At 43.0% G+C, this 144179-nt stretch overlaps 2 protein-coding genes across 3 annotated transcripts in view; both read right to left on the bottom strand.

Moving 5' to 3' along the window:
* xrn1 (5'-3' exoribonuclease 1) overlaps positions 1 to 28073 on the bottom strand; it is a 144801-nt gene extending 116728 nt beyond the window's left edge. The window contains exons 1-5 of the mRNA XM_085989602.1: positions 27626 to 28073; positions 16040 to 16272; positions 5756 to 5853; positions 3775 to 3884; positions 577 to 741 (exon numbers count right to left, since the gene is read on the bottom strand). Coding sequence (XP_085845728.1) covers positions 577 to 741; positions 3775 to 3884; positions 5756 to 5853; positions 16040 to 16272; positions 27626 to 27700 — 681 coding nt within the window. The 5' untranslated portion in view covers positions 27701 to 28073. The remainder of the gene's footprint in view (positions 1 to 576; positions 742 to 3774; positions 3885 to 5755; positions 5854 to 16039; positions 16273 to 27625) is intronic.
* A 28962-nt stretch (positions 28074 to 57035) lies between these two features.
* atr (ATR checkpoint kinase) lies at positions 57036 to 141437 on the bottom strand. 2 transcript variants are annotated; one of them, XM_085989888.1, is made up of 47 exons: positions 141235 to 141437; positions 137546 to 137637; positions 134139 to 134306; positions 131795 to 132696; positions 129570 to 129766; positions 127180 to 127371; positions 126419 to 126639; positions 124907 to 125062; positions 123861 to 124059; positions 121966 to 122228; positions 120051 to 120244; positions 118900 to 119000; positions 117376 to 117547; positions 111484 to 111654; positions 110083 to 110277; positions 109294 to 109479; positions 106968 to 107060; positions 106737 to 106867; positions 102912 to 103055; positions 100491 to 100584; positions 99406 to 99531; positions 98881 to 99087; positions 96297 to 96410; positions 94159 to 94274; positions 92188 to 92308; positions 91351 to 91488; positions 89689 to 89896; positions 85387 to 85565; positions 84977 to 85141; positions 83372 to 83463; positions 81962 to 82053; positions 80229 to 80406; positions 79966 to 80151; positions 78992 to 79151; positions 77648 to 77830; positions 76246 to 76388; positions 74316 to 74413; positions 73978 to 74216; positions 73175 to 73309; positions 71688 to 71888; positions 65420 to 65563; positions 64665 to 64815; positions 62541 to 62697; positions 61591 to 61744; positions 60429 to 60580; positions 60171 to 60276; positions 57036 to 58647 (listed from the first exon to the last, which is right to left on the bottom strand). In XM_085989888.1, exons 1-47 carry the CDS (start codon positions 141291 to 141293, stop codon positions 58474 to 58476), a joined length of 8049 nt encoding a protein of 2682 aa, XP_085846014.1. In that variant the 5' UTR covers positions 141294 to 141437; the 3' UTR covers positions 57036 to 58473. The 2 variants fall into 2 exon arrangements, with proteins under 2 accessions (XP_085846014.1, XP_085846015.1); XM_085989889.1 differs by lacking the exon at positions 71688 to 71888.
* Between the last annotated feature and the right edge of the window lie 2742 nt (positions 141438 to 144179).

Raw genomic sequence — 144179 nt, 5'->3', positions numbered from 1 at the left:
AGGGCGGAGGGGGGGCAGAGAGGGCGGAGGGGGGGCAGAGAGGGCGGAGGGGGGGCAGAGAGGGCGGAGGGGGGGCAGAGAGGGCGGAGGGGGGGCAGAGAGGGCGGAGGGGGGGCAGAGAGGGCGGAGGGGGGGGCAGAGAGGGCGGAGGGGGGGCAGAGAGGGCGGAGGGGGGGCAGAGAGGGCGGAGGGGGGGCAGAGAGGGCGGAGGGGGGGCAGAGAGGGCGGAGGGGGGGCAGAGAGGGCGGAGGGGGGGGCAGAGAGGGCGAGGGGGGGCAGAGAGGGCGGAGGGGGGGGGCAGAGAGGGCGGGGGGGGGGCAGAGAGGGGCGGAGGGGGGCAGAGAGGGCGGAGGGGGGGGAGAGAGGGCGGAGGGGGGGGCAGAGAGGGCGGAGGGGGGGGCAGAGAGGGCGGAGGGGGGGGCAGAGAGGGCGGAGGGGGGGGCAGAGAGGGCGGAGGGGGGGCAGAGAGGGCGGAGGGGGGGGCAGAGAGGGCGGAGGGGGGGGCAGAGAGGGCGGAGGGGGGGGCAGAGAGGGCGGAGGCGGGGCAGAGAGGGCGGAGGGGACCAAATTTTTTTATATATCACTATCACAAGATAAAATATGATTTTTTTCTCGCGCATTAATACATACTAAATCAGCGTCCAATCCATATAGACAATGTCTCGTATTGGGATCATGATCAGGTTTTCTTGTTTCAGCTCTAATAAATTCCATGATTTTGTGTTCGCCCTCTCCTGGGGTCTAACAAAATGAAAATAAAAATAAGATATCATAATACAGAAACATCTATTTAAACAGTCACATACTGTATTTCTATTTGTTACTATCACTAGCTGGTGAAAAAAGCTATCTGATTAAAATCCAACAGCTTAACTATCAAAGACCGAAGGACTTGGTATCGGAGTGTTGAAATGTTGTCTTTCCATCTCTAGATCCAGCATCGACTGAAAGGATAAAAGTCTCTCTCTAGTGCAGGAGTTTGCAAACTAGAGCCCATGGACTACATGCAACCCCCAAGCCCAGGCAACTGGCCCATCAAGTTGAGACAACTCAATTCTATTTGTGCTTAAATTCCTTATTCACTAGTTGCTCCTGTTTCAATTTCTTGGACTGGTGGTTACATAAGAACATAAGCAGTCGGAGCAGGAGTAGGCCATACGGCCCCTCTGGCCTGCTCCGCCATTCAATAGGATCATGGCTGATCCGAACCTAGACTCACGTCCACTTCCCTGCCCGCTCCCCATAACCCCTAATTCCCTTATCAGCTAGGAAACTGTCTATCTCCGTTTTAAATTTATTTAATGTCGCAGCTTCCACAGCTCTGCGAGGTAGCAAATTTCATAGATTTACTACCCTCTGAGTGAAGAAGTTTCTCCTCATCTCCGTTTTGAAAGGGCAGCCCCTTATTCTAAGATTATGCCCCCTAGTTCTAGTCTCACCCATCAGTGGAAACATCCTCCCCGTATCCACCCGATCAAGCCTCCTCACAATCTTATGTTTCGATAAGGTCGCCTCTCATTCTTCTGAACTCCAATGAGTAGAGGCCCAACATACTCAACCTTTCCTCATAAGTCAACCCCCGCATCTCCGGAATCAACAGAGTGAACCTTCTCTGAACCGCCTCGAGAGCAAGTATATCTTTTCTTAAATATGGAAACCAAAACTGTACGCCGTATTCCAGGTGCGGCCTCACCAGTACCCTGTATAACTGAAGCAAGACTTCCCAGCTTTTATGCTCCATCCCCCTTGTAATAAAAGCCAAGATTCCATTGGCCTTCCTGATCACCTGCTGTACCTGCATACTAACCTTCTGTGTTTCATGCACCAGGACCCCCAGATCCCTTTGTACTGTAGCACTTTGCAGTTTCTCTCCATTTAGATAATAACTTGCTCTTTGATTTTTTCTGCCAAAGTGCATAACCTCACACTTTCCAACATTATATTCCATCTGCCAAATTTCTGCCCACTCACTTAGCCTGTCTATGTCCTTTTGCAGGTTTTTTTATGTCCTCCTCACTCACTGCTTTCCCTCCCATCTTTGTATCGTCAGCAAACTTGGATATGTTGCACTTGGTCCCCTCCTCCAAATCGTTAATATAGATTGTAAAGAGTTGGGGTTCCAGCACTGACCCCTGCGGAACACCACTTGTTACTGATTGCCAACCCGAGAATGAACCATTTATCCCAACTCTCTGTTTTCTGTTAGATAGCCAATCTTCCACCCATGCCAGTATATTACCCCCAATCCCGTGATTTTTTATCTTGTGCAGTAATCTTGTGTGGCACCTTGTCAAATGCCTTTTGGAAGTCCAAATACACCACATCCACTGGTTCCCTTTTATCCACCCTGTTTGTTACGTCCTCAAAGAATTCGAGCAAATTTGTCAAACATGACTTCCCCTTCATAAAACCATGGTGACTCTGTCCGATTAAATTATGCTTCTCCAAATGTCCTGTTACTGCTTCCTTAATAATGGACTCCAACATTTTACCAACCACAGATGTTAGGCTAACTGGTCTATAGTTTGCAGCCTTTTGTCTACCTCCCTTTTTAAATAAGGGCATTACATTAGCAGTTTTCCAATCTGCTGGGACCTTACCTGAATCCAGGGAGTTTTGGAAAATTACCACCAATGCATCCGCAATCCCTACCACTACTTCTCTCAAGACCCTAGGATGTAAGCCATCAGGTCCAGGGGCTTTATCCACCTTAAGTCCCATTATCTTACCGAGTACCATCTCCTTAGTGATTTTAATCGTGATTAGCTCCTCCCCCGCTATAGCCCCCTGTTTGTCCAGTGTTGGGATATTTTTAGTGTCCTCTAGTGTACATAGAGCTATTAGTGTAATAGCCTCATTGGTGTATAGATCACAAATTAAAACACCAAAATCTGTTAATATCTGCACCTTGAGATACATCCAAATTAATGGAAACAGTAGTATGGCCCACAAAGCTTCATAGTGTAGACCCAAGTCCCACAACGACAAAAAGTTGGTACACTCCTGCTCCAATGGCTGTAATGGTTTCACGCAAAGCAACTCTGGCTAGTCTTCATTCAGTTTCTCCTATTAGGCATGGCTCCAGAACAAAACATTGCTCTTTTAAACACAAATTGACAGTCTCGAGGCCACAAGATTCATGCTGGTACAGTAAGAGATGCTTTTCGGAGGTTGTAATTCAGGACATTATTAGAGCAGTGCAGAGAAAACTTTACTCTGCATGCAACCCTGCTACACAGGGGCACTTTAGGACTGTGGGCATTGAAAATGGAAAAGTGTACCATTCCATACAGTATTGAGCACAAAAATGTACCAAAAATATAAAAATAGACACATGTGAGCATCTACTTATATATTAGATTAACATTTATGCCAAGAAACCCAAGTATCATGAATAAATATAGTTCTGAATACAATGAAATTACTTGCATGAAGCACGTTAACATAATATCTTGCATTATGCTGGCCAAATTGGTAAACTAGATTCCAATTGGTAACAAATGTAGAATAAACAGAAGACCCCAGGGCATTTTGATAGTAATGACAAGTAAATCTACTGCATATATTTGCTCATCTTTTCCAATATAATTTTCTAGTTTGTATTTTCTGATTACTAATTTTTTTTTAAGTAAGGCTGGCCTTTAGCAGGATTCCTTCGGAAATGAACATTTGACGGTCTACTTTAATATCAATTTAGAAAGTGTTTTTTCCCCATCCACTAGGAATTTCAATTTGCGGAAAGGGACAATTTTGGGCTGCTTAGTATTTAATTACCTCATGACCTGACAGGTACACAGTCACATCTTCCCAGGATTTGTCAGTTGAAATCTTCATGTTTACAAAATATTTTAGTTGCTCATGTAACCTGGCCATAAAAGCAGTGCCTGAAACAAAAACAGAACATACAAGAAATGAAAAACCCTATTTTGTCTAAACAGGCACAGCACAAAAAAAAAATCTCAAAAAACAGATTCTCAAAAATGCATCTGCCCTGCAACAAGGGTGGAGCTTTAGAAATCATTATTAAAGCTCAGTTAATTCTCTCTCTTCCCCCGTCCCCAGCCCTTCATAACAAAAAGAGAAGTGCTCTGCTGCTGTTCCTGTACAGGCTGTATGAATGAGAGTCGCTGAGCTTAAATATTAAATGACAGCCAATGGAGAACCCAAAAGTAGAATTCTACTTTGATGCTGTGAAAGATGAATTGTATTGACAAATTAGGTTTATTGTGTTTATCGCAAATTGAGGTATGAACATTTGACAACACATAATACTTCTGCAAATACTGTACCAGGATTAGGCTCCCCCCTCCCCTATTTCATTGTCCAACTGAGAGTTTGGGGCTCATCCAAGACCTTAAATTCCTACCTTTAAAAACTAAAAATGGCTTGCTATATAGTTTTAATGAACTAACTTCCAATTGGACTAAGAAGATTTTAAGAATTCTTAAGTGACACCAAACACACGGACTTAAGAATACATGCAATGGGAAAAGGGTATCAAGACTTTTTTTCCCAAAACGGGCTGCGAGCAATTAGCACAGTCATTGAAAATGAATTTCAGTGCTTGCTCCATGTCTTTTCAAGTTAATGCAAGATTTCTTTCCCAAAATAAATTCTATTGTTATGTAGATGTTTCTGGGTGTGGTGAAGCTTTGCACTAGAAAACAAACCTACAATTGATTTGTTTCATATTTCCAGAATCTGCAGTACAGGAAACTTTGTGCTATCCGGCACCGACGGGACCGAACTGTTGCCATTCCCTCAAAATTGCCGGACACTCCAGCTCGAATGTTGAAGCATGCGGAGGTTTTCATCTCTGTATCTGACAACAAACACTGTTGCTTAGCAACAGCTTCTAAACAGTCGGCTGCAGCTGCAAGCGTCTCTAGCTGAAGCTGTTGCTATAGTTACAGACCTTGCAGTGCCTGACTGGGGGAAAAAAAAAGCAACGAAAAGAAAAATAACGGCTCCTGATTTTTGCCGGTGGCGCGAGCTTGCCGGACATTTAGCCTCCGGATAACACAAAGTTTCCTGTACTTCGCTTTTTGAATAGACTACCTGTTACTAAATCTTCTGGCAGTTTCAGCTCCCATTAAAGGTTACAATGTTGCCTATTAGTTGGTAGCTCTTAATATGTTGTGAGGTTTCCCCACTCCTCAAAGTAGGTGGAGCATTTAGAAGACACCAAAGTTTTTGTGCTGGAACTAACGTTGCATATTAATGACTTAAAAATCTATTTTAAAGAAATGCGCTAACTCATACAGAAATGCGGTTTCCTGGGCATCCACAACCCATTAATGCCTTTCCAAAAAGGTTATTTTGTTTATATGTGAGCCGAGACATTCTGTTGGTGGGCTATTGTACCATGGAAGGCATCAATTCAAATCCAAAATACTCCTTGTCGATTAGCAACAGAACAGGAAACTCAGACTGATTTTTATCTTCCTGTGCAGTCTCCCTGTCCCGATTGCTGCCTCAGATGAGATAAGAAACTCAATGCGGCTGGGAAATCAATCCAGTGAAGTTTGTTTGGTACCACAAAAGATGAATGAGGTTGCCAAGCTTCCGGAATCTAGGTTTGACAGATATTCAAATCATGGGAAAATTTGACTTCCTGGAAATAAATTATTCCACAAATGTAAGCGCTTACCTATTTACAGGAAATAAATTTATGCCACTATCTTATTCTATTCAATAATTTGTAATCCGCAATGGATTTGTTTAGTTTGAAGATGATGTTCTAACTGGGCATTACCTGGGGTGATACAGTTGGAGTCAAATCTGGCTTCTGTAGGAAGGTTTTCTCCTTTTTCCAAGGCTTTTTTAATTTTCTCTTCTGCTTCCTTTGCTGATCTACATTTAAAGAAAATTGTTGTAGCACAATGAATTATTTTGAACAGAAGATACACACTTTCATAAACAAGAAAGAATAAATGTAGTCATTAGGGATGACTGGCAAGTTTCCCCTTCACCCATAAACAAATATGGAAGTTTAGCACATATCCATCACATTAGAGTGCACCAAATAGAATTTTTTTTAACTTGCTGCTTTTTCTGCTCTCAATAACCTGCTTCACCCAATGGCAGCAGCCTCATTTACTCAAAATAACAGAAAATGCTGGAAAAACTAAGCAGGCCAGGCAACATCCGTGGAGAGAAAAAAAAGTCAATGTTTCGGGTCAAACCCTTTGTCAAGACTGGAAAGGCACAGGAAATGAAATAGATTAAAAGGCCAGGCTGGGAGAGAACAAAAGAGAAGTGAAGAGACATTAAGAGGTATTCAAAACGAGACGAGATGGTGATAGGATTAGTGGAGACAAAAGGCGGCTCTAGATTAGGTGTGAAATGCGCTGGCAGAATGGGAGACAGTGGCCATGAGGGAGAGAAAAAAAGGGGGGGGGGGGGGCAAGGGCCAAAACAAAGGTGTGGATAAAATATAAGTAAAAATGTAATAGGGGCCGAGGTTATGATCTGAAATTGTTGAACTCGATATTGAGTCCGGAAGGCTGTAAAGTGCCTAATCGGAAGATGAGGTGCTGTTCCTCGAGTTTACGCTGAGCTTCCGTGGAACAATGCAAGAGCCCGAGTACGGTGAGGTCTGAATGGGAATGGGGCGGTGAATTAAAATGACAGGCAACCGGAAGCTCGGGGTCATCCTTACGGCCTCATTTACTCCTTGCTCCAGAACCCATGGGCACCTGTGCCCCTCTGCAGCTTCTTGCAGCTCTCGCCCGCACAAGAGTCCATGCTATCCCCTTCTTTCACGCTCCCGCCATGCTTTCCACCCCACATTTCACCACTTAATATGCCTCCATGCCTTCTGCCCCTCTACTGAAAAAAAATTCTTTCACCACATTCCCCACCGTGACCCATTAAGTGCCTTAAAATTCTTTGATGTGCTTTTATTAAGAAAGCAAAAACATTCTTAGCAATAATAACTTATTGTCAGTTCCTAGGAAGCGGTGTGGTCATTTTTACCAACGATTCGACAGATACATTCAACAGGGTGGCAATGTAAAGACTTTAAAATGTTTTTTATGCCAAGAATCTGCTCACTGGTAATCGGTTGGTCTGCTTCCATTTAGACCACATCGTTGAAGTGTTATGAACTGGAGATGGAGATTCCATGGGTTTGCTGAGCCAATTTTTTAGCAGCAGTCTGGCCCAAATGGGTGCCCTGAGGCAGCTCGCCGATTTTGGGCCACATGAATGTTGGCCGGCTGGCAGCTGCAGGTAGATCCGGCGGGGAAGTGTAAGAGGCAGAGGGAAAAAAGGAGACACAGAGAGAAAAGGGAGAGATGGATAGACAGATGGAAAGAGAAGAGACAGACAGTGGGGAAAAAGAGAGACAGACAGAGAGAGGGAAAAAGACAGAGAAAGTCTTTGCTTGAGTTTATTAGAAAACAGAGTTGCATTTTGAATTCAATCACCATAGGTCAATGACACAGATAATATATTGTACATTATTATGTAGCATAAAATAGCACATCCTCCAATTCACCATAAGCAACACTCTGAGGGATCTACTTGTAACTTTATAAAAACCAAGTGCATCTGATACATCATGTTCAAATTTCTGTCACGTAGAAATGAAAAGGCAGAGCCAAATGTCCACAGCCTCTTAACTGACCTTTGAACTTACCCAGTGTTTATCTTAACGGCAATTACACTCTATAGCTATACTCACATCTATACTTCAAGAAAAATACATTGTGCTTAACAAGGCATAATTTCCTTCTCCCTTATAAAATGAGCAGTTCCACAGGAGATTTGCTAATAATATTAAACATCTTTCATTTAGCAGGTCACACTTCCAATGTACTCGTCAACGAAAAGAAACAATCATGTTTTTTCTGATTTCTTCCTAGAAATTTTGAGCTATGCAACACAATGGTCCAGATATTCCGATGCCTATGGGCGTGTACGCGCTGTGTGCCCATCCGTAGGGACATCGGAAATGCCGGTTTGAGGCATGCACAGCGCATGCGCTGAAAACCAGCGTTTCCGATCTGTCAAGAATGGTCTTGACAGATCCTCCGGCTGCCCTGGAGAAGGGCCTCTGCGGGTGGGGAGTTCCGCTTTTTGGAGACCCTCCGCCTGCAGAAAACCCGTAAAATTCTTATGCCTGCATTTACCAGGATAAGAGTAGAAAAAAGTTTTTTTTTTTTTTTTAAGTTTTAACTGATTTATCATTTAAAAAAACTTTTTAAAAAGGTATATTTTTAGCCCCGTAAAAAACAAAATTATTTTTTTCAAAAAATTAAATTTTTATTTAATACTTAATTTATTGTAATTTCAAGTCATTTTTAAAAAAATTATTTAAAGTTTTACTATGTTTTTTCATTGATCTCCATTCATATATTTGACAGGTCTTCCTGTCAAATGTATAAAGGGATATTCCCTTCTGTGATTGGCTCCCCATGATCCCAGGGACGCTGCGAACTACATGTGCTCCTGGAAAACGTGGGCCCTGCGCACTTCAAGTTTGGTGAGGCCCAGGAGCGGAAGCGTGTGTCCTGGGAGCCCTCAGGTAAGGGCGCAGATTTTTCCAGACCACAGGCCTCCGCCCGCGGGAGGCCTACGATCAGAAAATACGGGCCATTACTAACTAATTATTACACTCTCACAAACTTCTTTCAAATCTTCCATGATCAGTAAAAAGATGAATTGCAAAGTAAGGAATCTCTAACAAATCAACTGACTGGCAACAAAAAAATGCTTCAGTCCTGCTATGACACCCAACAACCTGGAATGCGAGGTTTTGCACGGTTACACTAAAATCTCCATGGTAATATGGCCATTACATTCAACTTCTAAAGTAAAGAACTGTGGTTTCACAAAAGGTTCTCAGCAGTCATGTAGGAAAAATAATGCCCTCTTGCTTAGAGGAACATACTCTTGGCATAAAACCAATGGCAATACAAAAAAACAGTCTCTTCAGTTTCTATCCATGAACCTAATCAACCTGTAAGCCAGATAGGCTTTTGTCATTCAGAATGACAATTACAAAGAAAAGAAAAAAGACTTGCATTTATATAGCGCCTTTCATGATCACCGGACGTCCCAAAGCACTTTACAGCCAAATGAAGTACTTTTTGAAGTGTAATCACTGTTGTAATGTAGGAACGGTAAAAAGGAATGGTTGCATAGTGGTTACATTGCTGGACTCAAACTCCAGAGGCCTGGACCACTGATCCAGAGACAGAAGATCAAATCCCACCACGGCAGCTGGTGAATTTAAATTCAGTAATTAAAATAAATCTGGAATAAAAAGCTAGTAGCAGGAATGGTGACTGTGAAACTACCGGATTGTTGTAAAAACTAATGTCCTTTAGGGAAGGAAATCTGCCATCCTTACCTGGTCTGGCCTACATGTGTCTGCAGACCCACAGCAACGCGATTGACTACTAAGTGCCCTTTGAAAGGGCCTAGCCACTTAGTTGGAACAAACCGCTACGAAAAACAAGAATGAAACTGGATGGACCACCCGGCATCAACCTCGGCACTGGTTTCGGACACGACAATGGCACACCCAGCCCAGTCGACCTTGCAAAGTCCTCCTCACCACTAACATCTGGGGACATGTGCCACAATGGGAGAGCTGTCCCACAGACTGGTCAAGCAACAGCCTAACAGAATCATACCTTTCAGCCAATGTCTCAGACTCCTCTATCGCTGCCGGCAGGACAGACCCTCCAGAGGTGGCAGTACAGTGGTATTTGGGAGGGAGTGGCCCTGGGAGTCCTCAACATTGACTCTGGATACCATGAATTCTCATGGCTTCAGGTCAAGCACGGGCAAGGAAACTTTCTGCTGATTACCACCTACCGCCCTCCCTCAGCTGATGAATCAGTACTCCTCCATGTTGAACGCCACTTGGAAGAAGCACCGAGAGCAGCAAAGGCACAGAATGTACTCTGGGTGGGGGACTTCAATGTCCATCACCAAGAGTGGCTCGGTAGCACCACTACTGACTGAGTCCTGAAGCTGCCAGACTGGGCCTGTGGCAGGTGCAGAGAGAACCAATACGAAGGAAAAACCTACCTGACCTCGTCCTCACCAATCTACCTGTTGCAGATGCATTTGTCCATGATGGCGTTGGTAGCAGTGACCACCGCAGTCCTTGTGGAGACAAAGTCCCGTTTTCACAGAGGACACCCTCCATCGTGTTGTGTGGCACTAGCACCGTGCTAAATGGAAAAGATCTAGCAGCTGAAAAGTGGACACCCGTGAGGCGCTGTGGGGTATCGGAATCAGCAGAATTGTATTCCACCACAATCTGCAACCTCATGGCCCAGCATATCCCTCACTCTACCATTACCATCAAGCCAGGGGACCAACCCTGGTTCAATGAGGAGTGTAGAAGAGTATGCCAGGAGCAGCACCAGGCATACCTAAAATGAGGTGCCAACCTGCGGAAGCTGCAACAAAGGACTACATGCATGCCAAACAGCAGAAGCAGCAAGCTAGAGACAGAGCTAAGTGATCCCACAATCAACGGGTCAGATCAAAGCTCTGCAGTCCTGCCACATCCAGTTGTGATTGGTGGTGGACAATTAAACAACTAATGGGAGGAGGAGACTCCATGAATATCCCCAACCTCAATGATGGTGGAGCCCAGCATGCGAGTGCAAAAGACAAGGCTGAAGCATTTGCAACCATCTTCAGCCAGAAGTGCCAAGTGGATGATCCATCTCGGCCTCCTCCTGGGGTCCGCACCATCACAGATGCCAGTCTTCAGCCAATTCGATTCACTCCACGTGATATGAAGAAACGGCTGAGCGCACTGGATATAGCAAAGGCTATGGGCCCCGACAGCATCCCGGCTGTCGGGCTGAAGACTTGTGCTCCAGAAATAGCCGCTCCTCTAGCCACGCTATTCCAGAACATTGGCATCTAACCTATAATGTGGAAAACTGCCCAGGTTATGCCCTGTCCACAAAAAGCAGGACAAATCCAATCCGGCCAATTGCCACCCCATCAGTCTACTCTCAATCATCAGCACAGTGATGGACGGTGTCATCAACAGTGCTATCAAGCGGCACTTATTCACCAACAACCTGCTCACCGATTGTCAATTTGGGTTCCGCCAGAACCACTCGGCTCCAGACCTCATTACAGCCTTGGTCCAAATATGGACAAAACAGCTGAATTCATACCTGGCACAAAGGAAGATGGTTGGAACTGAACACTGAGCAATCTTCAGCGAACATCCCCACTTCTGACCTTAGGATGGAGGGAAGGTCATTGATGAAGCAGCTGAAGATGGTTGGGCCTAGGACACTGCATTGAGGAGCTCCTGTAGAGATGTCCTGGGGCCGAGAACCACAACCACCTTCCTTTGTGCTAGGTATGACTCCAACTAGTGGATAGTTTCCCCCCTAATTTTCATTGACTTCAATTTTACTAGGGCTCCTTGATGCCACACTCGGTCAAATGCTGCCTTGATGTCAAAGGCAGTCATTCTCACCTCACCTCTGGAATTCAGCTCTTTTGTCCATGTTTGGACAAAGGCTGTAATGAGGTCTTGAGCGAGTGGTCCTGGCAGAACCCAAACTGAGCATCGGTGAGCAGGTTATTGGTTTAACGTCTCATCTGAAAGAGGACACCTCCGACAGCGCAGCATTCCCTCAGTACTACACTGGTGTGTCAGCCTAGATTTTGTGTTCAATTCTCTGGAGTGGGACGTGAATCCACAATCTTCTGACTCAGAGGCGAGAGTGCTACCAACTGAGCCAAAGCTGACACTAAGCTTTTGTGCGATACTGATTTGACATAGAAACTGAAAAAGAAATTAAATTGAACATTATTTTACACCAGTAAAATTGCAAAAGAGGAAAAAAAAAGTCAATGCATGTATGTGCATGCAAGTCAAGGAATATCAGGATTGGACTCATCTGCAATGTCCCTGAAAAGCCAATTAACCTATCACTTACTGTCTAAGTTCAGACTTGAAAATTTTACTAATCCTTCATAAATTGTGGGGTTTTTTTTTAATTCCACCACGAATTCAGTATTTTTTGAATATATTGGTAAAAATCGTTTTTTTCCCAAAACTGCCTCAAAAAACTGAAATCGCCATTACTTTCGAACCTAAAAATCGAGTCTAGCAATGACATGCATTGCATCCATGACATCAGCACACACATTGCATGCTGCAATTATGTCATGCATGCAATGCACACGCATCTCAATTTCAACTGTGTCAAAGGCTGGAGAGAAATCGAGAATGATGAGGAGAGAAAATGCACCACAGTCACCGAGGATATAATTTGTGGCTTTTATTAGGGCCGTTCTAGTGCTGTGATGGGGCAGAAACCAGATTGGAGAGATTCAAACATGGAGCTGCGGGAAGATAGATAGTCACAGATTTGGGAGGTGACAACATGTTCAAGGAGTTTGAAGAGGAAAGGGAGTTTGGAGATGGGGAGATAGTTTCCATAGACAGAGGGAGGGTTTTTTGAAGGGTTGTGATAATGGTGGTTTTGAAAAGGAGGGGGACAGTACCCGAGGAGATCGAACCATTTACAATGTAAGCTAGCATGGGGAGAGGAAGGGAATTTGGGCGGCCAGCAGTCAGTCATAGAGTCATAGAGTTATACAGCACAGAAAGAGGCCCTTCAGCCCATCGTGTCAGCGCCAGCCATCAAGCACTCTATTCTAATCCCATTTTTCAGCACTTGGTCCGTAGCCTTGTATGCTATGGCGTTTCAAGTGCTCATCTAAATGCTTCTTCAATGTTGCGAGGGTTCCTGCCTCTACCACCCTTTCAGGCAGTGAGTTCCAGATTCCAACCACCCTCTGGGTGAAAACGTTTTTCCTCAAATCCCCTCTAAACCTCCGGCCCCTTACCTTGAAACTATGCCCCGTGGTTATTGACCCCTCTACTAAGGGGAAAAGTTCCTTTCTATCTACCCTATCTATGCCCCTCATAATTTTGTACACCTCAATCAGGTCCCCCCCTCAGCCTTCCCTGCTCTAAGGAAAACAACCCCAGCCTGTCCAGTATCTCTTCATAGCTGAAGCGCTCCAGCCCAGGTAACATCCTGGTGAATCTCCTCTGCACCCTCTCCAATGCAATCACATCCTTCCTATAGTGTGGCGACCAGAACTGCACACAGTATTCCAGCTGTGGCCTAACTAGCATTTTGTACAGCTCCATCATAACCTCCCTGCTCTTATATTCTATGGCTCGGCTAATGAAGGCAAGTATCCCATATGCCATCTTAACCACCTTATCTACCTCTGATCCTCTGTCCTTCCTAGGATCCTACCATTCATTGTGTATTCCCTTGCCTTGTTAGTCCTCCCAAAATGCATCACCTCACACTTTTCACGGTTAAATTCCATTTGCCACTGTTCTGCCCATCTGACCAACCCATCTATATCGTCCTGTAACCGGAGGCTTCCCTCCTCGCTATTTACCACTCCACCAATTTTTGTGTCATCTGCGAACTTACTGATCATACCTCCTACATTCATATCTAAATCATTAATGTACACTACAAACAGCAAAGGACCTAGCACCGATCCCTGCGGTACACCACTGGACATAGGCTTCCAGTCACAAAAACAACCTTCGACCATCACCCTCTGCCTCCTGCCACTAAGCCAATTTTGGATCCAATGTGCCAAATTGCCCTGGATATCATGGGCTCTTACCTTCTTGACCAGTCTCCCATGTGGGACTTTGTCAAAAGCCTTACTGAAGTCCATGTAGACTACATCAACTGCACTACCCTCATCCACACACCTAGTCACCCCCTCGAAAAATTCAATCAAATTGGTTAGACATGATCTCCCCCTGAAAGCCATGCTGACTATCCTTGATTAATCCTTGCCTCTTCAAGTGGAGGCTAATGCTGTCCCTCAGAATTTTTTCCAATAATTTCCCTACCACTGATGTTAGGTTCACTGGCCTGTAATTCCCTGGTTTGTCCCTACTACCCTTCTTGAATAATGGTACTACATTAGCTGTCCTCCAACACCTCCCCTGTGGCCAGAGAGGTTCTGAAAATGTATGTCAGAGCCCCTGCAATCTCCTCCCTTGCCTCACACAGCAGCCTGGGATACATCTCGTCTGGGCCTGGGGATTTATCCATTTTTAAGCCCGCTAAAACCGCTAGTACCTCCTCCCTCTCAATACTAATTTGTTCAAGTATATCTCAATTCCCCTGCCTGATTTCTATGCCTATACCGTCCTTCTCCATAGTGAACACAGATGCAAAATATTCATTTAAAACCTCACCTACATCTTCCGGCTCTACACACAGATTGCCACTTCGGTCCCTAATGGGCCCTACTCTTGCCCTTAATATACTTATAAAACACCTTGGGATTTGCCTTTATTTTGTCCACCAGTGTTTTTCATGCCCCCTCTTCGCTCTCCTAATATTTTTTTTTTTAGTACCCCCCTGCACTTTCTATACTCTTCTAGGGCTTCCACTGTTTTTAGTCCTTTGTATCTGCCAAAAGCCGCCCTTTTTTTCCCTACTCCATTCTTGTATATCCCTTGACATCCAGGGTTCCCTGGGTTTGTTGGTCCCACCTTTGACCTTTACGGGAATATGTTGGCGTTGTGTACTCTCTATTTCCTTTCTGAAAGACTCCCACTGCTCGGATGTGGATTTTCCTACAAGTAGCTGATGCCAGTCCACTTTGGCCAGGTCCTGCCTTATCATATTAAAATTGGCCTTCCCCCAATTTAGAACCTTTAGAGGGAATGGGATCAAGTGAGCAGAGGTGCGTCTCATGGACAAGATAAGCTAAGATGGCATGGGAGGGGAAGATTGAAGAGAACTTAGAAAAAGATACAGGTTTAGGACCATGGCAGAGGGGCAGCTTGGAGGAAGCTTTGCTCGGTGTGCAAGGGAAATGGGGGTGCGGCAGAGGCAGCTGGACAGAAGGTCTCAATTTAGGGACAAAAGTCCTTGAGCTCCTTGTACTTGTTGGAGGGGAGGGTGGAGAGGACAATGTTGAGGGGTTTAAGGAGAAGGTTGGTAGTGGAGTAAAGGAGCACGGGGTGAGCTTTGCTTTCCAGGATGATCATACAGAAACATACAAATCAATATTCAACCAATCAATGATTCAGGGTGTCAATGCTCCCTGAAAATGCCTTTCAAGTTCATTTTACATAGAAACAGATGTAGGTCATTCAGTGGTCAAGCCTGTTCCGCCATCTAATTAGATCATGGCTGATCTACACCTCAACTCCATTTACCCACCTTTGTTCCATATCCCTTGATACCCGAACACAAATCTATCAATCTGAAAGTCTGACATTTCAATTGACCCAGCATCCACAGCCTTTTGGGGGAGTGAATTCCAGATTTCTTCTACCCTTTGTGTAAAAAAGTACCTGATTTGACCCTAAAGATCCTCGCTCTAAATTTAAGATGGTGCCCCCTTGGCCTGGATTCCCCCCCCCCCCCCCCCCACCAGAAGAAATAATTTCTCTGTATCTACCCTACTGAATACCTTAATCAGGTCACCCCTCAAGACCTTTTAAACGCAAGGGAATAAAAGCAAAGTTTATGCAACCTGCCATCACAATATAACCCTTTAAGCCCTGGTGTAATTCTGCTGAATTTGAGCTGTAGCCCTTTCAAGGCCAATATATCTTTCCTGAGGTTTCTTCTCTCCTGAAGGCATTAATTAGCTTCTTGCTGGGGTACAGTTCCACAGTGCCAGTCATCCTCTAGTACCGAATACAAGTGGCCACTATTCATACGGGACCCTATACATTGGATGTTGGCATTCTATTTGACCACAGGAGGCATCACAGCTGAGCCCAATCCTGTCCTCAGTGTTCACAGATGTAGTTTCTAGCAGTGCTTGCTGGAGATTAACTAGAAGGAAAAACTCCAGACAAGTTTCCATTCCCCAGCCCAGGGTTAATTACAGTGCCCATTAATGCCAAACCAACTAACTGGACATTCCTGGGCGATGTGACTCAGGTACTTACTTACTGGATGAACTTGCTGAGCCGCTCGCAAGTGCCTTGACCATTTTTAAACTCCCTACCGAACAATTTTCTTACCTAAAACGTCTGCCACGTTGTTGATTCATTTTTGCTCTTGGAGCCACACCATCAACTGCCATGAAGAAGGTCTTTTTTGGCTTAATGATGCGAAATAGAACTTCCACATAGTGGAAAATATCAGCAATTATTTTTTCCTCCGAGATTCGAAAGTGCACATCTTCATCATTTGGGTGAGAACATTGATGGATAATTCCATTCATATCCAGATAGAGATTGTCAAATTCCGGAATCTGCAAAATTGAGTGCAGAAAAGCATGTAATGAGTGAATAAGGCAGGATTAATGACTGTAATTTTAAAAAGTTTCCTATCTCAAACTGGCGGCACAATATTCCACTAACAGCTGACTTTTAATAAAAATATAACTGATCAAAATCTAAAGTTTGTCATTTGTGACAAGGCTTTGGTAAAACTCTTACGCATTCAACAGGAAACGTTTAATGAACAGGACATAAAATGACAACCATTCGCTCAATACACTACATGGTGTGAATCTAAGCTGCATAGGCCAGAAAGATCCAGGCAGTTAACTGGCCAACATTCAGGTTGCCTATTTTAGCTCGACAGCAGTGGGATTTTTGAATTAGCCGCAACATGCAAGACCCAGCAACCGCTGTTCGTAGTGTTTGTGTATAAATACCAGGTCAACACAAGCCAAGGCTTCACAGTGAGGGTCAACAGACAAATCAATCAGATACCCAAGCGTCGAAGGACGGACAGTTTTTCCCCAATCATCAAGCAATTTGGTTTAGGATTAAATTTAACGTGGCGCCACATTATTAATTATCTAATTTTCATAAATGGTAATTCTATGGCAATCCTGTTGCCACAGAGAGGTGTAAATACCCTGAACATGCGGAATACAGGTTCAGTGTCAGACATGCTTGCTTTTTAAAGACAGTGAATTTCTGCTGGATTGGTATTTCATGCATTTGGTCTGCCTAGAAGTTTTGTGCAGACTAACACATCTGTCTATATACAAAATATTAAAAGCCTTACATCTGCACACACCTCCTGTCAACTTCTTCCATTATATAAATTCTTATATCCACATTTACACTGGTAACTAAATACAGTAAATGACAGATTGTAATTAAACCCTCCCACCAGCGGTGGCACTCCACTGGCAGGAGGACATCATTACGTATGGCAAGTTAACATAGGCAGTGTCCATCCACTGTAACTGTGGATATAGGAAGTTATAATAGAAGCATCTGACAGGACATGCATGTAGACAGAAGATTTTTTATTATAGACAAGATATAATCATTTAGAAAAAGGACAAAAAATGAAAATCACAAGATCAAAACTCAACTGGCTTACAAGTATCATCGAAAGAGCAAGCAGATTATGACCGGTAACCATGATCAGGTACTCTCTGTAGAGAGAGATAAAGTACTCTCTTCCTGTCAGTCAGTATACATGCTGCCATTGAGCAAAACCACACAGCCAGCTTCCCAACGGATCATTGTGTGAGGACAACATACAGCTAGCTCAGCCATACAAACCAGAAAGAACTCGGTTGAAATTCTCGGACTGTGCTGAGTTAGCTGATCTTGGGCAGAATGGGAATAGGAGATACACACCTGACCTCAGCACTCTGGGTCAGGGAGCAGAAAACCGTCAGGATTCATGGCTGAACAGTTTACCAACAATCACTGTTTACGCTCACACATGAAGAACAGCCACATGAATAAGGTACTAAAAAGGCGATCACTATCCATGAATCTGTCAATGCCTTAGAGAGATGGGGAGGAAGAATAAAAAGCTGGACAATTTCCCAATAAATAAAAAACTCAGCAAAACAGCACCCATAATAGCAGCAATAGAGGTAAAAAAAAATTAACAGCGGCAATAGTACAAGCTACAAACTAATCTGTACAGATCATAAATAAATGTTTGTGAGCATCCTCAAACAACTTTTGTTGGAACTTAGCCAATTATGTAACCCTGTTAAGCTTCACCCTGGCAGCTTATGACCTGATCAAGCTCACTTGAGTGTTACAGGCCTACAATATCTTCAACAAATATGATGAAATTACATTAAAGATTTAGAAGCTATTGTAGGGAGGGAGGACCGGGGGGGGGGGGCGGAGGGAGGACAGAGGGAGACCTGCACAATATATGAGTGTGTTATCCAAGGTCTTTTTTAAAAAGCAGAGCAGGATCAGAGCACATGGAGCCAGCAGGTATAACCAGCACTGTGGCCTGGGCTGCTGTGAAGCCGGGAAGTTGGGGGAATAGAGGGGTGGAGTTGCAGATATCGGCAGCTAGCCAAGGGTAAACGCATTGCTGGTTAGCAGGAGGATGGTGCACAAGAAGGCCGCATCAAGAGCTGATAGGCACATGAGCCAATGAGGGTGAACATAACGCCAGCATAGTTGCAGATATCAGTGACGTCGGGAGCTTGGGCCTTGGCTAAAAGCGGCATCTCCCTCCCACAACAGAGACAATAGTCAATTTATTTCACTTGGGGGAGGTTGAGCAGCTTTCAGAGCTGCAGGATGTACCCACTTCAAGCAGCTGTGCACCATTTGGACCATGGGCAAAGAGAAGACTTTTGAGCTGCAAGATCAGCTGGAAGTGGGCAATTTAAAAAGATTATGACCTGGAATTTGCAGTCGGAATGACGGCGAACTGACAGCGTGCGCCGTCATTCCGCCTTTGAAACTGACTGCACGCAGAAATCCCGTAGTTGCGGTCGGTCATTGACAGCTCCGAAACAGGCTGTGCTGTGCCACCTGCGCCCCCGGCAATCAGTGTAATCAACCAAATCATTGAAACTGATGATGCAAACTGCAGCTCTAAAAGTTTGACCCAAAGGGATTGTGTGTAACTAGGGTTTTGACAGCATTATTATTGCTAAACAAACGTTAAGGGCCTGGAAAACTAATTTTAATTTTGTGCAGTGAGAAATTTGTCCATTTTAATAGAAAATTAAACATTTTAAGAAACTTTTCAAAAAAGTCTTCACATTTTTTTTTTTTTTTAAGTTTGTCCATCTTTATTTCAGGTTTGTCTTTTCCCCATGCGAGAGCCCCATCTTTCTTTTGCTCTCTCTAACTATTTTAAAAAGTTAGTTTTAAGAGCTTACTCGCTTCCTTGTTCACTGCCTGAGAACTTGCCTTTTGATTTGCTGCTTAGACAGTTTGTAGACGTCACAGCAGTTCGCACAAGGGAATCCCCACTACAGTCCGTTGAATTGAATTGAAGGTCAGAAAACTGGAAGCTCTCGACACAGGGATTGAGAGCTCCTTGTGTGAAGTGGACTTCGGGGCCAGCAGTGAGCACCTTCGCTTCGCCACTGACCACAAATTCCGGGCCTATATGTAGATTAAAAGTGAAGAAACTGAAAGCTTACCTGCCTCACTCAGGAATACCAAGGTGACTGACACACTGGAACTTGAGAAACTGAAGGTGCTGCAGCACCACCTGATGACCTGAGCATGGAGCTGCAGCATCACTAATTGTCACCATCACATTACATTCAAAAGTCCTGTTATGCCAACAGCATTATCACCAAGAAGAAATTACAGAAGAACTTTTCAATGGAACGTAGCAGGACAGGACATATTTTATTAGGCGCAGTGTAACACCTCCTACATCCTCTAAACAAAGCATCTTAAGTCCAAGTCTGACCTGCAATGTCAGTCATTGCAATTCAGCCAATGAAGCCCAGGTAATCCAATGTAATTTGCACATGTATCTTATTTGCTGGGTTCTTCTGTTTGAATTTTGTCTGGAGGTTTGGAAAGGGCTGCTTTCAGCACTATTGCCTCATTGGTAGATAAATCCTTATCAAAACACCAAGATTAGTTAGTATCAGAAACTTGAGACATATGCAAAAAAATGGAGCTATTCATTTAAACTTTATTTGTGGCCCTACAAGGGTTCCATGGTAGGCACCTACGTGGCCTAAAAAGAGAAAAGCTTAGATATCCTAGATCTACGCAAACAATGTTAATTCTCCACTACCTCGGTGTTGTCAGACTGTTCGAAATCCAGTACTGGATGGAGCAGAAATTTCCTCCAATTAAACATTGGGAAGACCAACACCATTGGCCCGTAATTTGCGGTCAGCGGCGAAGCAAAGGGGTTTGCCGTTGACCCTGAAGTAAGCTTCCCACAAAGCTCTCGCGATCTTTGTGGCGAGAAGTTTGGCTTTTCCAACGAGCAGTTGAAATCAGCGTGGTATAGCGGGAATCCCAAAGTGCAAGCTGCTGCAACGTCAACAAGCTGTCTAAGCAGCCAATCACAATGCAGAATTCCCACAGACCAAGAACCAGGAAGTGAGCAAGTTCCTTTGATTCTAACTTTTTTTTAATGTTAGAGAGCAAAACAAAGATTGGGGCTCTCACATGGGGAAAAGGTAAACTTGAAATAAAGATGAACAAACTTCTATAAAAAACATTTCAAGTTTCTTAAAAATTTTCATTTTTATTAAAATTGATCAATTTGACATTCCAGAAAATTTAAATTAGTTTTTCAGGACCATAACCTTTGCTTAGCAGTCAATATGTTGTTAAAACCCCAGTTACACCTAATCCAAAAGAGTCTAACTTTCAATGGGGTATTTAACAGTGTTATTACTGCGGAAGAGCCGAAGTTTATCATCAGTTTCACTGATTTCCCTGATTACATGCTGGTCGTTCGCTGTTATTACCCACCACAAATTCCGGGCTCATCCAAAATTCTGCTGGCTGTATCCTAACTCGCACCAAGTCCTGTTCACCCATTACCCCTGTGCTTACTGACCTACATTGGCTCCCGGTCCATCAACGCCTCAACTTTGATATTCTTATCCTCATGTTCAAATTCCTCCATGGCCTCGCCCCGCTTTATACAGGAGACTTTGGTTTATCCGGAGGTTGTATGTCCGGAAACCTCGATCTACCGGCAGAAATCAGGAGCCATTCTGTTAGGTTGTTTTTCTTCTCGTGGCTTTTTTTCCCCCCAACAGTCAGGCTTTGGAAAGTCTCTCTGAAGCTGTTGCTAAGCTACAGAGACACTTCCAAGGTACGGGCCGACTGTTTGAAGCTGTTGCTAAGCAAGAGTGTTTGTTGTCAGATACGGAGATGAAAACCTCCGTATGCTTCAACATTAACTTTGTATGTCCGGCAGTTTTGATAGATCGGCAACAGCTCGGTCCCGTCGGTGCCGGATATAACAAAGTTTCCTGTATCTGTAACCTCCTCCAGCCGTACAACCCTCCGAGAACTCGGTGTTCCTCCAATTCTGGCCTCTTGTGCGTCCCCAACTTCCTTGCCCCACAATTGGTGGCCTTGTCTTCAATTATCTAGGCCGTAAGCTCTGGAATTACCTCCCTAAACCTCTCTGCCTCCCTACCCTCCTTTAGAAAGATGCTTATAACCAACATCAGTGACCAATCTGTCCCAATATCTCCTTCTTTGGCTCTGTGTCAAATTTTTTGGCTGATTGCGTTCCTATGAAATGTCTCGGGATGTTTTACTACATTAAAGACGCTAGATAAATGGAATTTGTTGTTGTTCTTTCATTCTGAAACAAGCAACAATTGACGACATAGTTAATCTCTCAGCTAAGATTTCACTGTCTTGCATCAGATTTAACATGAATTGTATACAATTGAATCAAACTTAAAAACATTTTGTAAAAATATTTTAAATTATCAGAAGCTTTCTTGCTTTATCTGTCAATTTTAACATAGGTTCACCAGACTGATTCCTGGGATAGGGGGGATTGTCCTATGAGGAGAGATTGAGTAGACTAGGCTTATATTCTCTGGAGTTTGGAAGAATGAAAGGTGGTCTCATTGAAACATACAAAATTCTTACAGGGCTCGACAGGGTCAGGGAGGATGTTTACCCTGGCTCGGGAATCTAGAACCAGGGGTCACAATCTCAGAATAAGGTGTCGGCCATTTATGACTGAAATTAGGAGAAATTTCTTCACTCAAAGGGTGGTGAATCTTTGGAATTCTCTACCCCAGGGGGCTGTGGAGGCTCAGTCGTTGAGTATATTCAAGACAGAGATCGATAGATTTTTGGATATTAAAGGAATCAAGGGATATGGGGATAGTGCAGGAAAGTGGAGTTGAGGTAGAAGATCCGCCATAATCTTATTGAATGGCAGAGCAGGCTTGAGGGGCCGAATGGCCTACTCCTGCTCCTATTTCTTATGTTGTTAGAATAGAATAGTACAGCACAGGAGGGGGCCATTCCGCCCATCGAATCCACGCTGGCTCTTTTGAAGGGCAATCCAGTTAGTCCCACTCGCCCACTCTTTCCCCATACCCCTGCAATTTTTTCTCCTTCAAGTATTTATCCAATTCCCTTTTGAAGGCTACTATTGAATCTGTATCCACCATCCTATTAAGCAGTACATTCCAAATCCTAACCACTCACTGCGTAAAAAAGTTTTTCCTCATGCCGCCTCTGGTTCTTTTGCCAATCACCTTAAATTTTGCCCTCTCATTATCAACCCTTCAGCCATTGGAAACAGTTTCTCTTTATTTAACTAATCCCTTCATGATTTTGAACACCTCTACCAAATCTCTTCGTAGCCTTCTCTGCTCCAAGGAGAAGTTTATCATTTGTTTATCATTCTGACTCAGCTGTCTTCTCCGTCCTTTCTGTGATCCAATTTGTTTCGTACAGTCCAGAACTGTGCACTGTACTCCAAAGTGCGGTCTAATGCACAGTGCTTCAATTAATATACAAAATAAAGTATTAAATGCTGGCTGTGCAAAAGCTGACCTGGGAGCAGCCAATGCTGACAAATGAGTACTTGAATTGGGAAGCTTTCCCTCAAATCAAGGGAATACATGATAGGGGAGCAATGCCATACAGTATATAGCCAAAGTAGCATTAAGGATACAATTATGCTCCACAAAACATACTGCAACCAAAACTACTCAAGTTCGCTGCAGTTCTGGACAACCAATTCACAGTGGCTCCTCCGGAACCATTTCATTTCCTCATTGGGAAACCAGGTTTTGTTGGGAGGTCATTAATGAAAGGATTCACAAATTTCATGTCTCCCCCGAAGATTTACTTTTGGCTTATTGAAAAAACCCTGGTTGGACCGAGTTTAAAATCCAGGGCTCCAGGGCTCAACAAGATGGCTGCGGTCAACCTCATGGCCAAGGCCTGCAAGTTTCAGTTTGGACAAAGAAGGAACTTTCCAGAAATTAGAATGCAGACAGACCTTCTGCATTTATGCATGAGAAGCAAATCCAGTGGCATTCGGGCCTCTGATTAAAACCCATCAAGGTTGTTTGCACAAGCAAGCAAGAGCAAGCAAGGCCTATTCAATATGTAATGGGACAAGCTTAGCTGCATTTCAGACCTTCATTAGAGAACATCGACACTGTTTACAAACAATCAACGGGGCATTCAAACTGGAATGGCCCCATCACGAGACCAGTGGGACAAAGGGGAACACTGATGAGGCGTTTAAAACCGATTAACCGGCCATCCAGGTCGATGGGCCCAGATCGATTTCCTTTGTATGAGCGTCAACACGTCCAGGTCAGACAAAGAAATTAGCTGATCTGGCGGGAGGTAAGGGCTACCGGGAAGGGTATAACTAGTCCCTCAGGAAGCCATCTCTCTCTCGCCTCGCCCAGTGCCCTGCTGTATTATCAACCCAGCGAGAGGATCGTCGACGAAGAGCCCGTCCATAGAAGTAGGACACCCGCAATTACGTTTAAATTACTGGGGTATCTCTGCGCTGGGGCAGTGAAAACCTAAAAACATCGACAGGCAACAGGGCATGGAGCAGGCGTTTCAACATCTTAGACTGGTGAGCATCAATTTTCTGGCCCATCACAAGACAACCTAGATAGGTGTAAAGGGTGGGAGTTAAGGGGAATTGCTAAAGTGTCATTTTAGTCATTTTCTCTCGATGTGTCCGTTTCTCCTCCCCCGTTAAGTGTAATTGTGCTGCATCCATAGTGATTTTCTCTGTATAGTAATTATTTCTCTATTTTAATAAACATTGGCTTTCTTTGCACCGAACCACTGGTCTCGTTTGTCTATATCGCTACTCGTAAATAAGTCCGGTGCTCAGAACTAAAAAGGGGGAAGCGATTCGAACCGCACGGGGCTGGGGCAGCTCAGGCACACGACTGACTGACCAGGCAAAAACCCCAAACCAAAACCCCCTACATTAACTTCAGCAGTATAACATCATTATGCAGAGAACCAGGTTCATTCATAAGGAAAGCTTAACATTTAATACTGAAAGGGTCAGAGAATTTTTTTTATGTGGTAGGAGAGGCATATTACAAAGATTAACTCATGACTTTTGAAAGGTACCCCATGGCAGAATGAATGAATGAGCGAGACCTGAACTGCTGAAGACTTGTTTATGTTGGGTTTTGGATACGACAGTTCAGGTTTCAGATCCTCAACTGCTCGGGGTTCTTTTGCCATTCTCATGACAAGGGCAGACGGATCACCGACTCCCTGCTTCCACACATTACAGCAAAGTCTGCTTTGCTGTGATACTAAAAATTTACGGGTAAACGTACTTTCGGAATTATAAACTCCCCAGCGCGACTGATTGGAAAAAGTTACAGGTGCATTAAGTTACAGGTACATTCTCTGTGGATCATTGGACTGTGTTAATATATACTAAGTGGAGCTTGTATCCCTGAGGATTTCAGTTTTGCATCAGATTTGACATTATGAAAAAGTGGTGGTTAAAATTGCACCTCATACACCACTGGTGTTTTAATTAAACTTACAGAAAGTGTAGAGATTATATAAAAGTATTTTTTGTTCCTAAAGGCAGTTTTGATAATAAAAATTTTGAACATAAAATAGTAAATGCTGGCTCTACTAAACTTAACCTGGGAGTAACAGATACAGAGCTCCTGAAATGGGAAAGTGTTCCTTTCCCCAATGCCAACATCTCTCTACTTCATAAATAAATTAGGAGGAAAAAAAGATCATGTCCGGAATTTGCTGTCAGCAGCGAAGCAAAGCCGGGTTTTCCGACCTTCAATTCAAATTAATGAAGTATAGTGGGGATCCCCTTCTGCGAACTGCTGTGATGTCAACAGGTTGTCTAAGCAGCCAATCAAAAGGCATAATTCTCACAGACAGCAAACAGTGAGCTCTTAAAATTCTAATTTTTTTAAATAGTTAGCGAGAGCACAAGAAAGATTGGGACTCTCACATGGGGAAAAGGCAAACCTGAAATAAAGATGAACAAATTTAAAAAAATGTTTTGAAAGATTTCTTAAATTTAATTTTTATTAAAATGGAAAAATTTCACATTGCAACAAAATAAAATTAGCTTTCCAGGCCCTTAACCTTTGTTTAGCAGTAGTAACGCTGTCAAAGCCCCAGTTACACCAAATCCCTTTGGATCTAACTTTTAGCAGGTTATTTAACAGCGTACTTACTGCGGAACAGCTGAAGTTTTCATCAGTTTCAATGATGGGTGGGCGTGTGTGCTGTGAGGAGGATGCCGAGAAACTCCAGTATGATTTGGGCAGGTTGGGTGATTGGGCAGAAGCATGGCAGATGCAGTATAATGTGGATAAATGCGAGGTTATCCACTTTGGTGGCAAAAACAGGAAGGCAGATTATTATCTGAACGGCAATAGATTGGGAGAAGGGGAAGTGCAACGAGACCTGGGTGTCCTTGTGCACCAGTCGCTGAAGGTAAGCATGCAGGTGCAGCAGGCGGTTAAGAAGGCAAATGGTATGTTGGCCTTCGTAGCGAGAGGGTTCGAGTACAGGAACAAGGATGTCTTGCTGCAGTTGTACAGGGCCTTGGTGAGACCACATCTTGAGTATTGTGTGCAGTTTTGGTCGCCTTATCTGAGGAAGGATGTTCTTGCCATGGAGGGAGTGCAGCAAAGATTGACCAGACTGATACCTGGGATGGCAGGAATGACATATGAGGAGAGATTGGGTCGATTGGGCTTATACTCGCTGGAGTTTAGAAAAATGAGCGGGGATCTCATTAAAACTTATAAAATTCTAACAGGACTAGACAGACTAGATGCAGGATGTTCCCGATGGCCGGGGAGTCCAGAACCAGGGGTCACAGTCTAAGGGTAAGGAGTAAGCCATTTAGGACAGAGATGAGGAGGAATTACTTCACCCAGAGAGTGGTGAACCTGTGGAATTCTCTACCACAGAAGGCAGTGGAGACCAATTCATTAAATATATTCAAGAAGGAGTTAGATATATTTCTTAAGGCTAAAGGGGTCAAGGGATATGGGGAGAAGGCAGGGACAGGGTACTGAATTTGGATGATCAGCCATGATCTCATTGAATGGCGGAGCAGGCTCAAGGGTCTGAATGGCCTGCTCCTATCTTCTATGTTTCTATGATTTGGCTGATTACACAGACTTCCAAACAGCGCAGCCGGTTTCAGAGCGGTCAATAACTGACTGCAACTTCGGGATTTCCGCGTGCGCGTGTGCCAAATCCCGAAATTGTGGTCAGTTTCAAAAGCTGCCAGTTCTCCATCATCCCAATCGCAAATTCCTGGCCATTGAACGAGAAAAGGCTGTTTGGCCCGTTAACTACTATTCCCAACAAATCAGATATAATTTACATCATGAACCAGGCCTAAAGTACCTCTGGGTGAATAACCACAAGCAAAATGAACAAATCAGTCAGATGCTATGACATGTCTTATTCACTATAAACACCAGTAGCAATGAAATCAAGAAAAACATTCACTAGCACGAGATCACAATGACAAAATGAGATCACAAAGCATTAGTTCATTTTCTTGGGTTATTAAAAAGTTGCTTTTTTGTTATTGGAAACATGTACAAGTCACATAACTAATGTGTTAGGGTCAGTACATAACTACCTTTAACTGAGGCAGCCAAGACATTTGGGTTTTATGCATAGATCGAGACGACTACGTATATATATTTCAAACATTATTAAACAGTATCGTGCAGTTCAGATCATTTGATAACAAGTCAATCCAATTCAGGGCGAATCAAGAAACAACTAAGCTACATACACACACTAAAACGACAGAGACAAAGTACGTATCATTACAGGGAGACAAGACTGATCATTTTCAGTATTGTATTATAATTCTTAAAACCTAATGTTGGAACAATAATGAAAGAACAGTCCCCAGCAGCACCTCGGAAGAAAAAAAAATCAGAGGAAACAGGAGAAAGAAATATTAAATTATGAAAGTAACACTCAATTGAGAGAGTGTATATTTAAATTCTGACAGTTTGGAAGGTAGTATCACTGACATTGTTGGCTGTCCTAAAACAAGCCACTTCAGCAACATTAATTAACAACACTTCTCTTGATTTTTAATTGCTATTTACTTTGGAGAATTTTACACGTAGGGTGACCAGCTCAAGATGAAGCGACTATCAAAAGCCCCCAATCAAACACACTCGGCTCCCATTCCCTTATTTTAAATAATAATAATAATAAAATAATAATAATAATAAAAGTGCTGACACGACACTAATTCGAGGCAAAGGTTTTGAGGATAAGGAAGGCTGCAGAGGGGCCTGGCGATGGCAGTTGACGCGAGCGGGAAGCGGCTTCCAGGGGAGGCCCGGTGTGAGGACACGGCAGGAGGGCCCATCTTTTTTTTACCTGATGCTCCTTCACCACTTGGCTCAGGCACGGGTAGCGCTCGCTGATCCAGCGGTAAAACTTGGGGACGCCCATCGTCGCTGCGTTTTAAAGAAAAAGAACAACTCAAGAAGGGGGGGGGGCGGAAAGAGAGAGATATAAAAGTTGAACTCTCGGCAGGCTGGGCTGCTGGTGGTGGGGGAGGAGAGAGGCTGGAGACGGTGAGCCGAGTGCGAGCGCCACCTTCCCGCACTCACTCTCGCTCGCTCGCTCTCTGGGCTCGGGGCCTACGGAAGCGGCCTGTCAGGGTGACGTAACTCCAACCGCCAGCCACCAAACAGGCCCGATCAACCTCACCGCTCCGAAAGGCCCGTCTTTTTTTAAATATATTTTATTTAAAAATGTTTATTCTTCTTCACTTTTATTTCCCCGCCCCCCTTTCCTCTCACACTTAAAAAAATAGTTTCTGACTGGAACGGTGTCACTTTTATCTGAGTCCGGGCTGCCCCCCCCCAACTCTGTTGTGGCGGCTCTGGTTTAAAGGAGACACACACAAACCCTCCCTCCCTTCTATATTTTGTCGTGGTGATTTGCCAAAAGAACCCAGAGGCCACATGAGGAAACATATTTTTTTTCATTACGCAGCGAGTTGTTGTGAACTGGAATGCACTGCCTGAAAGGAAGCAGATTGAGTAATAACTTTCAAAAGGAATTTCGATAAATACTAGAAGGGGAATTTTTTTTTTGCAGGGCTGTGAAAAAGAAAAGACTGGCATTTTTTTTTATATACAGCGCCTTTCAGGACCACCGGACATCCCGTAAGCGCTTTACAGCCAATGAAGTACTTTTGAAGTGTACAATAGCAAAATACTGCGGATGCTGGAAATCTGAAATAACAACAGAAAATGCTGGAAATACTCAGCAGGCCAGGCAGCACCCGTGGAGAGAGAAACAGAGTTAACAACCGTTTTGCGGAACACCTCCGTTCAGTCCGTAAGGGTGACCCTGAGCTTCCGGTCGCCTGTCATTTTAATTCACCGCTCCATTCCCACTCGGACCTCACCGTCCTTGGCCTCTTGCATTGTTCCACGGAAGCTCAATGTAAACTCGAGGAACAGCACCTCATCTTCCGATTAGGCACTTTGCAGCCTTCCGGACTCAATATCGAGTTCAACAATTTCAGATCATAACCTCGGCCCCTATTACATTTTTACTTATATTTTTTTTCCACCCCTTTGTTTTGGGTTTTCCCTCCCCCACTTCCCCCTTTTCCTTTTTTTTTCTCTCTCCCACATGGCAGCTGTCTCTCATCCTGCCAGTACACTTCACACCTAATCTCAGTCGTCTTTTGTCTCCGACAACTCCTATTACCATCTCGTCTGGTTTTGAATACCTCTTAATGTCTCTTTACTTCTTTTGTTCTATCGCAGCCCTGCCTTCGATCTATTTCATTTCCTTTCCAGTTTTGAAAAAGGGTTCACCCGTAATGTTAACTCCGTTTCTCTCTCCACGGATGCTGCCTGGCCTGCTGAGTATTTCCAGCATTTTCTGTTGTTACTTTTGAAGTGTAGTCATTGTTGTAATGCAGGAAACCCGACAGCCAATTTGTGCACAGCAAGCTCCCACAAACAGCAAAGTGATAATGACCACATAATCTGTCTTAGTGATGTTGATTGAGGGATAAATAGTGGCCAGGACACCAGGGACAATTCACCTGCTCTTCTTCGAAATAGTGTCATGGGATCTTTTACATCCACTTGGGAGGACAGACGGGGCCTCGGTTTAACGTCTCATCCAAAACATGGCACTTCCAACAATGCAGCACTCCCTCAGTACTGCACTTGAGTGTCAGCCTAGATTTTTGTGCTCAAGTCTCTGGAGTGGGACTATGGTGAAAAAGCAGGGGAGTGGGATTAATTGGATAGCTCTTTCAAAGAGCCAGCACTGGGCCGAATGGCTTCCTTCTGTGCTGTATCATTCTCATTCTGTCAGGAAACAAAGTTCAATATAAAGATTTTTTTCTTTAACTTGATACTTGGATGGAATATAATAATAATGATCAATAGAGATAGTACAACAACCAAAGTTATAGATTGGAGATGAGCCAACTCAGAGGGTGGTGAATCTTTGGAATTCTCTACACCAGAGGGCTGTGGAGGCTAAGTAATTGAATATATTCAAGACAGAGATCGAGAGATTTTTGAATATTAAAGGAATCAAGGGATATGGGGATAGTTCAGGAAAGTGGAGATAGAAACATAAAACCATAGAAGATAGGAGCAGGAGTAGGCCATTCGGCCCCTCGAGCCTGCTCCGCCATTCAATAAGATCATGGCTGATCATCCAAATTCAATACCCTGTTCCTGACTTCTCTCCATATCCCTTGATCCCTTTAGCCTTAAGAAATATATCCAACTCCTTCTTGAATACATTTAATGAATTGGCCTCTACTGCCTTCTTTGGTAGAGAATTCCACAGGTTCACCACTCTCTGGGTGAAGAAATTCCTACTCACCTCTGTCCTAAATGGCTTACCCCTTATCCTTAGACTGTGACCCCTGGTTCTGGACTCCCCGACCATCGGGAACATCCAGCATCTAGTCTGTCTAGCCCTGTTAAAATTTTATAAGTTTCAATGAGATCCCCGCTCATTCTTCTAAACTCCAGCGAGTACAAGCCCAATCGACCCAATCTCTCCTCATACATCATTCCTGCCATCCCAGGTATCAGCCTGGTGAATCTTCGCTGCACTCCTTCCATGGCAAGAACATCCTTCCTCAGATAAGGCGACCAAAACTGCACACAATACTCAAGATGTGGTCTCACCAAGGCCCTGTACAACTGCAGCAAGACATCCTTGTTCCTGTACTCAAACCCTCTCGCTATGAAGGCCAACATACCATTTGCCTTCTTAACCGCCTGCTTCACCTGCATGCTTACCTTCAGCGACTGGTGCACAAGGACGCCCAGGTCTCGTTGCACTCCCCCTTCTCCCAATCTATTGCCATTCAGATAATAATCTGCCTTCCTGTTTTTGACACCAAAGTGGATAACCTCGCATTTATCCACATTATAATCCATGCTTCTGCCCAATCACCCAACCTGTCCAAATCATACTGGAGTTTCTCGGCATCCTCCTCACAGCACTCACGCCCACCCAGCTTTGTGTCATCTGCAAACTTGGAGATATTACATCTAGTTCCCTCGTCCAGATCATTAATATATATTGTGAATAGCTGTGGTCCAAGGACCGATCCCTGCGGTACCCCACTAGTCACTGCCTGCCACTCGGAAAACAACCCGTTTATTCCAACTCTTTGCTTTCTGTCTGCCAACCAGTTCTCTATCCAAGTCAATACCTTGCCCCCAATCCCATGTGCCTTAACTTTACACGCTAATCTCTTATGCGGGACCTTATCGAAAGCCTTTTGAAAGTCCAAATACACCACATCCACTGGTTCTCTCTTATTTATTTTACCAGTTACATCCTCAAAAAATTCCAGTAGATTAGTCAAGCATGACTTACCTTTTGTAAATCCATGTTGACTTTGTCCGATCCGGTCACTTTTTTCCAAGTGCTCTGCTATTACATCCTTTATAATGGACTCTAGCATTTTCCCCACTACCGATGTCAGGCTTACCGGTCTGTAATTCCCCGTTTTCTCTTTAACACCTTTTTTGAACAGTGGGGTAACATTAGCTACCCGCCAATCCATGGGTACTGTTCCAGAGTCTATCGACTTTTGGAAGATGACCAGCAATGCATCTACTATTTCTAGGGCCACTTCCTTAAGTACCCTAGGATGCAGATTATCAGGCCCTGGGGATTTATCGGCCTTCAATCCCATCAATTTCCCTAACACCATTTCCCTACAAATACTGAATTCTATCAGTTCCTCCCTTTCATTAGACCCTATGTTCCCCGACATCTTTGGGAGGTTATTTGTGTCCTCCTTTGTGAAGACAGAACCAAAGTATGTATTTAATTGGTCAGCCATTTCTTTGTTCCCCATTATAAATTCCCCAGATTCTGACTGCAAGGGACCTACGCTTGACTTCACCAATCTTTTTCTCTTCACATATCTATAAAAGCTTTTACAGTCAGTTTTCATGTTCCCTGCAAGCTTACTCTCATACTCTATTTTCCCCCTCTTAATTAATCCCTTTGTCCTCCTTTGTTGAATCCTAAACTGCTCCCAATCCTCAGGTTTACTGCTTTTTCTGGCCAATTTATATGTCCTCTCCTTGGATCTTATGCTATCCCTAATTTCTCTTGTTAGCCACGGTTGAGTCACCTTTTTTGTTTTATTTTTATGCCAAACTGGGATGAACAAATTCTGTAGTTCATCCATGCGCTCTTTGAATGTTTGCCATTGCCTATCCACCGTCAACCCTTTGAGTGACATTCCCCAATCAATCCTACCCAACTCGCGCCTCATACCATCGTAGCCTCCTTTATTTAAATTCAGGACCCTAGTCTCTGAGTCAACTACTTCACTCTCCATCTTAATGAAGAATTCCATCATATTATGATCGCTCCGACCCAAGGGGCCTCGCACAACAAGATTGCTAATTAATCCTTTCTCATTACATAATACCCAGTCTAAGATGGCCTGATCTCTAGTTGGTTCCTCGACATATTGGTCCAGGAAACCATCCCGTATACACTCCAGGAATTCCTCCTCCACAGTATTGTTACTAATTTGGTTAGCCCAATCTATATGTAGATTAAACTCACCCATGATAACTGCTGTGCCCTTATTGCACGCTTCTCTAATTTCCTGTTTAATGCCATCCCCGACCTCCGCATTACTGTTTGGAGGTCTATATACCACTCCCACTAACGTTTTCTGCCCCTTGGTATTTCTCAGTTCTACCCATACAGATTCCACATCATCAGAGCTAATATCCTTCCTTACACTTGTGTTAATCCCCTCTTTAACCAGCAATGCTACCCCACCTCCTTTTCCTTTTTGCCTATCTTTCCTGAATATTGAATACCCCTGGATGTTGAGTTCCCAGCCTTGGCCACCCTGGAGCCATGTTTCCGTAATCCCAATCATATCATATTCGTTTACCTAGGTAGAAGATCAGCCATGATCTTATTGAATGGCGGAGCAGGCTCAAAGGGCCAAATGGCCTACTCCTGCTCCTATTTCTTATGTTCTTATAAATGAGGATGCTAGCTAACTAAGGAAGGTAAACCGGAGAAAAATATTTGCGTTCTGATGTAAGGTTATCGACCTGAAACGTTGACTATTTCTCTCTCCAGATGCTACCTGACCTGTTGACTGTTTCCAGCATTTTCTGTTTTTATTGAAGAAAAACATTGACAAAAAAAGTAGAACAACAGTGGGCACTATTTAAAGGGAAGTCCAATAGAGTTCAAGAGAAATATATTCCATTAAAATTAAGAACCAACTAGCCAAGAATGAGACTCTATGGCTTGATAAAGGTGTGAGGATAAAATGAAACCTAAAGAAAAAGGCATATGCAAAGTACATAAACAATAAAGGAGAGGATCACAAAAGAAAATGGCCCAGAATTTGCTGGAAAAATAACTGTGCGAATGATGCATGCCATTATTAACGTGTAAATCGGCCAGCAGATGTGGCAAAGAAGATACTCATGAAATGCAAATCACCAAAAGTTGCTGGCCGATTTATGTTGCCCCACTGTTTGCGAAACCTTCCTCTGATTATCATGAAGTTGCTGCATTTGCACACTAATTGCCCCACGGAAAGCTAAGTCTAGTAATTAACAGAGTAAGTACCCTTTTCACAACATGATAAGTGTTAATGACTACCAATCAACTCCTCTTGCCCAGAAAGTGAACAATTAAAAGTGGGTGTCCCTGGAGATGGAGCACGCGGTGTTCACCGGCACACTCGAGGCCATCCACGACCGTTGGGCACCGGAGGGACTGGAGTGCATAATCACCCCTGGGAACAACATTTTAATTTGATTTGTTAAGGTTCCTTGTAAATTTATGTTAATTTACAGTCTTTATTTGTTGTGCCCCTTTAAAAAGGGGGTATGTGCTTAACTTTAAACAGGCACCAACCTGTGATAAAGAAAGAACAATTAAAAGTGTGGCATCTCATTCCTTCAGGTTGTAAATTGTTGGAGATTTTAAAATGTCAATTTTAAAAATTTTATTTCTTACTTTTCCTTTCTGTCTCTTTTCTCTTTCATTAATCCAATCTTTCCTTCCCTCTCTTTATTTCTCTTTCTGTACCTGATTTGACGTTAAATTCACCCAATCTAATTCACAATCCTTCTCTGTCCTTCCTCTGTTTATTTCTCAATTCTTCAATCTAAATTTTAAGGAGATAGACTGTTGGTCCCATTGTTCACCAAGGTCCCAGATGCCCTTTTGCCTGTTATCAGCTCACAACTTTGTGGGCTAAAAATCTTTGAGCTGAAGGGTGCAGGAAGAAGTCTAATGAATAGGGCATGCTGTGAGATGCCTCACTTCAGCAAATTCTGGGCCAATATGATGAGCTTGGGAAAGAGTTTAAAAAGACAATTAGGAAGTCAAAGAGGAAATATGAAACGGAAAGGTCAAAGAACACAAAAATAAATCGTAAAGTGCTCTATAGGCACATAAGTAACAAAAGGAGAATTAAGATAGGAATAGGACGACTAGTGGATGAGCAAGATAAACTCACAGGAGATGAAACTGAAATGGCAAGGATACTGAATACATTGCCTCATTTTTCACTGAAGTCTAACAAAGAGGAAATGACAACAGTAGAATAATTCAAGAGGGATATTACAACAGTTAATGTAGAAAGAAAATTAAACAAACTAGCCACACATAAGGAGGACAAGATCAGGGTCCAGATAGATTAGAAATTAGGGAGGAGATAGCAAAGGCAGTATAGTATCCATATATAAAAAAATCAAGAGGAAGGAATAGTTCTGGAGGACTGACAAACAGCAAAACAGCAAATGTAATTCCTATCTTCGGAAAGGGAGATAGAACCCAGGGAACTATAGACCAGTGGTGGGAAAGATACTAGAATCTTTGCTAAAAGATAACAAAACATCTAGAGATGGAGAATATAATAAATAATCAGCGTGGATCTCTAAAAGGGAGGTCATGTTTAACCAACCTTATTGAACTCTTTGTAGAAACAGAAAGAATAGACAAGGGCAAGACAGTGAATGTGGTGTACATGGACTTTCAGAAGGCATTTGATAAGCTGTCACATAAGAGACTCATGACAAAGGTCAGGGCGTGTTAGGGGCCAGGTAGCAGAAAGGATTGAAAGATGGCTAATAGAAAACATAGTCGGGGTTAAGGGAAGTTTCTCGGACTGGCAGAAAGTGGGAAATTGTGTCCCGCAGGGATCTGTGCTGGGACCACTGTTGTTCACCATATACACAAATAATTTGGACTTAAGCAATACATTAACTGTTGATAGTTTCAGAAGAAGAAAAAAGTTGTCTGCTGCAGTGAATGTAACCTTAAAAATTGGAGATAAGAGAAGTTAGGAATGTTGGCAATCTGAAATAAAACAAAAAAAAATGCTTTAAATCCAAGGCAGGTCCTTCAGTGTCTGAAAAAGAAATTATAGGTTAACATTTCAAGAAGTGACCCGTTGCCAGCTGCAGTATTGCCAAGGTCAGGCTATTCAAAACAATGAGATTTGTTTTGACAAAAAAGTGACACAGATTTCAAATCCATTGAAAATAACAGGATTGTATATGTGCATTTTTAAATAGAAAAGGTTATAAAAATTGACTAATCTGAAATCAGCAAGACATAACAAGCATGTGTGTAATGTAAACAAAAATTTGCAAAGATAAGTTATTTTCTCCCCCCTCAACTATTAAAGGTCATATAGGTTAAGTATATCATAACTGCCTTCTAGATACCTGTATTTACAAATACTAGAAAGAAAGACTTGCATTTATGTAGCGCCTTTCACGACCACTGGACGTCTCAAAGTGCTTTACAGCCAATGCTGTACTTTTTTGAAGTGTAGACACTATTGTAATGTAGGAAACGCGGCAGCCAATTTGCGCACAGCAAGCTCCCACAAACTGCAATGTGATCATGACCAGATAATCTGTTTTTGTTATGTTGGCTACTAGGGCTCAAAAGGAACATGGCAGGAACCACTGCCAGAGTAAAAACAAATCTACCTACCCTTCAGTTATAGCTTCACCTTATTTGAATTCTTATGGAATTTTATGTAATTTCTTTTATGTAGAATCTTTAATATTTGATACATATATTTTTAATATAGCCTTGTGAAGCTACTCTTATACAGGTTATATCATCTTATGTGTGAAGCTTAAATACCCAATTCACTATCCCATGAGATGAAGCTGGGGACAAGGCAGATTGTAATTAACTGGAATATATCAGTTTAGTAATCTGATCAGAACCCTTGGTGGTTACAGCCAAGAACCTCTCCAGTATGAGTAAGTAGGATGCTTTAGTGAATACGCTCCCTCTGCCCCTACCCCCAAGGATTTCCAGATGATGCTCTACATTTAAACAGTAGGAAAGGTGTTTGCTTACTGTATATAAATATGATTCCCTATTCAGTTGTGCAAGAGGCAAATATGTTGACTCACTAAATAAGTTTGTTACATTTCTCCCCACTTCATCCATTCTAGAAACTTGCCTACAGCCAAAATCTGATTATTGTGAACTATTTTACCATGGCCAGAGACTCATGGTTGTCTGCAAATTTAGTAGCCATTTTAAAGGATCAATTTGCCCAGGTTCAGACATGGACAGGAGTCTGAAAGATGGGCAGAGAATAACCACTGCAGATCAGTCTCCACCATATCAAAAGAAGGTAATAATTAAGACTATAAGCATTTGCCAGGTCAGCAAACATTATTATCTCCAAAAGGCAAAATACTGCAGATGCTGGAAATCTGAAATATAAACAGAAAATGCTGGAAATACTCAGCAGGTCAGGTAGCATCTGTGGAGAGAGATAATTCAACTCATTTTGCAGCCCTTTAAAGCTGCCAATTAAGCTTACAAAACAAAGTCTGCTCTATCCTTTCACAGGTGGTTCTTCATCAGGGGAGACTGCTGTAACAGTTCAATCAATTCACTGCATGCTATAACAGCACTGAAAAATCTGCACATATTATCCATGTAATAATTCTATTTGCTTCACACCCATTCGAGGGGAATAGCTTTTCCATACAAGAAGCCAAAAATGTTACAATCTGTGCTCAAGGATACAGGCCTGTAACTGGTATCTGGTTTAAGGAGGTGAAATACAAATGCTAAACACAGTCACTGGCAGGGAACACTTAAAAGACTGATTCATTGAATGCCTGGGCCAGAACAACGATAAAACGGTTTCAAGTGTTTAAAAGATGAAAATAGGTGTTGTAATGGGCTCCTGACAAGACACATAACTACACTGGTGTGTTTTTAAGAAAACCTGACAAAGGATATTGCTGCATCAATACTTAACTGACTCCCTGCATATTGTTCCAGTATTTTAGTCTTTATATTCATGTGAGTACTTGATGTTGAATTTTGTCTCTTTTGGAGGATGTAGTGTTCAATCTGTATAGAACTGTGTTAAGCCTTCCACACGCTCAAAAGATTGATAACCAAATGGGTTGACGATCTCCCACAGTCCTGAGAACTATCAGGAGTAAGATCTTAAAATTTCTTAAGGCCCAATAGCCTTAATCCAAAATACTCAATTTCTTTGAATGGTTGACAAAAGTGAGGTCTCACACCTTTAAAGATATTAGAATCTGTTTCCTAATAGCAGTTGAACCAGAAACAGGAAACGATCACTCCTGGCGTGTTGCAGTGAAGACTCTCGGAGCATTGCGTTCAGGTTCTTCATAGTGGCCTGCTAGGTTCCTTGTTCTGTGCTGTTTATACCCAGGCATAAGTTTCTTTAACCCCGAATAGAAACTTGTTTTGCCTTAAGTGGTTGCGTGGCCTGCCACTTTCAAAGCGGGTTGATTTTCAAGGGCCGTTCCTGGTAGAGGCTTTAGGTTTTGTTTTATAAAACATTCCAGCATTTCTTCATTCCGTCCACTGCCACCAACCCACCCAACCAGTTTTTACTTTTCATAAGTGAGCCCTGAAGGCTTTGCCTGAAGACGAGATATGCAACCAGGGATGTGTAAGGAACCAGATGACTGAGGTAGCAGAACACATTCCATCTTCTGAAGCAGTTTGGCAACAGGTTTTGCAAAGTATTAACCACAAATGCTATTCATCAAGGGCATAGGCCATCCTTACAAATATTAAAATCTGAGCCACTTGCTGTTGGATAAATTAAACGCGATTCGACCAAACTGTTCGCATCCTTGGTGTATTATTTGACACAGAGCTGAGCTACCGACCACATATACTCTCCATCACCAAGACTTCCACCTCTGCCACTGCCTCAGCCCATCTGCTGCTGAAACCCTCATCCAGGCTTTTGTTACCTCCAGACTCGATTATTCCAATGCTCTCCTGGCCGGCCTCCAACCCTCCGTAAACTTCAGCTCATCCAACTATGCTGCCTGTATCCAAACTTGCACCAAGTCCCTCTAACCTATCACCCCTGTTCTTGCTGACCTACATTGGCTCCCAGTCCAGCAACAACTCAAATTTTAAATTCTTACCATTGCATTAAAATCGCTCCATGGCCTTGCCCCTCCTTATTTCTGTAACCTCCTCCAGCCCTACAACTCTCCGAGAACACTGCATTCCTCCAATTCTGACCTCTTATGCATCCCTGATTTCCTTTGCCACCATTGGCGGCCGTGCCTTCAGCTGCCGAGGCCCCAAGCTCTGTAAGTCCCTCCCTAAACCTCTCCAAGATCTCTGCAGTCCTCCAATTCTGACCTCTTGTGCATCGCCACTTTTAATCGCTCCACCATTGGTGGCTATGCTTTCAGCTGCCTCGGACCTAAACTCTGGAATTCCCTCCCTAAACCTCTACACCTCTCTTTCCTCCTTTAAGACGCTCTTTCAAACCTCTCTCTTGTCACTTGTCCTAATATCTCCTTATGTGGCTCATTGTCAAATTTTGTCTGATAACGCTCCTGTGAAGTGCCTTGGGACGTTTTACATTAAATACGCTATAAAAATGCAAGTTGTTGTTCATTTGTAAAATGCCCCTTGAAGTATTGAAGTATGCTCTCCTGTTCCAAGTATCCAATATCTTGGGTTCCTTCTTAACAGATAGAAGGTGCTTTCCCTGTACTTCATCTGTACTCAGAATAACTGACAAATCCTCAATAATGGAGCAATAGATATTTTTCAGTGGCTACAGGGATTCCATAAAATCTGTTCACTCGACCATGGTAATGAAGCATTCTCTCACTTTCTCAAACCTATTATGTCAGCCCATCTATAACTCAGATATGGTGGCAGCTAACAGAGAACAACACGCGGGTGTGGCTTGGTGTCTTGATTCCGTGCGAAGTGGTGGGTGGTACCCAAGTACCATAAAAATTTTATTACTGAGATATCTTCACTGCTCTCATCCCTCAGCTTCTGCACTGAACGACTTATCATCCTCGGTGATTTTAACCTTCATCTCAATTCATCATGCTCTCTCTCCTGAGTTCACTAGCCTCCTATCCTCCCTTAATCCCTCCCTCCATGTAAACTCCCCAACCCATATTCCCATATTCACGGCCACCCCCTCGACCTTGCCATTTCTTGTGGCCTCGCTACTCCCATCATGTCAATCACATATAAGGCCTTCTCTGACCACTTCCTCGTATCGCTCTCCACCCACATCCCCCTTCTACCACCTCCCCCCGCCCCCCCCCCCACCACCCTACTTCCTTTTGTCCGCCCCTGGAAAAACTCTCTCCCAACTGCACTTATGAAATCCCAACTGTCCAGCCTTTGGCCCTCCATTCACCATGACATTTCTGCAGCTACCGATCTGCTCAATCACACCCTCATCACCACCTTTGATGCCCCAGTTCCTACTAAAACAATTACTCTCACTCTGGCCATTCCCCCTGGTACAACTCCCATCTTCGCTCCCTTAAGTCCAAGGGACGCAGATTTGAATGGATATTATTAAATCCGTGTGTTAATGGAGACACGGAATGCAGGAGTTGGTTTAACAAGTCTTTACTGAATGGAGACAATCGGGTACTGAAACTACAGAAGGCTGCTAGCGCCTTTTTATACAGGGGTGGTCACTGCTGGTACTGCAGTCTGAGACCAGTTATTCTCTTAAAGGTACATACACAACAATTCCTCCCCTTTTAGATAAACAGTACATAACATTCATTTAACAACTAAATGATAACTAATTACAATCACAATTACGGTTGCTAGATACATTGGTTGAGGTTAAGCAATTATAAGTTCAGTCTTTGAGGAGGCGTCCTGATTCTGTCTGGATAACGCCTCTTTGGGGTATCAGGTTCTTCTGGCAAGGTTGAGTCGGGATCAATGTCGTTGTTTGGTTCATCTGCTTCCAATATCACCGATTCTACAGTAGATGCAATTGGTACGTCGGTTTCATCGCCAGGTGTATCAGATCGTGGTGTGGAGTTGATGTTTTCCCGTGACTCTAGAATCTGGTCAGCATGGCGTCTTACAATGCTCTCTCCAACGTCCATGGTATACATGAGAGGTCCTTGCCGTGTACAAATCGTTCCTGGCTGCCATTTCTCTGTGCGGTAGTCCCGGGCCAAAACTGGTTGACCTATCTTAAAACTCCTGGTCGGTCTTTCATTCATATTCTGAAACTGTCTGTTCTCCACATCTCTTCTGTTGTTCGGCTTAACCAAATCCAAGCGGCATCGTAGTCTTCGATTGAAGAACATCATGGCAGGAGTTTGGTTGGTAACCGCATGTGTCGCATTCCGGTAGGCAAACAAGAAGTTGTCCACCTTGTGTTGTAGGGGTATATCTTCATTACACATTGCCTTGATAGCCTTCTTGAATGTTTGAACAAACTTCTCAGCCAATCCATTAGTGGCTGGATGATATGGGGCAGATGTGTAATGCTTAACACCATTGTTCTTTAAGAACCTCCGGAACTCTTCAGACACAAATTGTGGTCCATTGTCAGAGCAAATCTGTTCAGGCAGCCCATTCCTGGCGAATATGGTTCATAAGACTGTAATAGTTTTTTCTGTGGTGGTTGAGGACATTTTTATTACCTCTGGCCACTTTGAATGTGCATCCACCGCAATTAAAAACATCGAGTCCATGAAGGGACCAGCAAAATCAATGTGCACCCTTTGCCATGGAGATGAGGGCCACTGCCATGGATGTAGAGGGGCTTGTGGTGGGGCGTTTTGGACCTCCTGGCATCCTGTACAGCTCTTGGTCATCTCTTCGATTTCTCTATCGATTCCCGGCCACCACACAAACGCTCTAGCTAAGTTCTTCATTTTTACCCCTCCCAGATGGCCCTCATGAAGCTCATTGAGCACTCTATCCTTCAATTTGGGTGGAATTACTACTCTGGATCCACACATCAAGGTTCCTCTGCACACTGACAGCTGTTCTCTTGGTGTGAATGCTGGCAGCAGTGGTTCGCCATGTGCTGGCCATCCCTTCACCGTTAAATCATAGACCCGGGATAGTGTCGGGTCATTTCGTGTTTCCTTTTCTATGTTTGCATTCGTCACAGGGAGACATTCGACTATGGTCGAGTGGAATATCTCCATTGGATCCACTGCAAGTTCTTCTTCCACCGTCGGCAACGGTAGGCGCGACAATCCATCAGCATTCCCATGCTGTTTAGTTCCTTTGTACTCGATGTCATATTGGTGTGCCCCTAGGAAAAGGGACCACCTCTGTAGCCGTTGTGCTGTCATTATCGGTACGCCCTTCTGAGGGTTGAAAATGGAGACAAGAGGTTGATGATCAGTTATTAGAGTAAATTTTTGACTGTGCAGGTAGTGATTGAACTTCTTCACCCCCCACACTAGGCTGAGGGCCTCTCTGTCAATCTGGGCGTAGTTACGCTCGGCTGAAGTTAACGAGCGTGACACAAAAGCTATCGGCCTCTCAGAACCATCAAGGAATTTATGTGACAGTACCGCCCCAATGCCGTAGGGAGACGCATCACACGCCAGTCTTATCGGTAGTGATGGGTTGTAGTGAGCCAATAGTTCTCTTGAAGTGATTAGGTCCTTACTCTTCTGAAAGGCCCATTTACATTCATCACTCCATTTCCATGCTACTCCCGTTCGTAGTAGGGCGTTCAGTGGATGCAGAATTGTGGACAAATTCGGCAAAAACTTATGGTAGTAATTCACCAATCCAAGGAATGACCTCAGTTGCGACACATTTTCAGGCGCTGGAACCTTAACTACCGCTTCAATTTTGTCAGGGGACTTATGCAACCCCTCTTCATCAATCACGTGGCCACAATACGATATCTGTTTCTTTAAAAACTCGCACTTGGGGTGATTGGCTCGTAGCCCATGTTCACGTAGTCTAGTGAGCACCTGCTCTAGGTTGGCAAGGTGTTCACTGTCATCTTCACCTGTCACCAGGATGTCGTCCAAGTAACACTGAGTCCTCGGAATCCCTTGCAGGACTTGTTCCATCGCTCTTTGCCATATCGCCAGAGCTGATGCTACTCCGAATACCAGTTGATTATACTGGTAAAGACCTTTGTGAGTGTTTATCGTGAGATACTTCCTAGAGGATTCTTCAACCTCCATCTGCAAATATGCTTGTGCTAGGTCAATTTTTGTAAAACGCTTCCCTCCAGATAGTGAGGCGAAGATATCTTCTATCATTGGAAGAGGATATTGTACTGTGTGAAGGACTGGGTTCACTGTCACCTTGAAGTCCCCACAGATGCGAACCTTCCTTGGCTCCTCAGACTTATTGTTTAACGTTTTCTTCATGACAGGAACGATGGGTGTCGCCCACTCGCTCCAGTCTACCTTAGATAACATGCCTGCATTCTCCAGATTCTCCAGCTCTGCCTCAATGGCTGGGCGAATTGCATATGGTACCGGTCTTGGTTTGAAAAACTTGGGAATTGCATTCTCCTCTATTTTTATCGAGGCGGTTATGCCTTTAAGAGTGCCCAGTTCTTGTTGAAATACCTCTTTGGCGTTATCTAAGATTGTTGACAATCGTCCAGGAGTGACGTCGTCATCCTTTTTACCAGCCACCGTCAGTGCCTGAATGGAGTGCCAGTCTAAACTTATCTTTCTGATCCATTCACGTCCCAATAACGGTGGTCCACCATCTTGCAGAATGTAGAGATACAATTTCCGTATTTTCTTGCCGTTGTATTCGACAGGCACCCTTATTTTTCCTCTGGGGTATACTTTTTGCCCCGTATACGTCCTCAAGACAATGGATGTCTCTCTCAAGGGTATGTGTGAGAATAGCCGCTCGTAGTCTCGTCGATTCATGACGGTTAGAGCTGATCCTGTATCCAATTCCATTTTGACTTGGGACCCTGCTATCGTGAGGGTGACCCACATGGTTCGGTGATCCTCTTTTGCGATTACGTTGTGAAGTTTGAGACAGCTTAGTCTCTTGTTCCCGGATTCACTATCGCTCATCTGGTCTTCGGAACTACTGTCCGTCATCTTTTGTACTTTCCTGCACGGTTCCTTAGTAGCCTTTTTGTTGTCGTTGGTCTTCTTCTCAGACCTGCAAACTCGTGCAATGTGTCCCATCTTTCCGCATTGCCTGCATATTTTGTCCTTGGACCAGCAGTCCTTCTGGTTATGGTTTGTTCTGCCGCAGCGATAACATTTTGCAAATCCCCATGTCATTTCGTGGGTGCCGTATTCCTGTGGCTTTTGTTGTATTTCCGCAGCTCCCCTTGCTGCTGCTTCGTACTATACTGCCACGCTGAAAGCCTTATCTAACGTCAGCTCTTTCTCTGAGAGTAACCTCTTCTGGGTTCCTTCACTCAGGAGTCCACAGACAAATTTGTCCCGTAAGGTATCTGCCAGTCCTGCTCCGAACTGGCAGTGCTTTGATAGCTTGCATAGTTCCGTAAGGTAATCAGCATTGCTCTCATTTTTATGCTGCTTTCTCCTGTGGAATTTAAATCTTTCTGCTATCAGCAGCGGTGTAGGATTTAGGTGTTCCTGTAGGATAGCAACAATTTCGTTAAAACTCTTTGCCTTCGGTTTGGCTGGAGTAATCAGGTCCCGCAATAGGCCGTACGTTCTTGCGCCCATTAAATTTAGCAATACCGATGCCTTTTTCCCCTCGGCTATTTCGTTTGCCTCGCAATATACCTCGACTCTTTCCACATACGTGGTCCAGTCTTCTATTGCATTATCGAAGGCAGTGATAGCGCCAGTCTTTGGCATCTTGAAAATCTAAGATGGCGTCTCCCGCGCTTTTCCTTCGTCCCCGATGGATCAAAATGGCGCCTCCCGCGCTTTTCCTTCTTCCCCGCCGAGTTAAGATGGCGCCTCCCGCGCTTTCCCGCCGCTGCCGCTGCTGTCAACGCCGCTCTCCGCGGTATTTTTATTTTTAACCATTCCCGTCGTGGAGCGGACCCTCTGGGACACTTCCCTCCCTCTTCTTAGGTCCGAACACTGCCCGGCTGCGAAGCACCGGCCGCGCCCTGTGTGCTCCACCCTCTCTCTCTCTCTTTGCTTCCCGACTCGCTGCCCGGCCCCGTTGCAGAGCCACCCGATCGAGCTCTAGCCCGCCGCAGCCCAGGAAGGATCAGTGCACTACCTGCCACCAGCCCGATTGGCTGGGAAACCACAGACTGGAGACCAAGCCTGGCTCTCGACAGTCTCTCCTGCACTTTTCAAGTCGATGATTTGGAGGGCGGTTGCCCACGGTCGACGCCCGTTTCTCGAGTTTCTGTGGATTATTTTTTTATATTTCTCTCTTCTGGCTTCGACCGTCAATAACATCGTCTGAGGTGCTGCCGAGTTGCAGGTAAGTTCGTTTCTTACTCGTCGCCAGTATTAAATCCGTGTGTTAATGGAGACACGGAATGCAGGAGTTGGTTTAACAAGTCTTCACTGAATGGAGACAATCGGGAACTGAAACTACAGAAGGCTGCTAGCGCCTTTTTATACAGGGGTGGTCAGTGCCGGTACTGCAGTCTGAGACCAGTTATTCTCTTAAAGGTACACATACACAACAGATATGGCAGACAACTGGTTTAGCCATTCACCGCCAGATCTGGCTGGACCACATAAAGCATTATCGGGTCCTGCTCTCATCTGCCAAAATTGCTCACTATTCCAGAATCATTCTGGAATGCAGAGATAAACCCTGGCTCCTATTCTCTACTGCCAACCATCTTCTTAAACCCCTCTCCCCTGTCTCCTCCACCCTCACCTCCGATAACAAGTGGGAGGAGCTCATGGACTTCTTTGTCTTTAAGATTGAGACCATCCGTTCAGCTGCCTCTGCCACTTCCCTTCCTTCCCCTAGCCCACCAGCCCAAACTTCCTCTAAGGTTTCCCCCTGCCCTAGCCCTGAACTCACATCTTTCTCCAGTTTCTCTCCGATCTCCCTCATGACCTCTCCGTACTCATCTTGCTCACAAGACCCACCTCTTGCTCCCTCAACCCTATTCCCACCAAACTGCGGACCACCCAACTTCCTTTTCTGGCTCCCATGTTAGATGACATTGTTAACGGTTCTCTCTCCTCAGGTACTGTCCCCCCTCAAATCTGCCATCATCACCCCTCTCAAAAAAACAACCCTTGACCTCTCCATCCTTGCAAACTACCGCCCCATCTCCAGCCTCTTTTTCCTCTCCAAAGTCCTTGAACGTGTTGTCACCTCCCAAATCCGTGCCCATCTTTCCCACAACTCCATGTTTGAATCTCTCCAATCAGATTACCACCCTTGCCACAGTACCGAAACGGCTCTCATCAAAGTCACAAATGACATCCTTTGTGACTGTGACAAAGGTAAACTATCCCTTCTTGTTCTTCTTGACTTGTCTGCAGCCTTTGACACGATTGACCACTCCATCCTTCTCAAACGCCTCTCCACCGTCGTCCAGCTGGGTGGGACTGCACTCGCCTGGTTCATAAGAACATAAGAAATAGGAGCAGGAGTAGGCCAATCGGCCCCTCGAGCCTGCCCCGCCATTCAATAAGATCATGGCTGATCTGATCCTAACCGCCAATCCACTATCACAGAACCATCTCCTGAATCTAACAGAATTAGACACATGAAATAGGAGCAGGATCAGGCTACACGGCCCCTGGGCCCGCTCCGCTACCCACAGGGCCATGGCCGATCCGAACCTAGACTCATGTCCAAATTCCTGCCCGCTCCCCGTAACCCTTAATTCCCTTTACTTCTAGGAAACTGTCTATTTCTGTTTTAAATTTATGTAATGATGTAGCTTCTACAGCTTTTTGGGGCAGCATATTCCATGGACCTACCACCCTCTGAGTGAAGTAGTTCCTCCTCATCTCAGTTTTGAAAGAGCAGCCCCTTATTCTAAGACTATGCCCCCTAGTTCTAGTTTCACCCATCATCGGGAACATCTTCCCTGCATCCACCCGATCCAACCCCTTCACAATCTTATATGTTTCAATAAGATCGCCTCTCATCCTTCTGAACTCCAATGAGTAGAGTCCCAATCTGCTCAACCTCTCCTCATATGTCCATCCCCTCATCCCCGGGATTAACCGAGTGAACCTTCTTTGTACTGACTCAAGAGCAAGTATGTCCGTTCTTAAGTATGGACACCAAAACTGTACGCAGTATTCCAGGTGCGGTCTCACCAATACCTTGTACAACTGAAGCAATACCTCCCTATTTTTATATTCTATCCCCCTAGCAATGAAAGCCAACATTCCATTGGCCTTCTTAATCACTTGCTGCACCTGCATACTAACCTTTTGAGTTTCGTGCACCAGGACCCCCAGATCCCTTTGTACTTCAGTACTTTCCAGTTTCTTGCCATTAAGATAATAACTTGTTCTACGATTTTTCCTGCCAAAGTGCATAACCTCACACTTTCCAGTATTGTATTCCATCTGCCAAATCTCTGCCCACTTACTTAGCCTGTCTATGTCCCCTTGCAGTTTTTTTATGTCCTCCTCACTCACTACTTTCCCTCCCATCTTAGTATCATCTGCAAACTTTGATATGTTACACTCGGTCCCCTCCTCCAAATCGTTAATATAGATTGTAAAGAGTTGGGGACCCAGCACTGACCCCTGCGGAACACCACTAGTTACTGATTGCCAGTCTGAGAATGAACCATTTATCCCAACTCTCTGCCTTCTGTTAGATAGCCAATCCTCTATCCATGCCAGAATATTATCCCCAATCCCGTGATTTTTTATCTTAAGCAATAATCTTTTGTGTGGCACCTTGTCAAATGCCTTTTGGAAGTCTAAATACACTACGTCCACTGGTTCCCCTTTATCCACCCTATACGTTACTTCCTCAAAGAACTCCAGCAAATTTGTCAAACATGACTTCCCCTTCATAAAACCATGCTGACTTTGTCCTATTAAATTATGATTATCCAAATGTCCTGTTACTGTCTCCTTAATAATGGACTCCAACATTTTACCTACCACAGATGTTAGGCTAACTGGTCTATAGTTTCCAGCCTTCTGTCTACTGCCCTTTTTAAATAAGGGTGTTACATTAGCAGTTTTCCAGTCTGCCGGGACCTTTGCCGAGTCCAGGGGGTTTTGGAAAATTATTACCAATGCATCCACAATCCCTACCGCCACTTCCCTCAAGACCCTAGGATGTAAGGTTCCATTCTTATTTATCTAATCATAGCCAGAGAATCACCTGCAATGGCTTCTCTTCCCGCTCCCGCATTGTTACCTCTGGTGTCTCCCAAGGATCTATCCTTGGCCCCCTCCTATTTCTCATCTACATGTTGTCCCTTGGCGACATCATCCGAAAATACAGCATCAGTTTCCACATGTACACTGACGATGCCCAGCTCTACGTCACTACCTCTTCTCTCGACTCCTCCACGAGAGCAGCGGCAAACTCAAAAAGGAGTGCCTGAGACCAGCGCCCAGAGCGAGAGCTCGCTGGGAGCAGAGCAAACGGACCTATGAGTGGGGGAAAAAAATCAAAGTGTGGCATCACAGGAAAGCAGGTAAGTGATTGGTTGGTACTTCTCTTTTTTTTTCTAAACTTGGGCATTGGTATAAATTAAGATCTGTGATTACAGATTAAAAACTATACATAGATAATTGATATTTCAAAACTTGAAAACCTAATTAGTTAAATAAATTACAATAGAGATGGCAGGGCAGGTGATGTGTTGCAGCTGTAGCATGTGGGAGCTGGTGGACACCAGTGTGATCCATAGAGACCACATCTGCAGTAAGTGTTGGCAACTCGAGGAACTTAGGACACTGCGATACATCAGGAAGGGGGAGAGTTACCTGGGCACTGTGTTCCAGGAGGCAGTCACACCCCTTAGGTTAAATACTTCAAATTTGGTCTGTTGTCAGGGACAAGAGGGTGTGACTATGAGTGAGGCAGGTATGGGGATCCAAAAGGAAGCATCGGAGGAGCCTCAGCCTTTGCACTTGTCCAACAGGTACGAGGTTCATGCTCCCTGTGTGGACGAGAGCAGGGACTGCAGGGAGGATGAGCAAACTGACCACAGCACTGTGGTACAGGGCCATTTAAGCTGGGGGAGTAAAAATAAATTTAGTAGTGGTAGAGGACAGTATAGTTAGGGGGATAGATACTGTTCTCTGCAGCCAAGAGTGAGAGTCCCAAAGGCTATGTTGCCTGCCCAGTGCCAGAGTTAAGGACATCTCCTCTGGGCTGGAGAGGAACGTGGAGTGGGAGGGGAAAGATCCAGTTGTTGTGGTTCATGTAGGTACCAACGACATAGGTAGGACAAAGAAAGAGGTTCTGCTGAGGGAGCATGAGCAGGTAGGGGCTAGCCACGTGCAAATTGGCATAGGGTAAATAAGATCAGAGAGATGAATGTGTGGCTCAAAGATTGGTGTGGGAGAAATGGGTTTCGATTCATGGGGCACTGGGACTAGTACTGGGGAAAGAGGGAGCTATTCTGTTGGGACGGGCTTCACTTGAACCATGCTGGGACCAGTGTCCTGGCGAATCGAATACCTAAGGCTGTAGATAGGGCTTTAAACTAAATAGTGGGGTGGGAGGGGAGGAGGGTTCAAGTGAGGGGAAATTTAAAAAGTCAAAGAGAAAGGAGAAGGCAATAGTGCAGGGTGGTGATAGGGGTAATGATAACGAGAGTGTGACAGGACGGGACAGAGTGTATAAGAGTGCACCAGAAAGTAGAGTAAGAATAGGGAAAAATAGTATAAAGACAAAATTAAAAGCTCTTTATCTGAATGCACGCAGCATTCGTAACAAGATAGATGAGTTGACGGCACAATTAGAAATAAATGGGTATGATCTGATAGCCATTACAGAGACGTGGTTGCAAGGTGACCAAGGCTGGGAACTGAATATTCGGGGGTATTTGATATTTTGGAAGGATAGGCAGAAAGGAAAAGGAGGTGGGGTAGGTCTGTTAATAAAGGATGAGATCAGTGCAGTTGTGAGAAATGATATTGGCTCAGAAGATCAAGATGTAGAATCAGTTTGGATGGAGATAAGAAATAATAAGGGAAAGAAGTCACTGGTGGGAGTAGTCTATAGGCCCGCTAACAGTAGCTACACTGTAGGACAGAGTATAAATCAAGAAATAATGGGGGCTTGTAAGAAAGGTACTGCAATAGTCATGGGCGATTTTAATCTTCATATAGATTGGACAAATCAAATTGGCAAAGGTAGCCTTGAGGACGAGTTCATAGAATGTATTCAGGATGTTTTCTTAGAATACTACATTGTGGAACCAACCAGGGAGCAGGCTATTTTAGATCTGGTAATGTGTAATGAGACAGGATTAATTAATAGTAAAGGATCCTCTTGGGAAGAGTGATCATAGCATGTTCAAATTTCAAATTCAATTTGAGGGTGAGAAACTTGGGTCTCAAACTAGTGTCCTGAACTTAAATAAAGACAATTACAAAGATATGAAGACAGAGTTGGCTAAAGTGGACTGGGAAAATAGATTAAAGGGTAAGACGGTAGATAAGCAGTGGCAGACATTTAAGGAGATATTTCATAACGCTCAGCAAAGATATATTCCAGTGAGAAAGAAGGACTCTAAGAGAAGGATGAACCATCCGTGACTAACCAAGGAAGTTAGGGATGGTATCAAATTGAAAACAAAGGCATCCAATGTTGCAAAGATTAGTGGTAGGCAAAAGGATTGGGAAATTTAAGAAACCATTAATAATAATAGAGGGAGAAGATAGATTGAGAGCAAATTAGCAAGAAATATAAAAACAGACAGTAAGAGCTTCTACAGGTATATAAAAAGGAAGAGGGTAGCCAAAGTAAATGTTAGTCCCTTAGATGATGAGACTGGGGAATTAATAATGGGAAACAGGGAAATGGCAGAGACTTTGAACAAATATTTTGTGTTGGTCTTCATGGTAGAAGACACTAAAAGCATCCCAATAATAATAGATAATCAAGGGGCTAAAGGGAGGGAGGAACAATCACTACAGGTAGACTACCCTTTATCCGGACTTCCGAAAACCGAAACCCTCTAAAAACTGAAGGTTTTTTCGTTCAGCGTAAGTCGTGCGTACGAACGAAAAAACCTTCGGTTTTTAGAGGGTTCCGGTTTCGGAAGTTCGGATAAAGGGTAAGTCGTGCGCACGACCCCCCCGGCCCCGACAACCGCCGACCCCGCCAGCCCCGACAACCGCCGACCCCCCCCGCGGACCCCGCCTGCCCCGACAACCGCCGACCCCACCAGCCCCGACAACCGCCGACCCCCCCCGTGGACCCCGCCGGCCCCGACAACCGCCGACCCCCCCGCGGACCCCGCCGGCCCCGACAACCGCCGACCCCGCCAGCCCCGACAACCGCCGACCCCCCCGCGGACCCCGCCGGCCCCGACAACCGCCGACCCCCCCGGCCCCGACTGACTTACGCTGAGCATCAGCGTAAGTCGTGCGCACAACCCCCCGCCGACCCACCTTCCGAAATCCGAAATTCTCCTTTATCCGAAACTCGGCTGGTCCCGAGGTTTTCGGATAAAGGATAGTCTACCTGTATCACTAGAGAAAAAGTACTAGGCAAACTAATGGGAGTAAAGGTGGAAAAGTCCCCTGGACCTGATGGCCTGCATCCTCAGGTCTTAAAAGAAATGGCTGCAGAGATAGTGGATGCATTGGTTGTAATCTACCAAAATTCTCTGGATTCTGGAGAGGTCCCAGCGAATTGGAAAACCACAAATGTAACGCCCCTATTCAAGAAAGGAGGAAGACAGAAAGCAGCAAACTATAGACCAGTTAGCCTAACATCTGTCATTGGGAAAATGCTGGGGTCCATTATTAAGGAAGTAGTAGCAGGACATTTAGAAAATCATAATACAATCAAGCAGAGTCAGCATCGTTTTATGAAAGGGAAATCATGTTTGACAATTTTGCTGGAGTTCTTTGAGGATGTAACGAGCAGGGTGGATAAAGGGGAACCAGTGGATGTGGTGTATTTGGATTTCCAGAAGGCATTCGATAAGGTGCCACATAAAAGGTTGCTGCACAAGATAAGAGCTAACGGGGTTGGGGGCAATATATTAGCATGGATAGATTGGCTAAAAGAAAACAGTCGGGATAAATGGGTTATTTTCAGGTTGGCAAACTGCAACTAGTGGGGTGCCACAGGGATCAGTGCTGGGGCCTAAACTATTTACAATCTATATTAATGACTTGGATGAAGGGACCGAGTGTAATGTAGCCAAATTTGCTGATGATACAAAGGTAGGTGGGAAAGCAAGTTGTGAGGACACAAGGGGCTCGATTTTCATTGAGCCGTGGAGTCAGGCTTGGAGACGTGCGGGGGGTTAAAATTGCAAAAACTGGTGGGCAGGACCCCCCCCCAACCTTGTTCCCGACTCCGAGCAATTTTAACTCAGGCGTGTCTGATGGTCCTGACTCCATCCCGCATCCAACAGGTGGGACTGGTCTTTAAGGCCCTTAATAACCTCTATAATCCTATTTTAACAGGCCCTTGCAAATTTAACACTTTTCCCACATAAAACACGCCTGGTAGGAAACACGAATGTGAAACCTGGCGGGAACACTTTTGGATTGCTGACTATCAACTGCAGGTCAACCATTAAAGAGATTTGATCAGCCATGATTTGCAGGTGGCAGGACTTAGTGGTCTCAGGTCTGGGGCAACTTTTAGAAGGCTTAACCACACCTCTGTAAGGTTGGAGCCTCACACCGATCTCCAGTGTGACCTCCTCGGAAACCCCTCTCGCCACCTTCACTCAGCACTTCCTCAATGGAGGCATATACCAGAAGCATGGGAGCCATTTATTTCCTTCCCATCTGGGCATTAGAGGAGCTCGAGCACCAGCCGCCGCCGCAGCAGAACCAGGAACAAGCTGCTGCTCACCCACCTGAAGCTGCACAGGCCAGAAGGGGCCAGCGCCTGGAAGTGGCTGGAGAGCACCTTGCTGCACATCAGGGGGGCCATGGGGACCCGTATCTGCAATGGCAGTCATACTCAGAAGGACTTCCATGAAGGTCTGGTTTCTCTGTTCAATAGATGCCCATCGCTCCTCAAGAGATGTTATTCTATTCTGAACAATGACCATGTTTTCCATACCCTGGCGACTAAGCTCCTCCATGGCCGTAGCCATCCTTTCCGTGGGGATGCGTTCATGCACCAATGACTCCACAAAGGCTCTGCTCCTGTTCGCTATGGACTCCTCCATTCACTCCACACTCGCAGCGACCCTAGAGACAAAACCTACCAGAGACTCCTGCATCTGTGCCTGGAGTTCCATCACCTCTGGTCTTATGGATGGACCCAGAGGCATAGGGTCGATATGCTGCTGAGCCGAGCTGGCAGAGTCCTGTGCCCTCCGACTAGGACTCTCCACTGCTGTCCCTGTCTCCACAATCTGCTGATGCTCACTTGTGAGCTGTGATACACCAGGTGACAACACTACTCTATATCCCGAAAGTCCCACCGAGGTGCGAGTGTCTGCGCTGGTGCTAGGTGCGCAGATTTCTGGTGACGCTGCGCCCTCAGAGGTTGCAGCTTCCTCTGAGGAGTCTGGCTGCTCAGCCTCTTCTTCCTGGCTAGGGGGGACGGATGCTTGTGATGGTCCTGTGGGGGGCAGTAAAGGAAAGAGTCAGAGATGTGATACAAAGGCTACATGCACATAGCTTTTTGCAGATGCTCATAAGTCCATCTGTTACAGCTTCACAATCATTATCAGCGACTTATGCAATGTCAAAGAGAGAGATGGGAAACTTTTCTGTCACCAGCTTGCTGTGTTACACCTGTCTGTCCGTCCCCCATGCGCGAATCATCCTCTATTCCCATAATTTCCATGACGGCCTCCTCCCAGGGGGTCAGGTGGGCTATTGAGGCTGTCCCGCCTCTTGTCCTGGCTCACTCTCTTTTGTTGTGAGCTCTCTTTTCCTGCAATGAGGGAGACAAGTGGAGGTTGAGTGAGAATGAAGGAGTGAGTGTAGAGATTGCATAGCATAGATACTTAGGAGACAAAGATGGAGCGAGGTTGCAAGACCAAGGGCCCTCCCTGTGTGTTGTCAGTTGTGTTCAAATCATCAGAGTGATAGGGAGTGTGAGGGCTGCATGGTGGAATAGTTATGTGAATGTGAGCATAGAGAGGGAATGAGTAAGGGTGCATGGATGTCAGTGTCAAGTGGGATGTGAAGGAAGAGATTGCTAAAACTGAGTGCTGGTGAGGAAAGGCAATGGGGATCAGATTGAGGGTGATGGGAAATTCATACTCACTTTTCCAGTGCGCTGAAGGTCATGAAATCTTTTTCTGCACTGTATCCAGGTTCTGCAGGTGACTCCCAAGGAGTTGACCTCCTCAGCCACCTGCATCCACACTGCCTTGGTCTGAGTGGGAGGCCTCTTCCTCCCTGATGAAGGGAAGAGCATCTTCCTGTTGGCCCTAGCCCCATCCACTAATGCCTGCAGTGCCACCTCGTCAAAGCGAGGAGCTTATCTGGCCCTCCCGCTTGTCATATTTGCTGCAGCTCCCTCACACTGCACAGTCAATAAGCTTGGCAGTCTGCAGAAGAAGCAAGGCTTGCTGTGGACTTTAAATGCAGCAGCAATGATGATATAATCGGAGGGGACTTTCAGTCATGAAAAACCCATTTGCAAAGGCTTCCCACACGTTGGAAATCAATTGGCCAATTCGGTTAAAATTGCATCAATCTCCCACATCCATTTAGATTCGTGTGGGAAACACGAAATTCGGATAACACGACACCAACGAGCACCTGGATGAAAATCGAGCCCAAAGAGTCTGCAAAGGGGTATAGATAGGTTAAGTGAGTGGGCATAATTTGGCAGATGGAGTATAATGTGCAAAAATGTGAGGTTATCCACTTTGGTAGGAAGAATAAAAAAGCAAAATATTATTTAAATGGAGACTACAAAATGCTGCGGTACAGAGGGATCTGGGGGTCCTTGTGTACATGAAACACAAAAATTTAGCATGCAGGTACAGCAAGTAATTAGGAAGGCAAATGGAATATTGACCTTTATTGCAAGGGGGATGGAGTATAAAAGTAGGGAAGTCTTGCTACAACTGTACAGGGCTTTGGTGAGACCACACCTGGAGTACTGCGTACAGTTTTGGTCTCCTTATTTAAGGAGATATATATTTGCATTGGAGGCTATTCAGAGAAGATTTACTAGGTTGAATCCTGAGATAAGGGGGTTATCTTATGAAGAAAGGTTGGGCCAATACTCATTGGAGTTTAGAGAGTGGGAGGTGATCTTATTGAAACATATAAGATTTCGAGGGGGTTTAACAGGGTGGATGCAGAGAGGATGTTTCCCCTCGTGGGGGTATCTAGAACTAGGGGGCATAGTTTCAGAATAAGGGGTCGCCCATTTAAAATGGAGATGAGGAGGAATTTCTTCTCCGAGGGTCATGAATCTTTGGAATTCTCTACCGCAGAGAGCTGTGGAGGCTGGGTCATTGAATATATTTAAGGTGGAGATAAGACAGATTTTTGAATAGGGGAGTCAAAGGTTATGGGGAGCGGACAGGAAAGTGGAGTTGAAACATAGAAGATAGGAGTAGGCCATTCGGCCCCTCGAGCCTGCTCTGCCATTCAATGCGATCATGGCTGATCATCCAAATTCAGTACCCTGTCCCTGCTTTCTCCCCATATCCCTTGATCCCTTTAGCCTCAAGAAATATATCCAACTCCTTCTTGAATATATTTAATGAATTGGCCTCAACGGCCTTTTGTTGTAGAGAATTCCACAGGTTCACCACTCTCTGGGTGAAGAAATTCCTCCTCATCTCTGTCCTAAATGGCTTACCCCTTCTGACCCCTGGTTCTGGACTCCCCGACCATCGGGAACATCCTTCCTGCATCTAGTCTGTCTAGTCCTGTTAGAATTTTATAAGTTTCAATGAGATCCCCTCTCATTCTTCTAAACTCCAGCGAGTACAAGCCCAATCGACCCAATCTCTCCTCATACGTCATTCCTGCCATCCCAGGTATCAGCCTGGTGAATCTTCGCTGCACTCCTTCCATGGCAATAACATCCTTCCTCAGATAAGGCGACCAAAACTGCACACAATACTCAAGGTGTGGTCTCACCAAGGCCGTGTACAACTGCAGCAAGACATCCTTGTTCCTGTACTCAAACCCTCTCGCTACGAAGGCCAACATACCATTTGCCTTCTTAACCGCCTGCTGCACCTACATGCTTACCTTCAGCGACTGGTGCACAAAGACGCCCAGGTCTCGTTGCACTTCCCCTTCTCCCAATCTATTGCCATTCAGATAATAATCTGCCTTCTTGTTTTTGACACCAAAGTGGATAACCTCGCATTTATCCACGTTATATTGCATCTGCTATGCTTCTGCCCAATCACCCAACCTGTCCAAATCATACTGGAGTTTCTCGGCATCCTCCTCACAGCACACACGCCCACCCAGCTTTGTGTCGTCTGCAAACTTGGCGATATTACATCTAGTTCCCTCGTCCAGATCATTAATATATATTGTGAATAGCTGGGGTCCAAGGACCGATCCCTGCGGTACCCCACTAGTCACTGCCTGCCACTCGGAAAAAGAGCCGTTTATTCCAACTCTTTGCTTTCTGTCTGCCAACCAGTTCTCTATCAAAGTCAGTACCTTGCCCCCAATCCCATGTGCCTTAACTTTACACGCTAATCTCTTATGCAGGACCTTATCGAAAGCCTTTTGAAAGTCCAAATACACCACATCCACTGGTTCTCCCTTATCTATTTTACCAGTTACATCCTCAAAAAATTCCAGTAAATTAGTAAAGCACTAAGCACGAGGCCATGATCTTATTGAATGGTGGAGCAGGCTCGAGGGGCCAAATGGTGTACTCCTGCTCCTATTTCTTATGATCTTATGCCTCTAAATTGTCAGACTGTTGTCCGACATACAGTTCTGGATGAGCAGAAATGTTCTCCAATTAAATATTGGGAAGACTGAAGCCACTGTTTTTGGTCCCCACCACAAACTCCATCCCCTAGCCACTGACTCCATCCCTCTCCCTAACATCTGTGTGAGGCTGAACCACAATGTTCGCAACCTTGGTGTCATATTTGACCCTGAAATGAGCTTCCGACCACATATCCGCAGCATAAGACCGCCTTTTTCCACCTCCGTAACATCGCCCATCTCCGCCCTTGCCTCAACTCATCTGCTGCTGAAACCCTCATCCATGTCTTTGTTACCTCTAGACTTGACTATTCCAACGCACTCCTGGCTGGCCTCCCACATTCTACCCTATGTAAACTTGAGGTCATCCAAAACTTGGCTGCCCGTGTCCTAACTCGCACCAAGTCCTGTTCGCCCATCACCCCTGTGCTCGCTGACCTACACTGGCTCCCCCGTTAAGCAGCACCTCGATTTCAAAATTCTCATCCTTGTTTTCAAATCCCTCCATGTCCTCGCCCCTCCCTATCTCTGTAATCTCCTTCAGTCCCCTCCCCACAACCGAGATATCTGCGCTCCTCTAATTCTGCCCTCTCGAGCCTCCCCGATTATAAATCGGTCAACCATTGGTGGCTGTGCATTCTGTTGCCTGGGCCCTAAGCTCTGGAATTCCCTGCCTAAACCTCTCCGCCTCTCTTTCCTCCTTTAAAAGACACTCCTTAAAACCTACCTCTTTGATCAAGCTTTTGGTCACCTACCCTAATTTCTCCCTATGTGGCTCGGTGTCAAGTTTTTTGTCTTATAATACTCCTGTGCAGCGCCTTGGGATGTAATGCTACATTAAAGGCACTGTATAAATACAAGATGTTGTTGTTCAGGGTGCCAGACAACACTCCTTTTTTGGCAAACAATATTTTGTCGCTCATGAATGGTTAGTGGAAAAGTTACAATTCTACTGTTAACTGAATCTGGTCAGACTGTTAAAATATCTGATTATAAAAACACACAATAAATATCTATTCCACGCTTTATTTTACACATTAGAGCACAACAAGGTTGTGAACATAAAAAAAAAAATAGAAAATCTGGTCTGAAACACTCAAATTTCAGATACTATAATCCTGTACAAAAATATTTTGGAAAATTATTTTTTCTGTTGTAAAGTTTCTACAACCAACCTTGAACAAGCACAAAAAGTAGCTACATTAAAGTACAATTCAGTAAGTGTGCATATTTTTCTTACTTTTCATATTCATAAATTGCCAGAAGAAACCATCACATATATATTAATCAACATGAGGTGTCATCCACACCAAAAACAGTGGAGACTGATGTGCATGAGGAGGACATTGAAGATCAAAATAACAAGCCTCTCTCAACAGGCCATCTTTTATTCAACAATCTGACTTCGGCATCAACCACCATTTATTAAGTTCAGTGAATCATTTCTCTACACATCTGACTGGAGGTTGGATTTCACTTCCCTTACAAATATGGGAGAAGTCTTTGCTCTCCACTCAAATACAGAGCCAGGTGAGGCTGTACAGTCAATAGGGGACCTCCTTGTACATCAGAATCCCACACAGTTTTGCCAGTTATAAAATGGGCTCTGTTCAATCTTAAAGGAGTAACTTAATGATAGCTTAACATGCAAAACTATATTGATCCCAATAAATTATCTGAGCCACCAATGCATGAGGCTTTTTTCCCCAAAAGCATCAATACAATTCAATTTATAATACAAATTCAACAATACAGTACAAGTTGACAGTATACAGTACAATGGGCTCTGGCCTCAATTAGGTAATTGACGTTCAGTCCTTCGGGCTTCTCCAGCAGTTCACATAAGGAATCCATTTGCTTTTTCTTGGACTATCTCTGGGATCTCCACAAATTTCAATGTGGACACTTTTTAAGTCATGTTTTACTATATCAACAGTATCCTACTCCATACTTTGTCAGGTTTCTGTATATCTGATTTCCTGTTCCAGTTAAACCCAGCCTCCTCCACCAAATTATCTTTAAAGCATTTAAATTCCAATTTCAATATTAAAAAAAAATAATAATTAACTCCCGAGATCTACTATTGAAGTTTGAATGCTTCTCACTGCACTTTAATCAGAAGTCAGTAAAGTTCTCTGTTTGCCCTTTATCTTGCCTCCTAGAGTTGAAGAAGAATTCCACATCCTTTTGATCGTTATGATGCAGTCTCTTTGACGAGAATATGTTGTTCTCTTCCTGAAGTAAGTTTTCAACAAAAAAAAATTCACTACTACAAAAGGTGTATTGCAGTGATACAAAACTTGCTTCCTGAAATGTTAGCAACTTTTGGTGGGTGATTTAGAGCTGGGGATAAAGGAGGTCACAAATCAAGCAGCTACTCCATAAACCACATATCTCGTCAATCTTGCTTCTTGCTTGTACCAGAGTTACAGCTTTTTATGAATGCTTTCACATGTATGGAGCCCAGCCCAGGTACATTTGACACAAGAGTTTTTCATTTGTTGCTTCTTGAATAAGGTAGTGGACATGACCTTCAATGGATAAAGGCAAACCTTTCACCTTATTTCTCGTCTTAATCACACCGTGCAGCCGCTTTTCTATGTCCTGAACGTGGGTCTTGGCCTAAAAAAGAACAAGTCAGCACTAAGAGAATTATTTCCGTTTTTAAATTCAATTGAGGTTTACCCAAATTTTAAATTTCCGATCACTCTTCTTCTACGACAGACTGCACCAGCTATATTTGGTGTGCTTTAATCCTAAAGGTGATTACTTTCATTTGAAAAAAGGGAGCATCTTCCACCAAATTGCTAAATAATGTCATAAAAGGGAAATAAGCTCTACTGGTGTCTTTGTCACCTCATGCTACCGCATTTTATACTTTAAAGCTGCTCAATAGACATTAGGAGCAAAGCTGTCTCTTGCTCAGTGGTTCTACTCGAGTATCATCCAAGTGCTGCCCTCAGTCTAGCCTAATCAGACCCTGCTTTTACAAAATTGAGAAGTCAAGGAAAAGGGCCAAGGCCCACAATGCAGAACAACAAGAAGGTTGAAAGTGTTAAAGACGAGGTAAATCAGGAAGCAGTGATTAGTTGACACCAAGTTTGGGTTTTTAAAAGCCTGAAGATTGCAGAAGGAAAGACAGACGGTGATAGGGAATTGCACAATTTTGAGATCCTGGGAAGGAATGAGTTGCAGTAGGAGATTGTGAGATGAATTTTGATTTGAACACAATAAGGATGTAGAAAGGAGGAAGCATGCGTAGGGTAGTGTACATGAAGCATAGAAGCAATAAGAACACCAGCAATCATTACAACAGTGACTACACTTCAGAAAGTACTTCATTGGCTGTAAAGCACTTTGGGACATCCGGTGGTCGTGAAAGGCGCTATATAAATGCGAGTCTTTCTTTTCAATAGTTGTATCAATAAAATAGAGAAAGGGATGAAAATGTGCAATGGATAGAAGTTGAAGGCTGCAGATGAGAGTTCTTTTTTTTATTATTCGTCCCTGGGATGTTGGCGTCACTGGCAAGGCCAGCATTTATTGCCCATCCCTAATTGCTCTCGGGAAGGTGGTGGTGAACCGCCTTCTTGAACCGCTGCAGTCCATGCGGTGAAGGTACTCCCACAGTGCTATTAGGTCGCGATTTCCAGGATCTTGACCCAGCGACAATAAAGGAACAGTGATATATTTCCAAGTCAGGATGGTGTGTGACTTGGAGATGAAAGTGTTCCCAGGCACCTGCTGCCCTTGTCCTTCTAGGTAGTAGAGGTCGCGGGTTTGGGAGGTGCTGTCGAAGCAGCCTTGGCGAGTTGCTGCGGTGCATCTTGTAGGTGGTACACACTGCAGCCTACAATCCAACCTAATTATACATGAGGGATGTAAAAATGTTCCATCACATTTAAAAACTAAAAGTCCCAGCTACCTCTTTCTGAACAAAAGAAGACCTCTTTGCAGCCAGCAGAGAATCAAACAACACTCTCTACTTTGCACTGGCTGCTGCAGGTCAGAGTGTTAGGAGCCCATTTGACAAAAACACGTGGGAATGACAGGGCAAAGGAAGATAGATTGGAAGGGTAAAAAAGTCAGCCGAGAACACAACATTGTTTAAATCAACACAAGGAAGACAGTCTTCTTTCACTGACCTTTTCATTGATGACCTCCCCAGTTTCATTGGGTTGTACTCTCGAACTTCCCTTTATTGGTTTGCTCCACTCCACCAGTGGGTCATGCAGAAAAGTTTTCAAAACACTGTAAGACAAAGTTTGCTCTGACTATGTATACCAACAAAACAGAATAGGTTAAAACAATCAATATTTATAATGGAAGCTTATGTAAGTAGTCAAAAATTATAGGTAATAATTCTAACTATAATTTAATTTATTTAAGATCTGATACTTTACCTCATTAAAGGTTCTCGTTGATCACGCATTAACCTCAATGTCACTTCACAGGCTCGGCGGAACAAACCTTCTGTTCCCATAGGGCCCATGGCATGGGCCATATTGTGGGTTAGACGAAAAGGGACAACTTCTGGGACATCAAAGGTCTCCCCCTAAAAAAAGTGATAACATTTTTTGAACCACAGAATATTCACGAGCGTGGTTTCCTCCACAGAGTTGCAACAGCTGGAAAGAGAATCTGGACAAAGACAAAATTCTGGATTAAATGCTGCAGTATTTCTTTTCCTGGAAAGGATTTTTAGAAAATGGCTGAGTAACCAGCAAGTTGGTGGTCCAACAAAGCATCGTCACAGAGAAATCTAGAATGCACGTTTGCAAACCAATCTTCTTTAGAAGAACAATGGGAAACTGGCTTCGACATAAACTGCTTCCTCTGTGGGAAAGGTGATGGGTGAGTCACTCTAGACCAGGGCACCCTAAATCTTTTAGAGCAGTGTACCACAACAATGAGTAGGCTGCATATGATTAAATCACTTTTGAGACAACAACTTGCATTTAGGTAGCACCTTCAACGTAGTAAAACATCCCAAGGCACGTCACAGGAGCGTTATCAAACAAAATTGGACACTGAGCCACATAAGGAGATTTTAGGACAGACGACCAAAGAACTGAAGACAGGAAGAATCATGGTTAACTCCCAATTTATTTTGCATTTCTTACGTCCCTGGACCACACCATTTCTACCAGACTGGATTCGGAGGCGTTACTAATGCAGAAATGCACTCCTCCTCAACAATACGGAGTGATTTTCAATAACCTAGCCACCCAAAGGGCACTAACTGAAAGGGAAGACAAAGCCAATACTGCTGCCCTTTCAACTCCTAGCTCACCCACAATATACCACAAAGCCTCGATGCAGCCAGAAGGTGGATCAAATATGGAGAGGTCAGTAGCTTGACCATGTAGGCCACGGATAACTGAAAATGAAATTTTGCCAAAAAAACAACTGAAAAGTGATAGAAAGAAAATATCAACAGGTCAACTTTTTTAGCTCCTGCCTATTTAGATCAAAAATTGTGCACTTTGGCTTTAAAATTAGAAATATGAAATAGAGTACGTGTGCTCACCTCTGGAAGATGAATGCTGGAAAATAATCAGTTACCTTATTGAAAAGACAGTTGAAGTCCACATGAACACATTCGCCTGTTAAAGAATCAAACAAGATGTTTTCTCCATGGCGATCACCTAAACCCAGAATGTAGCCAACCATTGACATCACAGCAACAGAACGGCAGTAGGCTGATCTACTACTGTACCTAATTGGAAAGAATTGGAAGATTGAAGTTTCAAAGTAACACAACACACCTAACAGAAAGCATTATGATCAACTATAGGTATGGTGTATGACACAAATAAGAATTAACTACCATTATCAAACCTTAATTATTAACCTTATAACCAACAGCACTTTGATAGGAATTAGTAATTTTTGTAGCTATTGAATCCAATGGGCAGTTATCCCGTTACCCTCATTAAAGACGTACAGGAATTAATACATTGTTCATGACCTAACACTTGCTGTCTTAACCTTTGTCTCTTCTGTGATTGATCCTTATAACCAAGCTAACACTTATAAACATATTGGTAATTGTTGTGTATGTACCTTTAAGGGAATAACTGGTTTTAGACTGCAGTACCGGCAGTGACCACCACTGTGTAAAAGGCCCTAGCAGGCTTCTGTATTTCAGTCTGACGTTGCCTCCTGTTCAGTAAAGTACCTGTTAAACTGTTCTCCCGAAGTCCGTGTATTATTGAGGCGCGGACTTTACAGTAATACTCAGACATTTATGGTAACTGAATCGGAAATGATCACACTATATATCTATTTCCCTTTTCCAACCCAACCCAACCCACCCCACTCCCACAAATGGAGTCATAAAGTGCAAGAAAGGAGCCTTCCTAATGAGGATTAGTGGGGGGGGGGGGGGGGGGGGGGCGCGGGCGGGGGTAAGAGAGAAAACATTACTACACAGATTCCCTGAATCCCCTGACTTTGTATTTGGGAAAGCAGATCCCCACAAAACATTGTGCTACCAAACTTAAGAAACTGACCATGAAGTCGGATCAGGGAAAGTCCTAAGGAACCATTCGTGAAAGACAGCAGGGTGACGTGGCAGAAGCTGCTGTTTAAATACAGATAGTTTTTCCTCCAAAGGTGCTTGCTTTGGCAGCATGCACTGACGCAGCTCTTTTCCAATCATGTAAACATCTGTAATAAACCACATGCACAACTTAGAAAACCAGGAGTGAAAACAAAACCAAAATTCAAAATATACGGATTGATGAATTTAGTGTTATATTTGAAGAGGCATTTTAAAGTATGTTTGGTATTCATGAGGAGCGTTGTCAAATATGCTCACTGCAAATCTGTTAGTTAATGATTAAATACTTAAAACCAGATTAACCCAGCAGATTCAAGTGGGTGAGCTCATACTTCCACGCTTGCCTGTCAAGCAGCCAAGTGGAATGCTATGCTAAACCGAGACATTCCACTGCAGGTGAGGGACAGCAAAGAAATGGGTGGGCGACCGGTATTTGCCTTGAATCATTCCCTTAGCCAGCAAATCAGAACTGCTCCGTCAGAACTCTGCAGACCAGGCTGTCGGGAAGAGGATGCATAATTAAGGGGAGGCCAGGGGTGAAGAATAATAAATCGTTCAAAATCTTTCAAATCCACAGTCTTGTGCTGAATATTAGATTACTAGCCATAGGTATAATCCTTCTCACTTTTTGAAAGCAGTTAAGCCTACACTTACAAATAGGAATTATTGTCACCCACTGGAAAGGGTTGCTATTATCTATGGTCACTTTCCCTTTAAAAGTTCATGCCCTTGTGCTGGCATTTAAGCCAAGTTTTACTCCTTTTTCCTTCCAAGCATTGTCTTCAACTGCATTCTTAAATTTCTGATCAGAACAGCAATCTTCAGAACAAATCACAACTGGATTGTTGTTTTGAACAACCACTCTGGTTAAAGATAGTCTGTAATTTAATACAGTGTGGGGGAGGAAAGGAAAGGAAGGGAGGTTGATAAAGAGTAGGTCTTGGAACAGGACACTGAGGAAGATGATGATAGATTTGCTTCATTAAATATAATATATAGCGATGGTATATATATGTTAAATGAAACATTACATTAGTAGCAAATTTTTAAGGTGTCCTGTATAAAAGAGCTAAGTTTACAATTACACACATTATACGCATAATTACACACCAACCATATAGAATCATAGAATGATACAACACAGAAGGAGGCCATTTCGGCCCATCGTGCCGGCCCTTTGAAAGAGCTCTCCAATTAGTCCCACTCTCCTCTCCTTTCCTCATAGCCATGCAAAATTTTCCCCTTCAAGTATTTATCCAATTCCCTTTTGAAAGTTATTATTGAATCTGCTTGCACCACCCTTTCAGGCACCGCATTGCATTCCAGATCATAACAATACGCTGCGTAAAAAAAAATTCTCATCTCGCCTCTTTTTTTGCCAATAACCTTAAATCCATGACCCTTATGCCACTGGAAATATTCTCCTTATTTACTCTATCAAAGCCGTTCATGATTTTGAACAACTCTATTAAATCTCCTCTTATGCTCCAAGGAGAACCACCCCAGCTTCTCCAGTCTCTCCATCTAACTAAAGTCCCACATCCCTGGTACCTTTCGAGCAAATCTCTTCTGCACCCTCTCTCCAAGGCCTTGACATCTTTCCTAAAGTGTGGTTCCCAGAATTGGATAGAATACCCCAGCTGGGGCCTAACCAGTGATTTAAAGAAGTTTAGCGTAACATCCTTGCTTTTGTACTCTATGCTTGTTTATAAAGCCCTTATGCTTTTTTTTAAAAAACAGCCTTCGAAACTTGTCCTGCCACCGTCAAAAGATTTGTATACGTAAATCCCCAGGTCTCTCTGTTCCTGCGCCCCCTTTAAAATTGTACCATTTAATTTATATTGCCATTAAAAGTGTCCCTTTGCAGAAAAACTAATTTTAACATACTAAATATATAATTTGTAATTTATATATGTTTGTGTAATGCAATTATAAAATGTATAAATACAAAATATAATATTGTATTTTCCATGTACCTCACAGCACATTTGAATTGATTACAGTATGTCGAAGACAACAGCATCTATTTATTGGAACTTCAACAAGACACCTTTGTGGTAAGTTAAATCCTTACCTTTTTCTTTGTACAGCTTATTCAGAATGTTTCTTAAGCCAGCAGTGTTGTTAACCCACTCAACCAGACCACACTCCTCATTCAGAGGAATGACTGCATATGTTCTGATGTGAAGCTCTCTCCGGCGAGACTCTGCATCTTTTCGTAAGCACTGTCAATCGTCAAAATGTCCAATTTCATTAGATTTCTTTTTAAAAAGTTCATTAATAGATGAAATACAAACAATAGTGTAAGAAATAGCTGTTAGATTCAAAGATGGGTTTTAATTCGTAGAACAGAGACTGACATGATGCAGCCGGGAACAGATAGCAGAAATGCAAGCAAGGCCAATTAACAAACACCAAAATGATAAGGAGGTCGTAAAATGCAAGGAAACAGGGAGGATAGCACCTGCTAGATAATAAGGAGCCACGAAGCCATAAAATGTCCTTAAAGAAACATAACAAAACATTCCTCAGAAAGATAAGAGGGAGGCCTGGTCAGTCATGCAGAAAGGGACGGCGAGGGATGCCTTCCCACTTCACAATTGGACAATAGGATGGGGATCAAATGATTGACACCAGGTGATTACCAGCCCACCGAAATAACTATAAATATAGTAGACCGAGAGGAAATCAGGCAGTCAGGGGCGAAGGCTTCCCCAAGGTGGCTACGGCCTAACACCTTGGTCAAGTTTAGCCTCTGAGGTGTATTAACTTAAGCATACAAGTTACTTCAATTTTCCAATAACCATGTCAGCTTTTCAAATACCACACCTTATTAATTAGCGAGTTAAATTCCATGAGTCGACAATCCTGCCTGAGGTCATCTTTGGGTTTACACATCATAATGTAGGATTTCCCATCGGAACCCTTAAGATTGATTTTCTTTGGCTTCTGAAGAGAGGCTAGGATCTCCACCTAACACAAGAGATGAAAACATGTAGATGCAGGATTCAATATTCCTTAATTAAAATTCCTTATCTTTACAAAACAAGCTGTAACACAGTGGAGTCACCATATATCAAATTTTGATATGAAAAATTTTGGTCTATCAAAGTTTTGGTGTGGAGATGCCGGTGTTGGACTGGGGTGGACAAATGTAAGAAATCACACAACACCAGGTTATAGTCCAACAGCTTTATTTGAAATCACAAGCTTTCGGAGCACTGCTCCTTCGTCAGGTGAAGTGGAGAGATGCATAAAAACACAGCTTATATAGTCAGAGAATAATGTCAGATGTTTACAGGTAATCTTTCTAACTGCCATTTATCACACCTCGGCAGAGAGATAATCACAGCAATCAAAGGTGTAAATGGTGTCCAAACAGGTTAGTCAGGAAAACATTACATCAAAGAACAATGAGGTGGGGTCACAAGGGGTCAAATGTTGCAGATGCTGGGGTCTGTATGAAAAACAAAAAAACAGACCAAAAACATTTTTTTTGCTGGAAATCACAGCAGGTCCGGCTGCATCTGTGTGGAGAGAACAAGCCAACGATGACTCGAGTCTGGATGACCCTACGTCAGGTGGGGTTACATGTAGCGTGACATGAACCCAAGATCCCGGTTCAGGCCGTCCTCATGGGTGCGGAACTTGGCTATCAGTTTTTGCTCGATGATTTTGCGTTGTCGTGTGTCTCGAAGGCCGCCTTGGAGAATGCTTACCCGAAGATCGGAGGCTGAATGTCCTTGACTGCTGAAGTGTTCCCCGACTGGGAGGGAACACTCCTGCCTGGCGATTGTTGCGCGGTGTCCGTTCATCCGTTGTCGCAGTGTCTGCATGGTCTCGCCGATGTACCATGCTCCGGGGCATCCTTTCCTGCAACGTATGAAGTAGACAACATTGGCTGAGTCACATGAGTATGTACCATGTACCTGGTGTCCTCACGTGTGATGATGGTATCTGTGTTGATGATCTGGCATGTCTTGCAGAGGTTGCTGTGGCAGGGTTGTGTGGTGTCGTGGTCGCTGTTCTCCTGAAAGCTGGGTAATTTGCTGCGAGCGATGGTCTGTTTGAGGTTAGGCGGCTGTTTGAAGGCGAGTAGTGGAGGCGTGGGGATGGCCTTAGCGAGGTGTTCGTCGTCATCGATGACATGTTGAAGGCTGCGAAGAACATGGCGTAGTTTCTCTGCTCCGGGGAAGTACTGGACGACGAAGGGTACTCTGTTGGTTGTGTCCCGTGTTTGTCTTCTGAGGAGGTCTATGCGATTTTTCGCTGTGGCCCGTCGGAACTGTCGATCGACGAGTCGAGCGTCATATCCCGTTCTTACGAGGGTGTCTTTCAGCGTCTGTAGGTGTCCATCGCGTTCCTCCTCGTCTGAGCAGATCCTGTGTATTCGCAGGGCTTGTCCATAGGGGATGGCTTCTTTAACGTGGTTAGGGTGGAAGCTGGAGAAGTGGAGCATCGTGAGGTTGCCCGTGGGCTTGCGGTAGAGTGAAGTGCTGAGGTGTCCCTCTTTGATGGAGATTCGTGTGTCCAAGAATAAAACAGATTCTGAGGAGTAGTCTATGGTGAGTTTGATGGTGGGATGGAACTTGTTGATGTTATCGTGTAGTCTTTTCAGTGATTCTTCGCCATGGGTCCATAGGAAGAAAATGTCGTCGATGTATCTGGTGTATAGTGTTGGTTGGAGGTCCTGTGCAGCGAAGAAGTCTTGCTCGAACTTGTGCATGAAGATGTTGGCGTATTGGGGTGCAAATTTGGTCCCCATGGCTGTTCCGTGTGTTTGGGTAAAGAACTGGTTGTCGAAGGTGAAGGCATTGTGGTCAAGGATGAAGCGGATGAGTTGTAGGATGGCATCTGGAGATTGGCTGTTGTTGGTGTTGAGTACTGAGGCTGTCGCAGCGATGCCGTCATCGTGGGGGATACTGGTGTAGAGTGCCGAGACGTCCATCGTGGCGAGGAGTGTTCCTGGTTCGACTGGTCCGTGGGTGCTGAGTTTCTGTAAGAAGTCTGTAGTGTCATGACAGAAGCTGGGGGTTCCCTGTACGATGGGTTTCAGGATGCCCTCGACGTATCCAGAGAGGTCTCACACAGGGTTCCGTTGCCTGATACGATAGGACGTCCGGGTGTGTTGGCTTTGTGTATCTTTGGGAGGCAGTAGAAGTCTCCCACGCGGGGAGTACGTGGGATGAGAGCGTGTAGGATGCTTTGAAGGTCTGGATCGAAGGTCTTGATCAGTCTGTTGAGTTGGCGGGTGTGTTCTTTGGTCAGATCTGCGGGTAACTGTCTGTAGTGTTCCTGGTTGTCCAGTTGTTGGTATGCTTCTTTGCAATAGTCCGTTCTGTTCTGTATGACGATGGCTCCTCCTTTGTCTGCTGGTTTGATGACGATGTTGCGGTTGGTCTTGAGAGCGTGGATGGCGTTGCGTTGTGCTCGGGTGACATTCTGGACTGTCTTGTGAGTGCGGCTGATGAATCTGGCGTTGATGCATCTCCTGACAGCTTGAGCATACATGTCAAGCTTAGGGCAGCGACCCTCCGGAGGGGTCCAATTTGACTCTTTCTTCTTCTTCGGTTGCTGCACTGCGGATCCCTCTGTCTGCTGGTCCGGATCATTGTCTCAGTTGGGTTCGCTGCTGACATCTTGGGATTTGTGGAAGAATTCCCGGAGCCTCATTCTCCTGATGAATTCCTCTGTGTCTGCCGCGAGACCGATGGGGTCCATTTTGGTGGTGGGTCAGAAATTGAGCCCTCGGCTGAGAACTTCAATTTCGTCTGGTTGAAGGGTGTGGTCGGACAGGTTGATGATGGTCTACCTCATACGTTGCAGGAAAGGATGCCCCGGAGCATGGTACATCGGCGAGACCATGCAGACACTGCGACAACAGATGAACGGACACCGCGCAACAATCGCCAGGCAGGAGTGTTCCCTCCCAGTCGGGGAACACTTCAGCAGTCAAGGACATTCAGCCTCCAATCTTCGGGTAAGCATTCTCCAAGGCGGCCTTCGAGACACACGACAACGCAAAATCATCGAGCAGAAACTGATAGCCAAGTTCCGCACCCATGAGGACGGCCTGAACCGGGATCTTGGGTTCATGTCACGCTACATGTAACCCCACCTGACGTAGGGTCATCCAGACTCGAGTCGTCGTTGGCTTGTTCTCTCCACACAGAGGCGGCCGGACCTGCTGTGATTTCCAGCAAAAAGTGTGTTTTTGGTCTGTTTTTTTGTTTTTCATACAGACCCCAGCATCTGCAACATTTGACCCCTTGTGACCCCACCTCATTGTTCTTTGATGTAATGTTTTCCTGACTAACCTGTTTGGACACCATTTACACCTTTGATTGCTGTGATTATCTCTCTGCCGAGGTGTGATAAATGGCAGTTAGAAAGGTTACCTGTAAACATCTGACATTATTCTCTGACTGTATAAGCTGTGTCTTTATGCATTTCTCCACTTCACCTGACGAAGGAGCAGCGCTCCGAAAGCTTGTGATTTCAAATAAAGCTGTTGGACTATAACCTGGTGTTGTGTGATTTCTTACATTTATCAAAGTTTTGACAGGGTCCCAGGCCCTAGGCATCAAATTTTGTAAGATTTAAGACCCTCCTTATAACCCACCTCTTCAACCAAGCTTTTGGTCACCTTTCCCAACATTTACATAGATTTAGAGTCTACAGCACAGAAATAGGCCATATGCCCCAACTGGTCTATGCCGGTGTTTATGCTCAACATGAGCCTCCTCCCACCCCTCTTCATCTAACCCTATCAGCATATCCATCTGTTCATATCCATTGAGTAGATTGAGTCTATATTCTCTGGAGTTTAGAAGAATGAGAGGTGATCTCAGTGAAACATATAAGATTCTGAGGGGGATTAACAGGGTGGATGCCGAGAGGTTGATTCCTCTGGCTGGAGAGTCTAGAACCAGGGATCATAGTCTCAGGATAAGGGGACGGCCATTTAAGACTGAGATGAGGAGGAATTTCTTCACTCAGAGGGTTGTGATTCCCATAGTGCTGTGGATGCTGAGTCGTTGAGTACATTCAAGGCTGAGATAGATTGATTTTTGGACTCTCGGGGAATCAAGAGATATGGGGATCGGGCAGGAAAGTGGAATTGAGGTCGAAGATCAGCCATGATCTTTTTGAATGGCGGAGCAAGCTCAAAAGGGCCATATGGCCTACTCCTGTTCTTATTCTTATTCTTTTCTCCTTCATGCGCTTATCTAGCTTCCCCTTAAATGCACTTATGCTATTTGCCTCAACTACTCCTTGTGTTAGTGAGTTTCACATTCTTACCACTCTTTGGGTAAAAAAAAGTTTCTCCTGAATTCCTTATTGGACTTATTGGTGACTATCTTGTAATTATGGCCCCTGGTTTTGGTCTCCCTTACAAGTCGGAACATCTTCTCTACGTCTACCTCATCAAACCCCTTCATAATTTTAAAGACCTCTATCAGGTCACCCCTCAGCCTTCTTTTTTCTAGAGAAAAGAGCCCCAGCCTGTTCAGTCTTTCCTGATAAATACATTCTCTCAATTTTGGTATCATCCTTGTGAATCTTTTTTTGCACCATCTCCAGTGTCTCTATATCCTTTTTATAATATGGAGACCAGGTTCTTCTTTGGCTCGGTGTCCATTTTGTCTGATAACGCTCCTGTGAAGCACCTTGGGGCGTTTTACTATGTTAAAGGAGCTATATAAATGCAAGTTGTTGTTGGATTTAATTATCCTACAACAACTTGCATTTATACATCATCTTTAACCAAGGTTCTGCTCATTCTTCTAGCTCCTAATCCAAAGTGGGAGGGAGGGAACAGGTCAAAAGCCGGAAGTGGCTGCAGGCATGGAAGAGAAAAGCTTTGATGAGATTTTTGAAGATAGCGAGAGTTGTAGCAAGGGACAGGGCCTAGGAAGAAAATTCCAAAGTACAGAAGTGGTAGCCAAAGTCTCTTTATAGATGTTTAGAATAAAAATTCTTGATATAGCAAAGCATTTTTGGCTACACTCCCCGCCTTTGACTTTATTGTTACATCCTAACAGAGCTAAGCCAAAAGTCACCAGCATATTCAGTGGCACGCTGCCATCTGAACAACATTCATTGTTTGTAGATAATGCTGTAATCCACGTCAGTGTAGTTAGTGAAATGCAGTGTGCATATGACCATTCATACCCAATCTGATTCCAGCTGCAGAGTGCATGTGACTTGTCACACCCAATCCAATCAACGTTTGCATCGACATCACAGCAAGCATAATAGAGGAGAAAAATGATTAAGTGAAAGAATGCAGCAACTGCAGTCAAGTTAGCTATCACTGAGGAGGTTTCCAGCGGCACGGGGAAAAAACCTGAAGCAGATAGAGTAAAATGTATCACCAAATACACTGTCTATGTAGCTGAAAAATAAGTCTGGATGCAAAATCAAATGTAAGCTTAAGAAGCAAATACAGAAGAGTCAATCTCCACAATTGGAAAAGTGGTTTACTCAAATGGAAAGAAAAACAACCGTTTGCTTTTGTGAAAGACAAGACAATCTAGCTAACAGCTTGGGTTTGCCCAAGTCAATAGTTGAGGTAGGACTGACTGGCTTCACAATTTGAAGAACTGGCATGGTATTGTGTTTCGAATGCTTGGCCGTAAGGCTAACACTGTCACAGCACAACAACTGAAGATTGGTGTCATACCGAGCAAAGCATATTATTGTATGTTTACAGTACAAAGCATGTTTTTTCAATATAGATGAGTTTGGCCCATTTTACCAATTGTTCACAAACAAAAGACTTAAAAGGGGAGAAATGTTCAGGTGCACAAAACATTGGCAAATTTGTGAAACAGTGAAGTTTCAAGAGTATGCAAGCTACCAATGATGTCCAATAGCAACATAAAGGCTTGGATGCCAGAATAAGCTTCCAGAGTGGATCTGGGAATGCAATAGGGATGTGGCAATGCAGAAGAAAATGTTATTCTAATTGTTGATAATTGCCCCACTCATGCAGAAGATACGTGGCATCCTGGAGCAACAAAGATCGTCAGGACGAGGGCTAATATTATGAAACTACAGCATCTAAAAAAATAAGTGTAATCTGACACATTACCATGTCATCAAAACCAGCAATGTAGGCCCAGTGACCAGGGAAAGGGTCATGGCTTGCATGGGTGCCTGGAGTTGATGGTAGAGTAGGAGTCATCACAGATTGCAAAGGAATGAGGATTTCACTGAAAGCAGGTTCTTCCACCAGCCGTTTCAGCAATCTGAAATGGACGCTCATGCTTAAAGTTGTGGTATTCCCATCCACCTACGAGCAGAAACATTGAACAAAAAGCCATTCCAAAATTGTTTTCACAATCCTGAACGTTGTACAACATATTTTAAAAATGTGGACCCTCTAGTGTAACATTTTTACAATTACTCTGCAAAAATTCTAACGAGCAAATTTAGGAGTTACAAATGTCAGTGAACAAGATTAAATATTAAAGACTAAAATTAAATATAAACTGACGTCAGATACAATTTGGAGGGTCTCAAGTGAAGTGGTGCTGTGAAAAATCTTGTGTACTACCCTGAGTTGGCCATAGCATGGGCAGAACGCAAGCTAACTTTCTCTAAGTAACAAAAGATCAAGATAAGGAGATTCAACAAGTCTCTGTTTAATAGTAGGTCCAGCTAATGGCAATCATTTTGGGAAATTAAAATTTCAATGAGAAACTGGCAAAACCTTTAAAGAACGCCTGCAAAATAACTATTATTTCAAATATGAAAACACAAATTTTATGGACAAGTATGTTTATTTTTGTGTGCAAGGACAACAATCATGACTCCTGCAAAAGATGGAGAAGAGCCATTGTGTGGTTCAGGTCTTATGTACAATGGGGGTGAGAAACAGTACATATGATGCAAAATAGTAAGTGTCCATACTTGTGTCTCTTCCCTCCTCCTGACTGAACAAAATATTTTTTTTTTTTTTTTTTTTTTTTTTTTTTTTTTTTTTTTTTTTTTTGAGCGTCCTTAGTTGCAGTTGTAGGAGATATTTTTGATTTAAATGCAATCTATACTTCCCCAAGCAGGCCATTCTTAAAAAAAAATTAACCTTCACCAGGGAGCTGTTCATCTGAGATCAGCTACAGGTCTCGAGAGCAACCAAGTGTACACAGAGCAAGTTTCCCCCTAATGAAGCCACATTCTGATGTCATCTGAGAGGTTCCCTCATGAGTACCAAGGCCCAAAATAGAAAATTAAATGAAATGAAATCGAAACCATCTCCTACAAGGGAGGTGACCCTAAGCATGAATTTAAAAACTAACCAGGCTTTTTAGGTGTGTGTGTGTGTGCGGGGGGGAATGAGGGTGGAGGAAGAAAAAAAAGTGATTTGAAGGCATCATCCCGTACACATTCCTCTTCCTCTTTAATAAGCACACCTACTGAAATTAATAGGGCACTTTTACTCACAAATTTGAAGAAAGATAATGAATATATACATATTTTTAAGATAGTTCTATGCTGATAATCGGTTCCCTTTGACAGAACAACAAATTTGGAAATAAAATATATACATGAATTTCACTAAATATAAAAGGCATGTACCGATTTGTTGCACAGTTCCAGCAATTTTTCAGTGAGACGGGTGGCATCTCCCACAAACTTGCCGAAACAGCTCTTATCATTAATGGCCTTCTGAAGGATTTCCTTGCACCTGGCAACTCGTGTCGCATAAGATGACTGCAGAAGAAAATGAACTTTTTTTGTTTGTCACGTTAACGTACAATGCTTATTTCATTAGCAGCATGGAAAAAAGTGAAACTAGTGAATCATCTTATTTTTTGCAAAGACTGGCTTTATTTGCTAAATATAATACTGAAATTATATACAACCCAAAAACACTTACGATATCAGGAGCTGTTAAATTTTAAGTGTTAACTTCCAGTAAATTTAAGTTCTTAGGTGAAAATTAAGTTTATTTATAAGGATGGTCAAATAGGCATATGTATTTCTTGGAAAAGCAGGAAGCTGGTAAATTTATTATATCTGTACAATGCTATTTATGTAGTTATGCATTCAGGAGTTGAGTTGTTGCTACACTGAAGAACGTTTTTTTGTATTAAAGCATTACATAGACTTTTACAGCACAAAAACAGGCCATTCGGCCCAACTGGTCTATGCTGGTATTTATGCTCCACACGAGCCTCCTCCCACCTTACTTCATCTCACCCTATCAACATATCCTGCTATTCCTTTCTCCCTCAGGTACTTATCTAGCTTCCCCTTAAATGCATCTACGCTATTCACCTCAACCACCCCATGTGGTAGTGAATTCCACATTCTCACCACTCTGATTATAAATAACATTATTCATTTAAACGTTGTGCACTGAAGTATCATCGAATTACCTTGCACACAGCTGTCATCATCCACATAGCCTGCTGGGGATAGGCCAGGAAAACCTTGACGATAATGCCCTTAAGTCGAGCAAACACATCATCATGAAAATGGCATATTCGTGAAATCAGCTGTGAAAATGCGGTCAGGAACTGGTAGGGAGCCAAGTGGTTAGTGTGATCCTCTATCACCTTGTTAATTTTTTCAAGATCTGTTCTCATGGCAATGCGATCAGCAGTACGTCCAGATGCTGTACAGAAAAGAATATTTGTTGAAATTGTTGTTAAAAATTATGAAAACATTTGCTTTAACAAGGCAGAAAACGAAGTGTAAATTGAAGTATTCTTACCCTTTTCCAATTCGTAGGCTTTTGCTCCATAGTCAAGCCACAGCGACAACATTCGAGGCATGGACTGGTAGATGAACTGATTTCCAAAACGCAGTGACCTGTCATTTAATATTTCAAAATGTATTACGTATTATACATATACAGCAATATTAACAAACCATTGCATGTAACCTTACACTGTTTACTTTAAACTTGTCTACATTACTAATACAAATCTATGTCCAGAGGTCAGTTAATATGCAGAATCATACAAAAACAAAAAAGATATCTATTTGCTGACCTTGATGGTCTGCACATTCATTTTGTTGAACAAATATGAGATTCAGTAGAGAAATACTTAACTTGGCTTTGTGAATAGAGACCAAGAACGTCACAACATTCAGAGACCAAGAACGTCACAACATTCAGTGCCTATTTTAAAGTTTTAAGTGTCTGCTTGGATCAGTTGGTAGCACTCTCATCTTTGAGTCAGAAGTTTATAAATGCAAGCCCCACCCACATCCAGCATCTGAGCACATAATGTGGACGTGCTAAGACGATAAACCCTCTCAGGTTTGCCCTCTCAGGTGAGCATAACGATCCTTTGGCACTTCTTTTTTTGAAGAGGAGCTGGGAGTTTTCCCCCAGTGTCATTGGTAACATTCATCCCTCAACTCACACCGCCAAAACAGATTAACTGCTCGTGGTTGTTTATAGGACCTTGCTGTGCACAAACTGGCTGCTTGATTTGCTTACAAAACAAAAATAACTACACTTCAATAGTAATTCATTGGCTGTGAAGTGCTTTGGCAGAACTTGGGGGCATGAAAGATGCTAGACAAGTGCAAGTTCGTTCTTCTTTATAAAGTGAATAAGGTTGGGTTTCAGGATTCACAGAACTTGCATTTTTAGAGAACACACATAAAAGTTGATTGTGCCGTTAGGATAGGAGGGGAAAAAGTGGGCAAGAACTGTTAAAATTGCAAAATACAGAGATTTTTTTCATATAGCTCCATAGAGAACATTTAGTTCACAATATTCTTGAAATATATTAAGACAAAAAATTTATTGTTATTTTTGATTTTACTAGGACAAATACTAGCCACGCTCTTCGAGTTAATTGAAATTGTAAAGCAGGGTTGGCCATATTTGGGAGCAAAAAAAAGTCAAAAGTAATACTATAGTTAATCCATCAGGCTTCGGAAGCACGAATATGCAGTGCTGAGCTTAAAAAAAAATGTTTGTAAAAAAACTTTTTCATGTATTCTGTTGAAGACTGAAATTTTCAAATTCAGGAGTTACGTCAAACCAGCATAAAAACATTTTTTTCCCCATTCAAATATGCAACCAAAAGATATACACCAACACATTGAATATAGAATTAACCTTTCTTGGAATATTTCAGTTAGAACTGTGGAGCCCTCCTGGTGTCGGAGTAATTTCACTACTGTAGTATTAATGTTTGTTTCAGAATCACTGTGTAAGCGGAAACAATTCCCCCCCCCCCCCCAAGATGTCTGATACATGGGCTGCAAATTTAATGGAGGAGGCTGGACAGCTGGTTTCTGGGTTCCGGATCCGCTCTGCAGACGTGATTTTCCCTTGTTTGGCCTTGTTAAGCCTGCCAATTAACAGGAAGCGGGTTTGATGATGTCATTTGATGATGCATCATCAGCCGGTTTTCTTAAAGGGACCACATCCACATGGAGTTTGACAGTTGTTCTGTCAGTGTTTGACAGCATTGAGGTGCTGCAAACACTGACAGTCAATGCACAAAGGTGAACGCTTGCACCCAGGCTCTCCAAAGACTCCCTTCATATGGTTATGGAAAAAATGTTCCATTCCCAGCACACCTCACCCTTTATATCGACAACTAAAAAACAGATTCTTGTATTCCACATTCCCAATTTGTTTTTGAAGAACATAAGCTTCACTTGATCCAGAAACCTACGTGCCAAAATGAAGGACTATGTAGCGAATCAAATCTCCCTGCTTTTCTAGCTTGTTATCCGTCACCATTGGCATCAATTTGTCATAGTACTTCGCCAAGTAAAAATGTCCATCTTCCCAATCTGGTAACAAAGTGGTCACTTCCTGCAAAGGTTGAAATTGATTTGTGAAACTGAAGAATACACCAAGAGAATAGTCAACTGTAGTTAAAACAAAACACTTGCAAACTACTGGTCATTTGGTAACTGAAAGAAAAATAAGGCACACAACAAAAGTTGTCATATATTCCATCTTTATGGAACAGAAAAGTGATTTCTTATGACCTGTCTACCAAGTCAATTCAAATTCTTTAGAATTAAATCTTTGCAGCACATTGCTCTGGTTATCTTAAAATGTTCCTGTACTGTTTATTTTTAAAATCTTCTTCAATGCGGCTGTACTTTCAAACATTTCTACAAACAATGATAAAAGCAATTTCTTCAAATATTATACTACGAAATTTAAAATGTTAAATGCACAGTAGATATTCCATTTCCCCTCATTTTAAAATCCATATTTGCTGTCTCACACCATGCTCTGTTCGCCAGGCAAGGTGTCTGCCAGCCAAGGTGGGCAAGAGTGGCTCAGGGTTTCTCCTTTATTTTTTATTCTTTCTCATGAGGAAAGCATCTCTGCTAACAGTCGAGCAGAGATTGGAAACTTGCTGTGTGAGGATCAGCATGTGAAAACTCTACGCTCTGATATCTTTTTAATTTTAAGACGACATCTGTACAAAGTTCTTCCAATTAGAGTACAGGAAACGTTCTGATATCCGGCACTGACGGGACCGAGCTGGTGCCGTAACATCAAAAGTGCCGGACATACCAGAGTTAATGTTTAAACATACGGAACTGAAAAGCTCCGTGTGAATCAACAAACCCTGTTGCTTAACAGCTTCAAAACAGTCAGCTGCAGCTGCAAGCGTCTGTAGCTGAAGCTGTTGCTATAGCTACAGAACTTGCAGTGCTTGACTGGGAAAAAAAAAGCAACGAGAACTAAAAAAAATATAGAAAACGGCTCCTGGTTTTTGCCGTTAGATCGAGTATTCCGGACAAATAACCTCCAGATAAACCAAAGTTTCCTGTATTTAGAATTTTGTGATAATTTTAAACTGCATTCAGACTACAACTGTAGGATAATTGTAGTGCAAGGCCATAGCCTGGGCTCAACTGGACTCCAGAGCAAAGTGGAGTGCCACTTCCTGCTCCAAGGAGTTTCATTCTGCTTCACTCCAGAGTCGAGTCAGAACCAGGCTTCAGATTTGTGCCACAAATTCAGTGTTGGTGTGAAGCAAAACCCCATTTACACCGACACTACAGCTGCAGTATAAATGCAATCATAGATGCACTTCATATTTCAGTTACCTTATATTTTTTCATTACTGCATTGCTTTCGAAATTAGCTGTCTCTTCCATAAACCGTCCAACCAACAGCACAGCTTGCCCCTTTATCAAACAGCTTTTATCATCACTCAATTCAGCTTCTGTTTCTCCAAAACACAACTCAACACCTTTCTGCAGGACAATTAAAGCTTGGTGAACATCCCCCTGGAGGCAAAAGTAAAACAATTTAGTTGCACAGGGTTAAATGATTATCTATATCAGAAGGGAATTAGTGCAGTCAACATAGATCTAAATAGCTTATCTTATGTAGACTGCCCAGTGAGTTAAACATGCTGTCCTTTCACCCATAGACCCTGGGCTTCATTCCAACCCTGACTTATATAATGAAACTCCTCTCTTTGCGAGCTGTAATGGTCTCATGCAAAGCAAGTACCTAACAGGCATGGATATGCAGCACAAAACTGGTCACGAGTAGCAGAAATCAAAGGTGCCCTAAGAATCGCTGATATGGAAAATCATAAAATTCATATTGGTGTAGTTAGAGGTTTCCTTCTGAGTTTGGTGTTCCATTAAGAACTGCAGGATTTATAAATGGAAAAATTAAATCTGAATTAATCTTTGCAGATAAAAATAGTAATTTAACCACTGTCGCACATAACAGCAGCAGTGATTCCCGTTTTTGCACTTATAAGAGAATGTGTGTAAAACTATTATCACCAGGAGGGCAGGACATAGCCTCATAATAAGATTTTATAGCAAATCAGTTCTCGGCTCAGTTTTGAAGATAGGGAGTGATAACACCCAGCATCCAACACTCCTTTATCATTGCCTTTTATTTGAGATGATTAAAACAGCAGGTGTAGATCGTTGTTAGATTACAAAAATGGAAACAGCTTCACAAAAAGCAATTTTAAATAAATCAATCAATCTGTAATGCAATAAATCACTCGTCCTAGCTGTCGGTAAGGATGAGCTGAAGTTTAAGGGGGATGGGGGGGCCAGGAGAGCAATGGAACAGTCAAGTCTGGATGCAGCAAATGTATAGATGAAGGTTTCAGCATTGATGGGTTGAGGTAGGACTGAAAGTGGATGATTTTAGGGATATAATTAAATTTGTAATTGGCTTATTATTTTAAAACCAGTATGCTTGATTTTAGTTTATATAGCGTGTACAGAAGCCCCATCTATCTACTTGCCATCCGAGTCCTATTCTGGAACATCCTTAGACTAATAGAGGTTACCGATATTTAGGAATTCCTTTGATACTACAATCTGCATTAGACAAGGTCTCCCCTCCCCTTTCCCTACCTTATCCCCCTAAAGTAAAGTTTGCAAATGGTGCTGCCTTATTAACCTTAAACATACCTTGGACCAAAGCCATTTTGCTCTTTCTATGTAAAGCTCAGGCAATCTGGACTCTCCTGCATTTAAGAGGGCATTGTACGCAGTCTGGTGATGACCTGCTTTCCTGGCAACTCTGGCACTTTGTAGCCAGCATTCTCCAACCAGCTCACTGTAGTCTGCCCTATTTACAATCACATAGATTAAAATCTGTTAACAATATTTAACACAATTCAAAAAAACTAATTTTACTATCTTTAAAAAAAGTCACCTCAAATTCTTTTTCTTTAGTCCCATATTAAAGCAAACTCTTTCCCTTCCCTGCATACCACTCCCTAATTAATAAACCAATTTCCAGGCCTCCGTTAATGCCACATAAGTTAGTTGAGATGTTCCAATAGTACCACGGGAAGATTTGTATTGCAATAGTTCCTTGCCCACTGCGGGAGGCCCGGGCTTTGCTCAGTGCCACTCTCCAGAGCACTGCTGAAACCAAGCATACGCCATGTGCGGAACTCGCAACAAACCGGCATTTCTACCACTCTATGGTACAATGCATTATGTACATTACATTTGTATAAAGCTTATGAAATGTACACACAACTCCTTTACAATAATTGACTCAAATATAAATATTAGTTATATATGTCCAACTTGTAAAAGCCAATACGATCCCGTCAACTGCTTTTGTATGGCTCCCAATTGGAGAGTCAGTCGAGTCCAGGAATACCTGTATGGTCTCAACATATTTTTTTATGGTTTCTGTGGCATTTCACAGAATTAATTTCACACTTTTTTTTATGCACAGCCTGAAGCACTACTTAAGAAGAATTTAAGTAAAACATTAGTAGATGCAAATGCAACATTATTGTAATAGAGAATGATCCAGACTTCAGACAGGCTTTCTTAACCGAACGCATTCCCACCAAAATGTAATTGCTCCATTTCTGGATTAATATTTCACCATCTAAAATTGTAAACAAAATATGTCAACGTACGTTTTATTGACACTGAGCAATGCTCTGCGCAGTGACAAGACTGGCTCCTTAGCCCGAAAGGAATTCTGAGTCATTTCTAGACGAGCCTGCCAGTTGAGAGGATGCTCATGTTCTTTATGATGGCTCCCAGGCTGCTGGTGAAGCAGTCCTTTGACACTGTGCTCCAGCTCACACAGCATATGCAGTCTGAGTAAAAGAAAACTCAGAATTAATAATGTATTAATATGCTTGAATATCTAAAGTGAAATCAATCCCAACAGTACCTGACAATGTACTCATAACCTCGCTGATAGGACCCTCGTTCAAAACTTGCTGCAGAGAGAGGCACGATCTGTTCTGCTCGGGTAACCTGCAATTGTTCATAGAAACCCTCTGTGTTGCTCTGTTTAGCAACGAGCAATAGCTGTCCAAGTCTCACGCTCCAGGTACAGGATTTCCCCTCTAAAAGGAAAAGTATTTATTAAAGCTGATATTATGCAGGGCCAAAGGAAATATTTCAAATGAGGATTACTTAACTTAAAGCAACAGCTGTGACATGTACTGCGCTATCATTAGAAGTTGCTTGCCATGCTTTTGCACTCTGAACATTTTACAGAAGCCCAGAAAATGGCTAGAGCATTTCTTACATAGCATTTAGATCAAAAATGCACAAATATTAGAATGAGATAGTAGAGACAGAAATGTTCCAGAGAAACAGCAAGAAAAACAAATCTTTTTAAATTAGAGAGAACACAAACATGGCCCATTGTATATTCTGGTTTCCAGGGTGTGTTTGAGTCATGTTGTGAACCAGAATATTTAAAAGTAGCAAAGTATGGTTTTACTACAATGCTACATAAAGTGGTTATGGATAGAGAACATTTTATCATGTACAAGCAAATCAAAAAATCATTTTTTGTCCTCGAAATCCATCAGTACAGGTACAACATCTGGATTTCAAAAGTTGGGACCGTAGATCGCATGATGTCTCTGCTCTAATGTGCTAGGGAGTTATAAGGTGTTAGAACCCACGGCATTCCACACAGTACAGTTTCAATCACAGCTGGGGTGGGGTTAGAAAAAAAATAAGAGGACAAGCCAAAGTTACACACGTGCTGGCATTGATAAAGACATGCTCTTGGCCATGAACAGGTGCATGACAATGCACGAGGGAGAGATAAGGGGTGGAATGGACCTAAAGGTAGAACATTTCTTTAAAACAGCATTTCCAAAAAGCACCTTTTCCCACCTCGACATTGCGCTGGAATTCTAACATCCATTTATGATACTTTATTCATAATCACGGTGGGGGAAAAATTCAGTATCGCCCCGTTTGGGGCGCCATTATTGGCCGTGCGCAAAGTTTAGTGCCTGGCGCTAATTATCGCCTCCGACGGCAAACTTGGCTTTTATCGCCCCGGAGGTGATTGGAGCGCTAAATCAGGCGCTTCACACCTGTCTTAAGGTGCAAAGGCCGAGGAGCGAGGCGCTACCTCAGAGCGCTGGCGAAGCAAGGAAGGGCAAATCAAAATGAACCTGCAAAGTGCTGCTCAGTACCCAAAACTCCTTCACACAGCGTTGAATCTCTCCAGAAGTCTCTCTCTCTCAGAATGCGTGGTGCAAAAATGTCACCGACAAAAAACGGCAGGAAGCGGTCGCCTTTAAATAGCGCTCCCCCAGTCCTTTTCTGACAGCAAAACGCTCCCCTCAACCTGTCGTTGCTAGCGGCAGGCGGTAAGGCAGGGGGCGCCACTCAATATCTGGTCCGGGGCGCTACCGGGGTGTTGCGCACTCGACTGACGTCACAATCTGCTGGCGCAGGAGATCGTGGCGGTAGTGTTTAGCATCGCCGCAAAATGTCTAGTTAATTTCGCGAGCGGTGCAAACATCGCCGCGCCCGGGCGCTAGTTGCTTTGCGCCCCATTAGTGCCCTCTTAAGGCGCTAATGGGAGGCGCAAACAACTGAATTTTCCCCCCAGTGTGTTTCAGTCTAGTTTTATTTTGCCTCATTTATTACCTGTAGTCACATAATTCTGTAGCAAGTCCCAATGTGTTAGCTTCCATGCTGCCTCCACTCTGTATGTGTTCAATTCAGAGGTCCACTCAGGCCTGTGAATAACAACTAAATGTAATATATTCTCAGATGAAGTTAAGAAACATATAAACGGTTAGTTTGTTATTTATTGTACAGGAGACTTTGGTTTATCCGGAGGTTGTATGTCCGGAAACCTCGATCTACCGGCAGAAATCAGGAGCCGTTCTGTTAGGTTGTTTTTCTTCTCGTGGCTTTTTTTTCCAACAGTCAGGCTTTGGAAAGTCTCTCTGAAGCTGTTGCTAAGCTACAGAGACGCTTCCAAGGTATGGGCCGACTGTTTGAAGCTGTTGCTAAGCAACAGTGTTTGTTGTCAGATACGGAGATGAAAATCTCCGTATGCTTCAACATTAACTTTGTACGTCCGGCAGTTTTGATAGATCGGCAACAGCTCGGTCCCGTCGGTGCCGGATATCACAAAGTTTCCTGTACAGACTTTACAACAAGTTAATATGTTGTTCATTGAATAAAATCTCATGCAAATCTTTCAAAGCTAAAAACCATTCTCCAGCTGCTTAGCTTTATTCAGTTCAAAATTCCTTGCTCCCATTTCCTTTTATTTCAGTAACACAAAAAATGACTAAAACTAAAACAAAATGAAACAATTTCATTAAAATAAATAAAACAACAATTATAAAATAAATCTTAGTTTACTTTTATTTATGGATTATGGCTCTTCTTGTTGAAGGAAAGAAGTAATACGTTTGCATAAGGACTTGTGAATCAGAAGTTGTTTAAGTGCTCCTCCTTCATCAACACTTATCCATGTACCCAATGTAAAATTATACTTTCTCCCATTTGTCTAGGAGGGACAATATCAACTGCATTTAATAATTTGATCTTAGACTAAAAAATAAAATAATTTCTTTTGTACATTTTTTTCAAGTTATGATTTTAAAACCAACTATAGGCTCCTGAAGCTTCAAATAGAACATTATTTGCATTTTAATAGAACAAAATTCATTCGAAAATTAAAATACATTTATGGATGCATATACATATTGAATCAGCATACAATACATAGTTACTTTCAAGGAGCACAAGGTAATCAGTATTCTGATACCAAACCATCCTCCACAATGAATACCGTACAATATCCTTTCCATAATTACTTTATTTCTATTGGCTTGTTTGTATAAGCCTGGGGTAACCAAGGGGCCAGAGCATTACTTTCTCAGTGTTATCCATACCCATCAAATTTATTGGGTGATCAACTGGGCTTGATTGCCAGAAAATATATTAAAAATATGTAACTTAATAATATGAAATGATTCCAGCAATTTTAACTATTTCCAAAAGCAATGGATTTAAAAAGCCAAGTAAAATAGACTATACCTGCTTGCAAGCACTCCATTAACCTGAGTGATTACCGTGGACAACTGGCCAAGCCCAAGCATAGACTTCATCAATCCGTGATAGTGAATAATCTGATTCAAGACAAAAGAAAGCCACTTTCAAACTGTCCCTTCCAACAACCATATACAAGTCTCATGAGCATTCATTAGGTTAATATGATCACATACATACACCTCAAAAATGTATACAGGAAACTCTCTTTTAACCGGCACCTAAACGAACCGGAAATTTCTGTTAACCGGCAAAATGCAGGGGTAGGTTCAGGTAAGTTTTACTTCATATTAGTGGCAGTTCCTGGATCTGTGGCTGTGTAACTGGGGTTTGTGCACTTGTTGCTAAGCAACAGGGACGCTTGGTCTGTGGCCGGAGTTCCTGCACATGTTGCTAAGCAACAGGGAAGCCTGGATTCGTTGTTGTGTACGGAGCTCTCGTACCTTTTAACTATACCTCTCTGTAATCCGGACTTTTTGATAAACCGGCACCACGCCGGTGCCAGATAATAAAGAGTTTCCTGTAGATTGAAGTCACACATAAAGAGGCACTTTATCTTTATCATACTACCAATGTGAAGATGCTGTATACAGGCCAGGCACTTTCCTACAAAGGATGCCGAAGGGGTGGAAAAGAAAGTAATTGGAGGAATCACTGCTCACATCAGCAGTTGGGGGATCTTAGTTACAAGGACAGGTTGGAGAAGCTGGATTTGTTTTCATTAAAGCAAAGGAGGTTGAGGGGTAACTCGACAGAGGTGAACAAGATTATGAAGGGTTTGGATAGGCTAGACGGGGAAAGGCTGTTCCCACTAGTTGATGGTACAAGGACGAGGGGACACAGATTTAAGGTTTTGGGCATGAGATACAGGGGGGACGTGAGGGAAAACTTTTTTACGCAGAGAGTGGTGAGGACCTGGAACTTGCTGCCGACAGAAGTGATGGAAGCGGAGACACTCAATGTTTTCAAGGGGACACTGGATAGGCACTTGAGGGAAATAAACTTGCAGGGCTACAGGGATAGAGCGGGGGAATGGAACTGACTGGATTGCTCTACAGAGAGCCGGCACGGACTCGATGGGCCAAATGGCCTCCTTCTGTGCCGTTATGACTCTATGACTCCTCTAAGTAACTTGTTCAAAAAAGCTATTCCTCAGGTATGAATCCAGACAGCGAATGCCCACAGACTATTCAACCACAAGGGGGGAAATCACAGCCGAGCCAGATCCTGTCTGCACCTGCGATCCATCCAGGAGCACTAACCAGCAGTATCCATAGCCGGTTTCTAATCCTACCTAGCTTGGAGACACTCCACCGGTGCTCTGGCTGACATCAGCTAACTGAGCTCGGATGAGGGACCACATCTTTGGCCTGTTTAGTCTGTGTGGCTCAGTACCATATCAGGCAGTGCATTTACCTACTGAGCTACAGAGACAAGCACAATCAATTTTCAATATAAAATTTGTAAAACAACATTGATCTCCACAAATCAATGTTTAAACGAAAATTCTGGCTTCAGTTTCATATCAAACGATCAAGTGGGCCTCACAGTTTACATTAACTTATTTTGCTTTGATTTAATTTTGACATTTACCTCATCAGGTTCCAATTGAATAGCCCTGTCGTAGCAAGCTGTGGCATCTCTCAGCAGTCCACTGCTCTCGTGTTCCAGAATTTGCTCTCTGAGAGATCGCTCTCCTTTACGGATTGCACTGACCCCAGCTACTCCATCTGGCTCATGCATTGCTGCATATAGCTTCTGTATTTGGAAGAAGAAAATTGTCCTTAATGTCCAGTTGCTACTTTTACAAAGAACTTGCATGTCTTTTTATCACCGTTACTGCACTGGTGATTTTTGTTCTTGTTGTTGTTGCTAGTACACATTAATCATAAGTTTCGAAGAGATTTCTCTGAACCTCTGATATTTCATGAAATAGACTTATTTTCAGATTGCTCAATCACCGATCATTTTGGAAATTTCGATTACTTATCTACTCCTTTGACCTGCAAAAATCCAAGGTGCTGCTGAATGTTCTCTTTCTTTTCCGTGATGAAGGACTCAAAGTGCATCACTGCTCGAGTATAAGCCTTGGATCGAAAAGAAGCTACAGCAAGAGCATCCTGGGGTATGAGGTCCAGAAAAGAGGTGACGTTTTTATACTCCTTGTATCCTGAGCTTGAAACTGCAACAAAACAAAAACAGCCTCATGGTAGGCAACTGCATTTTATTGCAATAGTATTTTGTACATAAGAGAAAATAGTGTACAGCACACCTCCAATGTAATTTCCACAGAATTTGCATAAAGAACTTGCATGTCTTTCAATCAACTTCACTGCACTAGTCAATTAAAAAAAAAAATTAGTATACATCGATCAATAGTGAGATTACCCAAGTCTACATACTGCATCTGCTCATTAACGTTGCTCTTCATTCTGAAACAATAGCTGTTCTGGTGTCACACCAGAGTCCTTACTAGGGTTGCAAAATTCTGGGAATTTTTAAAAGAGGAAACTTTCCATGGGAATTTTCGGGAATTTAGAGTTTTTTTGCACACTGATGGTTTTTGTCTCTGACCCTTATATTATCTTTGTCGTCAAAATAGACATACTGTTCCATACAAATAAAAACAGGCTTTCAAAACTTTATTTAGGTTATAATTTTGAACTTTATTGAACCCCCACAAAAAAGACCCATCTAAAATAAAATAAAAAGAGCGTCAGCTTATTTAGCCTGTAATTTGTCCTTATTTTGTCCCTTTGAGTCTTCTACTCATGAGTCTTCTACTCCTCACTGCTCCTCCTGATTCTCTGACTCTGACGTGTCCATTTCCTCCTCTGTGTCAGTGTCTAGCTGTGTGGTGGACACTTCTGTATCTGGCTCAATAAGTTGTAAGTTCGCACGGATAGCCACCAGTTTCTCCACTCTCTTGTTAGTCAGCCTGTTGCGCACCTTTGTATGCGTATTCCCAAAAAGTGACCAGTTTCGTTCAGAGGCCGCTGATGAAGGTGGGATTTGGAGTATCACCGATGCAATAGGTGACAGGGCCTCAGATGCACAAAGTCCCTTCCACCAGGTATGTGCACTGATATGCTTGCATGATTCCCATATCCCATCCCCATTCCAAAGACCTTGCTTGGTAGAGAACTTTGCCAGACTTCCCAGAACTTTGCCCACATCCAGATTGAGATGGTGTGAGAGGGTAGAAATCACACTGTAAGCGCTGTTGATCTGTTCTCCAGAAAGTATTGGTCTCCCAACATGCTTTGGGTCCAGCATGTATGCTGCAGCATGAATCGGCTTGACACAAAATTCTTGACGCGTCTGTATGAATTGAACAATTGCCTTCTCCTCTGCTTTGAGCAGCAGGGATGTGGGTAGGGCAATGCTGATTTGTTCTTTTAAATCAGTAAAAAGCCTGAGAACATCTGACAAGACAGCGTCATCTCCTTCAATCTGAGCAATTGCATATGCTACTGGTGAGAATAGTTTAAGGCTGCTAACCACTCTCTCCCAAAACACATCATCCAGCAGTATTTTCTTGATGGTGGTTTCCATATCCCCAGACTGGGATATTGCCATTTCTTGCAGCAACTCCTTACCCTCCAGAAGGCTGTTGTACATTATGACAACACCACCCCATCTAGTGTTGTTGGGCAGCTTCAGTGTGGTGTTCTTGTTCTTTGTCATTTGCTTGGAGTTGTAGGTTGCTGCAACTACCTGTTTTCCCCTGACATACTTAACAACTTGCTTGGCTCTCTTGTACAGTGCTTCCATGGTTCTCAAACCCATGATGTCCTTGAGGAGCAGGTTAAGCCCATGAGCTGCGCACCCAATAGACGTAATATGAGTGAAGTTGTTGCATTTGGATAAATGCTGCTGCATCTTTGTGGCATTCTTTACATATGGCTTTCTACAGTCTTTCCATCTTTAATGCCTGGGGTAAAATGCTTCCACACATCCGACGGTAAACGTGGCATTGTTCTATGCAGAGAAATAAAGGGCATTCATCTCTGTGTCGAACTGCGGTTGATCACGATTGCAACAGGGTGAGTACATTTTTGCTGATGCTCCATGTGATGGAAGCATGACCTGTACACACACGATGCTACATCACCAATAGTGTATTATTTTGTATATTTTAAATTGAAGGACAACAGAGTTCAACAAGTAACTGGTTTATTTGGTATAAAGTCTGATTTACTTACTGCATCATCACAACATCAGCAGAAAACAAAATGACTTCCCTCAGGACCCCTAACCTGGATCTTAAAAAAACTATAGCAGTCTTACAGATGCCTGCAGGCCAATCACAATTCGATATGCAAATATTACAAATAGAGGGAGCTAATTGCTCATCCACTCAATCAGGACACATTTGTTCACAGTCACACACAAAACTTGTAATTATTAAAACAAGCCAAGTAAGAAGATAAACATATATTGATTAAGAAATTCCTTAATAATTAAGATTCCATCTCTTAGTAATTTTAAGAGAGGACCTGTGGAAAAAAAGAAAGAAATACAAAAAAAAACAATATTATGCTAGCATGTGCTTTTTTGGGCAAAATTCCCAAGCTAAACTTCCCGTGGAAAATTTCCGGAAATTTCCCGGAAACTTTCCACCCCTTTGCAACCCTAGTCCTTACGACATCATTAATCTCCATCACTGTTGTATGACTTTAAAAAATCTTGTTCCCACCCACTCCTGTCCTTCCCAAGGCAAGAGACATATAATAGATTTATACTTGCTGATTCGATCATGTGACTGAAATTTCATAAGTAATGATGCAGCATCAAGCATGCTCAGTAGCAGGAAGAACATTGCTGATACTAGCCACTGAATTTAACTAACATTCAAGAGCGTTGGAATGTAACATTGATTAGTGGTAGCTCTTGGCACTTTCACAACTATATTCTAAACTAATTTCAGCCAAAGATTTAAAAAGTGAAAGCGTAAACCTATGCAAAACATTCAGCTCTCAACAAAGAAGCTACAAAAGAGATTCATTGCAGTGTGAAGCTTGTTGAATTATTATAACAGAATCTTTATCTCATTTTGAGAGTTTGGGAACAAAACAGTTCTTACTTTTGAGAAAAACCAAGGGCTAAAAATTCGAGGTCTTACTGCCGGCCGTTACCGCCCGATTCGGGGAAAAAAATGGCAGCTGCCACACTTTCACCCGCTGCCGGCGGGTCCCGCAGCAGCCGCCATTTTCAGGAGGTTGGCAGCGCTGCTGCTGCCGGCACTCGCCGAAAGTATTGTAATGAGTCGGAGCGTGACGTCAATCGGCGTGCAACGCTGAGTTGACGCCTGCTCATCTATTTTAGATATCGCCGCTCCTCTTGCCGCCCTCTCCAAAGCATGCCCATGTGTACAGTCGCTAAAAGCGCTTCAGCAGCATTAACAGCCATGAGGACGCTTCAACCGTCAAATGTAAGACAGCCAGGACCTGGCAGATTTTAGTCAAAGATGGAGGCTGACAAGTGGAAAAGAGCTCAGATGGATGCCGGAAGATCAAACGCCTCCTTTGCCAAGGTTCTTCTTTTATACTTTCATTTTTTGCCCATCAGTTGGGGGGGGGGGGGGGGGGGGCGGTTGTATTTTCTGGTGGCTTACCAGGAGACCTACAGTGTTTGTGGATCAGTAAATCAATAGGTGAAACCTTGGGGAACAAGCTTTTAGTTCAGAACTAAACGCCTGTACAAAACTGCAAATCCCTCGGCAGCTTCCCAGCAAATAAAAAACACAAATTCCTAAAGAGCATCAGATTGCCTAGAACTCCACTGCAACTTTTGAAGATCACCTCTGATAAGATCTCTTTTATCTTTATTATGATAGCGTCACCTAAACGTCGCCCCCTATCAAATCTGGACTCAACTGCTTAAGATTTTAAGGAATTCTAATTAATTTATTCAAAATTCCATAACCAATTATTTATCAAATAATTATTTTGTGTCACGTATGCAAGACCCTCTAAAAGCTGGCACGATTACTGCATTAAAATCATTCACATGTATCCATTTTTTTACTGCATATTTTGGACTTTGTTGGAGCAGTTTTATTTCCTCACTGCTTTTTTTTCAGGTAGGCATCAACAGCCAGAAAGTGCTATTCAAAGTTGATGCACAACTGCAAGTTAATGAAGTAATAATCTGCAATTGCTTACCAGAAAGTAACGCAATCATTATATATCATAATCTTTCTTTAAAGTGGGTAGGTGCAGTTTTCATTTTGAAACAGTTACCGACATGTCTCGCACGGGTACTCTTGTGAGTAACCATCAGATGTACTTTGAGTGACTCACCATTAGGGCCCCCTCTGTCCTTGCTGGATCTGCTTGCACTTTTCTCAGAGCTAAGAGCCTGTAATTTGTGCCTGGACCACTGTGCAAGATGATCCAACATAGAGAAAACAGTCTGTGTACTCAACTGACTCAGGTCTGATGCACTGTCCTGCAACCTCCTATCCCAGGCCTCGTCATGCTTTAGGACAGCCATTATCTCTGAATACACCTGCAGAAGAAATAAAAAGGTTTCTCCACAAGAACTATTTACAGTCCCCTTTCAGCTAAACTCGACAGATTCAATCTTTCAGCAAAGGGTTTCATCAGATTGATGCTAAACTCAATATTGATTATTAGGTTTTTTTGTGCTCAGCATTTTAACTCCGAGACTGCCAATACGTTGATAAAAATAATCTCTCACTGGACAGTTCCATAAATTTTTATCTTGCACACCGCGTTAAACAACTATTCAGTAATAAACCTGCTGCAATGTTAGAAGCAGCTTTTATTTTGTAATACTAACCCTCCAGGACTAAAACACTTAAAACATGATTTTAATTAAAAAAACATTTTTAAACAAGTCAACTTTAGTCATCCTAGTTTTATTTTTCATCTAATTGTCTTTTTTTTTTTTTTAAAAGTAAAACTTTTTTTTTTGCAGTATCCTACCCCATCTTTTGCTACCCATTTCCTCAAAGTTAAGATTCGAAATCTTTTTATATGTACTGATATAATTATGTAATATACTTATGTTTTTCCCCAGCCAATCAAAAGTCTGGACATTGAACAGTGACCTGGTCCAGATCAAACTTCACTGCATTTTTATATTTCAGGGTAGCTCCCAGAGAATGACCAATCTTTCCTTTGAAATCTAATAAGGTTTGATAAGAACTATCTTTTCTTTCTCTTCTCAACATAGTACCAGCTATAACAACAGAAAATGCTGGAAAAACTCAGCAGGCCAGGCAACAGCCGTGGAGAGAAAATAGAGTCAACGTTTCGGGTCAAACCCTTTGTCAAGACTAAAGAAGCACAGGAAATGAAATAGATTAAGAGGCCAGGCTGGGAGAGAACAAAAGAGAAGCAGAGACATTAAGAGGTATACAAAACGAGACGGTGATAGGACTAGTGGAGACAAAAGACGGCTCTAGATTAGGTGTGAAATGCGCTGGCAGAATGGGAGACAGCTGCCATGTGGGAGAGAAAAAAAGAAAGGGGGGGGGGCGGAAGAACTAATATACAATGGCAGCTGTCTCTCCTTCTGCCAGAGCCATTTACACTTCATCCAGAGCCATCTTTTGTTTCTTAACTTGTCCCATTACCATCTCCTTTTGCCTTGCACCATCTCTTAATCTCTCCTGCCTTCCATCCCATCACAGACCTTCCCTTTTGTTCTTTCCTCTCCTCCCCTCCCCCCACCCCTGCACTTGCTTAAAAACCTGTTCGATCTCCAGCTTTTTCCAGTTGTGACGAAGGGTCGGTCATCAACCTGAAACGTTAACTGTTTCTCTCTACAGATGCTGCCTGACCTGCTGAGTATTTCCAGCATTTTGTTTTTGTGACTAATATACAATGTTTTACTGGTGTGGTTCTTGTGGAAAGCAAAAACAGGCTGGGATCGTCACAAAGCATTGTCTGTGAATAGTATATTAACTATATTCCTTATAGTTACTGGCTTCTTACTTCACGTTGATCCTCTTCATCACACCCAAGCAAAATGTAGACTAGAATATGAGGTAGCAGATAGATCGTCACTTTAAAGTCATGTTTCATAATAAAACTGCAACAGTCAAAGACTTTTCCGGCTAGCTCATGTCGAACCTGAAAGAACATACAATAGAATATTTACCTAAACAAATATCAAACCTGCAGCTAAATGCACTGACAATTTTTAAGAAAAAAACAATTTCTGGAACTAACTTCAGATAATCTTTATGGGCTCTTTCTACAAGTTCAAGTTTGAATCATTAAATTATCAAGTCACTGAACAGTCTTTACAGGTAAACAGCTTACTATGCATGTTTAAGCGTTAAAATGGGTTGCAATGTCCTGCCATCAAACACACAAGATGCGGGGTGAGGAGGGGGGCGCGCGGACACAGGCTACAACAGGAACATTTTCCAAACTCAGTGCTCTTTTTTCATCTAAACCATGCATCGGCAGTCATTAATCCCATAATAATTCCATAGTTTAAGGGTCTTATCTCACAGGCTGTTTGAAGACTTTATGGCCCCACTGGAACAAATCAAGTTAATTTCGACAGTATCACCATCTTTTGATGTCATGTAAGACAAGTGTGGATGTACAGAACATGAAGGGATGATCCTGACATGTGCACTGTGTTGGAACTGCTCCTTACTTTAATTCAGCAATATTAAAGGCTGTAGCATCTACATTTGCAGAAAATATTACATGAGCGAATGGCAGAGTGTTATAAATGAGTCCTATGTGTAGATCTAAATAACAGGCAAGGTAAAAGTGAACAGCCTTTTCTTACTCCAATCTAATCAATATGCTCACCTTAGTTGTAAGGTATCCTGCCCACGTCGCTGACCACTCAGCAAAATTTCTGTCATGTTTACTAAGATAAAATGGCTTCTTAATGCTGACCCAATTGCAAGTCTTCTGAGAACTTTTATACCTTTAAGAGAAAAACAATTGCCTTTTGCTTAAATATATTCACTAAAACCTAAGTATCACAATATCTGCAAAACTATACATTAATTCTCAATCACAATCTTACTGTGAAACCTTTTTAGAAGCAATTGACACACAATTTATTTTATTACTTCAAACACTTCTTGATTAGTTACATTAAAAAAAAATGGGTCTTGGCTGCAGGCAGTGAGCAAAAAATAAAAGGGATTCCTCACAAAGACAGAGAAAAAGTATCACAAGACAAGTAAACCTGAGCCACATGCAAACTTCAAACAACAGCTTTGGCGAGACCACACCTTGAGTATTGTGTGCAGTTTTGGTCGCCTTATCTGAGGAAGGATGTTCTTGCCATGGAGGGAGTTCAGCGAAGATTCACCAGACTGATACCTGGGATGGCAGGAATGACGTATGAGGAGAGATTGGGTCGATTGAGCTTATACTCGTTGGAGTTTAGAAGAATGAGAAGGGATCTCATTGAAACTTATAAAATTCTAACAGGACTAGACAGACTAGATGCAGGAAGGATGTTCCCGATGGCGGGGGAGTCCAGAACCAGGGGTCACAGTCTAAGGATAAGGGGTAAGCCATTTAGGACAGAGATGAGGAGGAATTTCTTCACCCAGAGAGTGGTGAACCTGTGGAATTCTCTACCACAGAAGGCAGTTGAGGCCAATTCATTAAATATATTTAAGGAGTTAGATATATTTCTTAAAGCTAAAGGGATATGGGGAGAAAGCAGGGACAGGGTACTGAATTTGGATGATCAGCCATGATCTCATTAAATGGCAGAGCAGGCCCGAGGGGCCGAATGGCCTACTCCTGCTCCTATCTTCTATGTTTCTATGTTCACCTGGTGCTACCTATAAATTTACATTGACTGAGGCCTGGAAACAGATTGCCTCAGCACCTTTTATGACAGAGAATAATAGCACCAACTAGTGTCACAAATTCCAGAGTGGTCTGTTGAAGCTGAAGAAAGACTACGTGCGAATGAATGACTACCGAGATGAAAGTGCAAAAAAAAAATGGATCAGAAGCTAAACGAACGATGGAAAAAAAAACAATCTGGAGTAGAGTCCTGACTTTTATTTCACTTGTATTTCGTGAGTATGGACAATATAGTTTACTATAGCCTTTCTTTTCACAAATGAAACAGCAGTTTGAATTCAAATCCTGATTGTGCATTTTCTTTTGTACTACCTTTGCACAACTGTTTCTGTCCCCCCACACCACCCCATTAAGTCTCATTGTGACGGTGAATGACAGAGCAGCAATATCACAAAGGGCAGATATTTCACTCACGTGAAAGCAGCAGTTATATTCCATTCAAATGAAATGGACATTCACTTTTGGATTCCACCAATACATACACATATATAAAAAATAACTTAGCAACTGTTATTGGGCTCAGCATTCCCATGGGGTTTCAAAAAGAAAATAATACCGTTACAGTATTTAAATTTTAAAATCATACTTACAGTGCAATTTATTTTAAAATATAACTACAATGCAAAACAGACATTATAGAATACTGAATGTATTGCAAAGTATTTTCTAAATAGCTCAATGTGCATTCAATTCTATTCTTACAAAATCAATTCCAGAATCACAACTGGCTGGTGAAAAGATTAACCTGGAACTCTCGGGAGAAGGAAAGAAAAACAAGATGAGATTAATTTATGGAGGGCAGTTTCCTTCAGAAACACATTTGGTCTGTAAAGGTGAGGTTGTTTCCCTTGCTGAGCAACAACATCTAACAACTGCAACAGTGAACAAAACACGCCTTCAGTGCAGCTAAATTGCTCGGAAAAGTGCCAAGAGAATACTACAGACCTGGTGTTTAAATGTGGTTCCAGGATTTCTTGCACATGCTCTGGAAAGCTCCTCCACAACCTGCGTCCTGGACAATCAGTCTTCCCTTCTTTACATTTGTATATCTGTAGCAGTTCCTGAAAGTTCAATTTTATTAACCTTTAGCAAGATGGTGCCACACATAAGACACACTGCCAGGATCTATGAAGTGTTAAAGTAATTCCTTACTAAGCAAAGTACAGGAAACTCCCGATTTACCGACACCTAAATAACCGGAAATCTCTGTTAACCGGCAAAATGCAGGAGTAGGTTCAGGTAAGTTTTACTTCATATTAGTGGCCGTTCCTGGATCTGTGGCTGTGTAACTGGGGTTCCTGCACCTGTTGCTATGCAACAGGGACGCCTGGATCTGTGGCCGGGGTTCCTGCACCTGTTGCTATGCAACAGGGACGCCTGGATCTGTGGCCGTGTACGGGGCTCTCGTACCTTTTACTATACCTCTCTGTAATCCGGACTTTTTGATAAACCGGCACCACGCCGGTCCCGTCAGTGCCGGATAAAAAAAGGAGTTTCCTGTACTTGTATTTCCATCAGCTTCAGTTTCAGAGAGCTATTATTTGATCATACTGGTACCAGCTGAGATGGTGGCATTTACAGTTCCCAGTTGGTCCACTGAAACAAAAGCAGCTCTTAACCCAACTGGCCCCAACAGATATACCTCTTGATGGGATCCAGCTACAATATCTGCAAAGTGGCATCTTCTCTTGCAAAATGTAACTCTAACATTAGTCATATATTCAAGCATCCAGCTGGAGAAATGTCAATCGCAAATTTCAGAAAGTCCAGCAAATTATACCGAGTCATGTATCTCAACTCCATACCATTTACATCAACTCTGCTCCAAATCACCAACTGGATGCCAGTTTCCAATAACAAGGAAATCCAGGTCATTTTATTTAATATAGTTTAATGTTAATGCTCAGTTGGTAAAAGCAGCGTGTAGCTGAACCACATAAACCAGACTCTCCCAGGTTTGATCCCTGGGTTAGGAGGTCTCAGACTAGCTGGCAGTATATTTACTGACCCACATAAACCAGACTCTCCCAGGTTTGATCCCTGGGTTAGGAGGTCTCAGACTAGCAGGCAGTATATTTACTGACCCACATAAACCAGACTCTCCCAGGTTTGATCCCTGGGTTAGGAGGTCGCAGGCTAGAAGGCAGTATATTTACTGACCCACATAAACCAGACTCTCCCAGGTTTGATCCCTGGTCTGTGCTGGGTTAGGAGGTCTCAGACTAGCAGGCAGTATATTTGCCTCAGCACATCTGGAAGGGGAAGTTTGCCATAGTTCCTATGACATAATCCAATGAATCCCATATGTTTGCAGTCTAGAAGGAGGCCATTCAACCCATCACATCTGTGCTAGCTGTTTGCTCTCCCCAGAACCCAGTGTCTTGGTGTACCACACACATGCTGGAAAATTGCATGTATGGGGATACCAGGAGAGAACTTGGCTGTGACGATCCCCTCTCAGCAGTTAAATGCCATTACTAACACTCCCACACCTCGGGCAAAATACCAAGTGACGGCCACTATACTCCACTAGGAGTCAATGTCTTTGGGAAAGTTGGGGGGGGGGGGGAAGAGAGGCGGGGAAGGAGAGTGGCAAAAATAGAAATTGAGAAATCTATAAATAGTTTCTTGCTACCCAAAACAAAATGTACATAAAATGTACATACCACCAATTTGCATGTTACAAACCAATTGTTGTTTAATGTTTATATTCTGTACTTTTTTTTTTTACTAGCTAAGACAATTCTAGTTAGCCAAGGGCGACAAGGTCAAGACTGAAGCGCTCTCTTTGCTGACGCCAGAGAGAGACAACGATCTTATCCAGTAAACACAGCTGGTAGTTAAACGCATTATAAACCATGAAAGTTCGTTCACTCCTAATCATTAGCTGTGTTTTTATTGCTTATGTTATAATTTATATTTCTTCCCTCCTCCTTAGTTTGTTGTATAAACTCTACTTTGCCCCTTCTGTAAAATAATTTCTGAAAGTAGTTGGTTAATTTTCTCTCTCTAAAAATGATCTGCCTTGTTATTATTCAACACCTCTCTCCCAAGTCTGCATAGAAAAGCAGCTGCTCCCATACCTGAATGGCATAAGCAGCTGAGTCCTGAGCTCGAACATTATCTGCATAAGCAAGGAAGGCTCTCGTCAACTCGATCAGCAAATGGTGGGCAAAGTTGGGGTCCTCCACACCAGCCTGTTGTAGGAATCATTACAAAACAACAAGTACATTAACTGCAAGTTACCCGTCAACATTTTATCATTCCAATTAATTCTATAGAAATTCAGTTCCTTTTAACAAAATAATAAATGAGTTACTGTAATTTTTAAAACAATTTAAAGCCGCTAAAGGCGCTCAAGTCGAAACCTGACTTTTCAAATAATTTCAGCCGACAGTTCGCACCGGCAGACATAATGTACCAACTTATCAGTGAAATGAATCTTATAAATGCCTCACAAATGAATAGTGCCCTTTAAAGTGCAGCAAGTTTATAATCGCCTCCAACTATTTTCTATTATTTTCTTGCCCTCTTCTCATGCCTCTTATTCGCACTCCTTGAGGCATTCCTCAACTAAAAAGCCAATCAGTCTTAAGCTTCTGCTGATACTGTTCTGGAACATGTTACTAGAAAATGCAAGCGAACGAACTCATTCTTATAGAATCATCGAATGATACAGCACAGAAGGAGGACAACGCTTGTGTCGGCTCTTTGAAAGAGTTATCCAATTAGTCCCACGCCCCTGCTCTTTCCCCATAGCCTTGTAAATGTTTTCCCTTCAAGTACTTATCCAATTCCCTTTTGAAAGTTACTACTGAATCTGCTTCGACCACCCCTTCAGGCAGTGCCTCCCAGATCACAACAAGCCGCTGTGTTAAAAACAATTTCCTCATGTCGCCTTTAGTTCTTTTGCCAATTACCTTAAATCTGTGTCCTCTGGTTACCAACCCTTCTGCCATTGGAAACAGTTTCTCCTTATTTACTCTATCAAAACTATTCATGATTTTGAACACCTCTATCAAATCTCCTCTTAACCTTCTCTGCTCCAAGGAGAACAACCCCAGCTTCTCCAGTCTCTCCACATAACTGAAGTTCCTCATCCTTGGTACCATTCTAGTAAATCTCTTCTGTACCCTCTCTAAGGCCTTGACATCCTTCCTAAAGTGTGGTGCCCAGAATTGAACACAATACTCCAGCTGAGGCCTAACCAGTGATTTATAAAGGTTTAGCATAACTTCCTTGCTTTTGTACTCTATGCCTCTATTAGTAAAGCCAAGGATCCCGTATGCTTTTTCAACAACCATCTCAACTTGTCCTGCCACCGTCAAAGATTTATGTACATACACCCCCCAGGTCTTTCTGTTCCAGCACCCCCTTTAAAATTGTACCATTTAGTTTACATTGCCTCTCCGCATTCTTCCTACCAAAATGTATCACTTCACACGTCTCTGCGTTAAATTTCATCTGCCACGTGTCTGCCCATTTCACCAGTCTGTCTATGTCCTCCTGAAGTCTGTTACAATCCTCCTCATTGTTTATTACATTTCCCAGATTTGTGTCATCCGCAAACTTTGAAATGATGCCCTGTATACCCAAGTCCAGATGAATCATCCCCTGCCCTCTCCCCACTGATTATCACCAGCATCAGTCCCACACCAATATTTGGTGAAGGTTTTCAATGTGTGCTCCTTTGTTAAGTTTCTTCACTTTTCAGCTACTCAGAGTATCCAGACCCTTGCAAACATTTAGGAACTTGACTGCCAACCAAAAAGTTACAAGCCTTGAGCCACACCTCATTTAAATTCATTGCCTCAGATGGGTGATTTACATTGATTCTTCCTTATGATCAGACATTCCATCTCTGTAAATGAGAACCTGTTTCAACCATACTTCCTGCAAGTCAATGTGCTGCAATATTAATGCTGGTTGTAAGGAATTCTGTCCAATCATTCTGCCCTCTGAGACAGATGGTACTGAAAAAACTCTACTCCTGCCCTCACCAGTCTTCCATATGGCAGTACAATTACTACAGAGAACAGGCAGAAATATGTTATGGCAAAAAAAACTGCAGAGAAGTAAAATAGAAGTGGAAGGGAAAGTGGAAAGAAGAAAATGAAGGAGGAGAGGACAAGAAAAAGTTATGGAGAAGAGACAGCAAATAATGACAGAATGCACCAGCGGTAGTCTCCTACAGACTAATTCTGGACTTATTTATTTCAACAGTACAGCAGTCTAGGAATGAGAGAAAACAGACACTGTTGATTGGTGGAAGAGGAAAGCAGAAAGGAGGGGGGAGAGGAAGAGGAGAGAGAAAAAGAAAAAGAGAAAGACCCTGTGAGATGGAGGGGGCGGGAAAAGACGGGGGATAAATCTCTCGCTCTCCTGGAAGTATGAGGTACAGTTGCAATCAGGGCTTAGCAGCACCTTAAGTTCTGACATACCATGAGCAACTGGGAAGTGATCCATTTAAAACTTAAGTATTATTGTGGGTGTCTCTGTATAGTGCTACTCGATATAGTCCTAAGCTGTAGTGCAACATGCATCATGAGTCACTGCTAACACTCTGTGGTTCCATAAGGCGTGGAATCTTATAATAACATTTCCTAGGTTAGACCTAAATTAGTACGAGATGAAGTGGAAGACACACAAATTCAAATGATTTCTTACCACAAATGTAGAGCTTTTTCCCTCTGTGTTACTGGTCATGAGGTCCAATCGGCCAGGATCTATTGCGCCCAACTCGCCAAGGCACTCTCCACACAGAAGTCTAGCTTGTGCATTTGCATCTTGGCAACCCTTCAGAAGCACCATCACCAACTGAGAGATAATAGGCTCTACTGTCTCACTGTCTGTGGCGAGTTTTACCAATTGTTCCTAAAAAATATATAATATATGGATCTAATGACAATTTTCCTACTTTAACATGGTCTTCAACTGTAATGAATTTTCCTTTCCGTTAAAGCATCACCATCTCTATAAACACAATGCTTAGGAACCACATAAACATGTTAGAAACTTTCTGTTTTCTCTTTTGTTGAAGGTGCTAAAATGCATGGTATATCATGAGTTGTAGCACATATCGCTATTACAGTAGTAAGTTCCTCTGACAATTAAAATTGAATTTATCGCTTGCAGATTTTTTTTCCAGACTATGCATTCAAGTCTGAAAGGCATTAGTATTAAATTGTGTACCTGTTTCTTGTACAAAGTATCCTTCAAACTGGTCAGTGCATGTATACGAACATCTACATTCTCATGCTGAACAGCTCGCATAGACAGCTGCAGTTCAGTTTGTAAATCTGTGCTTTTAGAAGTCTCCTGTAAAACAGGACGCATAAGGCAAACATTAGTGTGACGAATGTTAGCACCACATAACCAAAGAAATCAGGAGGAAGTTCTTGCCAAGCAGCTGCTGAAGTTTATAAACTACTTGACAGCTGAAGGAGTATTTCTGGATTCTTTTAAAATAAAGTTTAATTTTTTTTAAATTTATTCGTTCACGGGATGTGGGCGTCGCTGGCAAGGCCAGCATTTATTGCCCATCCCTAATTGCCCTCGAGAAAGTGGTGGTCAGCCGCCTTCTTGAACCGCTGCAGTCCTTGTGGTGAAGGTAGTCCCACAGTGCTGACTTTGTCGTAGCGGTTTGGTATAACTGAGTGACTTGCTAGGCCATTTCAGAGGGCAGTTAAGAGTCAACCACATTGCTGTGGGTCTGGAGTCACATGTAGGCCAGATCAGGTAAGGACGGAAGATTTCCTTCCCTAAAGGACATTAGTGAACCAGTTGGGTTTTTCCGACAATCTGGTAGTTTCATGGTCACCATTACTGATACTAGCTTTTTAATTCCAAATTTATTTAATTAACTGAATTTAAATTCCCCAGCTGCCGTGGTGGGATTTGAACTCACCAATAATCTGGTTCACTGATGGATTCCCAGTGGTTAGCACCAAAGAGGGGAGGAGAGTGACGAAAGCCTGACAACACCAGGTTGGGGGGGAGACCGATCCTGTGTCTGGCAGTACTGATTTGTGACTTTCTGAGGACCACTGCAAACACTAAATTTGGTGCTTTGAGATTAGACCTTGGACCTGTATTTTTGTGCGCGGACAATGGGAGGGGACAGATCAGGCTTAGCCAGGATTCCTCCTGATCAAATAGCCTGCTGACCCTGTCAGGTTCAATCCTCTTAATTCTTCATCCTCATACCAATCAGCTAAACCATTTTTAGTGACATTTCAATCAGATCAGATGCTAGCACACTAAAGTAAAAGGCTCACCTTTCTATAATCTTGCAGCACCTTCTGGATCTCAGTAAAATCAGGGTGTTCTGGCAAAAAGTAAATCTCATGGAGAAAATCTTTTACTTCAGCTCTGAAATATCCATAAAGAACTTCACTTAATGCACATCTACACAGTGATCTGTAATTCGTGCTGTGCGCAATAGACAGTACATACGTAAAGTGATTATGCAATGTAATCCCACAAGTTAGTTACCTATCTCCTGAGGAGTGAGAATAAACGGTGTACTTTATTCATTAAGATGTTCTAATGAGACTTCTTTTTGAGGTGGGGAAACGAAAATCTCAAAGTTCTTCCAATAGATCTACTCATCATGTGAATCCATTTCAAGGATGAACGGCACAGACATGATGGGCTGAATGGCCTCCTTCTGTGCCATAAATTTCTATGATTCTATGATTGAAGGTCAAGACTGAGGTTACAGAGAAGGGGTAGACAGAGCTGAAAGGTCAAGACATTAGATGCAAAGGCGGCAACGGGCACGAGTGGCCCCTTAAAGTGAGCAGGAGAATGGAGCGGACAGGCCCAGATTGCGCATTGTGTCAGGGGTTAAATAAAGCAGCAACCAGAGATTAGAATGCACAGGCGAATAGCTCCCCTGAACAGACTACCCAGTGTGAAACAGATCCATACAGACCAGATGTTCATCGGCTCAACCCAGTCGATGCTGATTTTAACTTGGATGCCAATTGGAGCATTTACAATGGCGTGAGTGCTTGGGGTGTGACAACAAACTTAACCACACATGTACATAAGTAGCTAAGACAACTCACTAAAATGATTGTAAATAAGCAAAATAACGGTTTCAGACAGGAGAAGACATCTGGTCCATCTAACCCTCCTATCCATAGCACTTTCTTGGTGTATTTCTAATAGCCCTGAATCCCAAGAACCTGTCTAGTTCCTTCTTGAAACCCATTAAGGTTTCTTGTTCCACCACCTCTGCCAGTAATCTGCTTCATATTATTGGCACCCTTTTAGTAAAAAAAAATCCTCCTACATTTCCTATTTTCTTTTGTTGTCCTTAATTTGTAAATATGACCCCTTGTGTTTAAATTCCATACATGAAAGAAAAGCTTACTTGGATCCAATTTGAAAGGCTTGGCCAAATTAGATCCAAGTAGGATCTCTGTCATGTACAAAATTTCTATCATATCCCCTCAGTCTTCCCTTTTCAAGTCCCACAGTCGTCAATCTTTCCTCACATGTCATCCCCTTAAGCTCTGGCATCAACCATATAAGCCCTTCTTTATACCACTCCAATAACTGAACATCCATTTTAAAATAGGGAGGCCAAAACTGCATGCAGTACTCCAGATGTGGTCTCATCAGGGCCAAACAGTCTTAAAATTACCTCACTGGATTTATATGTTAAACCCTTTGCTATGCATCCCAACATTCTTTTTGCCTTTTCAACAACCTGGGACCACTGTGCTGATGATTTTAGGGAGCTGACCATTAAAACCCCTAAGATCTCTCTCCTGTCTCAAGTACATTCCCATTGAGCACATAATCCAAATTAACCTTCTCTCTGCCAAATCTCATAACTTTACATTTCCCTGCATTAAACTCATCATTTGTCACTGTTCCCAATTTAGTATCATCTTCAAATTTAGACAGAATTCCTTCCTCTAAATAATTTATAAAAATTATAAATAACAGTGACTAACACTAAACCTTGTGGCACTGTACTGGTAACTGACTGCCAACCAGATACCTGCCCAGGCACTGCTACTCACTATTGTCTGCAAACCAATAATTTACCAATCCAATTTAATATATTCCCATCTAATGCATGAGCTTGGAGCTTTTGTAGTAGCTTATCATATGGGTCAGTGTGAAATGCCTGCGTGAAATCCAGGTATATAACATCCACTGTCTCTCCCCTACCTACTCAGTTTGTCATCTCCTCAAAAAATTCCAATGAACTAGTCAACCATAACCTCCCATTCCTACAACCAAGCCGACCGTTCCCGATTAGCTTGTGCACTTTAAGATCACATTGCTGTTTGTGGGACTTTGCTGTGTGCAAATTGGCTGCCGCGTTTCCTACATTACAACAGAGACGACACTTCAAAAGTACTTCCATGGCTGTAAAGCGCTTTGGGACGTCCTGACGTCGAGAAAGGCACTCTATAAATCCAAGTCTTTCATTTAAAAAAAAAAAAATTCCTACTCAACTGTGAAGCACCGTGGGATGTTTTGCTGCATTGAAATCACGATAAATTGTTTTTTTGTTGTCATCATTATTTGCAGGATAACTACATAAAGCTATCAAAGAAAATACGTTTACATCAATGTACAGATTCCTTTTACAACAATAATGAGTATAATCTAAATGCTACCTAAATTAATTAAAGAAAGCTGAAATTAAGCAAATGATTTCAGAAGGAATTTACCTGTTCTCCACTATAAGGTAGTGAAATATTCCAGCAGTCTCCTTTGGCTGAATGGACATCAAAGGCAGCAGAGCCACAATCACTTGACTGAGAAGAGCCCCCAGATAACTGGGCTCGAGGCAGCGCACAAAGCAATCCCATGCCCTAAAAACAAGAGACTTAATTAACAGAATGCCATTAAATACAGAAACATTTTAAAACTATATGAAGGAGAAAATAAACCAGGAAAACTAATGAGAAAAGTTAATGGGCTGGATTTTGCTACGGGGGCGGGTTGGAGGTGGGAAACCCACATTCGGGCTTGTTGTCCCGCCTCCATGGAGATGTGGCCAACCCACTGGATTTTCCTCTGATTGACCTTGTTGAGCCCGCCCTGTGGGCTCAGCAGGCCAATTAAGGGTCACCCGGCAACAGGTGACGTCAGAGATTGACATTTCATCTGTCAAAAGCTTTTGGCACATGAAATATCAGTGTTTAACAGCTGTTTGAAGCTGTCAAGCACTGAAAAACTGCTAATTCAGCCTCAGTCCTTTCTCAGGATAACTTTAAAATCATTTTGCTGTAGAAACAAAGCAGCTGATTTTTTTTTTTTTTTTAAATCGGAGCTTCTGTGGTTCTTGCAGCCGACTCCCGACACCGGAATGCAGGACTCCTGTAAAGGTAAGTAAAAGTAAGTTAAACTTATTTAAACACTTGCAAAACACTAACCTTTGCACTCCTGCACCCCTCACTCACCTGAACACTGGGCATCTCGACCCCTCCAAGACCTCAGACCCACGTCCCGCCTCGAAAACTTTTCGTGGTTTGGAGCTGTCGGGAAGCCCACAAACCTGCAATAAAAATCGCGAATAGGCAAAAAACTACCTGTTAACAGGCAGTTTAATTGCCTTTAATCCCTTCCCGCCTCTGGGAGTCGGGTTCCAGCACTTGTCGGGAACCCGACTCCTATGAAATTGACATGGAGGCGGGATGGGGTCGGGACCCCCGGATCTCCGGTTTTTATCGCCCGCACGCCTCCAACCCGACTCCAGGGGCTTAGGAAAATCCAGCCCAATGTAACTAGTATATACAACAGTTAAAAAATTACCCATCAAGAAATAAAAAATGATCCAAAATGATACATTTTAGTACAGCGTAGGATACTGTTTAAGCTACTTGGATAGTGCAAAGGTATTGTTTCAAGATTCCGTTCTATACTATTCCCTCAGGGTTCCTGTGCTGGGAAAGCAATTACAGTTGACAGAACATAGAAAAATAGAAATAAATGCGCAAGCTTGCTTGTGATTTTTTTTTCCTGGCCTTGTATCTTCTTCAATGACCGAGGAAGCTCCACATAAGCCAGCAAGCGGTGGGCTGACACAGCTGTCTCAGGCTTCAACAGCAATGTTATACAGCAGAGTATCGTTTATGTGCTCTTGTGGGACAGCTATCACTTTACGGTTTAAAGAGAATATGCTTATAAAGTAATTTCACATTGTGCTATAAATGGAGGAAAGAATGCAGTGATCATGCACGAAGCTACATTTCTTTTCCTCCTTCAGCTTGCTCCTCTAAATATTCAATTACCTGCATTGTTTCTTTATGGGAAATTACCAGGTTGTGTTATTTATGGAATTTCACAAAATTGGCCTTGACTGGTTAAACTATTGACACATCCACTGAAAGCCTCTTTCACTTGTCACTGACAGCTCCCTATTACTGTACCATGAAGCTTATAAAGCAACCGGTGCTTGCTGTAAATGGCTGCACTGTTCACAGCTGTTCAGGGAGGTGGCACACCTTCTCTATCAGTGTAGGATCCAAGATGGAAGATCCCATTGCACAATACCATTGATGCACAGCTCTGTCTAATTAAGCGAGTTTAGACTCCCTTGGTCATCTTGCTATGTGCTGGTCTTGCATCACTGTCTGCTTCCTTGTTTTAATTTCCATGACTATTTCTTCATTGTTTTAATGCCGCAGGTAGTACTGACACCCAAGCTGAACTCATGGGCAAGATTTACACCTGACTCTCTCTGCCGTATTAAATTTGGTTTTGCTTCAAAATAAAGAAATTCTACTTTAAACGAGAAGTCTTCTTGAGTTTGCCAGAATACACGTCAATGTCAGAAATACAGAACTATGCTGCATGATGTGATACTATGGGTGGTGGTGCAAAACGGATGGTATCAGATCGGCCGCCTGTTATATGCAGCACCTGATATGGACTTCTAGGCCATTGTGTCCACGTTACACACATGCAGTGCATCAGAAGGCACGTACTTTCAGGAAGGCACCGAGTATAATTAAACTTGCAGTAAATCAACATGCAGATAAGTGACACTCGACATTGCCTTTGGGGGCAGTATTACCGTGATTATTTTATGACATTGTTGGTGGTAGCATTGCACTAATGGCTTAAAATTCTCCACACTGTACATTCACCACAGGGTGGGCAAACCACAAACATGCAACCATTTCCATTTCTGTTTAATATATGGCAGAAACAGGTTTAAAAAAAAATAGAATCTCAAGGGACTTGTTCCTATAGTGACATGCAGAGTTTTGCTATCAGTAGCAAGCAGTGAGACATCATCTCTTTGCTAATTTTTGATGAAATGCCAGCACGAGTGTTAAGTGGGCAAAACACTACTTTACACTCCCGTTGACTTTTTCTCTAAAACTGGCAGACAGGAATTTGACCAGTGACAACATTTTGCAAAATTCTCCCAAGCAGTGGATGGCTGTGGAACATGTGTACTTTTAACCTATTGTTACTGTGTAAACGGAATGAATTACTGAAGGAGAGGGTTTAATACAAGTTGTTTGGAACCTACTACAGGTAAACAAGTATAACCAGTTTATAGAAAGCTCTTCAAACAATCCCAAACTTCTCTTCAACAATCTTAATCTATTATAAAAATCAAATAATTGTTTTCCTATTACTTTTTAGAAAATTACATTTTACATCTGCTGTTACAATATGTGCTCTCCTAACAAACGAATAATAAAATGTGAAAAAAATCATGCACAAAAGGTGAAAAGATTAGACACGTGTTTAACAAGAAAACTCCAGTCAATTGAGACTCATTGCATTTAACAAGACAGACAAAGTAAAAACATTTCTAATCACAACACTTTTTTTTATAATTGATTTAGACAAAGGCACCCAAAAAGCCATTTTGACAAAGTTTACAATCTGTTCCTGATAGTTCAGTCATTTTAAGCATTAAAACAATTTGAATTATACAATAATTCCAGGGGTCACAGTCTAAAGATAAGGGGTAAGCCATTTAGGACAGAGATGAGGAGGAATTTCTTCACCTAGAGAGTGGTGAACCTGTGGAATTCTCTATCACAGAAGGCAGTTGAGGCCAATTCATTAAATATATTCAAAAAGGAGTTAGATATATTTCTTAAGGCTAAAGGGATCAAGGGATATGGGGAGAAGGCAGGGACAGGGTACTGAGTTTGGATGATCAGTCATGATCTCATTGAATGGCGGAGCAGGCTCGAGGGGCCGAATGGCCTACTCCTGCTCCTATCTTCTATGTTTCTATAATTTAAAGTAAGCAATGTTAATAACACTAATAATAATTAGATAATTTGAATTAAACAACTTCAAATTAAGGGTAAACTGTAACTATTGCATAGGCTTTGCTACAAAATATTCTAGTCCATGCCCTTCCAATGAAAGCAAAACGGCCCCAAAAGACCTTCCGAAGTAATATTTCTGTTTAGCAGTGATATTAAGGAAGTACACTTTTCTCTTAAGATTAATACTTCAATAAAATTCAGCTTTGCGTTTCCATTCATTCAAAGTGAAAGCTGCATTTCAAAACACACCTGCAGCATAATTCAGGAAATTCATCCCTGTATCGCAGGCCTGTTCTCAGAGTGGTCATCATCTTTACCCGGACTGAACTAATGTGTTTTGGTCCCATCAATTTCATTAACGACATTAAACTATTCATGGCCTGTAAATTTAAAAAAATTGTATTAATAATTGATTTCATGTAAATTCCTCAAAAAAGGTTTATCCAAATTCCATAAGACCCCAGTAAAAAATTTACCTACCATCTTTTTATCATTCATTCCAACACTGGAACTCAGTAAATGCATATTAAAAAAGGCCAGAATCCCCAACAATTTAGGCTGCAAGTAGTCTGCCTAGAAAAAAAGATTTTAGAAAAACATAAAGAACAGATTCTGAATGTGTTTTAACTCCAGGTGAAGTATGTGTTGAATATCGACTTAACTAAGATTTGTTACTTTATATTACTTTGTTTTTAACTTCAAATACTGACAACGGAACAGTCAAGACTCACTACTTTATAACAGCAGCTCACTGGCACAATGGGCTCGAGTACATGACACCTAATACTTTGGATTGTATTCTCAGCCTTGCTCCTTAGGTTCCCTATACGGTCAACTAATGCAAAGTAGGTACGGATAGATAGGTGAGGCTCTTCTCCAAAAGTGGGAAAATGTAAGCAGTACTCGCCATTTATAAAGCAGCACTTGTTAGCGTTTGGGAGCTCATTGCTGTCTGCCTTGGCTGAAGACGGCCACATGGTAGTAAAACCATTGTTAAAATTACAATAAAATTAAACACATTTACACAAGCTTACTGAAAATCAGAGAATGATGCAGCATGAAAACGGCCCATTTGGCCCATCAAGCGTGTACTGGTGTTTTTCTCTATGAGTCTAATCCCACTTTCCTGCTCATTTACAATGCCTTTTAATATTCCCCTTTTTCAAATAACTATCTAGTTCCTTTTTTATTATACACTACTTCAACTCAGTTTATGGCAGACAATTACAAATTCTAACCCCTTCTGTCTTAAGAATTTTTTCTAATCTCCCCTTTCATTCTTTTTGTAACTATCGTAAATTTCCCCTTATTCTTGGTAATATCCATGTACCATTGCAATTGCTCTTATATCCTTCCTCAATTTCCTTTCCATTGTTTAGCAGTCTTTAGTACACATCCAATAGTGTCACTTATCCCTTGCAATTCCTCAGCACAATCTAAAGGAATTCTATGTGGATCACTTCTCTACTTAAATCCTTACTGTTCACAACCTCAACATCCTGTTCAACCCTGGTCTGAGCTTCTGATTCCACATCCTCCCCATCACAAATATCACATACTTCCACCTCCACCCCTACTTCAGCCCACCTTCCGCTGAAACCCTCATTAATGCCTTTGTCACTTCCAGACTCGACTATTCGAATGCTCTCAGTCAGTTTCCCATCTTCCTTCAACTTCAGCTTATCCAAAGTTCTGCTGCCCGTATCCTCGCCTGCACCAAGTCCCACTCATCCATCATCCCTGCCCTCGCTGGCCTACATTGGCTCCCAGTCCCCCAAAGCCTCATATCTAGAATTCTTTGTACTTACATGCTTTCATGGCCTTGCCTCTCCCTATCTCTACATCACCCTCAAGCTCTACAACCTCCCTGCAACCAAACTCCATTCCTTTTACTCTGAGCTTTGATACATCCCCACTTTCTTCACCCCGCCGTGCCTTCACTTGCCTCAGGCCCATGCGCTGGAATAGCCTCCCTAAACCCCTCCACCTCCCTCTCCTCTTTTAAGACCCCCCTTAAAACCCACCTCTTTGACCAAGCTTTATAAGTGCAGCTTACTGTAGCACTCTAGTGCTATGATATTGTCTCTAATTAATACCATCACTCCCCTTCCCTTCCTTCATTCCTTATCCCTCCTGTAAGTTTTACACTCGGGTACATTTAATCCCCAATCCTGACCTAGTTGCAACCATGTTTCAGTTACTGCCATTATGTCATGATTTTCTAGTTTAATCAATGACTGTATTTTCCAAATGTTGTTCCTTAGACTGTGCATTTAGTTTGAATTTTCACGGTTAGGCAAATCCTCCTTTCCAAATCAGGTTTTTCTCCTTTTAAAAAATATTTTCTGTTGTTTAACCTCTTTCAACCTTTTTACCTCCTTACTTATTATACACCAAGAGTTTATTTTCCTTCTTCATCTCAGCTCACTCCTGCCTCAGTAGTCATCTTAATGTCCCAGGAATCTGGACCCTTTAGAACACATCTACCTCCCTAATGTAGCAGTTGCTCTTTTAGCTAGCACGTGGCACTGGTAGCAATCCTCAGATTACCACCTTTGAGGTCCTGCTTCGTAATCTACCTAACTCCTAGAATTCTAGGCACAACCTGAATCCTACCAACATAAACCATGACTGCTGGATGCTTTCCATCCTTTTCATAAAGCTTCTGAACCAGCTCCATTAGGTCCCTTACACCGACCGGCACCTGGGAGGCAACACACCTTTTGCCACTCCTATTTTATGGTATAAAACCAGCATATCTACAATAGCGGTCTAAAATAGATATATGCCTGCTACGTTTCCTTACCATTAACTCTGCTGAAGTAATGTCTCTGGGTGCTTGGTATTGATCTTTTCTAGAAGCAGAAGCAGCCAGTATGGCCAGTCCGTTGAAAACCTGCTGATAGTGCTCTCCTATACGCAGCAGTAGTTCATTATGTAACCCCTGAAAATCCTGTCTGAGAAGGCTGCCCAGTTCAAGTTCTGTTTCATTCTAAACACAGAACACAACAACAAGAAGCAGAGAAACAAAAATCCTATCTCATAAACAATACATAATGGGCAGCTTGTATATCCTGTCACTTGAATAAAACTTTTTATTGGTTGGATGGAGAGGGGTACATCATGTCGAAAAATACTAGCAACGCAGATTTAAAAAAGAGAAATGGAAGAAAAGGAAACAAGAAAACACAAATTGAAGGGGGGGGGGGGGGCGGGTGTTTCCAAAAGCTCAAAAGGAGATATTGCTCCAGTTACTGATGAACTACAGATGGCTCGCAATTATATTTTAACAGTCTCCAGGGAAGACGCTGGATGATCTGCATCAGTTCCCGACTCCCAGCAGTGCAGACAGACCTCCCAACTGCACGGCACCAGATAGGTCAATGGGGCATTGAAGCCTGGAAGTTTGCCTGCAGGCAAACACAGGTTATCTGGGATCCACCCTGATGGATCAGGAGACTTGTAGGGTATAAAGTTGATGATTCGTTTCTCGTGTGAATTTTTTTTGTTAACCCTTTTTTCATGAGTCGGTTTGAAGAAATGATTTTTTAGCTTGCAAAGCCCTTGTTACTTAATACAAAAATACTTGTTTTACCTGTAGATAATGGAGGCCACGCTCAAGTTCATCCTTTGAGCAGGAGCAAACCAGATGGGAAAAGATGTATTTAAAGTTGTTGATCAGGATCTCGCGGCGATTGACATTCAGCTGCTTTGCTATGGTGCGGATCAGTAATGAAGAAGTAGCACTGGCCTTTGCAGCCAGATATGGCAAGAGAGATTGCAAGGTACGCTGGAAAACAAAATGTAATTTACATCTTGCAGCAGTATAGATTGGAAAAATGCCCTTTTGTCGGTATGAGTGCTATCTTAAGGGAGAGCTATGGTGTCCGGGGCAAGCATAAGGAATTGAAGTTTGGTATAATACCATCTCTCAATTCATTATTAAAGTAACCCTAATTTCCCTGGAATGTCCATACACCTCTGTATTCAACCATTTCAGAGAAATAGATGAACTGAAGTGAGGCAAGGCAAGCTTCCATCCACACTCACAGTAGTCTGAATTGGGTCAAAATTATGCATTTGCAAACAACTCCTAAATGGTTCGATTTAGGTTATGCTTTCCAAAATGATTTTACACTAGACACCACAGTTCATGACTTCCTCTTCCTTACAGAACCCATAACCCATACAGAACAATCTCTGGTCTGTTCCGAGTTAGCAAATCTCAGCCAGGGCAATTGGCCTCAATATCCCAGTCGTTGTGAGTGGAAGGGGGGGGGGGGGCAAATCTGCCAGGGTTCCCATTCATGATCACTATCCGATGGCCACTGCTGTAAAGTGTGAATGTCAAGTGATGGCCTCCATGATCAGGTAGCCTGCCTGCTCTCAATGTACAGACTCACACAAGAGTGTGGAACCGTACGAGGGCGCCATCTTCAGGATGGAGGAAAAACTGCAGTTTATACATCAACAACAAAGAAAATCAAGCATTTGTCAAAACTTAAATTTCCACCATTCATTTTGACAAATCTCAACACAAACGCAACTCTGAAAAAGGCAGGTGAAACTTTATAATTTTACTCTCAAATTCTCGAGATGGATTAAATTGCTCATTCCTTAATATTTTCTTGATTAAATACCGTAAAATGAAATCTTACTACAGGAAACTCTTTTTTTATCCGGGACCGGCGTGGTGCCGGTTGATCAAAAAGTCCGGATTACAGAGAGGTGTACCTACTAAGGTACGAGAGCCCCGTACACGGCCACAGATCCAGGCGTCCCTGTTGCATGACAACAGGTGCAGGAACCCCGGTTACACGGCCACGAATATGAAGTAAAACTTACCTGAACCTAGTCCTGAATTTTGCTGGTTAAGAGAGATTTCCGATTATTTAGGTGCCGGTAAAAAGAGAGTTTCCTGTACATTAAATGCTCTTTCAGTTTGTCCTGTTACAGAAGAACTACCATTTAAAGAAACACAACAATATTTACATACAGTGAGGAAGCGATTCAAATCTGGGAAATCAAACACATGAGCTACTTCAGATAAGATGTCAAGTGTAATCTGCCGCTGATGATCTGCCTCTCGCTGACAGAGTTCTTTACTCTGACCTTCAATACTACTACTGGCTGTCAGCTGTCTTGTATGTAGTGACTCCACCAGGAACTGCAAAATAAACAGCAATATACGATTCATGATAGTAGCTTAAACCACAAATAAGATTGCAAAAGATAACACAGCCGGTCTCTCAAAAAAAACCATGCCAGTATTTAAACTGCACGAATCTGATATACTGGCCACACCGGTGTAATAATCACGTCCAGCATATGCTTGGTTATATCAGTACATAACTTGTACCCTTCCAGGCTTGCAGGTCATAAAAATTTGTACGTCATGTGGCCTCCATAACCAAACTTTACAGTATTTCCTAAAATTTTAAATCAACATAATTCTTGCATTTTATATAGTTTCAGTTTGTCGGGAATGCAATGGCGCAAGATTCACTGTCCAAACGATACCCATTTATACTATTAAAAGTCTTGTGACTGCAAGAAGTGGAATTGTACGAATGAATGTCTGCACAGAACTAAAAGAAAAAAAAGAACTTGCATTTATTTATATAGTGCCTTTCACATTGCCGGATGTCCCAATAGCCAATTAATTACTCTCGAGGTATAGTCACCATGGACCAGTCAGATCTAAACCATCAATTCAATTATAAAAAATTGGCTTTTGCACCAGCCTTGCAATACCTTTTAGTTATTCTTCCTTTACTACACCCACCTGATTTGATGCAAACTTGACATTTAAAAAAATATATAACTTTTCTTTCTCCTCGCCTATGCATATACTAAATTGTAAATATTAATATATTTATATTAACAAAATAGTTACATATTAAAATCAAATTACAACTTTTTGATATTTAGATGTTTGCAATTCTATATATAATAATCATTTATACAAGTCAAAACATGAATAATCAAATATATTCACAATATATTTATATATAATATTTTGGGAATTTATAATGATATATTTAGACATGCGTGACAAACATGAAGCATTTTTGTCTACAATTTTTTTCTTGTTGGTCACAGCACTCAAGAGTTAAACTTGGGTACTGCTAACTTTCTGCAAGATACAAGGTACAGGAAACTTTGGTTTATCTGGAGGTTGTATGTCCGGAAACCTCGATCTACCGGCAGAGATCAGGAGTCGTTCTGTTAGGTTTTTTTTTCTTCTCGTGGCTTTGTTTTCAACAGTCGGGCTCTGGAAAGTCTCTCTGAAGCTGTTGCTAAGCTACAGAGACGCTTCCAAGGTACGGGCCGACTGTTTGAAGCTGTTGCTAAGCAACAGTGTTTGTTGTCAGATACGGAGATGAAAACCTCCGTATGCTTCAACATTAACTTTGTATGTCCAGCAGTTTTGATAGATCGGCAACAGCTCGGTCCCGTCGGTGCCGGATATAACAAAGTTTCCTGTATTCATGCTAGAGTCCAGCATACCAAATGCATTAATATGTGTATGTAGTTTGTTGTTGCTGAACAGTAGGGGGAGGTTAAAATGATAATGGCTGTTGAGTGCCGAGCCATTAGTGTCATTCTGCCCAGTACAGGAATCTTCGCGATATCCAGCACCGACGGGACCGAGCTGCTGCCGATCTATCAAAACTTCCGGATAGACCAGCGCTAATGTTGAAGGATACGGAGGTTTTCATCTCCGTATCTGACAACAAACACTGTTGCTTAGCAACAGCTTGTAAACACTCGGCCTGTACCTTGGAAGCGTCTCTGAAGCTGTTGCTAAGCTACAGAGACGCTTTCCAGAGCCTGTTAAAAAAAAAAAAAATGCTAGAAGAAAAAAAACCTAACCAAAACGGCTGCTGATTTCTGCCGTTAGATCGGGTTTCCGGACATACAACCTCCGGATAAACCAAAGTTTCCTGTAATATCCCTAATAACTGGCTGGACAAAATGTTAGTATCCTGCAACCACACACCAGTCGAAGTAATTGGGACAAACATCCCAAGTGATTTACACTATCATTATCAACAAGCATTTATATTCTGAGGATCCTTGGAAAGTTTCTGTTTTGATTGGCAGCTAGGAGTTCAGAAACTCCTTTGTTCCAGAGGAACTCAGGGTAAATCTTGGCTAAATTACAATCAGAGTGTCAGCCAGTTAGAGGCCATCAGAGGTATGAAACTGATCAGAGGCTTCAAGTTATCATTTCAAAATGTAAGAAGTGAGCTACCATGTTCCAATGATTAATCTTATGTTGCATGTTGATGCAAGAAAAGGGTCTTTATTGTTTTGACATTTCAATTAAAAAGTTTATTCATACTTAAAATATTTCATTTGTACCGAGTACTGTTCATTTATATACTTAGTAGTAAATACATTTGTTTGTTGGTGTATAACCTGAACCACAATTTGACAGTGTATATTCTTGTGTTTTCTGATATATTCCAGTATGCCAGTATACGGTGGCAAATGTTTCATGTTTGACACCTGGGTCTCTCTAAATTTATCTAAATATTGGGAAGTCACGCTGTAGTAGTTAGTAGGGGACACAAGGTCTGATTACAGAGGTGCCTGTTGATGCTGAATATACCTAGCATTAAAACCCAAAAATATAATTGTATAACTGCATATATTTATATGATTACATCTATTTCCAATTTTTAGATATTACATGTAATTAGTTAAATGTACCGCCTGTTATAACCTCTCATGTTGAAGGCTACACACTATAGGAAGGATACTGAGGCTTTAGAGAGTACAACAAAATTCAGTAGGATGCTGCCTGGTATGAGGAAGTACAATTACGAAGAAACACTTGACAAATTGGGTCTTTTTTCATTAGAACATCACAGATTACGGGGCAATGTGACAGAAGTGTTTAAAATTATGAAAAGATGGGACAGGGTTGATAGAAGCAGACAGTTTCCGGTGTTTGAGGTGGTCAAGTACAAGGGGCTATAAATACAAGACTAAATGCAAGAGATTCAGAGCAGAGGGTAGGAGAAGCTTACTTACACAGAGAAGCTGTGGAATTCATTTCCAGGGTTAGTGGCTGAGACAGAAACTACGTCAACATTCAAGATTAGATTGGATAGATGGATGAAGGAAAAGGGGTAGAAAGGACATGGGCAAATGTGATTGGAGCTATTTGCTTGTGTGGAGGGTAAAAGCAGTCATGGACTGGTTGTACTGCGGTGTAACTTCGATGTATTTCTATGTTCATCTATTCTACAACAAATGCCAGAAGCAAAGGAAACACAAATAAACGTATCTGACTCACAGTTACATAAATATATGTAATCAAAGTACTTTACATGCAGTATTTATTTATGTAACGACAAGGCACAAATTTATTTATCCATCTGTAGTCAGCAAGAAGAACACTATGCTCATTATAAATACTAATTAGTAAGCAACACCATGGGAGATCTACTCTTATTTTTAGTAATTTCTCAGCAGTTACTCAACGGCCTGTTCCCGCAAATCAGCGCAATGGTGTCATTCATATCTTTTAAAACTATTTTCTGCTGCTATGTTTTGTTATAATGTACTAGTGTCTGCTAATTGGATGCCTAAACTAACACTTACACTTAAAAAAAAATTGAAAATACATCCACTAAGGAAGGGATATACTGTAGGAAAGAGGGAGAAACAAATACTTAGAGAGACGTGGAGAACAAGAGCACTAGACAGAGAGAGTGTGAGAGTCATATAGAAAAAGTCATAGACAAAAAGACAAGATAAAGTGCGAGAATCATGGAGGCAGGTTAAAAAAAAAGTGAACGAAACAAATGGAAAACAATCAGCAAGACAAAGAGGAAGATACTGAATTAGAGACAGTTACAGGGAGAGATTTTTTTTAAAAGTTTTGACAATGAGCTATATATCACAGTCAACAGGTAATATCTTTATTTTTACGTTTTGCAAAAAAAAAGATCTTTTCCTCTAGAATAAAAATTGGGAGTGAGCCTTGGCTCAGTGGTAGCATTCCTGCCTCGGAGTCAGAAGATTATGGGTTTGAGCCCACTCCAGACAGCCCCAGCATGCACAGATGAGTGTTCCGGTCTGTGAACACTGGGTTAACATCCAATGGGGTACTCCGTTTGAGTGGAGTGGTGACCCCCGCCCCCACCATTGCATCTAACCAGTCTCCCTAGTCAGACTAAATGAACTGGCTACATAAAAAGGGTTCTTTGTTACGGAAACAACCTAGAGCATAATACAGATGTAAAAGCAGTGGAAGAAATGGGTTGCCTCATGCGCGGATGAGCAGAGACAAGAATAAGATAATAAAAATGATTTAAATAATCTTTACTATTTAAACTGAAGTACCCTACAATTAAATGTTGTGTGTGAAAGCCCTAAATAAAAGACATGAGTATTTGCTTCCAACATTCTGTGAGCCTGTTACTGTAAGTTTTACAATTTAAAATTGACACAAACTACCTCCACAGATAAGCCATCAGATTTCTAGTGGATATAGGGGGCATTCTTGACAATGAAATGCTGATAAAGGAATCATGACTACTTACACAGAAACAAAAAAAAACTGAAAGTCTTAGGCCTAGAAATTAGGTATGGCCCCGCCAGCTCAGTTGCGCCTAAAAGTTTGCGCAGCGCCCGGAGCCCGTTGCGCCCGCCAGAAATTCACTTTTAGCGCCCCAAGTCGGAACCGGGCGCTGTTCCAGGGTGTGCCTGCCTCCGCTTGGGGCGCTGAAAGTGAATTTCAGCGCTCCAGCTGCCGCTGCGCCACCCGATGCGGTGCGGCAGGCTGGGGTACTGCAGGCCTCCTCCTTCTCTTAAGGAGGAGCTGCCTGCAGCCGTGAGATCGCCGCTGGATTCTGCCGGCAAATGAGCCCGGCACCACGGAGAAGTGCCGGGCTCGCGGGAATCAGCCACCAATGCCGCGGGGGGGGGGGTGTAGGAGGCCGGGGAGGGAGGTGCGGGCAGGCGGCCGCCGAAAAAGTGGCCGGCCGCACCTCCACCTTTATGCGCCCCACTAACGCTGCATGAAGGCCGTGTTTCACGAACGTTGTTTGCGGCCGCTGCGGAAGAGGCGGCTGCAACTGAATATGGGCGTTGGGCCGGCATCGGGGCGGAACCGGGGTGCTGCGCACACCGATGACGTCATCGGTGCCGGCGCAGCGCTACCGGCTACCGCCGCCATTAACGCTGCACTCAATTTCCGCGCTACCAACCCGCCGGCGCAGAAGACCTCTTTAGGCGCTAAGTGGGCGCAAGGCCCACTGAATTTCTAGGCCTTAATTTTTTTAATTTTATTTGCTTTTTGAACTAATTTGGGATCATTCCCTGATCCATTTAGTTCCATCTCGCTCAACTGTGTGTCCGGGAGAACTGGAGTGAGAGACACCACAGTGAGCCTGTCTTATCTTTAGCTTGAAAGCTTGTTTAAAGCATAGGTTTTTAAACTGGGAACTCTTCTGTCCAGCCATCATCAGCTATCTGGATTTTTCTTTATTTGTTCACTTACTAACACGTTATTTCTGTTGCTGCTCCTAATAAAATACATTTTCTGCTACAAGAGCACTTCTTTCCCTTGGTTAACTACTTTATCTTTCAGAATTAAGGTCAGGGGTGTGTCCTAAGGAGTGGCTTAATAATTGCAGCCATCACCCACACATCAAAGTTTGAAAACGACTGGTTTACAGTGGGGTTCCTGACAAAGAATGGCTAATAGATACAACATTGTACAGGAAACAAAGTGAATACCACACAGTCAACACGGTATAAGTATATCAGCTGCACTAAGTCTCAAATCGTTATAGCTGTAGAGCTGCGACAGCAAAATACCTCAAGGATCACAACCTCTCAAGTATCAAGAGCAGTTCCTCAGTCTCACCTGGCATATGGGTTTCTTGTACTGGCTGAAGAAGGCTTGCAGCTTCATACCTTTGGCTGCTGCGAGTGCTCTGATCTCTGTGTAAGCAGCACCAGCAACAAATGTGAACTTGGACAGTAAACAGTGACACAGGTGTAAAAGGGCAATCGGGACCAGGTCTCCTCTGGCGGCTCTGGTTTAGAACATTAAAAAGGAAAGAAACAGTATTTTCTGATATATGTAAATGCCTTAAATATTGCTAAAGGTCTATGCATATAACTGGAGTAAAAAGCACCTTAACAAACGAGGATGGATTTACACTCTAGCTACTGATCAGTGACTGGCAACTACACTAAGTTCCAGGCAGACAGAACCCAGTTTACATTATTAACTTTTCTCTGACTGGAACTTTAAGAGCTGGATTCTCCGCCCGTTGGCAACATTGCGGCTCGCTGGGACTTCCGCCATCTGCTTGAAGGCAGACCACGAATGCAACAACATGTTTGTAGTGCAATAACATTGTGCCATGGCATCGTAGAATCGCCTTTGAGCCCGCAATCCTCCACACGCCAAGTTGCTGAGTTTGGTCGGATTGGTAGGGAGACACGTAGAGAGCAGAAGCGAAGTAGTTCCTCAGAGAGAGGGACACCACATCAGTGGGAAACCACCCTGGGTCAATACTGGGAGCAACCTGCTGCCCTACCCTCGCTGGTGCCAGGGAAGACATAACAACAAGAAGATAACATTTTGAAATAGGAGATGGGGAATACATATACACACACACTATATATTGTGGCGGTACCACTGGTTGTCCCTTACATTGAGACACATAATTCCCTTTAACTTACCTTTTGGGGCCGTTGCCCTTTTAACTTACCTGTTGGGGCCATTGCCCCTTTAAGACGCGCCCTAGCGCGCTGACGTCACGTCACGTACAACGTGATGTGCGTGCGCCGGCACAGCCCGGCCTAGCGTCTTCGGCCTCAGCGGCCAGCCGACGGGAGCGACGCGATCTTCCGCTCCCGCGGCAAGCACCGGCACAGCCCGGCCTCCCGACTTCGGCCTCAACGACCAGCGACGCACATCACGTGACGCCCTAAGCGCGGGAAACGCGAGCAACGTGATGACGTCACAACACAAACGCGATGACGTCATCACGCTCCCCACAGGACTGCGAACTCAGTCCTCGTGGAGTCCCCGCTGGGACAAGACCTACACCACGGTGCTCCTACAGTCAGCCATCTTACCTGCTATCTTACCTGCTGTAATTAGCCTGTTCCTGTAAATAAACAACTTGTTAATAGTTCGTCGAAGTCAAACTCTCTTATTTAGTGGCGATCTACACGAACCGCTACAATATAAAGATATATATAATGTGTGCATATGTCAAATATTGAAACCAGCACTATCTATCTATATATCTATCTATAGTTACATAGTTCTGGTTTCAATATTTGTACCTTTAATTATTCGGCCAAAATTACAGCAGCATTTTTCTGCAGCTAAGTAAAACTTTACATGAAAGTTCTGGGATTTATTACTTACCTTCCAATTTCTCTGGTTGTAAGTATTAGCGTATCTTTTAGCTCGTTGTTTCTTGAAATCTTAGCATTTGCATATGCCTCCTTCAGTTTAGAAACAAGCAGCTAAAATGAAATTTAAAAAAAATCAATACAAAGGATCATTTTATTAAATCATCATAATTCTATATTAAATGGCATCACAGGTATTTAAGTAGCCAGCGACTCTACGAGTAAACACGCCACTGATGTTACAAATGAACATAGTGAAGCAATTCATTGTTCTGTTAGAATGGAGATGTACATCCATAAGCTATAATGCTTCTGGTAAATACTTAATACCTAGAACTTGATACTGGTTAGTAGAAAACACAATGGGGGAGAAATTGGGTGAGTAGCGCCACCTGTTAGCGCCTAAAGAGGCAGTCAGTGGCTGTAGCGCCACTGGCTGCGTCTCCCGCGATATTCAGTAGGGGCGCTAATGGTGGCGTTAGGCATTTGCGCTGCGCCGCCACCGATGACATCATCGGTGTGCGCAGTGCCCCATTCGTGCCCCGTTCGCGATATTTGGTAGCAAACGCCGCAGTTGCACCGTTCGCTACCCGCGCCCAGTTCACGGGGCCTTACTGTGCCGGCAGCGGCGCAAGTTAAGGTGGAGGTGCAGGGCGGCTGCTTTTTCGGCGGCCGCCTGCCAGCACTTCCGTCCCCGGCCTCCCAACCCCCCCGCCCCGCGGCATTGCTGGCTGTTTCCCGAGAGCCCGGCACTTCTCCTTGGTGCCGGGCTAATTTGCCGGCACTCGCGAGCGGGGATCGCGCTGTTGCAGGCACCTCCCCCTTAACAGTGGGAGGAAGGCCTGCAGTGCCGCAGCGTGCCGTGCCGCAGCGTGTGGCGCTGCGATAATCAATTTCAGCGCCCCAAGAGGGACGCGGAGCGCCTCGAGCCTCGCCCCGTGTCCCTCGAGCGGCACTGAAACTGAATTTCTGGCGATCGGTATTACTCCGATCGCTGTGCTAAATCCTGCGCTCAGGCGACTTTGGCGCCCCAACCCAATTTCTTGGCCAATGAATCATAATCAGTATACATTTCAAATTATTGTTTCAAAATAGCAAAAACAGAAGAACAAAGCCCCAAGGTAACTGCACAATGTTTTTCTTTAGAAATCTGACTTTGTTCACCTCTTTAAGTAAACTCTGATCTTCAACTTCTTGGGACTCTAACAAATGATGTATTTTTTCACCAAATGCAAATCTGACAGCTTTATCTGGATCTTCCATGAGGTTCAGTATTGCACTATAGATGGTTTTTGTATCTGAATCAGTTTCCCCCAAATTCACATGTTTACACAGATAGGGAATGTTGCGTATGAAAGCTGTGGGAAAAATGACCAAAATTATGAATATAGTACTACCAAAACACATAATATCACATCCTTATTTCAACCCTTTTTACTGTCCTAAGGCAAGGGGTAGCCTCGTAACTATTTAAGTCGTAACACAAGTTTCTAATTTTTACTTTTATTTGTGAACGTCCTTTGGAAAATGTACAGGGAAACTGTTCGAGAAGCTTTGCTATTTTTACCTTAAACATTAATCTCATTTTACAGCAAAGTCAAATAAGCAGCACCAAAGAGGAGTCAGCACTTGTAGAGAATTAAACAATTTGAGAAAAGCAAACAAGACAAACATGGCAGGTGTTGAAAGAGACGATTTAGCTGCCAATGTAGTCAGTCCCTCTGTTACAAATTCAGGTCTGCTGTAGTTACCTTCTTGGGTTCAGTGGCATCAGTTGTTCCCATAAGGGATCTGAGCACCTTACTTTTATAGGAGTTGACTCACACTTCCCTATACCTACTTGCACAAAAGCACACACTCGGTGAAACTAGGCTTGATACGAATTGTTAAACTGCTTTATTTCACAGTGAGCGAACATACAGAGCAACAGTTACGATCAGGTACACTTTTACTGGTACAACTTGTCTTTGTGTAATAATTCAAAAATAAAGAAGGACACTTTCCTAAATCAGTGGGTTGCCTTACTTGAGTTAAACATGGTGATTTTTAACCATTCCTCCAGCTTTTTTCACCTCACAATCTCTGGGACAGCTCTCGCAGTTTTCTCTCTTCAAAAACTTGACATCTTGTTTCAAAAAGCTTCTCTGTCAGCCCGAGTCCTAGCTTCTATCATATATCTCTCCATTCACAGCCAAAAAATAGATTAAAGGCTTTATAACACAATGGTATGAGGTGTTTTTCAACTGCTGATACGAGCTACCAAATTGATTATTTACAGTCGTGAGGAAATATCAAAGCTAGCTCATTTCCACCTTAACTAGTTATCATCTCAGCCGTTATTTTTTAATTTGCCTGAATACACGATGCTTTTAAAAACCCAACATAAGTCTTTTTTTTCCCCCCACTGAACCCTTTGAAAAATAGCCAAAAAGTCCTAAAACATGACATCATCTAAGGCTACGACTCTTTATCTTTCCTGTGGGGAAATGGTCTAAATCAGCAAATCCTGGGATCAATCAGAGCGTAATTGTAACTGCTTACAAATTTTTGGCCCCAGGTAAGAAGAACCCAGCATAAAATGACTAGCTTTGGTCATTTTGCATCTTCAACAAAGTGTGACACTTTGAAGTGTACAATGCCTGTAGCACTAGACACCTTTTTTGTATGTAACAGATGGAGAAACTGAGGTGAACGCGTGATGGCAAGCTTGGGTATTAAAATCCCATAAATTGTCGGAGGAGGTGAAGACTAAGGAAGGTAGGAGATCCTACAATTTTGAGGGCCTAGTAAAAATTGATTAGAGCAGAAGATATTGCAATGAGTCTTGGTTTCAACACGGTGAGGATACAGAGATGAGGAAGAGCACGCACAGAGGAAGAGAATGGTGTTTTTGCAGTCTGAACAACAAAGGAAATAAAGTCAGAGCACCAGTGATCACAGTAGCATCGATATAGATACAAAATAAAAATCAGCGACTACTGGAACTTATCACATTTGCCTGAGTGTAAAATTGTGCTTTGTGCACAGACCCTTACTCCCTTCTGTCAAGCAGCTCTCTCTAAATTGATGTAACACTCACCAATTTTTACTGAAGCAGGCATCGTCCTTCCAATTAGCACAAGGAATGGAATAAAAATAGAAGGCCCAGCTGCTGCTCCAGCCGGTGCACATTCACTTCTTACAGTGATACTGCTGCAGAGGAGTTCATAATCTTCATTTATAAGTATGGAGTCACTCTTGGGAAGCAACAATTCAGATTTGCCTGAAAGCACGCAGGCTAACCTTCCAACATTATTGGCTAATTCCTCATGTACCAAATTAGAATCATCTTGGAGCTTGTTTCTAAAAGGTTTTAAAAAGAAATTGTGAGATGACCACAGAACTAAACATTCTGAATGATGCATTGCAGATGCGTTGAATGTTCTCCTCCAACAAATGCCCAATGATGGCACAAAGGCAACAAGAACTGACAGTTATATAACATTTCTCATGTCAGAAGGACATCTCAGAACATTTTACTACGTGGAGAAGAAAAAAATAATGGACACCCAAGAAGGAGTGAAGAACACTGAAATAGAATTACAGGAAGGAATCCAAAAGAGCAGGTAGAGAAAATCATTTTCCGAAGGATTTTGAAATCAGGGAAGGAGGTTAGATGGAGAGATTTAGAACTTGAATTCCAGACAGCAGGTGGCTGAAAGAGTGACCAACAACAATATAGAGAATCGAAAACAAGAAATAGATCAGGGTGAAGGATGAAGGGTTGATAACGAGAGGGCACAGATTTAAGGTGATTGGCAAAAGAACCAGAGGCGACATGAGGAAAAACATTTTTACGCAACGAGTGGTTAGGATTTGGAATGCACTGCCTGATAGGGCGGTGGATACAGAGTCAATAGTAGCCTTCAAAAACAAATTGGATAAATACTTGAAGGAGAAAAAATTGCAGGGATATGGGGAAAGAGGGGAGGCAGTGGGACTGACTGGATTGCTCTTCGATAGAGCCGGCGCAGACTCGATGGGCCGAATGGCCTCCTTCCGTGATGTACTATTCTATGATCAGTCTCAGAGGAGCAAAGGATGCAAAGTTAAAAGTCAGGTAATGTTAGATCCCAAAACAGTACCAGCTGTGAGTCAGCACCGAGTTCCGCACAGAGGCCAACAGGGTGCAGCACAGTGGTGTCCCACTATCAAAATGTTGTGGACTGTTTGTAAGTCATTTGTGAGATGCATTATTATTAATATATCTAAATTAAATCATTATTATTTTGCCAACAAACAGCCAATGTCATGCCATAATATTCCATTAAGTCACTGGCCCTTCTCTGATGTCTAGACTGATTTGTGGTCTAAAGTAGTAAATAGGTTGACACATAAAGGGAGACCCAATCCTGAATATTGAGTGCAGTATCGTGCCGCATCCTTCAGAGCTGTGAAAATCGATTGTCAGTCAACTGTAGCCACGCCTACCCCGCCCCCTCAATTTTCTGAGGTTATTGGAGCTTCCTGTCCCAGTCCCCTCCCCCAACTATCTTGGCCAGCTCCAATTGCTTGCCTCCACCCCCTTCCCCCCCCCCGCAAACATTCCCATCAACAATTCTAGCACACTGGCATTCCTTCCCTCCACGTCCCCAAGACTGTTCACTAACTCTCATACTGATCGCTTTAATAGTAGATGGGCTCAAAAGTAGTTGCTATAATCCTTTGATGTTTGATGAAACATTTTAGGCCAAAAATTATTTGAATAAATTTACTGAATATACTATCATTCCATAACATTATCCAACTGTATTTTATAACATTAATCACAGAAATGTATAGAAAGCCATTTGGCAGAGAGTACAGTACATCTAAAATGAAGCAATTATTTAGAGCTTAGACTTAAAGACTATTCACCAATAACTAGTTAGCAAGAACTCAGGAAAAACTAAAATCGGTTTGGTGTTTATTTTAAATAATAAAAAGAGTACATACAAGAGAACCTCATCAATGAGGGAGTGTGATTTAACACCCAGAAAATGCAGTAGGATGGGGAATCCCTGCACTGAACCTGCACGGGTGACATCACTGGAACTCTGCAAAGACCATCTGTGTATCGCTGCTCTCCAATCAGGACACACCTCTTCAGGTAGCAAAGACAACAGGTACACACATTTTGCCTGGCTCTGGTGTGCTGTGGGCCGTAACAGGATCAAAAGTCAGAGTCAGAAAGAATGTTAAAATGTAGTTAACTTTAAAACAGCATCAGGGCAAGCAAACAACAATTACCTTTCAGACTGGCTTGGTCCTAATATTTGTTTTATTAGTTCTTAACATTAATAGCGTTAAACCAAATCAATTACACAAAATGAAAAACTGCTCATAATGTACTTTTATCACACAAGTACGAGATGCTGAATGGGAAATGTATACCATTTACACCTGGAACAATTCCTACACCACTAATACAGTTTGGCCTGGTTTTTGCTGCTGTGGTGGCAATACAAATGCAGGTTTTACATCTCTTGCTTTTTTTGCCTGGGAAGGTGCCAGGGAAAGGGTAGCCTGAAGTGAGGGTGGTGGAAGAATGAACCAGGGTGTCACAGAGGGAACGTACTTGGTGTGGGCCTGGTTTTTTCTTCACCTGGGTTCCTAGGCCACTGGAGCCTGTTCTGCTTTGCCATTCCCATCTCTACCTGCCTTACCCACCCAACCCAGTTGCTTCAGCTATTCACATTCTCTGTGTCTCTCAAATATCTTTAATTTCGCTCATTATTACTTCCCATTGTCTCATGTTAATATCATTTCAGCCAATTAACCAACTTCTGTTTTCCATTTAAGCACTTTATAGGGCATTCTAATTAATTTTGTGTGCGTGCGCACGTGTCCGTGTGCGTAATTTTCCCTCCCTACCTCCCTCTTCCCTTTGTTCTATTCCTTTTTCAATACTGGTCAAAATATTTTACATCAGTACCTCGCACACATTGGAAATATACAATTTGTACACTTGAATTAATCTTAGCTGCAATTATCATACTTACAGAAACTGCTTGACAAATGCTGACTGAGGGATACTAAATCAGAATTGAAACCAACAGATTTGAAAGCTCCATCGGTACTGTGTTGATGAATCCATGGTAATGAGAGAAAACCACAAAGTGTCTGAAGCGTATCTTTGTTCACCTGACCTTGGACAACTGGTGAAATATAAAATCTTAAAAAATGAACTACATAAAAACATAGGTATATACAGAAATCCAACTAGATTCACTTTGAAGCAATCAAATCAAATTCAGATTATAAATGTGTGTGTGTAGCTTGTTGAATCTACTGCTAATTGTTCTCTGGCAAACACTGCAGGAAAGAGGTGACTTTAGTCAATACTTTTTTTGTAACTGTCATAGCACTCAGCACTGAAAAAACTGGAGCTTTGAGCATTTCTAACCCAAAAATGTTATCTGGGTTCAGAAATATGATACAGGCTTGAACCATACTGCTGTGTACTTATTATTTATTTTTATAAAATATATGCACAAATCTTTTTTTAAAAACTGGCTTCAGATGTTTAAAATCATTCAAGCTTCACTCTTGTAATTTGAATACACCAGTAGGGACTCATGCTGGGGTGCACGCCCACAGACAGTAGCTGCTCTTCACTACTTCATCCAAGTGGCAATTTTTTGTAATGTGAACTTTGCAGGTCAGTTAACCATATATCCCAACATAGCAGAACCTATCCTAGCCTCATCAGGGGTTGAAATTTCTTGTTTTTAGCACACTGGTTAGCGTGTTCAAGTGAATTCCTCAGAGTGCAAGGTAGGTGAAGCAAATTGAATGACGGCTAAAATACCAAACACACGAATTGTCACAAACACTTTAACCAACGTTCTTAAAAAATAGTGCTATGCAAGATTTCAACTCTCAGAGGTTCAACACGAATGTTCCAACAACCACAATCAAGGTAGGGAAAACAGGCTAATTTTCTCGTTCCCTAACCCGATTCCCCAGTTCAGATAGAGTGTTCAGAGCAGGTCAGGTACTGATCCTTGGAAAATAGCTCAGTACCAAGGGGTGCAATTACAAAATGAACCCTCAAAGACACTTCACCCAATTATCTTGAATTATTTGTCAGTAAAAGCTACCATTAGAATTACCATTTTTAAAATCTGTTCGCCAGACGTGGGCAATGCTTCCACATTTATTGCTTGCGAAGGTGGTGCAGGGGCATTAAAAGCTAACCAAGTAGTGTGCACTGGAGTCACATGTAGGCCAGACTGCGGCAGGGTCCCTCCCTAAAAGGCCGTTAGTGAACCAGTTGGGTTTTCACAATAATCCAGCTTTGGCAAATATTTTTCTGCTGCTAGACCACAAATCGCCAAATTCATGGAATTCAATTTCACCAATTGCCACGGTGGGATTTGAACCATTGACCAATGGGTTACGAGTGCTGCACCATAACCACTACACCACGCAACACCCAAAACCGAAGTATACCTCATTGTACCAATACTTTCCACACTAAATTACGAGCATCAGATACCTGCTTCACCTACCTTGCAAGTAGATTACAGCATCAATTATTTTTATTAATCTATCAACTAACTGTCCAACTTCTTCCTCTTTGGAAGCAATGGTCAGTTGTTTTCTTCCATATTCCAGGACCTGGGTAAACATCTCAGAATTTATCCAAGTCAGTTGTATTTTCGTTGCTGGACTTCCTGTGAAACATTGCGTCTTCCCACTGGTGGCGTCACTGGTTTTGATTCCGTCAGTGCTGAACAGAAAAAGATTGTAATGTTTCTAGTGAAGGCAAATCAAATTTCAACTCAACTAAATTGCTGAGAAGGACAATGAAATTCACCACACCATGCTTCATGTGGTTTCTGACTCCACATTTACTATGTGGAAGTCACCTGGGGAAGCACTCTGAATGTAAGCTGCTTACCCATAGAGTTCCTTGTGCCTTTGATTATATGATCTTTTACTGAAACTATCATTTCTTAAAAGGCTTCCTAAGTACAAGCATGGCGAGGATAAGCAAACAATGGTTTCATAATTATTCTTTACTTTATACTTATGCTTGCATATGTGACTAAACACTGGTTCCAATTTCAACACATAGACATATTTATAAAGAGACTTGTAAGCCTTGTGACAAATTACGCTAATATAAACTGATGGTCGGAGAGCTTTTAGTTCTGAGCATCTTTCTTTGCACAATTCCCCCCCACCCCACAATGTTACAACTAGAGAGCCAAAGTACAGAATGAAAAAAACTGTGCGAAAGTCTAAACATATCATAAATACTTTGTACCTATCTGGAACTCCTTGGTCACAGAATGCTGTACACAGGGCAGCCAAACGGAATATAACCACGATACCCTCCAACACAGTTACAGCCTTCTTGTGTGATTGAACCTTCTCCAGCAAACTGATCAATGACGACAGTCTCTCGTACATTGCCCACCATAACTTGCTCTTGAATTTCATTTCCACTGGTCCAAATCTACAAGAGATGAACACTATATCAACAGATTTGCATGACATAAAAAAGGTTTTCAGAAAATAAATGCATTGCAGCTGCATTCATCAAGAATCAGCTGTTTCTTCATGAGGAACAGTTTATAACACTGATGGGGGCGGGTGGGGTTTCAGAGTAAGGGAGGCTTAAACATGGGTCACGCCTTCCAGTTTCATCCCAGCTAGTTTCCCTCCTCGCAAAACAACTTGGTGAATAACACCAACTGCTACTCCAAGGACAGTCAACCCAGTAGCAGCACTGTACGAACACATTCCTAACAGTTTTTGTTCCATTGCTCTAGCACTGCAATATTCAAATGGAAACGCTACCTACTGACTTCCGCCTCCGTTCCCACTGCCGATTTTAAAAGCACCTCTCCTCGTATCTATCCTGGCTGCCTCACGGTGGCATAGTGGTTAGCACTGTTGCCTCACAGCGCCAGGGACCCGGGTTCGAATCCGGCCTCGGGTGACTGTCTGTGTGGAGTTTGCACATTCTCCCCATGTTTGCGTGGGTTTCCTCCGGGTGCTCCGGTTTCCTCCCACAGTCCAAAGATGTGCGGGTTAGGATGATTGGCTATGATAAATTGACCCTTAGTGTTAGGGGGATTAAATACGTGGGGTTACGGGGATAGGGTGGGATATGTGTTGGTGTAGGGGTTATGGGGATCGGGTGGGATATGTGTCAGTGCAGGCTCGATGGGCCGAAATGGCCTCTATCTGCATTGTGGGGTTTCTGTGAAACAGCACAGTGGGAGCTTGCACTCAAAGCCAGCAGTGAGAGTTTAGATATCACATCTCTGGAGGAGCACAGCAGTAGCTGGTGGGAATTTTTTGTGTGAAATTAGAAAGAACAGAGAGAAAACGTACGTGTAAGAACATAAGAAATGACAGTAGGCCATACGGCCCCTCGAGCCTGCTCCACCATTCAATAAGATCATAGCTGATCATCGACCTCAACTCCACTTTCCTGCCCGATCTCCATATCCCTCGATTCCCCTACAGTCCAAAAATCTATATCTCAGGCTTGAATATACTCAATGACTCTGCATTCACAGCCCTCTGGGGCAGAGAATTCCAAAGATTCACAACCCTCAGTGAAGAAATTCCTCCTCATCTCAGTCTTAAATGGCCGACCTCTTATCTTGAGACTATGCCCCCTAGTTCTAGACATTCCAGCCAGGGGAAACAACCTCAGTGTCTAACCTGTCAATTCTCTTCAGAATCTTGTATGTTTCAATGAGATCACCTCTCATTCTTCCAAACTCTGGAGAGTATCGGCCCATTCTACACAATCTCTCATCATAGGACAGCCCTCTCATCCCAGGAATCAATCTAGTGAACCTTCGTTGCACCGCCTCCAAGGCAAGTATATCCTTCCTTAGATAAAGAGACCAAAACTGGGGGATTTTGTGGCTGGAATTGGGGTTGGGGACTCTTCTCTTGTGAATCACCTTGTCTTCAAGTAAATACGGTATTCCAGCTCTCAAACTGAGTATTCATGACAACAGAACACTTCTAACACAGGAGGAGGTCATCATCTGTCTTGTACCGATTACAATCACATGCTGGCTGGATAACAACAACCTGCATTTATATAGCACCTTTAACGTAGTAAAACATCCCTGGCGCTTCATGAAAGCAATTATCAAACAAAGTTTGACACTGAGCCACATAACGAGATAGTAGGACAGGTGACCAAAAGCTTGGTCAAAGAGGCAGGTTTTAAGGAGCATCTTAAAGGAGGAAAGAGAGGTAGAGAGGAGGAAAGGTTTCAGAAGGGAATTCCAGAGCTTAGGGCCTAGACAGCTGAAGGCACGGCCGGCAATGGTGAAGCGAAGAAAATCGGGGATGCGCAAGAGGTCAGAATTGGAGGAGCGCAGAGATCTCAGAGGTTTGTAGGGCTGGAGGAGGTAAAGCACACTACCATAGTAGCCCAGTCCGCTCCATAAAAGTTGACAAGTTTTAGATGTCAGCTATGATACTTTCTCGAAAGCAGGGCAATGGAGGGAAAAAGAACAAATCAGCTCACATTGGTCAGTCAGAACAGGGAAAGGTCGGACGGCAAATCTGATGGTCAACTTTTTTGCCAGTTAAATGATTTGTGGGGTGACAAGACCTAAAAGGGACGGTGAACAGTGAACAAACTTTAAAACGACATTGTAAAACAAATGTAGTCCATACTCAGCTGGCGTGACTGGTTTCTGCATGCTTTGTGCAGTAAAACTCAAGCGTGGCCTTTTTTCTGGAACTTCATCACTGCTGCTCCCTCCATCTGCATCGGGAACCTGTCTCAACTGTGTCTGGGTCCGATTATAGATTTCCTGTATGATATTGATCCCTTCTGCTCTCATTGCTATACACAAGCAACTTAACAAATACTGAAACACAATGCATCAAGATGATGAGTTACCATGTATAATCACAAAGAGAATTGTATAAAAAGTAACATAGCTGTACATATTACTGTAGAACTATCACACTGGTGAGACTTCATGCCACCTTTATGAGCCTACAGATGAAATGCATGATGATTTTATTACAGACGGGGCAAAATTGAAAGTGTGACATTTACTTGTTCCAGTGCAATCAATGCAGCAGGTTTTACACTGCATGATTTTATACATATCATACAGTAAATAATTGCTTATGTCCAGCACATAGCCAGTATTCTGTGTTGATGCATCCACATGCCAAGCCATAGCAGGATGCAGGTTCCTCTTTACAATTACCCAATGGATTCCTGATCGCAACTGGAATTCTGGGGAGGCACCAAGCAGATGGAAAGTCAGTCCCTACAGAAGCATGAATTACAGAGAGAAAGAGTCAACTGACATCACTCTTCCACACCTCCTAATGATCACTGTCAGAACAGCAGTGAAGAGGTTAGGTTCCAGTGGTTTGCCAGCTTCTCGGATAGGGAATGATGGGTGATGCAGGGTGACCCAAAAGTGGCCAAAATAACAGAGGCGGCCCACCAGAAAAACCTGGGCTAATCCACCTGCTGATCTAAGGCCCCTTCTGCTCATTCAACTGGACATTAAAGATCCTATGGTATTATTTAATGAGGAGCGCAGAGTTCTGTTGTTTGGGCCATCAGTTGTCGCTCAAACACCATAAAAAAAACCAGATTAACTGGTCATTCATCTTGTCACTGTTTGTAGCATCTTGCTGCAAGCAAAAAATGACGGCCGAGTCTACCTAATAATTCACTGCATGTGAGCTGCTTCGAGGTATTTGTCAAATGTGACAAGGCACTACAGGAAACTCTTTATTATCCAGCACCGATGGGACCGGCGTGGTGCCGGTTTATCAAAAAGTCCGGATTACAGAGAGGTATAGTAAAAGGTACGAGAGCTCCGTACACAGCAACAAATCCAGGCTTCCTTGTTGCTTAGCAACATGTGCAGGAACTCCGGCCACAGACCAAGCGTCCCTGTTGCTTAGCAACAAGTGCAGGAACCCCAGTTACACAGCCACAGATCCAGGAACTGCCACTAATATGAAGTAAAACTTACCTGAACCTACTCCTGCATTTTGCCGGTTAACAGAGTTTTCCGGTTATTTAGGTGCCGGTTAAAAGAGTTTCCTGTATGTATATGATTCAACTTTAACATTTTGTAAACAGCACTATGCTCCACTTCCAAGTTTTCAGCATGTGGCCGAAGCAAGCAACACTGCAATTATTGCCTTGAGAAGGATGGTGGTGGGCCACTTTCTTGAATTGCTGCAGTCTTTGTGCCAATAGCACTTAAACCATGGTGTTAGATTGGTCAATTTCTCCAACACAAAATCTAAAGACACAGTCAGCAATGATTAAAATCAACATCCCGAGGGACACCTCTCTCATTGTAACTGCAATATTCTATGCAAAAGACAGACCTGAATTCTCAGAAATCTTTCAAAGCACTTAACATGTAATAAATGATCATTGCCTTCTTATGCAGGCAAACCAGGGTGGTGAGAGGAAGCTAGGATTGGGGTATGGGGTGCTATCTGCCATAGATGGAGATGAGCACAAATAGGCCTTTATCCATTATCAGCGCAACCAGAAGCTGGAGTTCATTTGCACAACGCAAGATCCCACAAACACCAATGAGATAATGGACCAATTCATCTGTTTTGGTACTGTTGGTGGAAGAAGGATGTTGCCAGCACAATAGGATAATTCCCGGTTCTTCTTTGTGCCATGAGATCTTTTACTTCCACTTGATCTGTTAGAAGCTGTTTAACATCTCATCTGAAAGGCAGTACCTCCAACAGTGCTGCACTGTAGTGCCTCAATGTTATTGATTACAGAAAGCCAGTGACAAAGATTTGGGAATAAATCAACTGCAAACTGTCTTTACCAGAGTAAGATACATGATTGGAAACTGCAAGAGGGTGCAAGGATTAAAAAAAATGTTTACCTCCTGCTTGGACTGAGTTCCTATCATTTCAGTTAAAGCTGTGCAAATTAAATGTATACGATGTTTCTGTACTGGCACTGCACACACAAGTCCTGATGGTGCAAACATCAAAAAATGCTGGAATATTTGACACAGAGCTGATCTCAATTTATCAGATTCAATGAGTTTCAACAGTCCATCTCCCATAAAGGCACTTAGTTTGTCCATCAACATATTAAGGTAAACTGGTTCTATCACAAACGTGCTTGTGAGATGTTCAGCACTAACTGGAAAAAGTGCTCTGACCAACAGAGAATACGGCTCCGCATATAATTCCAATTCAGCTCTGTCGGCCTCTTTAAACAGTTTCAAGAGACCAATAAAATTTGTAAAGAATGTATTTGCCAATTCTTCTGGTGGGGGTCCTCCAAGGTTTGTCAATTGTGATAACAAGGCCAACACGATACTCTTTATCTTGGGACTGCCATGTTCTAAAAGGGAGCAGCCTATTTCCCATAAGATGACTCGCTGCCTCCTGCAAAACACACTTGAGAGGATCGAAGAAAGTATTCTCAGTAATATGATCTCCAATAATTCTACTTGTAACACAGAGGTTAGCTGAAGAGGTGCAGGGGTTAAATATCCTGCATTTTCTCTCTTAGCCACAATATAACGATTAACTATGAATGGCCATAAGGATGAATCCTGCTTAATGTGCATCATCGAGTTCTTCTCCCTCAGGCGGATTAGGTCTTGGAAGAGGCCAAACAGTTCCTTGGTTTGTATACCAAATATGAAGGGATTCTTGTTCTTGAACAGCCAAAGCAAAGAAAGTATAATCTTTGCAATACAGTCGTGAAGCACCTGACAGTTTTGGGCTGCAGCAATCCGAAGAAGCCTGGTTATAATCCAGTTACTGAAATCTTTAAAAAGAAAATAGGCACAATCAGATCAAATATTGCAAACAGGACAAACATCAGTTAGAGATCTACAGATTTAGTCCAGATTCAGACTGCAGCCCGGACAACAGTGCCTCTACCTGGATTCAACAGCTATTAGGCTATTAGAAACAAACTTACTGGATAGATTTAAATGAATATAATTGCAAAAAGAGTAAAAACAAAGAAAAATATATGGGTTAGCAATTCATGCTATATTTTACAATCACTTTTCTTAGGGTGGTGCAGCACATTGGTGCTCCACTGAGTATTCATGATCCAAAGTACTGTGTCACAAAGCAGCAAGTTGCCGAAGGATACTAAAGTAATTTGTAATCAGTGAATTAAGACCACTACTACCCTGGCAGTTAAAACTTAGCACATACAGGGTTGAACCTCGGACATTCCTGGTCAATTATGGGGCAATAATAAACTACAGAGTATATTTACCAATTGAGCTTGATACAATTACCATTTTACTAATCATTATTAACTGAATTAAAATGAGAAGTTTAGCTTTTTGATAGAATATGAATGTAAGGATATAGAGAAGTCTCACCATCATCTTGCAACGGTTAAAATAGTTCAAAAATAACAGCTCCTTAAAAGAAAGAGAACTGTAAGGATGCACAACTCAACACAGTTCTAATAAACTAGACTATTGAAAACTCACTCCAAAAGTTCATATTCCATTTTATTAAACAATGGAAGAGAAAATTGGGTGCGATGTAAAACGGGCTACTGACTCGCCATGACCCTTTTTTGGGGCAAAGGTCAATTTTAGCCCCCATATGTCAAAACAAAGCAACGTTCCAAGACACTGACTACCGGTGAATGATACAATAGCAAAATACTGCGGATGCTGGAAATCTGAAATAACAACAGAAAATGCTGGAAGCGCTCAGCAGGTCAGGCAGCATCCGTGGAGAGAGAAACAGAGTTAATGTTTCAGGTCAATGACCCTTCATCTGATGAAGGGTCCCAGACCTGAAACGTTAACTCTGTTTCTCGCTCCACGGATGATGCCTGGCCTGCTGAGCGCTTCCAGCATTTTCTGTTGTTATTACTGGTGAATGATTATTGATCACTTTTTTTTAGTACAATTTAAAAAAAAAATTTAGGTGCAACACTCAATGTCATAGCTGAAATACAGCATTTTAAATTACATTTGCACCTGGCATGAATGACGTGTATTTAAATACTTCACACAAAAAAACAATTAAAGCAGTCACGGATTTTGTTGGAATATGCGTTAAGTTTCACGTGCATCATTTAAACTCAATTTGGCAACAAACTGCAAAAAATTTAACATAAAAATTATGAGCCACAGTTCTGCAAGATTAATAACCAAGATCGATCTGCAACACTAGTGTTAGAACATAGACAGACTATATATCTATGTTTCTGTAGCTTCCATATGCACTCACCAATGCAACTGCACTCATCATCACTACTGCGCCGCTGAATTTCTTTAGTTGGCTTCCGTGGGGTGCTCACAAACATAAGAGGGAAGGACTTCATAATGTGTTGAATAAAATCCAACAACATCACACATGTTGGCTGAGAGTCAGTCTTCTTCGAAAGCTCCAAAGCAACTGGAATTTAAACAAAAAAGGATCATTTTATGCATTGACTAATGGATAATTGGGTCTATGTACAGGAAACTTTGGTTTATCCGGAGGTTAACTGTCCGGAATGCTCGAGCCACCGGCAAAAATCAGGAGCCGTTTCGTTAGTTTTTTTTCTTTTCGTAGGTTTTTTTTCTTTTCGTTGCTTTTTTTTCACCAGTCAGGCTCTGCAAGGTCTCGCTGAAGCTGTTGCTAAGCTACAGAGACGCTTGCAAGGTACAGCCGACTGTTTAGAAGCTAAGCAACAGGGTTTGTTGCCAGATACGGAGCTCAAAATCTCCGTATGTTTCAACATTAGCGCTGGTTTGTCCGGCAGTTTTGATGGGACGGCAACAGCTCGGTCCCGTCGGTGCCGGATAGCACAAAGTTTCCTGTAGTTGCTTTTTTCCCCATAATATTGTAGGATCAGTGGGGCAATATCTGGGGGAAATTTTTTGTCAGCAGTTGACAGCCAGGATGCTTCATGCAGTCAATCAGATCCTCACTGATTGCAGAATAATTGTTTCAATTGTGCCAGATTTTTATCTGCTGTTGAGTACTGGGAAATAAATTATATATTCTATTACAAAATCACCTGCTGCTCCAAGAGCCTACAGCATTGAGATAAATTACTTTATTGCAGAATTTAGCAATGAAACAGACCACATACAGGAAACTTTTTTTTATCCGGCACCGACGGGACCGACGTGGTGCCGGATCATCAAAAATTCCGCATAACCGAAAGCTATAGTAAAAGATAGGGAGAGCTGAGAGCTCCGTATAAAGCAACAAATCCTGTTGCTTAGCAACAGGTTCAGAACAATGGCCACAAGTTCCAAGCGTCTCTGTAGCTTACCAACAGCTGCAGCCACACCCTTGCACAGCAACAGATCGAGGAAGGCAAGTAGAATATGAAGTAAAACTTACCTGAACCAACAGGCCAGTGAGCCTAACATCAGTGGTAGGGAAATTATTGGAAAACATTCTGAGGGACAGAATTGGTCTCCACTTGGAGAGGCAGGGATTAATTGGGGATAGCCAGCATGACTTTGTCAAGGGAAGATCATGTCTGACCAATTTGATTGAATTTTTCGAGGGGGTGACTAGGTGTGTGGATGAGGGTAGTGCAGTGGATGAGGGTAGTGCAGTGGATGTGGTTTACATGGATTTCAGTAAGGCTTTTGATAAAGTCCCGCATAGGAGACTGGTCAGGAAGGTAAGAGCCCATGGGATCCAGGGTGCCTTGGCACATTGGATTCAAAACTGGCTTAGTGGCAGAAGGCAGAGGGTGATGGTGGAAGGTTATTTTTGTGATTGGAAGCCTGTGTCCAGTGGGGTACCGCAGGGATCGGTGCTGGGTCCCTTGCTGTTTGTGGTCTACATTAATGATTTGGATGTGAATGTAAAAGGTATGATCAGTAAGTTCGCAGATGACACGAAAATTGGTGGGGTGGTAAATAGCGAGGCGGGAAGCCTCAGGCTACAGGACGATATAGATGGGTTGGTTAGATGGGCGGAACAGTGGCAAATGGAATTTAACCCTGAAAAGTGTGAGGTGATGCATTTTGGATGGACTAACAAGGCAAGGGAATACACAATGAATGGTAAGACCCTAGGAAAGACAGAGGATCAGAGGGACCTTGGTGTGCATGCACATAGATCCCTGAAGGCAGCAGAACAGGTGGATAAGGTGGTTAAAAAGGCATATGGGATACTTGCCTTCATTAGCCGAGGCATAGAATATAAGAGCAGGGAGGTTATGATGGAGCTGTACAAAACGCTGGTAAGGCCACAGCTGGGGTACTGTGTGCAGTTCTGGTCGCCACACTATAGGAAGGATGTGATTGCTTTGGAGAGGGTGCAGAGGAGATTTACCAGGATGTTACCTGGGCTGGAGCGCTTCAGCTATGAAGAAAGACTGGACAGGCTGGGGTTGTTTTCCTTGGAGCAGAGAAGGCTGAGGGGGGACCTGATTGAGGTGTACAAAATTATGAGGGGCATAGATAGGGTAGATAGAAAGGAACTTTTCCCCTTAGTAGAGGGGTCAATAACCACGGGGCATAGTTTCAAGGTAAGGGGCCGGAGGTTTAGAGGGGATTTGAGGAAAAACTTTTTCACCCAGAGGGTGGTTGGAATCTGGAACTCACTGCCTGAAAGGGTGGTAGAGGCAGGAACCCTCACAACATTCAAGAAGCATTTGGATGAGCACTTGAAATGCCATAGCATACAAGGCTATGGACCAAGTGCAGGAAAATGGGATTAGATTAGACAGGGCTTGATGGCCGGCGTGGACACGATGGGCCGAAGGGCCTCTTTCTGTGCTGTATAACTCTATGACTCTACTCCTGAATTTTGCCGGTTAACCGAGATTTCCGGTTATTTAGGTGCCGGTAAATCGAAAGTTTCCTGTACTGAGCTTAATCTGCAATTCTAACGATATATTTTTTGAAGTGTTTTTGGGAGGGTGAGCAAGATTTTGCAAATCCACAGTTCTGCTTGTAGCATGACAATTTTCAAAATCCATAAAAAAGTGCTATTTGTAGCAATAGCACATATTCAAACCAAATCAGTAATTAATTGAACTCAACACTTCCTCTGTTCCCTTGCTCCCACACTCTAGGGAAATCGAGATGTGGAATTTGCCGTATGGCGAAGTCGTAGAAATGAACCTGCATCCAATTACCAATGTTCTCAGGTCCCGGGTTACCCAATACCTTTATTTTCAACTGATGTCTGGGTAAGGATAAGATTTCATACATTTTATTCCTCAAACAAGAGGGCATGCAGGGCCCCATCAATGCACTTTGAACTAAATGCAAGATGCAGGACAGCAACATCTCGATTTCCCTAGAGTGTGGGAGCAAGGGAACAGAGGAAGTGTTGAGTTCAATTTATTACTGATTCGGTTTGAACATGTGCTATTGCTACTAAATGCAAGACGCAGGACAGCAATCCAAGTTTGACGCTCCCTTCTGTGGATAGCATCTGTGCTCCACTCTAGTAACAGAATCTGGAACGTCTCAGAGCCAAACTGAGCCAAGGATATACAACCCTCTATAGTAAGAGTTTTTAAACAAAGTATTGTCTGTAGATGGGATTTAGAGATAAAGATATTTACTAATGTTAGAAGCTGCTCGAGTAACCCCCTCCTTGAAATACAAAGCTAGTTACCAATATCTAACACTGTACCATATCTACAAGTAATAAAGGCGGGGTGGAGTACTTACCAACACCCACATCTGTCAGCATCTTGTCAACAAACTGGCAAAGAATCTGCCTTGGCTTCTGCACCACTGCATTGTAATCTTCTGGACTGGCACTGTTTGGAGTAGAAGAACCAGCAGTTTGTCAGGTTACAATAGACCATGGCCTGCTTTTCATTCTAATCTAAAGCAGGTTGTAAATTCAAGTTGAGGGAACTTGCCTGCCATTTAAGATCACTGTAACTCCCCAGTAAACAAACTATTTGCACATCTTTGGGATACTTCACTTCGTAAGGAGTACAACCTCTCCCGTGCCCCCTCCACCCACAACTCTAACAAGTGCGAGGAGCTCATGGACTTCTTTGTCACCAAGACAGAAACCATCATTTGAACTCTCTACTGCTCTCCCCCTTCCTCTCATCCAAGCCAAACCTCACCGCCCCCCTCCACCAAGGCCACACCTACCCTAGCCCTGATCCCCCATCTTTCCAAATTTCTCTCCCATATGGCCCTCTCCAAGCTGATCTTGTCCACTTCCTGTTCCCTCAGTCTCATTCCTACTAAACTGCTGAGCATCCAGCTCTCCTTCCTGGTCCCCATGCTACCTGATGTAAATAGTTCCCTTTCGTCAGCCACCATCCCTCTCACTCTCAAAATCAAATTGCCGCCCCCTCTTCCTCAAACTTTGTCCTTACAAACTATTGCTCCATCGCCAACTTTTCTTCTCCAATCTCCTTGAACATGGTGACGTCTCCCAAATCCATACCCATCGCTCCTTCAACTTCCTTTTCAAATACCTCCAATCAGGTTACCATCCCTCCCACAGCATTGAAACGACTCTAACCAAAGTCACAATGACATTCACTGTTCTGTGACCATTGTATATTGGCCCAGATATTCCGATAGCAGGCCTCCCGCGGGCGGAGGCCTGCGATCTGGAAAAATCGGCGCCCTTACCCGAGGGCTCCCGGGACGTGCACACTTCCGGTGCTGGGCCTCTCCAAACTCCAAGTGCGCAGGGCCCACGTATCCCAAAGGTGCATGTAGTTTGCATCTCCCTTCATACACTTGACAGGAAGACTTGTCAAAAATATGAATGGAGATCACCCCAAAAACATAGTACTGTAAAACATTATATAAATTTTTTTTTAAATCACATTTTTAAAATGACTTGAAATTACAATAAATTAACTATTTTAAACAAAAATTTAAATTTTTGAAAAAAATAATTAAAGTTTTTTACAGGGCTAAAAATAAACTTACCTTTTTTTCCCCCCAAGTATTTTTAAATGATGAATCAGTGAAATTTTTTTTTTTTTTACTTTTTTCAACTCTTATCCTGGTAAAAGCAGGCCTTACACCTGCTTTTTACCAGGCGCAAGAATTGTAAAGGTTTTCTGCGGGTGGAGGGTCTCCAAAAAGCGGAACTCTCCGCCCGCAGAGGCCCTTCTCCCGGGCAGTCTTGACAGATCGGAAATGCCGGTTTCCAGCGCATGTGCTGTGCATGCCTCAAACCAGCATTTCCAATGTCCCTACGGGTGGGTACACAGCGCGTACTCACCCGTAGGGATCAGAATATCCGGCCCATTATCTCTTCTCATCCTCCTCAACCTTTCTGAAGCTTCTGACACAATTGGCAACACTATCTTCCTCCAGTGCCTCTGTGTCCAGCTCAGGGGGACTACCCTCACTTGGTCCCACTCTTACCGTGTCAACTTGGCTCAATGGTAGCATTCGTACTTCTGAGTCATGAGTTCATGACCTACTCTAGAGACTTGAACACATAATCTAGACCCACACATCACTGCAGTACTAAAGGAGTGCTGCACAGTCAGACATGCCATCTTTCAGATGAGGGATTAAACCAAAATCCCGTCTCCCTGCTCAGGTGAACATAAAAGATTCCATGGCACTATTCAAAGAAGAGCAGGCGAGTTTTCCCCAGTGTGCTGGCCCTCAAACAACAACACTAAAAACAGATTATCTGGTCAATTTTCTCATTGCTGCTTGTGGGACTTTGCTGTGTGCAAATTGGCTGTCGCATTTACTACATTATGTGACTATAACAACAAGTGACTATAACTCAAAAGTACTTAATTGACTGAAGCGTTTTGGAATGTCCTGAGGATGCGAAAGGCGATATATAAATGCAAGTTCTTTCTTCTCTTTTACCTTCCAAAAACAGCCAGAGCCTCCCTGGATCATCTGCTTAAGAGTCTCGCCCTCATCTACATGCTGCCCTTTGTGACATCATTCAAAGATATCGGAGCAGCTTCCGCATGTACATTGATGGTACGAAGCTCTACCTCCCCACCACCTCCTGCTCCCTCCACTGCCAGACTGCTTATCCAATATCCAGTATTGTATGAACTGCAGTTTCCTCCACTTATAAACATTGGGAAGATCAAAACCATTTTCTTCAGCCCGCGTTGAAAACTTCATCCCGCCATCAGCCCCCCTCCCCATCCCCACTCTGGCCACTGCCTCAACCTAAAGCAGACCGTTATTAATCTCAGCATTGAATCTGATCCCCATCTGAGTTTCCAACCCCATACTCTCTCCATCACAAGACCATCTACTTCCACCTCTGTAATGTTACTATCCCATCTGCCACTGAAACCCTCATAGATGCCATGGTCAATTTCAAATTATTCAAATGCTCTCCTGCTGGCTTCTGTATCCTATCCCTCATCAGGTCCCGCTCACCCATCACTCCTGTCCTTGCTGACCTACATTGACTCCCAATCCTCTCATTCTGTCGTCAGGAAAAGGGAGAAGAAGAAACACTTGCATTTATGTGGCACCTTTCACAACCTCAGGACGTCCCAAACTACTTTACAGCCAATGAAGTACTTTTGAAGTGTAGTCACTTGTAATTTGCACACACCAGATCATATGTTTTGGTGATGTTGATTGTGGGATAAATATTGGCCAGGGCACCAGGGATAACTCCCATGCTCTTCTTCAAAATAGTGCCATGGGATCGTTCAACGTCCCAGCAGAAAGACGCACGTCCAACAGTGTAGCACTCCCTCAGCCTAGATTCTGTACTCAAATTGTGGAGCGGGGCTTGAATCCACAACCTTCTGATGCAGAGGTGAGAGCCACAGCTGACGTGGAGATTTGGCACACGGACACCATAACAGAAGCATTAAACGTAAAAGCACGTGCCTTTCAGCACAACCAGTGGTATTTTGTCTCTCAGGGCAGTGCTTTAGCCCTTAATAGAAATGGAGTGTAACATGGCAGTGAAACGAACACAACAAATGCATATTCCTTCCCCCATCACCCAAAAATAAAATGTTAATTATATATGGGCTATAAGTAATTGACAACGTGTACATTAGCTGTTAGGTTGGGTAATATCACTTCAAATAAAACATAAAACATTGTTTATATTTGAGAGTAAATCAATTCGATTTTAGTTATTAAAACCCTCTCAATATAGGACAAATATAAGAAAGTTAAAGAGTTAATGCAATTTATATAGTCAGTTAAAGAGCAAGAAAGTGGAAGAGTTAATGCAATGCATATAAAGCCTGTCAGTGAAAGGTGCTCCAGGAGCTGAGGGAGGCTCAGATGCCACTGACAGGGCGAATGCTCCCCAAACTCGAGGGGCCGGCTGTCTGGGCCTAGTCTCTCCATAAACCCTGCGGGGGAAGGCATTGATCAGTGCGAGCTCAGCCTTTAATGTAGATCATTGTGGAGCTCACCTCTCCAGCTCCCGCAAGGCCGGCAGGATGGAGGCCATCTCCAGCCCCTGCTCCAACATCCTCACAGCTGTATTCACCTCGGTGACAGGCTCGGGGGCTTATGCACTGATTTTATTATTTTTCAGGTTCCCTCCTGCCGCTGAATCCCAATCGCACCGGGTGAGGCGGGAGCAGCACAGACCGAGCGGGAGACTGAAGCCTCACCGCGCGCTCACCCGACTCCGCCCACTCTCCCGGTCACCCAATCAGGGGAAAGGGGAGGGGCTTGGTCTACCTGACACCGCCCACTCCCCGGTCACCCAATCAGGGAAAGGGGAGGGGCTTGGTCTACCTGACTCCGCCCACTTTCCCGGTTACCCAGTCAGGGGAAAGGGGAGGGGCTTGGTCTACCTGACTCCGCCCACTCTCCCGGTCACCCAGCCAGGGAAAGGGGAGGTGCTTGGTCTACCTGACTCCGCCCACTCCTCCGGTCACCCAGTCGGGGGGAAAGGGGCGAGGCGCTGCTTGACTAACACCGCCCACTTTCCCGGGCACCCAATCAGGGAAAGGGGAGGGGTGCTGCCTGCATGAATCCGCCCACTCCCCGGGTTACCATGGGGAAAGGGGCGGGACTTGTAACAGGGAACAGGAAGGGGAGTTTTCAAACAATTCGGTGCATTTCGTCCAGGTTTAGCCAGGCAGGCTCAAACAATAAAAGGTGCATTCACCCGATATGCACATGTTTTACTCCACGGGGGGTTGTGCAATCAGTAGCAACTTTCATTCAGAGAGTGTCTTTAACATAGCTACATCACAGAAGAGAACGAATGACAAGCATAACCGAAAGCTTGGTCATTGGAATAGGTTTTGAGAAAGACTTTGAAGGCAGGCGTTTTTATATCGTTTGCCCACATTTATGTCTGAGTGATGTTTTTTGCATGTTGCACTAATGCAGGAAACACGATGTAACTAGTTTCACAGAAAGAAAGACAGACTTGCATTTATATAGCGCCTTTCACAACCTCAGGATGTCCCAAAGCGCATTAGAGCCAATTTTTGAAGTGTAGTCACTGTTGTAATGTAGGAAACGCCGTAGCCAATTTTGCACACATAAGTTCCCACCAACAGCAATGTGATAATGACCAGATAATTTTTTTTTACTGATGTTGATTGAGGGATAAATATTGGGCAGGACACCGGGGATAACTCTTCTGCACTTCTTCAAAATAGTGCCATAGGATCTTTTACGTCCACCCGAGAGAGCAGGCAGGGCCATGGTTTAACGTCGCATCTGAAAATACGGCACCTCCAACAGTGCAGCAGTCAGAGTCATAGGGCTGGATTTTGATACTGGAGGCGTGTAGGAGGCAGGACTACAACTTTTGGGGTTGTAGTCCCGCCTCCATCGAGTTGTGGCCACATCACTCGATCTTCACTTGATTGACCTTGTTGAGCCCACCCAGCGGGCTCAGCAGGCCGATTAAGGGCCACCCGGCAACAGGTGACATCACAGATTGACATTTCATCTGTCAAGAGATTTTGACAGATGAAATCAGCGTTTGACAGCTCTTTGAAGCTGTCAAATACTGACAATCTGTACTCCAAGTTAATTCCTTCCTCTCAGGCTGATTTAGAGATCTCTCCAGAACAGAAAGCAGAATGCTGCAGATTTTGACAGCTCGCAGCCATTCTGCTTTCTGTGCCAGTAAGATGAGGGACTCCCAAGACCTGAAGGAAGGAAGGCTGTAAAGGTAAGTAAAACTTCTTTAAACACTTTACACACATCAAACACACTTACCTCTGCACTCATGCACCCATCACTCACCTGAACACCGGACATCTCGAACCTTCCAAGCCCTTCAGCCCGACGGTCCGCCTCACTAACTTGGCGTGGTTTGGCGCCGTCGGGAATCCCACACTTCAGGGATAAAAATAGGGATTAGGCAAAAAACTGCCTGTTAACTACCTGTTAACAGGCAGTTAATTGGCACCAATCCCCTTCCCGCCTCAGGGAGGCGGCTCCCAGCATATGTCGGGTATCCGCCTCCTTTGAAACTGGCATGGAGGCGGGTTGGGGGCGGGATGGGTTTGTGCCCCCCGATTTCACGATTTTAAACCCCCACACGCCTCCAATCCCACCTCCGCGGCCCAATGAAAATCCTGCCCATAGAATTATACAGCACGGAAAGAGGCCCTTCAGCCCATCATGTCTGTTCCGGCCATCAAGCCCTATCTATTGTAATCCAATTTTCCAGCACTTGGTCCGTAGCTTTGTATGCTATGACATTTCAAGTGCTCATCTAAATGCTTCTTGAATGTTGTGAGGGTTCCTGCCTCTACCATTCTTTCAGGCAGTGAGTTCCAGATTCCAACCACCCTCTGGGTGAAAAAGTTTTTCCTCAAATCCCCTCTAAACATCCTGCCCCTTACCTTGAAACTATGCCCCCTGGTTATTGACCTCTCTACTAAGGGGAAAAGTTCTTTTCTATCTACCCTATCTATGCCCCTCATAATTTTGTATACCTCAATCAGGTCCCCCCTCAGCCTTCTCTGCTCTGAGGAAAACAACCCCAACCTGTCCAGTCTCTCTTCATATCTGAAACACTCCAGCGAAGGTAACATCCTGGTGAATCGCCTCTGCACCCTCGCCAATGCAATCACATCCTTCCTATAGTGTGGCGACCAGAACTGCACACCGCTCTCAGTACTGCACTGGAGTGTCAGCCTAGATTTTTGTGCGAATGATATGTGGCCCCTGAACTCAAGAGATGTCCATAGTATATGAGTAAGTTGGAGAAGTCTGAGATTTCTGAGGAGGTCAGAGAATCGGGGTCTGTGAGGAAGTTGTTGAATCCACGGTCAGTTGGGAAAGCCAGAACATCACTAACAAACAAGCCAGCTGGAGCAGCAAGAGGGACTAGGAAGCAGCACTGAGCCACTAACCATTGGCCCAGATTTTGCTGGAG

This window comes from Somniosus microcephalus, chromosome 6 (assembly GCF_052327205.1).
Source record: "Somniosus microcephalus isolate GS21.2 chromosome 6, FLI_Smic_1.0, whole genome shotgun sequence".
Lineage (NCBI taxonomy): Eukaryota > Metazoa > Chordata > Chondrichthyes > Squaliformes > Somniosidae > Somniosus > Somniosus microcephalus.
Note: the sequence above shows the minus strand (reverse complement) of the source record. Positions and strands in the feature narration are given on the sequence as shown.

Bases quoted from the DNA above. Each gene is read 5' to 3' on its own strand.
- atr (XM_085989888.1), bottom strand. From the start codon at position 141,293: ATGTTGGAGCAGGGGCTGGAGATGGCCTCCATCCTGCCGGCCTTGCGG. The intron at 129,767-131,794 runs GTAAACATTTTT...ATTGTGTTTCAG, and splicing joins GAACTCAGTCCAAGCAGGAG to TATTTGTTAAGTTGCTTGTG. The intron at 125,063-126,418 runs GTAGGTGAAGCA...ATATTTCACCAG, and splicing joins TGCTGTAATCTACTTGCAAG to TTGTCCAAGGTCAGGTGAAC.